This window comes from Mytilus californianus, unplaced genomic scaffold (genome assembly GCF_021869535.1).
Source record: "Mytilus californianus isolate M0D057914Y unplaced genomic scaffold, xbMytCali1.0.p SCAF_20, whole genome shotgun sequence".
In the NCBI taxonomy this organism is placed as follows: domain Eukaryota; kingdom Metazoa; phylum Mollusca; class Bivalvia; order Mytilida; family Mytilidae; genus Mytilus; species Mytilus californianus.
The window spans coordinates 4515091-4659269 of record NW_026262669.1 but is presented as its reverse complement, the minus strand read 5'-3'; the positions used below and the strand labels follow the sequence as shown (position 1 = coordinate 4659269).

At 32.2% G+C, this 144179-nt stretch overlaps 1 protein-coding gene across 1 annotated transcript; it reads left to right on the top strand.

The window, feature by feature from the left end:
* The first annotated feature begins 56721 nt into the window (after nt 1-56721).
* LOC127731811 (E3 ubiquitin-protein ligase TRIM71-like) lies at nt 56722-116992 on the top strand. Its single transcript, XM_052240650.1, has 4 exons — nt 56722-57533; nt 57965-58021; nt 61124-61189; nt 116968-116992. The coding sequence occupies exons 1-4, from the start codon at nt 56767-56769 to the stop codon at nt 116990-116992; spliced, it is 915 nt and encodes a 304-aa protein (XP_052096610.1). The 5' UTR covers nt 56722-56766.
* Nucleotides 116993-144179: the final 27187 nt, after the last annotated feature.

Genomic DNA, 144179 nt, shown 5'->3' with positions numbered 1-144179 from the left:
TGGCGGATTTTATAATTTTCATAAGGGAGGGGGGCACTGACTGCCTAAAAGGGGGATCGCTATAGTCATGCTTCAGTGATTCTCTAAATAATCAACGGGAGGGGGCGGGCTCCCCCTCCCCCCTCCTAAATCAGCCTCTGACTTCTTTTGAACTAGGACCAGTATATCTGTTCCTGTTTTGAAAAATCCCTGACTGTCTGAACTTAGGTTTTCCAAATTCTGAATAACAGGTGCTTGTTTTTGTATATCGTGTCAACTGTGAAATATAGTGAGACTTTTTATTCACTATATCTGAATATTATACTTAATCACTGACATAAAACACTTACTAGAGCAAATTTTCATCATTTCATCCTCGTCAAGCTCATATTTTTTACTAAATGAATATAAATAGCGGTATGATAAATTAAACCACGCAAAAATATTAATATTGTTTGGTCCGAGCTATCTGAGGGCCGAATTTATCCATTTAAATTTACCTGCGCAAGCAGTTAAGTCAAGGGCGCTACTAAATGTGCTAACATTTGAACTATAAAAAAACGGGATAATTAGCAAAGACTTGCTTTGGAAATCAATTATTGCCTGTACACTAATGCTATTGTAACCATTATTATTTATAAAAGCTTGTTCGTCATAATCTGTTGAATGATTCCGCACAATAATGTTGCCCGTCTTTACAAACAACACTGCTCGGTAAGCGGTAACATACAAAGAATAACTGTCGATAAGTGCAATTTCTTTCTGTTATCGGATGACTATTATATGTATCCGTTCCATCCTTCACACTGTCTTGTCTAATCTGTTTGCAATTTATGTTTCAACTCAACTCCTTTCACATCTATTGTGTTGGTTTTTTTTCAAATCTAAAGGGCTTTCATAGCTGGTCATTGCTAAAATCCCTTTTCAGGGGATAAATCTCATTTTTCGAGCACACTAATGTTCGCATTGCTACAGCAGCCATGTTTGATGTTTTAATCATATGATTTTAAATTTAAAACACCCTCATGAGGTTGATTAAATTTAACGACAGTTTTAACATTTTTTACACCGCGTTAAAGTTAACGAACAACACACTTATCATATGATTTATTTTAATCCAATGATTAAGAAATTTTTACGACTCATTAGCACTAACGACAAGTTGAACAACAGACCCCAGTGGTGGGAATTTCAGCACCCAAATTTCAACATTATGATTTTCAAGTAAACTATTGAAGACTCCGTACACCGTACATCGTTTTTTTTTTGTTTTTTTTTATTTAATAATTTCACTCGTGGTGTCAGCGTATATTAGTTGTGCGTAACTTAGGTTCCAATGAAAACTTTGTTATACACAATTGGGCCATAATATCTGTCCCTAGTGAAACTTTTATCATAAAGGAACCTCTATTTCATGACAACAGCACATTACCAGAAAACATGGGCTACAAGATTAGTGCCAACGTTATTAATTGTATACAAGTAGACAGGAAATGCAGAATAAAAACAAAACAAGATAAAAAAAACTACCTGACAATTATTAAAACAACAAACGGGTTATTGTTGGTAATTGATATAGGTTGATACATTTTAACCAATGAAAACATTATTAATAGAGTATAGTGAAAACGCCAAACAAAAAGCCAACTGATTATTGTTAATTGTGTACTCTTATTGCTTAATAACATGTGCTGAGTTTCAAACGATGTACGAAATGAACCTCTACTATTTTAAGTTAAATTTTGCCTAAACATGGCCAAGTCAGAAGCCTGTAATTCAGTGGTTGTCGTTTGTTTATGTGTTACATATTTATATTTCGTTTAATTTTTTTACATAAATTAGGCCGTTAGTTTTCTCGTTTGAATTGTTTTACATTGTCATTTCGGGACCTTTTATAGCTGACTGTTCGGTATGGGCTTGCTCATTGTTTTAGGCCGTACGGTGATCTATAGTTGTTAATTTCTGTGTCATTTTGTCTCTTATTGAGAGTTGTCTCATCGGCAATCATACCACATCTTCTTTTATATATGAAGTCTTTGAGTCTAAGATGAATGATATTTTATTAGTTGTTATTGCCTTTGAACTAGGGGGCGCCTTCAAACTAGTTTAATCCCGCCACATTATGTATGTGTCTGTCCAATGTCAAGAGCCTGTAATTCAGTGGTTGTCATTTGTTGCTATATATTATACATGTTATATTTGTTTTTCGTTCATTATTTTATATATAAATCAGCTTTGCTGCAATATTCGCTTTGAACTTCCTGGGACGACCCGCCTTGCAGCTAGAGCAATCAGTTGTGGATCTATTTCCAGGTTTACTAGGTTGAAACAGGATATCAAGTCTCAACTAGCATCTATCAAGTCGAAGCTTCAGAGTCAGAAATGCTCTAATTTTTTAAGAAAAGAAGGTTTCAATTCCTTATGACAAAATTGACCATTGGCACCATCTGATTATTATTTTAGTTCATATAGCTTCCAACGGTTGTTTCCTTTTTTCACATTACTTGCTTTCAAATCATTAGGTTTGAGTTGAGACAAATTCAGAAAAGCGCTGCGTACGCAATGAATTTGTAAAGTATGTTTTTTCAATCAGAATAGTAAGTTAATGGCAAAACTTTTAACGATGAATACACATTAAAATTCAGACCCTGAAATTAAATAAGCTTGATGACATTGAATGGTCAGTCAACTAGCACGTGTGGGTTATACTTCACACATTACAACTTTAATTACCATTTCATACACAGTGTTTGGTAAATTGGTGTGGTGTAAGAGCTACAATATTATAAACAACATATATTTGACTTAAATCAGCTTTTTCGTATATCTAGCAGAATAGCAACATTTCTCCTTTTTTGAACTATAGTCCCAAAATGTAAATTTGAAACCCTAAACAAATGCGTAGGACAAATTTAACACATAGTAACTGATATTTGATGGACAAATTTAACACATAGTTACTGATATTTGATAGAAAAATTTAACACATAGTTACTGATATTTGATAGACAAATTTAACACATAGTTACTGATATTTGATAGACAAATTTAACACATAGTAACTGATATTTGACAGACATATTTAACACATAGTCAATGATATTTGATAAACAAATTTAACACATAGTTACTGATATTTGATAGACAAATTTAACACATAGTTACTGATATTTGATAGACAAGTTTAACACATAGTTACTGATATTTGATAGACAAATTTAACACATAGTTAATGATATTTGATAGACATATTTATCACATAGTTACTGATATTTGATATACAAATGTCCCTTGAATGAATAAATGCCCTTGCATCTTTTTTTTTAATTAATCAACGTATACATAATAAATACTGTTAATTAATTTGTCACATGAAATTAAGCAACCGCCAATCAATCAATACTGTTTATCTTATCAGGTGGACAAGATAAGAGAGTTGCAGTTCATGCTAAACTACAGTCAAGGATAAAAGTTATGTTGCCTTCAACGACAGTAGTATTTGATTACGTTATTGGGACGGTGATGTCCTTTGGCACCATCTTACGGTGTTTATATATCACAACTCGTTGTCTATGCCCGTGTCTGTTGTGACGTTTTGGATTTCAATGAACGTAATCTATGTATTAATGGTAAATACTTATGTCAGGGATTCTGTTACCACATATTTCTTAAAACCTTTACTAAATTCTTCAAAATATACAAAGATTTGGTTTAGAAGTTTCGTTCTTCATATATGATCCGGGTAAAACTAACACTGTAATTATATCATGTGTATATCTTTGAATAATGATTTATCGGTATCAATATTGATTTTGTTATCAGAAAATTAAAATTAAACAAAACCTTATTTTATACACATATGCACATTCATGGCTCTACAATCTGTCGATACCTGTATGTTGGCATTGCACAAGGTCATTTTTTCCCTTACCGTTAATGACATATTCACACTAAATCCATTGAATGTTGGATGTGTACTGATTGATGTTTTAGTTTTTATATACATGATTTTTTTATTAGTTGTTATTGGCTTTGACCTAGCTGTCAGTAACTCCGAGTACTCTCAGATCTGTACTTAGTGTCTTTTTTTATGGAGATTTATAAGTACCTGACAACGACCGGAGTGTGATTTTGTCAGATGTATTTCTGCTTTTTATCGAACTGGTGAGTTAAGCCCTTTTCAACTGGATTTTATAGTTTGTTCGTATGTGTACTGTTACACCACTGCCCAAGGTGGTTAGCGACAAACTAGTTTAGCCCTATGTGCCTGTCCCAAGTCAGAAGCTTATTATTCCGTGGTTGTCGTTTGTTGCTGTATATCCTTTTTGTTTTTCGTTCATTACTTTTAGCATAAATCAGGCCGTTAGTTTTCTCGTTTAAATTGTTTTATATTTGTCATTTAGGAGCCCTTTATAGCTGGCTATGTGGTATGACAATTTGTTTTGCTCATTGTTGTTGGCCGTACGATGACCTATAGTTGTTTATTTTCATGTCATTTTGGTCTCTTGTGGTGAGTTGTCTCATTTGTAATCATGCCACATAATTTTATATAAATATTAAGCCTATTGTCAAATGTTTCTATCCGAACAAAATAAATTATATGACATAACTGATAAAAGAGGAAAGTAAGATACCAGAGGGACAGTCAAACTCATAGATCGAAAACAAACTGACAACGCCATGGCCAAAAATAAAAAGACAAACAGACAAATAATAGTACAGATGACACAACATAGGAAACCAAAGACTTAGCAACACGAACCCCAGCAAAAACTGGGGGTGATCTCAGGTGCTCCGGAAGGGTAAGCAGATCCTGCTACACATGTGGCACCCGTCGTGTTGCTTTTTTTATTACAAATCAGGTAAATAGTCTAATTCGGTAAGTCACATTCGTGAAAAGGGAAGGGTATTGTAGTTACGACATAAGTAACATATCCGATATCATCTGTGAAACGGTTATTCCATAACGGTCAACCAACTCGTGATGGCGTCCGTAAAATTTACGAAGGGATGATTTCGACTTCACCATTTGGAACTCTTGGCTTAATAGCTTCCTTGTAAGCAGCAATCCTCTATCAAGGAAATCATGATAGGAAACATAAGCCCGGGAATATCGTATCAATTTGGATATATATACTCCGTATGCAGGCGCTGCTGGAATGTTACTACATATAAATGGAAAATTCACAATTGGGAAGCTGTAACCATCTCTTTATTCGTAAAGTTTTGCTTTCAACCGACCCTCATTGTCAATTTCTAGATGTAAGTCAAGATATAAGGCAGACTTAACTGTATCTGTTGTATCCTTTATTTCTAGTTCGATGGGATAGATTCGTTCAACATAGTCACCAAATTTTGTATTATTTAGTGAGAGAACATCGTCTATATAGCGGAACGTAGAGTTAAAGGATATTGCTAACTTCTTATCTTTCTTCCTGTGAAGTTCCTGTATGAAGTCAGCCTCATAATAATAAAGAAACAAGTCGGCAAGAAGAGGGGCACAATTGGTTCCCATTAGAATTCCGACAGTCTGTTAAAAAACACGTCCTCCAAACGTAACAAATATGTTGTCAATAAAAAAATCAAGCATCTTGATAATGTCAGTTTCAGATAATTTTGTGTTTGAATCAGAGTGATTCTTTACAAAGTAGGATTTATCCTTCCCCAAGACAAGATACTTGTATCTACGTTCGCCATTCTTTTTTATGAAACAAAGTAGTACCAACTCTTTCAATTTGTCTTTTAGTTTGGAGTGGGGAATACTTGTGGAAAGTGTAGAAAAGTCAAATGTTTTAATACTATTGCAAGATGAGAGAGTCTTAGATTGTATGTACTCTAAAGGATCTTTGGAATTTTTCAGTATCCACATCTAATTCACGCCACCTCTAGAATAGGCAGTTTCACAATAACTTTTCAGCCCGGCTTTGATTGGAGATAAAATAGATGTTAATAATTTAGAAATTGGATTCGTGGGGCACTTGGCAGACCCAGCAATATACCGTTGTTTGCAAGAACACTTATGTAGTTTAAGTATCCAATACAGTGATGGAAGATCCAGTTCTTCATCTTTGGTTGAAATTCCAAAGGAACATAGAACAGACCTATGATTATCCAGGATTTCCTCTTTGGTAAGTGTCGTGAGGGTATATGTTGAGTTTCCAAGTGAATTGTCAATACCTAATTCATTTATCAAGCAGTTTATGTAATGATATTTACACACAAAAACGATGTGGTTTTAGACTTTATCTGCGGGGACAACAACATATTTGTCATGGAGGAAGGACAAGTGTTTTGCAACATTTGGGTCTTTAAAAATTGATGTAGCGTGGGTATTGATATGCCCATTTAGTTTCTTAATTCTGATTTGTATCAACGACCTCACAGCATTAATCTATTCGGAAAGAGTATCTACGTCTTCTTTCTCGCGTTTATCCCATTGCCTGGAATAATCCTCGACTGAATCCATCAGTATTTTGAAGTTGTATTTCCAATTGATGGATTTAGGCTCACGATATTTCGGACCTTTGGATAACAAATTTCGCAGGGAAGTGTTATTGACAATGTTGAGGTATCGGGTAATAACGTGGCCAGCCGGATTATATGTGAATTGGGAACTAGCACAGGTGCAATCAGGAGGTTTAGACTTGATTTCGTCAATGTTGAGATCCTGCAAAACGTGTTTGTAATTGAAAATTTTAGTTGCAATTGGTTTGGTATAGGTATAGGAAATTATTGGTACAGACTGATCTTTAAAATAAGGAGGTATTTTCGACTGAACTAATTTATGATGAAGGATATTGCCTAAGTTGACGCCATCGAGACCTTTGTTGGCTAAATAAAGTTTGAGAAAAGATCTTTTCTCTTTTTCATTTTTTCCAATGCGAACTGGTATGAAAAGTCTGTGACTTGCAATATCCGAAATGATAGCTGTAAGTTTGTATTGGTTTGAATGAGGGTTTGTAACAGTGGTTTCCAAACATACATTGAACAGATAATGACGTTTTGAAATGAAGTTTTGATAAACTTTCAAGTGGCATACTCCATGTACTAAACCTGCAAATAAAGTTATACCAAGCAAACTTTAAGTACACAACCCACTTATTAAAGAATCCTAACAGTTTCACAAACAAACTTAAAGTACTAAACCAGCTAATTAAAGGATCCTTACAGTTACAAAAGGCAAACGTAAAGTACTAAACCCGCTAATTAAAGAATCCTAACAGTTACACAAACAAACTCAAAGTACCTAACCCGCTACATAAAGAATCCTCACAGTTACACAAACAATCTCAAAGTACTTAAGCTGCTAATTAAAGTATCCTCACAGTGACACAAACAAACCCAAAGTACCTAACCCGCTAATTAAAGGATCCTAACAGTTACACAAACAAACTTAAAGTATCTAACCCGCTTATTAAAGAATCCTAACAGTTACACAAACAAACTCAAAGTACTAAACATGCTAATTAAAGGATCCTCACAGTTACACAAACAAACCCAAAGTATCTAACCCGCTAATTAAAGGATCCTCACAGTTACACAAACCAACATCAAAGTACTAAACCTGTTAATTAAAACATCCCAGTTACACAAAGCAACCTCGAAGTAATTTTTACTCTGATGAGAAATCTGACTGTCCTACACTTGAATTCGACTATATACCGGATTTGTAATAGCATAAGCAACACGACGGGTGCCACATGTGCAGCAGGATCTGCTTACCCTTCTGGAGCACCTGAGATCACCCCCAGTTTTGGTGGGGTTCGTGTTGCTTAGCATTTGGTTTTCTATGTTGTGTCATCTGTACTCTGTACTATTATTTGTCTGTTTGCCTTTTTATTTTTGGCCATGGCGTTGTCAGTTTGTTTTCGATCTATGAGATTGAATCTCCATCTGGTATCTTTCGTCCCTCTTCTATGTCTGTTCTATCATTTTCCAAAACTCGATTGTTATATACTGACTGAGTGTGGAATCACATGGTTGGTGCTACATACACATCATAGCTGGAGAAGCTAACCATGCCGACGAAAATGTTTTTGATTATTTTGCAACTCATGAGAGAATTTAGTTTCTGTTTAAAACTGTATTTGTATCATCGTAATAGATCGATGAGATTTGTATCATCGTAATAGATCGATGAGATTTGTATCATCGTAATAGATCGATGAGATTTAAACATCGGCACACTACTATTGCTTAATTTTGATATCGATTAATGTACTTAATAAAAGTATTACATACAGCGATGTAATAAACAGTACAGAAAGACAATATCTGGAACAACGTCTGAAAAAACCTGACAGATAAACAGTTTTGCCATTATATTGCCACCTTTAATTTTATGAACAGACGAAGTGATTAACCAACAATATAATTGTAAAAGAGAGGGACATTCAAACTTACAAGTCGAAAATAAACTGACAACGCCATGGCTAAAAAAGAAATAGACCAACAGACAAACAATAGTACCTAAAACACAACATAGAAAACTAAAGACTGAGAAACATGAACCCAACAAAAAACTGGAGGTGATATCAGGTTCCCCGGAAGGGTAAGCAGTTCATGCTCCACATGTGGCATCCGTCGTTTTGCTCATGTTAGTAATAACATGTTAGTATAAACTCTGACTCTAATTCGGAGATCACATACGGTGAAAAGGGGACGGGATTGTTGTTACGACATTAGGAATATATCCGCTATCATCTGTGAAACAGGTTTTCCATAACGGTCAACCAACTCGTGATGGCGTCCGCAAAACCTACGAAGGGATGATTTCAACTTCACCACTCGGTACTCTTGGCTTAATAGCTTCCTTGTGAGCAGCAACATTCTATCAAGGAAATCAGGACAGGAAAAACAACCCCTGGATTATCGTATCAACTGGGAGATATATACACAATGTGGAGACTCTGCTGGAATGTTGCTACATAAAAATGGAATGTTCACAATTGGGAATCTGAAATCAACTCTTTAGTCGTAAAGTTTTGTTTTCAACCGACCCTCATTGTCAATTTATAGATGTATTGTCAAGATATGAAACAGACTTAACTGTGTCTGTTGTATCCTTTATCTATAGTTCGATGGGGTAGATGTGTTCAACATAGTCAACAAATTTTGAATCATTTAGTGAGAGAACATCATCTATATAGCGGAAAGTACAATTAAAGGATACAGCTAACTTCCTTTCTTTCTTCCTAAGAAGTTCCTGTATGAAGTCAGCCTCATCTGATTTAAGGAAGAAGTCGGCAAGCTGGAGGGCACAGTTTGTTCCCATGGGAATGCCGATTCTTTGTTGAAAAACACGTCCTGCAAATATGTTGTCAATCACAAAATCAAGCATCTTTAGTAACTTTCATTAAAATTACGAAAATAAGGAGATGTGGTATGATTGCTAATGAGACACTATCCATTATAGAATGATGGACGAGAACATAAATAATTACTACTTCACGTCGTTGACAAATGATCCTAACCTACACTGAATAGAAAGATGGACAAATATACTGCTGTGGCAAAATGTGAAACAATTCATTTTAGACTATCACGGCCTGATTTACAATCATTAAAACATTGCAGATAGTTACCAATAGTATCAACGTTTTAACAGGCTCCTGATCTTGACATGCACGTAAAGAACGATGAAGGGATTAGCGTGTTTGTGGACGTTTATCCCTCCTCCTACGCTGTCCACAAGGAAATAACCATGAGGATGCATAACGTGCATTAAGGATGTATTCTTCTGACGTTACAGTCTCGTTGAAATCTCGTTCTGGAATTATTTTCAAAACATGTGATACAAGTGGAAAATATCAATGAATTTAAAAAATGTTATTATCAAACTTAACTCTGTGAAAAAATTGTGTATTTTCAATAAGTAGTTTTTGAGTAATAAATTTTTCAAATTTTATTACCAATCAAGTCAGTCTTTTTAGCCAAAATTTTTATAAAATAGGTGAGAGGTGCAAGAAATAATTTTTCCAGAAATATGTACATCCCATATAACTTTTTTCTTTTCAAATTTCTTAGATATGTATTTTTTCAATCATTTATAAAAACGAAGTTGAAATAATACGCGTTTTGGTCTTAAAATAGAGAAAATCACAAACTTACAAAATTGACAACATGGTAAATTTTGACACGAAAAAGCATCAAAATATGATAAAACTTTCTTATATTAACAACTTCCTATATGTTTTTTAAGTTACATTTATTCAGATTGGTTCACCTCATCTTTATTGAAAGTATGAAAAAAGGTTTAATTGTGGAACTGTGATTGTTTTCACGATAATAGCCTAAAAATGGGTATAAATTGATGAAAAATGAGAAAATCATCAACATTGGTTACTTTCAAAGGGCCGTATCAAAATAAGAAGTGCACTACCATATGACTTTTTCTTTATCAATAATTTGTTTACAGTCATATAAACCCAAAAATTAAGTTAAGAAGAAAAGTTTAATTCTAGAAATGTTTGGCTCCTCAGTGGTGTACATCCTTAAACACCAGCAATCAATGAATGAATCAAACCTATATATTTGATTCTTTTTTCTTTAAGATTGAGATCATTCATTCGTTGTTTTAATGTATCAGTGACTACGCTTAGGTAATTGGTGATCAGGCTTTCTACAACGATTGGCGATTGTCGTCCGTTAAGATGTCGATCGTCATATTGTTATGCATTCGGTTTACAGCTGCTTTTTCTGTGGCCTTGTATTCTCTTTTAGCCTTTCATTCATCGTACGACAGGTGGTATTATATAATATGATATTGTCACCTTTCGGTTTCAGTTCAGGTAGTATCTAGAGGTATCGAAATAAATTCAATGTAATAAATAGAAAAACATAACAAAGATTTACAACTTAACTAAAAAATAAATAATTATTGGAACTAGTTTTCATTTCAATGCACAATTATACATTTGGATTTACGATTATAACATACTACTTGTCTTTGTTATGTATTATTTTGTTAAATGTCAATTGCGCACTTCCGTTTTTTTTTACATGTTTTAATCGGGTAAATTTAAACTTTAATACAACCCGAACGTTTCAAACATGATATGAGTGTTATTTTTTAGTAAATATTCATAGATTAGGAGAAAAACCAACTAACCAATTCCTTTATTGTAAAGTGAAATTATATATTCCAATTAAACCGTTTGCTTGTTTTGACAATGATATCATGCTGGTGGAACATTGCACTTACGAAACAATACAATACTACTAACCGTTTTTCTTAGATATGTCTTATCAAAATACAGCTGCGACGTAAATTAAGTATTTGTTATGACAAAAAAACTCAGGCTGGTTGAACATTGGGCATACGAAACAATACAATACTACGTACCGTTCTTCTTAAATATTTCTGATCAAAATACAGCTGCGACGTAAATCTATTATTTTCAAATGTTCTATTTTATGTTTTCAGGAATAGCGAGTTATTTTCAATTGTTCATCTTCATTCATCAGAAGATATTTCCCTAGACACAGTCTGATACTGTGTTTACTATATAATGAGTACAATAGACAATCTCAGACATTAACAAAAACTAATGTAACAACTATTCTGTTTATTGGTAATTCATGTTTTTATGAAAAAGTATGCATTAATATTTCATAACGCAAGAAGTTTATAATGTAGTGGATCATTGGTGCGTGACATCTTTTTTAAAGACATCTTTCGATGTTTGTACGTAGAAAAGCATTTAAAGTAAAATTGAACATTTGATGACTTGCTGACTTGTCATTTATGAGTTCCACCCGACTATCATTACAAGAAATTTTGGAGATCGAAAATGTAAAGAGAATTATTCTGACAACTCTTGATAACATACAATTATAAGTCCAACCATGACATGCTGTTAGATTTTAAGGCGGTCGCATGATAACTTAAATGCATTTGTCTTGAATTGTCGAATTTCCAGCCTAAAAACCTCATTTAAAGTATTTTACTCTGCAACACAAATAGATCTTGCATTATGAAGTCGAAGAATGAAATATAAAGTTTAATATACATGTACTGTGAATGATATTGGGGGTTCATACAGTGTCTGATCATATAAACGCCTGTTTGTGTGGTTGAATGTGTTTTTTTATATTCTTTATTATATGTGTAATATGAAGAATTGGACAAAAAAAACGTACAGTTATGATATTAATACAAAGCATGTACACGTTAATACAAGAGAGGCGAAAGATACCAAAGGGACATTCAAATTCATAAGTCGAAAATAACTGACAATGCCATGGCTTAAAAAGAAGAAAAAAACAACAGACAAACAAAAGTACACAAAACACAAGATGGAAAAACTAAAGAATGAGCAACACGAACCCCGTCAAAAACGGAGGGTGATCTCATATGCTCCGGAAGGGTAAGCAGATCCTGCTCCACATGTTGAACCCGTAAATAATCGATTTCCAATAGATAAACGAATATGAGAATTTAAAAAGAGTGTGTTGTATGGAAAACAGGATTGCAGTGACAAATCAAACATAAAACACAAATATTGAAAAAGTATCCACATACGAGATCAAAAAGAGAAGATTACAAACGTTAACAATAAACCTCACTAAACCAATGAAAGAAACCACGTGGACTATCATAACAATAAATTGATAAAAAACAACCCTGTTGTAAAATCATGTGCCACGAAAGAGTAATTATTTCCGAAATTTACAAGTTGGTCAATCGCTATGCATTCATATCAGGAAATAACAATATGGCAGACATTCCTCAAATTTGGGGTTGTTATAAAAGGACTAGTTGTACTCGATAAACGGTAGGCGATATCTTTTAATTGTTACTCACCTCCGACTGCGGGAATACAAGGAGACTTGAATTATTTCGACATACAATGACAACTATGAAATATTAGGTGTACAAGTGTAAAAATTGTAGCACACAACTTTAAGGGATCAAATAGTTTTATTTTATATACATTAATATATTCTAAGCATTAATACTCTGTTACCTGTGGTGATTCATTTTCATACTAGTCTAAAAAATGTTATTGCTGTACCTACCATTAACTGAATGACCAATTACACTACTACTAGGGGGAAAGGGGGGGGGGGGGGGGGGGGGAGTAAGGATGAGTAAAAACATTGACTACCAAGGATGACACTTCTACTAGGGGGATGTTGTACGACCTTGACTACCCATTAGGGCGATGAACCTACTACAAATGGGTGTTTAATGACCTTGTTCTTAAAATGTCCTGTACCAAGTCAGGAAAATGGCCATTGTTATATTATAGTTCGTTTTTGTGTGTGTTACATTTTAATGTTGTGTTTTTGCTGTGTCGTTGTTCTCCTCTTATATTTGATGCGTTTCCCTCAGTTTCAGTTTGTAACCCAGATTTGTTTTTATCTCTATCGAGTTATGAGTTTCGAACAGCGGTATACTAATGTTGTCTTTATTTATACTACTACTAGGGGATGTTCAACGTCCTTGACTACCCATCAGGGCGATCACACTACTACTAGCGGGGGTTTAACGATCTTGACTACCCATGCGATTGATGACACAAGTAGAGATGGAACTTCCAATCTTTCAAAAGCATATGTGTTCGCTTCCAAATTTTTACATGATTCGTGTTACTCTTGTTTTGATTGTGAGGAATTCTGTTTGGCCTGAAAGTAGTTTCTGAGTTGTAGTATGTTTATGAAATATTTTACATAGTGATGATTGTCACTCTAGTTGTCTCCTGCTACATTATTTTCTCATTAATCATCTATTAGTCCGATTTCTATTGCCAATTTAATTGGTGTTCGGTTGTTGTCTCATTGACATATACCATATCCTGGTATTCATATTCTAGATATCGCGATATCGCATCAAAACATTACAGCATATCAGCGTTCTGTAAAACCCCTTGATTATTCGTTATTCGTGTTTAGTAACCAACTGGGCAATACTATTGTTCGCAATTTAAGGCTCTGCATCATTATGTCATATGTACCTAGCCCCAACTAATAATTAAGACGTTTTTGCAGATATATTTTTTCATTACAGATGAAGTGGAAATCATTTTCTTTCAGCAATAAATAATACATCAGTTTGTTTTATGATTTCATAGTTAAGATGCCAGAGGCGTGGAATTAATTGTACCGATTCTGTTTAAAGATTGCGCATATGATATTATTATAAGTGCGGGCTAAAATAAACCTAAACAATGGGGATATCTAAGCTAAGCTATGTGCACTACATCAAAGCGTACATGAATACACTGTCCAAATAGTTGTAGGATCTATGAATGTGTCAGTTGTTTGCATTTAACCAAATACCTCTGGGTATTTGTCAAGAGTATGTATCTTTAGTGAGTCTTTTTACGTTTTACCTAATTCTTGTTTGAAAATCGTTATATTTTCTTCATTGATTGACAATATCCATTGCGCTTCAAATAGTTTTTTTTTTAAAGCTCCTTAATTGTTGTCTTACTGAATTACAAAATATTAACATTGCTTAAAAGTATCGTTGATTTGTTGAAAAATACAAATATTTATCTTTTCATATATGCTTTGTGATAAACCTTTCTGTTAAATTTCACTTATGTGAGAAAACTACTTGGCTATGTTGTTCCCATTAATAATCAATAGGGAGTTACATAAAAATGTACGAATTAATCATAAAACATAGAAAAAATTACATCAGTTTGGAAATAATTTAACCTTTAAGAATTTTCTTAACTTTTTGACTAAACAGCCTGAATATGAAATGATCCTAAATTGCCTTGATTTTCTTTGTTAACGTTCAGACTTTTTATAACACACCTTTTCATTATTGTGTTCTATTTTATAAGCTAGTCTATTAAAAAGGGAAAAAAAATGTGATATATGACATATTTCTAAACGTAAATCATGCGTGCCACTAAGCGGAAACATTTGTCGTGCACTGCACGTATTTGATATTTCCCGACGTCGAACAAGCTGTTTTGTTTTTATTGTTGTTTCCAGTAGTAAGAAAATCAACACGGGATCCTTCTAACCAGGCACACACACATGACGTCTGACCTAGTTGACGCGCTTGCGTGAACAGTTCGATGCAATAATAGAACCACTCTGCTTGCACAGATTGACCGCCTTATCATAGGTGAAGTTTTCAGTAATGCTTCCAGAGAAAGGTATGTTGATAAGTCTGCCTGAAAAAAAAACCAACATAATTTTACAGTTAATGTATGTGTATATAAAACTGAGGAGGAATTATACTGTGTGTTACTGTGACCATATTCATAGTAACGCCATGTTTACGGATTTTGCGAACATTGACGTTTTTTTATATAACATATTACTTCCAAATATTGAACTTTAATGAGTTCTTTTATCATAGTTTCAATAAGTTTGTTAGCAATAATTCAGGTTAGCAAATTCTGTTTAAAATCAATCTGTTAACAAAATGATGGAATCTAATGAGAAAGTTTAAGAATGCTACTTTTTTGGCTCCTTGATTATTTCAAAAAGTATTATAAAACTATCGAATAACATCCTTTACATGTTCAAAAGACATAAGTATTTATTTTTTTGAATTATGTCTCACAGATTGGTTTTAGCGCTTCAAACTTCTGATTGTTTCTGTATAACAGCTTGTATTTTTGTCGTTTCTGTTTTTTTGTCATAGCTTTCTCAGTTTCCCTTCGACTTAAAGAGTTTTGAATGTCCCTTTGGTATCTTTCACTGTTGTGTACTAGAGAAATGCTGCAGGAACTGGAACAGTATATTATAGTTTCAAAGAACAAGGAAATCATACTCACCACAAAATATGCCATTGTATTAATTCTTGGACCTGACAGGACATGCTTCACATTGTTTTATCATTTCTTAGTAATACTGCTTGTTCTGAATACAACATAAATCTCCATTTGATCTGTGTTTGCGTATGCTGCAATTTATAAGTAATTGGTGAGTAAATAGTTATACATATAAGTAATTGGTGAGTAATTATTTATAGATATAAGTAATTGGTGAGTAATAAGTCATAGATATAAGTAATTGGTGAGTAATAAGTTATAGATATAAGTAATTTGCGAGTAATAAGTTATAGATATAAGTAATTGGTGAGTACTCAGTTATAGATATAAGTAATTGTGAGTAGTAAGTCATAGGTATAACGGATGTTTTAAGAAACGTTTGTTTTGAATCATGAGAGTACCGAATCACTGACTACTGAGTTGATGACATACTGGGGAACTAACAATCCACTAGCAGCGGTATAAAATAGGTTAAATAGAAATTTATTACTGTAAAAGTTTCTCAAAGATACCAGGCTTATAATGTAGTACGTACGACTCACGTCTCGTCTATCAGTACTCACAAGTGGCGCTCGAATCAAAATAGTTGGAATGTCAACGTATATTTGTTCCGCCTAACAGATGTTCCTCCAGAAACTTTGTTATAAACAATGTCATAGTATCTGTTCCTGATGGAAAACATATTATATACCATTTATTCCGTTAGGAACATATTCTGTAATACTTATTCCAGTGGATATAATATTCCAGAATACTTTTTCCTTTTGGAACTTATATTATAAAGGAACTTCTATTTCGTAACAGGAATGCCAAATCAATAGTATTTTTAGTCACATTACACCTGCTTTTTTTTCCACATGTTTACTTCCGGGAATTTTGCACCGAACATTGAATTCAAAACAATAGAATAAAGTAACAAAATGGTACCATTGTGCCACTGAAGGTTGTACCTTTGATGACAGGAAAAGAGCCAAGTATCCCTATATGCAAAATGTTCGTTTTTATCCTTTTCCGAATGAGAAGAAGAACTCAAAACTGCGGGAAAAGTGGCTAAAGTTGATGAGACGAGACGATGCATATTTTGTTCCCACCTTTAAACAAAGAGTGTGTTCCCTTCATTTCGTGGACGGTGAGCCTACAAATGAACATCCACATCCAGAGCTTTTTTCGTACAATAACTATGAAAATATGACAACTCCATATGGTATGAGTATTCCTGCATCAGAGACTGTGAAAAAACTTTCTAGTGCCAGGGCCCAGGTCAAGGACTTCAACAACAATGCCTATTGATGATGAGTATGTGCATGCAACATAAAAATATGAACCAATCCTCATCTACTTAATCTTTAGGTATGTCTGAATCATTAATCAGTTATAATTTTGTGATATTGAAAACATATACATGTATAGGTCATTACTTGGGCTTTGGCAAGAGTTTCTTTTGGTTCCCCAATTAAGTATCATTATGCTAAATTAATTCTCAACAAAACAAAAGAAAAAAAAAGGTTTCAAATGATTTAAAAAAAAAGATTTATAAGAAAATGTCTGAGAAACATGTGTACACATGTACATTTGTATGTTAATCATGATTTGGAGGTTGCTTCGTCTGATGATGCTATGTGTATAAAGTTTATACACATAGCATCACCAATTCACACTATAAACTTAAAGAAACCCCTTGATGCATACTCCACAACATAAAAAGTACACGATAGTGATCTGGCGACCAAAGCTCTTGAATTAAAAGCTTACTATCTCAGAAGGTAAAAGACCTGGATACTTCATACTTTGTATATAGATGACTTATGTCTGTCAAATGGACATTAACCTTGACCTCATTTTCATGGTTCAGTGACTTCTTGTAAAAAAAAACATTGTTGTTGTTATATTTATTTCTCTCTTATTATAAGTAATAGGATAACAATCTTTAGTAAATGCATACCATCTAAAGTCATCATGCCTGTCGGACAGTTTTTACTTGACCTTTACCACATTTCATAGATAGGTGCACAAGGTTAAGTTCATACATGTATCTCAGATACTATAAGCAATAGGTGTTCTATATTTGGTGTATGGACGATTGTAAGGTGAACATGTCTGACTGGAAGGTGTCATCTGACCTTGACCTCATGTCATTGTTCAGTCGTCAAAGTTCAATGTATATGTTTTCAAACTGGTAAATTTCTCAGATACTTAAAGCATTCAGTCAAATATATTTGGTGTATGGAATGTTTGTAAGGAATACTTGTCTATCTGACAGCAATCATCTGACTTGGCATCATGTTCATGGTTCATTAGTTATTGGTATTTGTTTCTTGTTTGGTCTGTTTTTTTGATACTATAAGGAATAGATAAACTATATTTGGTTTATGGAATGATTGTAAGACATATATATTTGTCTGACCAGTTTCATCTGACCTTGACCTTATTTCAATGGTTCATTGGTCAATTTTAAATTTCTCTGCTTTTGTCTGTTTTCAGATACAATAAACGGAATCTATTTGAAAAAGAGAATTTCTATTTTATTCTCTTTTTTCAATGTTTACTATTTGTGTGACCAAATTGTTTAATCAAACGTTATATTGGCATAATTGTAACAAATGTATTTGATGATGACATCAAATAACTCTACAAAAATAAAATTGGAGAACAATATCCACAAATGAACATGTTTTACTGTAGTTGTACAAGAAACGTAGACATTATTTGTTAACAAGTATTGGAGAAATTTCCCCACATAGTTGATAACCAAACGAATATCAATAGACTGTGGAAATTTCCCCAAAAAGATGATAACCAACAAAAGATCAATAGAATTGGGAAATTTCCCCAAAAAGATGATAACCAACAAAAAATATAAAGACTGGGGAAATCTCCCCTCCCCATAATGATGATAACTAACAAGAAATCATTAGCTGGGGAAATTTCCACAAAAAGATGATAACCAACAAGAAATCAATAGACTGGGGAAATTTCCCCAAAATGATGATAAGGAAAAAGAAATCAACAGAATTGAGAAATTTCCCCAAAAAGATGGTTACCAACAAGATATCAATAGACTTGGGAAATTTCCCAAAAAAAAGATGAAAACCAACAAGAAATCAATAGACTGGGGAAATTTTCCCAAAAAGATAACAAAATAGTAATCAGTAGGGTGAGGAATTGTACCCACAGAAATAATAACCAAATTCATTTCATAGGCTTGTTGAAAATTCAAATGCATTGCACAATTACAACAATGATAAATATGCCGTCTTATAGATACAGTAAGAAGAGAAAAGGTGGGGAGGGCATTTTCACAAGCAGATACCACAATTAAAGGGAAACATTGACTGAGAATACAACAATCATCGCAGATAAAGATGATACAGTACACAAAATGGGGCAATTCTCCACAAAATCTTTTTCAACTGTATATCGGGGCCTTTTGTAGTCGACTATACGGTATGGGTTTTCTAATGTTGGAGGCCGTACGGTTGCCTATAAGTCCTAAAATTCGCTTTCTTTATAAACTTTAATGGATAGTTGTCTCATTGTAAATCATACCAGATCTCCTCATTATATTTAGCTACGAGTTAACTCATATGCTACAATCTGGTGAAATTCCCCGCCTGTTTGAAAAATTGTACACGCTCATGGAGACCGTGGAAAACAATTGACACATATGAAGAGAGTTGACATGGTTTTAATTCCAACCGTTCAACATTTACAGCATATATCATAAAGCAAACATAAAGCAAACCAAATAAAACAGACTTAAATAGAAAATAAGTTCTTTCAGTTTTTGTTGTGTCCTCATTCAACAGCAATAGATCATGTCTTGAGTTGGAGTCTTCTTTTCCTTTCCTGTAAATATATCATGCCTTGGGTTGGAGTCTTCTTTTCCTTTCCTGTAAATATATCATGCCTTGAGTTGGAGTCTTCTTTTCCTTTCCTGTAAATATATAAATTGGTGATACAAAGGATTGCTTCGTGTATCAGACAGTGCGAGGTTACGCTATTATGACGTATTTATAAATAACGTACACTACTATTTTTACGCGGTAACCTGCATTAAGTTTCCTATCGACGATATTTTATCACATTTATACGATGGACAGTCAACTGCATTGCTTAATCTCGATTTCATCTACGATCAAGACTCTTGACTTTATTGATTTGAGCTTTTGAGTGTAAAAAATAACTTAGAATATATTAAGACACTAATTTTCCATCCGAAGATTCCAACATTGAAGATCGGCTTGTGATGGTCCGTATGATAAATGATTTTATAAAGCGTGTTCTGTGATTATCTTTATCCAGTCAAACTACGATTATTATAAAAAAAAGTATAAATTTCAAATCATTGAATCAAATAATCCACAGAAAATAAGTTATTTTTGTTTCATTTACAGTAACGTTATACACCAGAAGCAGACAATGACAGTAAAACTGAAATAAGGATTTCCTTTGATTTTAATTTGCTTGGTTTTTGTCTGCTACGAAGATGTAATGGGCAAGAATCGTCAAGCTCAATATATAAATTGGGCATATCCAGTTTTACAATTATATCATCATGATCATCAGGCATTCGGAAGATTTTTTTACAATGGACCTGTTAAGTAGACAGGAAATATTCTATTGCTGCTATAGAATGGAGGATATTGGAAGGGATGCGTGGGTGGATTGTCTCGAATACTGAAACATGGTGGTCACTGATTTAACTGTATTAATTCCTCTATCATTCAAATATTGCCTTCTTTCTATATAAGCCCATATATACTGATATAAGTATTTGTGACTTCGTTGCTTTGCTTGGGAAACATCTATAACAAGTCCATACCGTAAATTGAGCTGTCAGAGACCCTGGAATAACGCAACGTTAACTAATTCGTTTGAAAAAAAACAACGGACTGATATATATACATGTATATAACAAAAAACTAATTAACAAATACAATAATATTACTGGTGGCAATAAACGACAACTACAGACTCCAGGTCTCCTGACTGGACAGGTAAAACATAGAATGTGGTGGGGTAAAACACATGTGTGGGTGCTTAACCCTCTAACCTGTGAAGCGATGTAACAGCATAACATAAGAACAAACTATAAAAATTAATTTCAAATGGCTTGAAACATTAGATTGGCATCCAGCACAAAACAAAATTATCATAGACAAAGGACACGAAGTATCAATCTCAGAGTTATCTTATTCAGTACCTAAGTCTAGTGAAAGGCCAATAACATATGCATCACAGTAATTTCTCGCATGTTAAGATGCAAATTGTGCTGTTACTATTCGCTGCTCTGATTTCTTTTGTAAATTTTCAAAAACCAGTTTTGACTCGACTTCTTTGTGATGATGCAGTCTGAAGTAATCACCAATCAATCAATGAATGAACCAATCAAATACACTGTAGTGAATTGTGTCGCCTTTCACTTTCAATCAGACTTTATAAGTACTTGTCTCTTAAATGTAACGTTGTTCTCTTTGTGATATTGAAACATAGCGCAAAAAATAAAAATGTATTCGGCCTAACATTTTTATATGTTAGGTCAAGTGTGTTATCTGATTGTATCAGGTTTACGTACATCTGTATTTTCACACATAGCCATTTAATACAGTAAGAGATCATCAGAGATTATATTAATTAGGAGTTATATTTAGATTTCTTAATTTGACTAGTGAGCCCTAATGATTTGCATATGGTGCCCTAGTAAATTTATGTAAGGAGCACGGAGCACTAGGAGCCCGGATCACCGCAGCACCCGGAGCAACCGGACTTCCTGAGCACGGACTACACGGAGCCCGGTTGCCCTAGTAGTCTATATTTGTATACGGGCTTGTAGGAGTCATATAAAAGTGAGAAAGAGCGTGAGATAAGGGGGAGAGAGAATTTATAGTGAGGAGAGCACAGTTACGTTTGTAGAGTAGAGAGGAGAACCGTATTGTTGAGCCTGAAGTTAGGTGTACATTTTGTTATACTTGTATAATGTGATTTTGATAATACAGTATTGAACTTTTATTCGACTTCGTGTTTATGTTCACTTACAAGACTTCGTTCAGACTGCACCAGTATCTATTTATTTATTAATGTGACCAGGATTCCCTTAATCACGCTACAAGTAGATTTCAAGGGTAACCCTGTTAAAAAGTATACTTGGCATTTGTCGTCCGTGTACGAGTGAAAGGCACGACCTGAAACTTATACACCAAACAACACAGCACAAACACACGGATACACACTTTGGTTCAAGTACCATAATACATTTTTTTCGTCACATTGGTGGCTGCGGTGGGATTTACTGTGTGTGACTTCAACGAACTTGTTAGTGTTAATTGTATTTCTTTAATAATACAATGGAAACATCAAGAAGAACAATAAGGACATCAACTCAGGCTCCAACGCTCTCTCAGGTAAGGCAGAATTGCTTAAGAAGTCAGATATTTTCCCCAGCAGCTTCTGTGTTAAGTAGTTCGCCTGCCACTGGTACTCTCCATGATGTTCACACGGATAATATGCCAGATAACCGGTATCGCCGGAGAATCTGGCATTGTTCACCCAGGAACTATCAGGATAGAGCTGTCCAGGAGATGAGCAATACGGAAAAAGACGGAGGAAATGGTTGGAAGAAATTTTGGCAAATATGGACTAGTTTGCTTACCTTCAGTAGCGGCCTCGTTGCAACAGCATGGATTTATTTTCCTAACAATAGGGCAGTACAGAAGTCTCAGGAATATGTAGTGATTGGATTATTAGCGATAATATGCCTGATAATTTCAACGATAGTTTTGAAATTAGCATGGAATTCCGTCATTACTGGCTATAAGTCAGAATACACTGCATATACATGGTCCAGGAACAGGCGAAGCCCTAATCATATGTATAATGGGCTAAGCCGTACTCCGGATAATGTTATCACTGATACTGGTACGCCCTATGACTCAGATGAAATGCCCTCGTACTCGAGCCATTGGTCTAACTGCCCTGTTATAAACGGGCAAAGGCAAATGGAGCTTGAGTCACCCGGGCATACATCGGAAAACATGGGCTTATCACCAGGACATGTACAATTGCCAGAGTCTGATAGTCGGGGGAAAATGAATGTACTGATATTAACGGAACGACTACGGAATACCCGAATACTTGGTGTATCCGTGGACGGAACGTTCCTCCATCTAATGAATATCCTGTTCGGAGGACCTTTTCCGGAGCAAGGAATGATGTTTGGAATGAGTTTATTCAATACTTTGAGAATATATCCGAGTTAAATGTATGGAACAATGAAAAGTCACGAAGGGTCCTACTTAGTACTCTTAGGGGACTAGCTGAGACGTATGCACATGGGATGCCAGTAATAATACAGAGATATTATAATCGCCTTAAACGAAAGATGGAAGAGAGATTTGGACATACGGCGATGAAAGAAAGGTATGTGACAGAGGCAAAACTAAGAAAGAGAAAACCGGAAGAATCTTTGAGAGATTTTGGTCAAGCCGTAGAGGATTTGTACCGTAGAGCGTATCCGGGCAATCCTGAGATTGTAGAGGAGAACTCTATTAAAGCGTTCCTTGACAAGTGCGGACAATCAGAAGATTTTCGCCTTGCTGTCAAGTGAACCAGACCTAATACCCTGCAAGAGGCGGTAATTAATTCAATGCAGGAAGAATGCTTACGAGTAGGAGAAAAGGACCTCGCCAAGCATTTCAAACCAGTTAAGCGGCCTATATTTGAAGTTGAAGACGGGGATAGTGATGAAGATGTAACTGCAGAAGCAGCAGGAACACGAAGAGAAAATGTCGACAGAAATAAAGTTCCTGATAGTTACCCACGGAATAACGGGATATGGTCCCAAGGGCGATTCTATAACCGTGATAGATGGCGTGGAAGAGACAGATCCCCGATGTTTAAATATCGTCCACCAGAATTTCCGGAATCGAGAAGGGGACCGTAGAGATTCTCGAGAGACAGATTTACGCAGAGGAGATCGACACCAGAGGCCAGGTGTCGGTCACTCATGGACGGCCTAATGAAAAGAAAAAAACCCACAATGAAACGACAGAAGAAGATAGTGAATAAACCAAGTGACTTTATACACAGTTGTTTATTTATTGTGTAAACTATGTTGTTTTATACAGAAGTTTTTCTGTGTTTGTTTATAAAGTAGAAGTTTAGCTTTATTTGGTGCTCGAAACCCTAAATACATTTTTATGGTGTCTCAAAGCCCTTTAAAATTACAATATGTCGCTTGAAACCCTTCAATCATGGTGTCTAAATGCCCATTAAACAATGATTAACTACATTTTTTAAGACCAGTAAACTCCATTGTTTTGAAAGTCTTAAATCTAAAAGTATTATGTAGACTTAAAATATATCATTTTCAGCACTATATAATTTTTGTATTTTTGTTATATTTCTTATTTTTAATAAGGCGTGCTTATTTTACATAGACTTAAATTTTGTTCGCAAAATTAGTTTAAAGTAATTTTGTTTATATGGAGCCCTGTGACCCTTGTTATTTACTTGGTGTTACCTGGCCCAATTTTGAGTGTACGTTTAAACATTTTAAAGAATCAAATCTTGGATTCCGATGGTTTTTTTTTATATTCCGTGATAAAAATATGATATCTCTGTAAGTTGTGTTAAGTTTTGTTATTTAGAATCGCATAATACTCAAAACTAGTCAGGGGTGCTATTTTTACATTTTAAAAAGTTATGATAAGGTTTTTTTTATTATCATCTATCTCAGGGTACATGTACATTTTTGTTTATATATATATTTTTTTTTATCTTAGAAGTTCTTTCGATGAAAACCATGATATGTTTTTGATATATTTACATTTTTTTTATATACATGTACAACTTGTTGGCTACGTGTGTATTTGTTATAAGGTGATCAAGAACAGTATTTAATTAGATTTTATATATATAATGCTGTATACTGAACAGTGGAAGTTCATAGTTAAGAGGGGGGCTGTGTAACATTTTTATATGTTAGGTCAAGTGTGTTATCTGATTGTTTCAGGTTTACGTACATCTGTATTTTCACACATAGCCATTTAATACAGTTAGAGATCATCAGAGATTATATTAATTAGGAGTTATATTTAGATTTCTTTGTTTGACTAGTGAGCCCTAATGATTTGCATATGGTGTCCTAGTAAATTTATGTAAGGAGCACGGAGCACTAGGAGCCCGGATCACCGGAGCACCCGGAGCACCCGGACTTCCGGAGCACGGACTACACGGAGCCCGGTTGCCCTAGTAGTCTATATTTGTATACGGGCTTGTAGGAGTCATATAAAAGAGAGAAAGAGCGTGAGATAAGGGGAGAGAGAATTTATAGTGAGGAGAGCACAGTTACGTTTGTAGAGTAGAGAGGAGAACCGTATTGTTGAGCCTGAAGTTAGGTGTACATTTTGTTATACTTGTATAATGTGATTTTGATAATACAGTATTGAACTTTTATTCGACTTCGTGTTTATGTTTACTTACAAGACTTCGTTCAGACTGCACCAGGATCTATTTATTTATTTATGTGACCAGGATTCCCTTAATCACGCTACAAGTAGATTTCAAGGGTAACCCTGTTAAAAAGTATACTTGGCATTTGTCGTCCGTGTACGAGTGAAAGGCACGACCTGAAACTTATACACCCAACAACACAGCACAAACACACGGATACACACTTTGGTTCAAGTACCATACTACACTTTTTCGTCACAGTATGTATATAAGAAAATAAAAATTCTGTAAAAATGTGTTACAATATTTCATAAATTATTTTAACATGTCTGAGGGACCAATATCCTACTTAATCACCGGACTATTCCCCTATGTAACGTAATGCAAACTCCTGTCCCCGATAGTCCGAATGATGCCTTCGAGGTTTTGATTAATGTGTTTAGTAGATCGATGCGAAAGGCACTTTGTATACAGCTCAGCATATTTTCATAAGTCTGATACGTATTAATTATTCTAAGAAGTGTGATGGTATCCCTAAATTTAAATTCATAATTCTGACGATTAAAGATCATAATAATATTGATGGATAACTGTTAAGATCAAAGAAAAGTAAATGGGAATGCCGAGTGAACTTTAACTGAATATCGAAAAAAAATACGGATTTTTGTCTTTTATTACATTGTTTTATTTGAAATATTACTAATTGAATTCTTTTAAAATCGTTGAACATTTGTATACATGTAGAAAGCACATAAAATCGTCGAAAAACGTTCTTTAATGTCTTAAAATCAGCAAATCCATGGACTTTTCTTATAAAACTAATGTTGTTGCTATATAAATGATATAGAATCAAATAAATTAATCATATGGTCACCTCCCGTAGCGTTTATAATGACTGCTTCCTGAACATACTGTATTTCAAAAGATTAATGTCAGACGGTCATGACGGTATATATTGCCGATGTTTTTGTTAATCTACAAATCTACAAATCGCCGTCTCCTCTCAGCTGATGACATCGAAAAGGCAACCAAAGGAGGCGATAATAAGTGCTGCTGCTAATAGATTCATAACTAATAAATTGCCGATATCTATTGATACATGATAAGCATCATTACTATAGTTGATAATTATATAAACAAGTTGCTTTCTTTAAAAACAAAGAATGCAATCGTGAACTTAAATGCCTGTTTGGAATGAAAGATCAGATATTTGTTTAAGATGCATTTTAAGTCATTTCTTTTTTATATAAGATGTGATAAACTGACATGGATTCTTAATGAAACTGTTGTTCTAGATTGGGCATTATTTTCTTGTTAAAGAAATAATCTCTCTCTCTCTCTCCCATCCCTCAGTCGCTTCCGATAGATACCATTACAATGTGATAAATAAGAAGCAACCACTGTATGTAAATTCCTTTCAGAGGTGCTATTTTGGGAATTAGAGGTAGCTTCCTGGCTGATGTTGAAATGTTACTGTGAAAACAGTCTTTGTTGTGAAACAGTTTAATGAAATAAAATTACACTGGTTTGTATGGTTTGGTCATTGGCTATCATATTCAAGATATGCTTGATCTCAATTTGATTATACCCCAGGCAACAAACTTAAATCAGGTATTTAGAGTAGAAACTGTTTGAAACCTCAACTTTGTTCTTAAATCAGTTTGTTTAAAGAAATCTCACTTTTTCATTTCATAACTTGTCCTTTTGTAAACTAGCCACATATAACGAAGTTGGTGATTTGTTGTTTTTCATACGAGTGTGTGACAGAAAAAAGCAGGAATAACAGTGTCAATTCAGTATAGCTCATGTCCCGTGAGTACGTAATTTAACAATCATGATTTTGCAATCGCATGTCCGTTGAATACGGATATAGATTTTCACAAAAAACAATTTGTTACTACATATACTAATTGTGCTAGTTTTTTTCTTATGAATACAAACGTTTTTGTATCGACTAATGTGTTATGATATCGTCCTATTTTGTTGCCAAAAATGCTCTAAGCCTTTGTCAACTAGACCCTCCAAATTCGCTGATGAATACAGATTGCTTGACGCCTGGAAAACAAATTGACGGAATTCCCAGAAACTTCTATAGGGTGGACTTGAAGTTGTGCACCAGCTACTTTTTGTATTTTTTTATTGGGGAAAAGGGGGGGGGGGGGGGGGGGGGGGGGGGGGGTTCACATACCAAAAACAAAAGAATTGACTATGTCATTTATAACTGTATTGTTTGTAGAGAGTAGTCAACACACGTGCTTTGGAAAACTCACACATTTTCCTATAAAAAATTAACATACGAATCTCTATAATTTTATAAAATAATCTGAAATAGATAATATTCAGCTTCCTGTTACTATAATTATTTGGACAATTGCTAATATATTCTCGCAATCACATACCGTTAATAACAATAGTTTTCAACAAAACATCGAGGAATAGATCAGAGCTCTTTTTTTGTTTTTGCTTCGTAGACCATACGTTTTTAATAAACAGAGAGCCATCACGTCAACTCCAAAGAATATCACTCAGTGTCTGTAAATCGTTTCATATCTATAGAATTATTCTAAGGACTCGAACGCATATTCATTGATGAACTGTTTCGATATGACATATGATTTCTGCATTTAACACAACTAAAAGTAGCCTTTAAATTTCGTCATAATTTCCAGGGTTGACTAGTATTTTAAAATAAGATTGAGTACGGTTTCTTTATACCAAAAAAAAAAGGAAGATGTGGTATGATTGCCAATGAGACAAATCTCCACCAGAGACCAAGTGATGTTGATGTTAACAACTATTGTCACTGTATGGCCTTTAACAATGAACAAAACCCATACCGCATAATAAGCTATTAAAAGCCCCGAAATGACAAATGTACAACAATTCATACGAGAAAACTAACTGCCTGATTTCATTGATCATGAGTCGTCTTTAATTCTAATTATTGCTTTTTTTCTTATTTATAGTTTGATACAAATGTAGAGCCTTAGTATATGTAAGAGAATGATAATCCCTTTCTTCATGATTAGATACGAGCGTTAGCGAGTATCATGAAGTAAGGGATTATCATTCTCTTACAAACATAGAATATTGTAAAGTGCTCAAGGTTCAAATGATCTATTCGAGAATTACTTTCATTATCAGTGCAATGTTTATAATTGATGCATGACTAACTTTTTCGGCATGTCATGTATGAATTAGTTTTAGTGATGTAAGGAATTTCTTATCATTTCGGAAATATTTAAAAAAAAAAAGCGTTATATATATTAGGTGACACAACAGTAGAAAGAAAGGGTAGGAATTGTATATGTTTCCTGATTGTGAGTATGAATGTAAATCATGTAATATTTTGGTGAGGAATTATCCTTTTTTATTTACAGTTTAAATCAATTAATGCATTTGAGTTACAACTAAATTTTAATCCACAATTAAATATGTTGGTCCGGCTTTTTACATCAAATACTATTTCATTATGTCAGGGAAATGTTCAAAAATAATGCCTTTAAAAGTTTTTAATATGTTCAAAATCAAATTCCTGTTTTTTTTTTATCGGAATATTGGAAATAACTATTCTTCCTAACCGCTGATCAAGTAATCAAAGTTTTGGAAAGCTAAAGATTTATGTTATTTTTTATCTGAAAGATTATTTTTCTTCTTTTGCATTGCTTTGGCATTGTTTAAATTTTTAGTAATTTGAAATTATTAATATTTTCAATATAACATTCACGGTACCAATTTTACTGCACCAGTAAACTTCAACTTATTTTGAGATTTTTGTTTGTTTCAAAATTCAACTTTTAGTCAGTTTCAATCACTGTGTGATAAATCCTTTCAATCCGATAAATGTGCTTCGGGGCAGTTGTAACTCATTTATAGAAACTCTTTGTTTTGAACTGCAAAAAATACACCCAAATAATAGGATAATCCCTTACTAAGAACATGATTTACATTCACTCTTCACAATTAAGAGCCGGCATCCAGTCCTACAATTTCATTGGTCGAGAGCACTTTGCTATAATATAAATTAATATAAATAGAAATTCAGTATCTTATCTCTGACTGTATCTATCATCACTCAGTCTCTATAAAAGACCATCGTTATGTTATTTCTGACCCTGTAGTAATATTTCACTCCTGCGATTGTATAATTTATGCATAATCAACTTTTCTATTATCCGTAATCTCAGACATCAAGTCCTAAAATTTAATTATACTTTCAGAATCGACATCACGCCGCTAAAATGTTTTATTAAGTTCAATGTTTATTAAAAAATGAAATGTTTCGTTGTAGCATCTCTTATCTGCATTTTACCTATCTCAACGATTTTTTAAGTTTCAGCTTGTTTTTCTTTGATTCATTTTCTTTTTATTTCAATAACGATAAAAGATATTTTGTTCCAATATTTAACCAATTAAATAATATGATTATAATAATTCCATTTTTGCTATTTTAATTAAAATAGGAACAATTTTTAAAAACTCATTAATTACTGCATAAACGGACTTGGCTCTTTTTTAATTTCGCTAAAATGGCTCTGTTTTAAAATCTTAAAAACGCCTAACCATTGACGGTATTTTTTCGCTTAAAATCGCCTGTATCTCAGACAACTTAACATATGCGACTATAATAATTTAGTTAACTACTGATGTGAAATATCAATCTGTCTCGATTAACACTTATCTCTATAGCAACTGTAAGACGCTAATACATATTCATTAGGTTATAGGTTAATTAATTACCTATCACGCAGGTGGCCACAGAAAAGAACAGATGTATTTCGAAAAGACAATAGGCATTTCCGGTATTCCGAAAGACTATAGCATCAATTAATATATATGCGTGATCTCTCAGGGGTTCACGCAATAAGAAAATATATGGTATTATTGTCACTGAGAAAACTCTCCACAAGAGACCAAATGGCACATAAATTAACAACTACAGGTCACCATACAGCCTTCAATAATGAGTAAAACCCATACGTTATAGTCAGCTATAAAAGGCCCCGAAATTACAAATGTAAATCAAATCAAACGAGAAAACTAAATTATGAACTAAATAATGAACGAACAACTAATATGATACACAGCATGTGTCTCATTGGCAATCATATCACGTACATCTACTTATATGTATATAGTTCCAAAAAAAACCGGTATAATCATGATAATAGAAAATGCGAGAATACCAATTTTATTCGTATTAACCAAGAAAACCATAAAGTCCTACAAATCTCTCTGAATATAAAACAAAAACCGAAACAATCAAACGTATTCCGATGATACATATATTACAAAGTTTAAGTTAAAGAAATATTTTAAATTTTAAATAACAGTACCTGAACGTATCACTCCTATGCACCTGGTAGGTTTGTTGTCTCTACTTTTCTCACTACTTGAGTTTACTACATAATATCTAAACACAATTTATGATTATCGTTCACAAATGTAAAAATAAGTGTCTAAATTATTCATAACGAACAACATTACGGTTTACTGTGTGCCTGTATAATCTTGATAATTCCCCACAACACTAAATGCTTGTCAATCACAGCATGATTACTACAGATCTCGGAAACAGTCGTCATCATCTCGTCTGCACATCTAACTTAATGTAAGCGTAAAGTTTCACATTTATAATCCTGCCATATGTTAATTTTGTTGTGTATTTTAATGAATGCTGATGCCATCTACGACAAAACAAGTGACAGCGAAAAAAAGAACAAAATTGGCGACAGGTATGTTTTATACATGATTAACAAATATTTATAACTGGAGCTGTACAATGAATTGCCGCTTGTTGAAATAAACGATGAAAAACCTAAGAATTAATTCAATGATCTTCAGTCGTTTTCAAACATGCATCGATCTTACAAGACATCGAAAAAGTAGAAAAATGTAAATCCTTAAACGCCGTACGTATAAGAGTATAAGACATGAAATTTGGTCTTTTTGTGATTTAGAACAAGTTAAAATGTAGTCAATAGTGGGCTAAGTGTACTTAATGCATGTTTTTAAGTGAACACGTGTGACGTCTATTTTCACTGCTCTTTGGTCGGGTTGTTGTTGATACATAGATTCCCCATTTCCACCCTCAATTTTAACAAAGCTTATACATATAGTGTTAATATACTGTAACAGCAACCCAATAATACACCATTATTCTTCTTTTTATGATACTAGTAATCAGCCATTCAGTAAGAATTAATTTTAATGCATATTTTTCTCCGAGGAAGGGGGTGAAATATTCTTGTTTGTACTGATTACTGCAGTGGCGGATTTTCCCGGAGTCACAGGGGGGCACGTGCCTCTTCCCATCGCAAGGTCAAGGTCACCAGCAAACTTTGTATTGCTATTGAATCTACTTATCCACATCTAAGATATTATTTACAGCTTGATTCCACTTATAAACTGGTCGTTAATCAAACCCAGGCTCCAGTGGCGGACCCAGAACTTTTTCTAAAGGGGGGGGGGGGGGGGGGGGGGGGGGCTCCAGTCATGCTTCATTGATTCCCTATCTAATCAACCAAATTTTTCCCACGAAAGAGGGGGCCCAAATCGAAAGAAAATAAATCTGGAATCTGCTTAATTTTTGGTTAATGACGTTGTATGAGCAATTGAAGTCTTATATGTAAAGAAAAATGGGTGTTATGGGGCAAAATATTTTACGCTGTATCGTATAAAAAAAACGAAGGAGTCCGAACTTTTGACAAGAATTCCTCATTAAGATCATTTAACAGGTGAAGTCTTCTGTTCAGGAAAGAAATTATATATGCCAGTTGTTTAAGTGTTTATTGGAACACCCTTCAATAAACTGTAACAGCGGTTTCCTAGACCCCGGCTAATTACCCACCAGGTCTGGGGGCATGCACCCAATATTAGTATCCTCATGGAAGTATTATATTGACAGGAACTCCCAACAAGTGGACTGAGGCCCACCTCCGGGTGCGGGATTTTTTCGCTGCGTTGAAGACCCATTGGTGGCCTTCGGCTGTTATCTGCTCTTTGGTCGGGTTGTTGTCTCTTGGACATATTCCCCATTCCCATCCTCGATGTTATTCAATCGTTTATAGTGCGATACTGCGTTAACTATCTGTAAATGAACTCGACATGTCATATGGATGCATGGGTTTCGATCGATTTTTTGGAACCGCGTGACATTGTAATTACGGAACATACCGAAATAACCGGATGTGTACTTCATTGTCAAGGAACCGACATTTACCGACCATGTCATTACTGACAAATATGTCAGTTTTTACGCAATGTTTGCCTTAAAATAAATAAAAAGGAAGAAACGAAATCCCCGCAACTGTTTAAAAAAAAATCATAAAATTCTTATAAAAAGTATTATTCAGCAATTGTATCATCGCGCTTTACTGCTTACTTCGACATTTTTTTAAAATTTAAGTGTTTATTGAAAAAAAATCAAAAGTTGATTCCCCGTAGCGGCGGGGGCTGGGGGAGTTTAAAGGACTTTGATCGGAAAAATATCAAATATTTTGATTATTTGTTAACTGAATGTCCAATGCCAAATATTTCATGCAACGAGAAACAAAAACATAAATTGCTTAACATACGGTGTAATATGTTTCATAACTGTTAAGCATTTACACACATACATATAACATAAATAAATTAAAATTTGGTTCCCATGATAACATTTTAAGAATAAAAACTAATATTATACTGTTTAAGGCCCATCATGGTGATCGTTCTTTAAATGCACCAAGTATCTATAATATTCTGGTCATCAGATAAGTTCATGCTGTGAAGACAAATACACAAACGTTTGACTAAAATATTTATTTGTTTACTATATGTGCTGGCTACGTAGGGTTGAAAGGAGTGTTGATAACGGGATAAAAATAAATAATCTCATTTTCCAACTACGTCACGTTAATGTTTAGAAGCAACGCAATCCAGTGGAGGATCCTTGGGGGATAGGGGTTCCTTGGGTTGGAACTCCCCGGCCCTTTTATCCTGGGTTTGGAAACACCCCCCCCCCCCCCTTTTGAAATCGCCCCTGCAATCGTCATATTCACACCTTGCTTTTCCAATAAATTCGTCACATCTTAAATACTTCCACTATTTGCCCCTTTCATATCTTTCATTATGAAAAAATTTCACTTTCAATATACAATAAACAAGTTTGGTCAGATAAATGTAGTGACACCCTAGAGAGAGATTTATATTATTGAAAAATTGATAAAAAGTTACATTGCCGTTCCCTCTTAAAAGACGCTTACTCTGTGGAATTTCTTTAAATAATTGTTATCATGTTTCATGTTTACAAACCGTTGAATGTTAATTAGGTGCAGATGTCAAAATGGTCGGATTTATAGATCTATAACTAGCATCAGTGGAAATACCACATTGGAATAAATAGCTCGATTAATTGGTTTGACAATTAGCTGAAGCATTTACAACTGTGGTTTAACTGCATCAAAAATAAATACTGACACCTGATTCAGATACTTACAGTGACTTATGATATAATCACGCAAGTGATAAATTCAACCTATTGCTATATTTAATATGAATTTCTCACATGGAGCATGAAATAGGTGACTTTTTCAGCGGCTCATCCCTACCCCACTCATTACATTGAGTGCCCCCCCCCCCCCCCCCCCCCCCCCCCCCCCGCTTTCCGAGCGCAAAGGATATATATATTCGTTTGCATAATGATTAGAAAGGTCATTTCATACGAAAACAATATTATACAATTACTGTCTTTTGATGAGGTAAATGTGTGGTTTTATTGACTTTTGAAAAACTGATATTCACTGAGGCCATCGGCCGAAGTGAATGTCACTAGGTTTTTCAAAAGTCAATAATTGTTTTATTCCATGTTCCGAGCGAGAAAAATGTGTATAAAATAACAGTTATTTACCCAAACCAACTAAACGTCAAACATTGTATCGTTATTGACGTTACGCATGATATTGCGTCTCAAATGGTAACGTCATTTTTTTTCATGATTATATTGGGGATATTTTTTTATTTCGCTTGCAATTTCTGTTTTGCACATCAATATTGATACTTCTTAATGTTTGGTTGTACTGAATATGCATGAAATATTTCTCACTGAAAGTAACGTAAGCAACAAACAACAAAATATATCGTATTTGGGTAATGCATAAGTCTATATGAAAAAGAAGATATATATGGTATGATGAGTGCCAATGAGACAACTCACTACCAGAGACCAATCGACATAAAACGTAATAAAATGCAATGTTTCCCCATTTTGATCCGAAAAGGAAGAAGATATATATTTTGATTTAATTGAAAAATGTTTGTCGGGAATTACTAGTTAAACGGATCTTGCTTATAAAATTCACTGTACTTTCATAATAACGGAACAATTAGATTAAGAGATGAAACGATTGTCAGAAAAAGGTTAATTCTATTCATCTCATATGTTTACAAGCCTTGTATGATATGGAGAGGTATATAGCCACTCTTCAGGTCCAATTTTATTTTTACTTTCAAGTTCTATACATATGAATCTTATTGCAGAGAAATGAAAAAAATCGCAGTTTTACGATCCCCAAATTTGAAAATTTGAAAGATTATTTTTTATCCTCTCGTAATACACAATTTTTTTCACAACTAAAGAACCTAATCTAAACGAACAACCCCAGCCATCGGATTTTTTTTATACTTTGTGGTCTTTTTGATAGTATCTGACTATCAAGAAAATTCTATCTGAGAAAATATATACAGATGATCCACCATAAATAGCGTCCCGAATTTACAATGTGGACAAACTTGCAAGACATTTCATTTCTTTGAAAACGAAGTCGTTTTGACTACGCAAATTATCAAAAAGTATGTAGCTGTTTCGTAGAGTTAAAGTTCAATTACGGAAAAGCAATATTTAGCATGCAACAAATCTCAATTTTCAATAATAACGTCGCAAATGACAGTTTATTTGTAAAAAGCGGCTAAATCCGACATTGGACATCTTGCAAGACATTTGCCAGAAGCCGTTGCCTTTTTATATGTGGTGTGAGTGCTGCAAAAATTCGATTTTGATATGGTCTATATATTTTCTTTTGTGAGCATAATTTTCACAAACGAAATTTCATATAATCTTACATTTTGAAACCTATAAATTTTGATAACTTAAGATTTTCCTAAATCTGACCATAATGGACACTTTTTGTTTTTGCCAAAAAATAACGTTGGTTGTTACAGGAACGCATATTCAGTAATATTGTAATACTTTATATATAAAGCATATCATTCATTCGAATTTTCGCGGATATAACACTGTTTTGAGGAACACAAACACCCCTGCTAAAGTTATTATGCGTATAGTCTGACACGCATATTTTGGACGTTTTGTCAATATGTTGTCCTTATTTTAGACTATTGTAAAATATGATAAAACAGTTTGTAGTTTTTTTTCGGAATAGTTTTTACTAGTCTAGTCTATGGATACAAAATTTATATAACTTCACTGTTATGATTTTATAGAAAAGCTGTTGATTAGTGTGGACTGGTTGATTACACGGTATTGACGCAATAACGTGCGTAACGTCTATTACGACGTTTTGCGCGGTGAATATACTTTTTCCGCAGGTGAATATGCTTATTTATTCAAAATCCCATTCATATAGAAAAACCTACTAAAGTTCTATCAATATGGAATAATTGTTTTTATTGAATACTTCCGCTAAATCGGTATTTTACAAAAACTTACGAAGCCTTTTTACAAAGTCAGTACGGATATGCATATTTACATTACGGCATTTATCAGATTATCAATTATCGAAGATTAACATCATTTGTATATATATTTAAAATGTTGCTTAAATGAACCTAATTATATGAATAAAGGCTAGACCTTTTACTGGGATAAAAAAGCAAATACAAAATTGTTTGTCAAAGTTTCAATTTCACAAATAAAATCATAACTATTGTATAATGAGAACTGGATTGCGATTGGCATGAACAAATATCTGCATATTTGTTTGAATTGTTTAACATTTGTCATTTTATAGCTGACTATGTGGTATGGGTTTTGCTCTATGTTGAAGGCCGTACGGTGACCTATACTTACTAGCTTCTACGTCCTTTGGTCTCTTGCGGAGAGTTGTCTCATTGGCAATCATACATGTACCACATCTTCTTATTTTTATATTTATTAAATATTTGAAACAAAAGAGAAAAAAAAGAAACTTTTATACAAGTTTTCTAAATATAAATCTTACAAGCGGTGATCAAAGACATCATTTGTTGAAGTAGAAAAGGGAGAAATAAAATAATTGTATATCAAAAATTTAGAATAAGGTATTCAATGAGAGAGTTTTTTATAGACACATATTTCAAAGTCATACATATGATAGTCATGATGGTACACTTTCATTTTAATTATGCAACCAGTATTTATAGAGTACAAGTGGTATATTTTCGTTTAATCAGACAGTCCAACTACACAAATAACCAAAAGGCAGTTGGACAGACAAACGTCCATTTTTAGCATTCTGATTTAGTGATGACACAAAATTTATAAATCATTTGTTTTAGTTCAGAATAAAACTTGATAAAGCAAGGTATAATATATCGTCATTTCTGAAATACGGATTATAAAAAAAATGCATAGCACCATACCGATCCATTTTGCGTCTTGTGAAACATCTTAATAGCAATTATCATTCGTAATGTTAAAAAATTTCAATAGATACTTTGTTTTTGTTCAGAGTAATTTTTGATAAAACAAAGTGTATATTGACATATATTCATAGCTTTCGTCAATATAATGATATATATTCAAAGACGAGGAATTACTGTCATGCCGATTCTTTTTTCCTCTTATGAAACAATGTTGTCATTTTTGAAATATGGATCATCAAAATTCCTATTTCTAGCATGAACACCACTACATGTATTCAAAGAAGCATAGTTACTGCGAGAATACCTTACTGCGATACCAGTTCCTTTTTGCGTCTAGTGAAACATTTTAATTGTAGCATATCAATTTGAAAACATAGTTTGATTGCATCATTTACAAGAAATTAAAATTTATTTTATCATACAAATATAAAACTGCTTGTTAAACTTCCAGTGACAAATATTTCAGACATATGCAGAACGAATCCTCTGTCCAAATGACAAAATTATGGAAGTATTTTTCTCTAAAAAATAGCTAGTTATTTGGTATATGTGCGTACCTTGCAAGGTCCTTATGCCTGTCTGACAGTTATCAATTGACCTCGAGCTCATTTCATGGATCAGTGAAAATGTAAGTGTGTTAATTTTTGAATAAAGCATGTAATTACTATTTTTCACTAATGCATAATATTTATAACTAACCGGAATAATTCAGACCATCTTTTTAATCGATATCTTTTGTTTATCACAACAAGATGTGTTATTTACTAGATATTTATGATGCATACAATTAAAAGTGAACAGACAACACCGAGTCGTGCTGTAATCAATACTTGTGGGAAAGTCAAATGACCAACGCTTAGTGAAAATGAAATAACATGTTAACAACCATCAATTCTGAAATTATCTTGAACACAAAATTTACAGCTTCAGATTCCTTCATCTCTTCTTCTATATTTGCACAAGAGAAACCTTAATAGCAGATACCCGATGTTTTGCCGTACCAACCGTAGCACGAAATTGGAGCCGAGATTGAACAACAATAATTTATATATACACTTGATATCAACGTACGTTTTATGACTCATAATCAACAGTATTGGAAGTATTTTTAGCTGCATCATGGCATTATTTTCACTTGGATATAACACGTATTTATAGCAAACAATAGTGTGTGTACTCGATTATGCTTTCAAGTAACTGTTGCACGAATGGTTTATAAGGAGATTTAGTAAGACACTACTTTATATTATATCTGATTTTGCATGCTATAAGTATTATGAAAAAAGTATAACATGAATAGGTTGGAATTTTATGGGTAGGTTTTTAGAAAACATGACAAAATAAGATCAATTTCAACATACACAAGCTAGTAATCTCATTTTTAAGGTATTAATGTCTCGCACACCAGGATCAAGCTAGCAGCCACTACGCTTGCAGCCAGTTTTCTGATATGACTATAAACCCAAACGTTGCATCATATTCAAACTTATTTAACTTGAAACCGTTTTTATTAATTATATATGACTACTAAATTATCTGTTTTAAGAAAACAATTAGGCAGTCAAAGACACTCTGATTAAATGAATTTCAAAATTTCATTCCGTGTTCATTAATTTAACGACAATTCATTTAATAGTGTCTTTGACTGCTTCATTTTATATATAAAACACACAATTTAGTGGTTACTAGTATATTAATAAAAAAATATTAAGTTAGAATGAATCTTATGCAATTTTTGTTGGTTTATAGACATATCTGAAAATGGCTGCTAGCGGAGTGGCTGGTCGTTCATACATACATTTAATTCGAATTTGAACGATCTTGGTCGAGCGGGTATTACATAGTTTTACATACCAAGTGTGCAAGCTTAAATAAAGAAGTAAAGATGAGCGTAATCAGTATCAAATCTTTGCATTCTTCACTGCAATTCAATACCTTTATAATTCTTATATTTTTTCTGTGTTTTCACAGGAATCGTCTTACACATGTATGAGAAATTTTACCAATAATTAAAGTACGAAGAAAGGATTAAATTATTAGATACGCTAATAAAGTATCTATTATAGAACACGAGTGTTAGTGCAATTTAGTATAAGATGGTGACGATGGATTGCTGCTTAAAGTCAAGCGGCAAAGTTAATTTTTATTTAGGACGGGAACATATGTTAATGTGATATGCATAATTAACCCTGCTTTGTACTAGACCGACTTGCTGGGATGGATTTACAACTTGCCCGCTCGCAAGGCAACAGTCCGTAGGAAGACATCAGATGCGGATCCGGGATTTTGAAAAAAAGGGGGGACCGGGGCCCTTTATTAGGCAATGTTTGGAGTGGAACATGTAAACATTTTCATTAACCATAAAAGTAGCTCCATAAGGAGGATTCGGGTAAAATCCGCCGCTTCACATGTCACCCTAGTCGGACAACTTATTCTAATTCCGAGCCGACCAGTCTTTTCTCTTACTCCTTAATACTGCGTGCTCAGCGTAGTCGCAGCAACTGTCACTTTTAAAGTTTTTGTTTTGACCAAGCCGGGTTTCGATCCCATGACCTCCTGCACTCGATGCAAACATGCTACCACGACACCACTGAAAGTTGTTCTTGTTATTGTTATGCCCAACCTACGATAGTAGGCATTATGTTTCCTGGTCTGTACGTCCGTTCGTCCGTTCGTTCGTTCTTTCGTCCGTCCGTCTGTCTCGCTTCAGGTTAAAGTTTTGGTCAAGGTAGTTTTTGATGAAGGTAAAGCCCAATCAACTTGAAACGTCGTACACATGTTCCCTATGATTTGATCTTTCTTATTTAAATGCAACATAAGATTTTGACCCCAATTTCACGGTCCACTGAACATAGAAAATGATACTGATAGTGCAATGGGGCATCCGTGTACTATGGATACATTCTTGTTAAATATAATTCAATGCTTTTAGATATTGCTTTTTTCATCGGCAACAGACTTATAAAGATTTATTTTCAAATGTTTATGCCCCCGCCGTAGCGGAGGGGGCAATAAGTTGTTATCCTTGTCTGTCTGTACGTCCGTAAGAACGTCCCAAAATTGGTTTCCGTTCTCTAACTTTAGTTTGCCTCAACCAAGTGTTATGAAACTTATACACAATGCTTATTACCACAAAACACAGATCAAGTTAGAATTTTGGTAGCGTCACTTTTGCCATTCTTGAGTTATGCCCCTTTACAAATGGAAAAATTGCTGAATGTTTTGTTTCCCTTCTCTAACTTTAGTTTGCCTCAACTTAATGTTATGAAACTTATACACAATGCTTACTACCACAAAACATAGATCAAGGTTGAATTTTGGTGGCGTCATTTTAATTGTTCTAGAGTTATGCCCCTTTACAAATGGAAAAATTGCTAATTGTTTTGTTTCGGTTGTCTGACTGAAGTTTGCCTCAACTAAATTTTATGAAACGTATACACAATGCTAATTACCACAAAAAACTCAGAGCAAGTACAAATTTGGGTAGCGTCACTTTTACAGTTCTTGAGTTGTGTCCCTTTATAACATTATATGCAAGCGGGGACAGCATCTGTGTCCATCCCCATTTATTTAGTTTATTTCTTTAGAATGCATTTCTTAAAGGTTTGATTTTTAGCGAAAAAAAAAAAAAAAAATTCGGGTACCTTATTTAATTTCTACTGTAACGTCACCACAACTTCTATACTCTATAACGCTATTATACCATACAGTGTCGTAAACAAATCGTGAGCGTGACAGTTCCTAACTATTGCCAATTCTCAAGCGTAATCAATTGATGAGAAAATAGACTTACTAGTTTTTAAGGACATTTCTGCTGCCAACACAAAAACGCCCATTGGCAAATATGTAAATATACTGCAAGTGAAAGAAAGTTACTGTATAGACTGTAACTCCATCTTTTCCAAATAAGACAGGGTTTCACATCTATTTTTAAATGTTTGCATTGTCCCAATTTTTATGAATCAAATATCGAGTTTGAAATTGTCCCGATTAACACAGTGTTGACAGAATGATTCTCATGATACATATTATAAAACTGTACTTATAGTTCGCGCAAACCTCCTCAAAATTTGTTGTATACTCAGATATCAGAATGTCTGTATAGGGGCTCGTACTCTTTCTAAATGATATCAAAATTGCCCTATGCAGGTACAATCTTCTCATTTTATAGATATCAACGTCAGAATGACGATAACAGAAAGTATTGAGACATTCAATGCAGTTAACTCTGTAACGATATACATATAGCAGGCTTATTTATACGTAAGGGAGCTACCATTTGACTTTAATATGGGGAAAAAGGGGGGGTGAAAAATGTTGTCCTGCATTTTTTTTAATTGTAAGCTCTGTCCTGCCTTTTTCTTTTTGTTTTTCCCTCTATTCGGTCCTGACGTTTTTTTCAAATTTCATCCCAGCCGCCCCCCCTCTCCCTCCCCTAAAAATGAAATGGAAGCTTCCTTATAATATTAACGTAATGTCACACTGTCTGGTACATGTAGCAATCTTTTGTATCAATGATTTATCTGTTCACAGGAAAGGAAAAGAAGACTTCTACCCAAGGCATGATAAATTTACAGGAAAGAAAACGATGACTTCTACTCAAGGCATGATACATTTACAGGAAAGGAAAAGAAGACTTCTACTCAAGGCATGATATATGTACAAGGAAAGGAAAAGAAGACTTCTACTCAAGGCATGATATATTTACAGGAAAGGAAAAGAAGACTCCAACTTAAGGCATGATCTATTACTGCTGTATAAAGACACCAAATAAAGGACAGAGCTTATTTTCTATTTAATCTGTATGGTTTGAATTATAATATTTGCTGTAAATGTTGAACAGTTGAAATTAAAACCACATTTTGCAAGGTTATAAACTCACTTCAAATGTGTCAATTTTTTTCATGGTCTCCCATAGGGTGTAATTTTTTCAAACGGGCTGGAAAATTCACCAGATTGAATAGATTGATCGATTGATTTGTTGGTGTTTAACGCCACTTTCAACATTATTGTGCTATTTCGTGGAGGTCATTTTTTATTAATGGACGAAGCCGGATTGCCCGAAGAAAACCACGAATCTTCGATAGAAAAACTGACAATCATGGGCCTAGTCAATTAAGATTGGAGTCGAGCGCACCTTGCACGAGCGGAATACTTTATAGCTGTTCATAAATAAGGGGATCGGGTATGATTGTCAATGAGACAACTATTCCTCAAAGATCATTTTAAGTGGTTTTTAACAATTAACGGCAACCTTACGGCCTTCAACATGAGAAAAACCATACTGTTTAGTCGCCTATTATAGGCCCCGATATACATGATTACAGTTAAACAAGAGTTTGTGAGGAAATTAGCCCATTTCCTATACTGTATCATCTCTATCTCTGATGTTTGTTGTTTAATTTATCAGTGAGAATGTTTCCTCAGCCAATGATTCCTTTCAATTGTGTTATCTGCTGCTGAAAATGTTTCACCACAGTGACTCTTTTTTTATTCTTACAGTATCTGTTAGACGACATATTTCTCGCTGTTGTATACAACGGAATGTGCAATCATTGTGCAAAACATGAGTATTTACTTCAAGCCTCTGAACTTATTTTGGTTATCATCTCTGTGGGAATAATTCCCCAGTCTATAGATAATTATTTGGTTAATTATTTTTTTTTTGGTTATCAACTGTGTAAGGAAATTTCCCCATCCTATTGATTTCGGTATCGTTCCCATCTTTTTTGGAAATTTCCCCAGTCTATTGATTTATTTTTGGTTATGAAATTTTAGTGATTTCGTTTTCGTTATCATCTTTTTGGGGAAATTTCTCCATACTTTTGATTTCGTTTTGGTTATCAACTTTGTAGGGAAATTTCCCCATTTTAGTGATTTCGTTTTCGTTATCATCTTTTTGGGGAAATTTTCCCATTATATTGACTTCTTGTTGGTTATCATCTTTTTGGGGAAATTTCCCCATTCTATTGATTTCTTGTTGGTTATCATCTTTTTGGGGAGATTTCCCCACTCTATTGACTTCTTGTTGGTTATCGTCTTTTTGGGGAAATTTCCCCATTCTATTGATTTCTTGTTGGTTATCAACTTTTTGGGGAGATTTCCCCATTCTATCGACTTCTTGTTGGTTTTCGTCTTTTTTGGGGAAATATCATTCTATTGATTTTATTTTAGTATTCATCATTTTGGGAAGATTTTATCATTCTATTGATTTCTTTTTCGTTAACATCGTTTTAGGGAAATTTCCCCATTCTATTGATTTGTTGTTGGTCATCATCTTTTTGGGAAGATTTCCCAAATTATTGATATCTGATTGGTTATCAACTTTATGGGGAAATTTCCCCAATATTTGTTAACAATTATTTCTACGTTTCTTGTACATGTAAAGTAAAACGTGTTTATTTCTTGTTCTCCACGTTTTGTTGTGTAGTGTTATTTGATACCATCATCAAATATATGTGTTACAATCATTCCAGTTAAATGTTTGTTGGAATATTTTGTTCACACAAAAAGAAAACATTGCAAAAAGAGAATAAAATAGAAATTCTCTTTTTCAAATAGATTGCGTTAATAGGAATAGCACAACTATATTTGGTAGATGGAATAACTTTAAGGTTATCAAACAGTAAATGTATGTGTCATGCTAACACAGAAGTGTATGTATGTTGCTCAATTTTAAAAGAATAATTAATTCGGACGGTTCTTATATCAGGAGATGTATGTACTGAAGAATCATTGAATCAGTGTCAGATTTTAATAAAGCTAACATTCATGACATTGTATATTTATTTTTCAGAAGTATAAGATGAAGCTGAACCAAAAGTGAAGTACTGGTCCGATAAACAATCTACTGATGATGTCAATTACCAGAGTATAGACAGATGCAAAAGTGGACCTTCGAGAAAACTTTCAAACTTTAATGAATATATTATTACTTTAATGAAGTTACGTATAGCTATTTTATCATTTGTTTTGGGTGACTTGTTTAGTGTATCTGAATCGAGATTATCTCAGATATTTACCACTTGGATTAATCTCATGCTCATGCATATGGTTCTCACACCTTGCATTAAGTCGCAATCCAGACGTAAAATAATGAAGTATATGCCTAGATCATTACAGACCAGCTTTCCAAAAACTACTGGAATAATTGATTGCACGGAAATGTTCATTCAAAAACCGACATCACCTACTGCTCAAAGTAGAACTTACAGTTCATACAAATCACATAACACTTTTAAGTGTCTAGTTTGTATAACTCCATCAGGAGCATTTTTATTTATCTATGATTTGTGGGATGGTAACACTTCAGATAAATCATTACAAAGCATAGTGGATTTCTTGACTCAATTAAACCTGGTGATGAAATAATGGCTGATCGTGGATTTACTATTGGTGATTTATTGACTGATCGAAGAGCAACCTAAGTGATTCCTCCGTTTACAAAGAAATGTAAATGGGGATTTTCTGCAGTAATGTTATTTAGACCAAAAATATTGCAAAACATAGAATGCATATAGAACGATCGAGTCGAAGGCTTAAATTATTTCGTATGCTGTCTCAGATCATGGACATTAAATTTAAACCATTAGTCAATCAAATGGTCAAAGTGAGTGGATTCATTTGCAACTTGAATATACCATTTGTAACAAAATAAAATGAAAATTGAAATATTTGTTCTCAGATACTGAAAAAAAAGTAAAACAGATTAAAACATGAACATGACCAAGTTGAAAATACATGTTGCATCATAAAATTTAGCTTTTTTTCTTTAAGAATATGTTCAAAGTCATATTGCAATCATTTATTGCATAATATTTTCTCAATATATTTTTGGAAGAAATTGTCACATTTGTCAACAATTGAAGAAAAACAATCTTCATCAAAGTAAATTCTTTCACAGATAAAAGATTTATTATATTGCACACTCCAAATTGTCCCTGAATCTGTGTGTACCATGGCGAACTTTGTTTGAGGCATATATTTTGATTTTCATCAAAACACAGGTGATTTTTTGTTTGTCCGTTTGTCTCCATATTTCTTGTGGAATTGAATCTTTACAAGAAAAGCCATATTTGATTTCAATCAAGCCTTTTCCACAACATTTACAATTGATAATTCCATCAGGTGATGCTGCTTAACATAGTTTCGGTTTTGATATACAAAGACCAGATAAAGTAATTTTAGCACATTTATGTTTTCTTTTATAGTTCTGAAAGTATAAATGACTCGCAATTGGTTCATTGATTATTCCATATTCCAATGCTGGTGTATTTATTTTGTTGTTTTGCTGTAAAATATTTCTTAAAATGTAATTGTCTTTCTCATCTCCAAATTTAAAACGTAAAACAGAATGAAATAAAGATGCTGTAATTCTTCCAACTCTATAAAAAAAAAACACTCAGGATTTTGAGCTTGTCCACATGTTCTTGCTTGAATTTGGTGCATAATGTCATCATCGTGATACAATTTGATAAAATCTAAAAAGTTACTACCATTATCTTTGCTTTTATCAGCTAATTGTGTCATGGACATACGGTATTCACCTTCCCCATCACTTTCATCACTGGAATTTTCTAATATATGTGAAAAAAACAGAATTTCTTTTTTTTTACACAAATTATAAACACGCTTTTCTATCTCATGATTTGAAAGTTTTAAACCTTTTGAAGGTGTATAATGCAAAGAATGCGGTTCGACTGGCAAAGAAGATGGAGGGTTATTTCTGATATCTATTTAATTAATTGTCATTGGTTCTGACAATTTTCTTGCTCGATCCCAAGTATTTGGCACAGCAGTACCTACTTCTGTATTCCTGTCTCTGTGTCTACTTGAATAGTTTTCTAATGAGAAGAGAAGAGCTGTAATATGCCTGCAGGTACCATTATCACTGAAAATAAGAAAGATACAGTACATGTACATATACAATATTAGGATTATAACTATTCTATATTTTCCCACAAAGTTGCTTTTAAATAAACTGAAAATCTCTGGATTTCGAACATATGACATCAGTGTAATGGTTAACGATTGAAAATATTTTAATAAATTCTATGTTAATTATAACCTCAAATAAGATAAAAAGATTTGTTTTCACGCTGAACAATATATTAATCAAATATTTCTAGTTTCAAAATTTCAAGTCAATCAACATATCTATAAATAATAAGATATTACAGTCATTTCTCATAATTTAATTCTAAATTCATTTTTTAACCGGAGTAAACCATGACAAAACGTTGATGACGTCACGGTCACATGACAAAATTATGTCTATGAGCTGATAAACAAAACAACGTCAGCCAATCAGAAGACGCGTTACATCCAAAATTAAATTATTAGATAATAAAAAAAAATCGTCCATTTGGATATCAAAAATGGGAATGCATGACAACTTATGAATCTGATATTTTCGTCTTTCAAGTGGACAAGTCTATTACGTTTTTGACAAGAATGTTAAAGCTTGCCTTATTTTCAAACGATGTGTTTGCAATTTGCATGTATTAGTTTTCGTGCTTGAAGATCATTATTCACCAAGTTTCCTGAAATTGGTGGATCTGTTTTTTTCTTGTTCATGAGATAACGATTTAATTTGTCTATGGCCTTGGACATAACCCACATTTTTGGAAACTGTTTGACCTTGGAAATAACCCCCCTTTTTGGAATATGTTTGACAATGGCATGCATTTTATGTTTATAACAGCTTAGCAATAATTCATGGAACTAGAAATTTCAGAGTGAGTTCTTTTAGCCTTATGTTCTTTATCATCTTTGTTGTCCATTTTAGCTGCCAATAATGTCTGAACACTCCTTACTGTTCTACTATGTGTATGTTTAGTGGAAGTTTTGTTTAAAGTATTACTGCCTCCAGGCATAATGACCTATCGGTGTGAGTATTAATTCATAGCTGAAATTTATTTTCCTTATATATAATATGTAATATTTCAATGTCTTTGAGGAAAAGTCATTAATTTCACAATTTTAACATATAAAAATCCATCTTCAGATAAGTCATTCCAATAACCAGAAAATCACAAAAATATGTAAATCCACACTTGATTAAAAAAGGATTTTGCAACACTTGCAGGAGCTGACTTTTATAGTGTTAACAGCTCGGCGGCCATCTTAGTTTCCCTCAATTTAAGCAATGACAAGCTAGCAAACCAACCATTTTGTTAGTAAGGTGAAATATATTTTTTCTGTCTTGAAAGATATTTTTTCTTCTTTTTATTCTCGACCGACCGACTCGACTATTTCCTGTATAAAATGTGCAAACCAACAAATTAAAAAAACCTGGCCTTACCATTATCAGGGTTCTCACTAAGGCGAGTCCATGAGTCCTGGACTCATCAAAATCTGTCTAGATTTTCAAAACTGATGAGTCCAAAGATGTATCAAAATTGAAATATCTTGTATAAACTGAACACACATATCATCATTTTATAGCAAAAGGTTTAAAGTCATCTGAATGCAATGTCATTTCATTGCTCTATTAGGTCATGGAGGCTAAAATGATGAATTACATTGCAATAAAATATCGTCTTCTGACTGTTGGACTCACCATTGCCAAATATAACGAGTCCCTGGACTCGCTTTCAAAAATTCTTAGTGAGAACCCTGATGCTAACTCCTGAATGGTTAAGGCCATAACCCTCTAAAATCAATCCCAACCTTCCTTTTTTTTTGGTATGAACCTTGAGGTTCAATTTCATAGAGATCTATAGAAATGTATGGGATTTGCTCATAATTGAAGGCCGTATCGTGACCTGTAGTTATTTACTTCTATGTTATTTGATCTCGGATGGAGAGTTGTCTAATTGGCAATTATACCACATCTTCTTATTTTTATATTATATACAAATCAATGTCTGGAAACCAGAAAGTCCTTCTTTTTGGGCCCTAAATTCATTATTCTATATGCAACTTGTCATGGTAAAACTACATGTATACAACAATCATGATTCATGACAATTACCAAATCAATATCTTCAAGTAAAACAAACAAAGAAAGTGAAAAACAGATTATTTGCCTGAATAAGTCCAAGGACCATAGCTATGCAAAAAAAAAAAAAACATCTCTACAGAATAAATATTGAACTTGATCTGTAAATTTGTCATGGTATAACTATATACAATGTATAAATATCAAATCAATATTTTCAAGCATTATTTACATTTAAAAGTCCCCTTGGCTTTGCTGGTAGGGGACTAATAAACATTTTAATATTTGTAATTATGGTTTTATCTATTTCAATCATGCATGTATGTTTTTCAATTTTCAGAAATATTTGTTTTTTTTAAAAGTTGCATGTAAATTCTCAAAGTATAACCTGTGACGAAAAGTTGGTTATACAACTTCAACTAAAGTGCGTATCCTTGTGTTTGTTTTGTGTTGTTGAGTGTATTAGTTTCAGGTCATGCCTTTCACTCGTACACTGATGACAAATGCCAATGATACACTTTTACAGGATTACCATAGAAAAGAACAGGTAGCGTGATTGAGGGAATCCTGGTGTAGTCTGAACGAAATTTGCCAGTGGACATAAACACAAAGTTGATTAAAAATTCAATACTCATTACTGAATTATTCAAAATTCAAAGTAACAGTAATATAAGTTTACAACATCTAAACTGCAGGCTCAACAATACAGTGGCATACTCTTAAATCTCCGAAGTACATTTCTCTCGTACACAAAATCGCAACTCCTTCTCTACAGCTATTTCTCTCTTTTATACCTCTATTTGCCCTAGTAACCTGATTACAATATGGTTAAATGACTTTGAACAAAAAAATAATAACCCGGAGCTAGGGCTACAGGAGCCCGGAGCTGAGGTCAACCAGAGCACCTGTATAAACATAGCAATGGTGCACCAGCTGATTAACATGATTAATTTGACATTTAACAAGTACAATCTTATTGAAGGCGATAAAAATAGATTGTAATGAATTACTTTATAACAGTTAATGAGAATACAATGTAAGTAATCTTATACAATGATAATAAAAACCACTGATGTTATAAATGAAAAACATTACCAACGATTTTTTGCCAAATTAACAAATTGTACCCTAAATTTTGAAAAGCATACTGATACATGTACATCATAACATGTATGATGAATAAGACTGATTAATATTGATTTTAAAACATTCAAATGAGAAATAAAAGACGAATTTTGGTCAGTGTTATACGGTTCTTTTAACAATTCTAGTTCTAGTAACTTGTTGATTGCAAATACATGAATTATTTGCCACTGACCAATAAGTGAGCAAAACACTATCAATGAAAACATAAATCCGCATGATATGCAGGGGTCTGCACTCTATGGTGTTGTTTATAAAAAAAGATCTAAAATCACCATGTATATGTACAAAACATCGGCCTTGGCTTGGTTGACAAGAAGCAGCAGTGAATTTATACATTATTTTTTCAAACCATGAGTTGGATGATGAAGATGGAATTTTTTTTTTTAGTTTTCTTGTTTTGTATCAACTTTTGAGTATACATCTGTGTGTGTCCAATGAGTGTTTATTTTAAACGGAGTTTTACAACTGATCAGGTCAAAAGTTGAAAACCATTCTTACTATTTCTGTTTATTTCTGCACTATTAAATCATTTATTTGAGTTACCTGTATTATTTCCTTGAGTATCTATACGTTTATTGCTCGTGATTGTGTTTGTCTCGTTAAATAAACAGAAACAAGTACTTGTTCAAGTTGTTGGCTACCGGCGTCTTCAATTTGCATCATTCATCGGAATCTTTCAAGCGTTTTAAAAACCGACCTCCGGTCGCGGATATCGTCACGAAGAATAGAATAGTTATCCATGTGCAAATAGGTATAATAGACCAATATCCAATGTTTCTTAGCATAATCAGCTTCCCGACTTTACTGACTCAATTCAGTTTTAAAATGATATTTACTGCTTAAAGTCCTGACTAAGTAAGACATATAAATGAACAAATAACACATGCTTTTGTTTACAAGCATCTTTAACTTGGGAGCACCCCTTTAGTAGAGCATAAAGTTTAACCCTTAAGACTATTTGATATATTTTAATATAATAACTATATTGTTAATTGAATAATTCCAATGAAATTATTTCATTTAGTTGAAGAATATATATGTTTAATGCAATTAACAGCCTGTCTAATTGGCAATCATACCATCACATTTATTACAGGTAAATAATATTAGAGACACTATTTAGTATATATGCCTCTGGTAATAATTAAATGTCAATCAATAATTTTCGATAACATACCTAGCACATTAATGCATTTGCCTAGAACACTATATATGACATTAACTATGTTTATTATCTATAAATTTTAAAAGATAATTAAAAATATTTGAAAATTATACTGATTTTCTAGGTGTAAATTTCCTGGTTTTACATGTTTCAAGACTATTTTTTTTTATAAATAATAACAGATCTATCAAAGTTGTAAATTAAACCAATCATTCGCAATAAATTAAAAAATTATTTCAGACAATCCTTAATTATCTTCTTTAGACATACTTATTAATAAGCCAAATAAAAATATACATTAGCGCATCTAGAACTTTTCATAGGGTGGGGGGCATTAACTGACCTAAGTGGGGACAGCTCCAGTCATGCTTCAGTGATTCCCTATATAATCAACCAACATTTTTCCCACAAAAGGGGGGGGGGGGGGAGGGGCAGAGCCCCCCTAGATTCGTCTAGGATATATGCGTGGTTCCACTCACCGTTACCCTAACTACCCTACTTTTTAGTCTTAATAATAGCCTACCCTAAAGATTTTTTTTTTCATTTTCCATTAAGCACTGTTAAGTCAGAATGTTACTCCCATAGACTCAATGTAAAAAAAAACACAACATAAAATTAAAATAAATCCCTATCTAGTTACTACTGAAATTATAAAATTAATATTTAGTTTAAAATTTTTCTCATTGATTGACAAACCCTGACAACTCATTTATAACTCAAAAGGAAAAATTGAGAAATCTTGATCATTATAAAAAGCTTTATAAAATATTTAGAAGTGTACTAACACATAAATTACAATCTAGTTGATACACATGCAATCCCTGAGAGAAGATATTTTGTTTTTACTTCCTTTTTTGTATCACCTTGACGACGTCAAAAAGCGAGACATAGGTATGCTGTTTCCGATGTCGGCGGCGACGGCGGCGGCGTCAACAATGTATTAGTTTGTGATTAGGTCTAGTTTATGGTGAACCACTAGTGGTAGGTCAATGATATTTGGTATGCAGTTGTATAAGCATTGGCACATCTCATTACTATTGAGATTATTTGGCCCCGCCCCCTCAGTCATGGTTTATTGACCTTGAAACTTTGTTTAGTTTACATGTATTAGTTTGTGATTATGTCAGTTTCTGCGGAACCACTAGTGGTAGTTCAATGATATTTGGTATGCAGTTGTATAAGCATTGGCGTATCTCATTTTCATAGAGATTATTTGGCCACAACTCCTCTGTCATGGTCTATTGACGTTGACATTTTTGCTTAAGTTTTCATGTATTAATTTGAGATTAGGTCAGTTTCTGGTGAACCACTAGTGATAGGTCAATGATATTTTGTATACAGTTGTATAAGCATTGGATTATCTCATTTCCATGGAGATTATTTGGCCACACCTCCTCTGTCATGGTCTATTGACGTTGACATTTTTGCTTAAGTTTTCATGTATTGATTTGAGATTAGGTCAGTTTCTGGTAAACCACTAGTGATAGGTCAATGATATTTTGTATACAGTTGTATAAGCAATGGATTACCTCATGTCCATGGAGATTATTTGGCCACGCCCCCTCTGTCATGGTCTATTGACTTTTAAATTTTTGTTTAGTTTTCATGTATTAGTTTGTAATAAGATCAGTTTAAGGGGAACTGTTAGTGGTAGGTCAATGATAATTGGCATGCAGTTGTATAATCATTAGCAGATCTCATTTCCATGGAGTATATTTGGTCCTTACCCCTCAGTCACGGTCTATTGACTTTAAAACTTTTGCTTAGTTTACATGTATTAGTTTGTGATTAGGTCAGTTTAAGATGAACCATAAATCTTAAGTCATTGATATTTGGTATGCAAAAGTATTGGTATTTGCAAGTTTCGTTTCCACTGAGATTATATAACTCCACCTCCTCATTATGGTTTATTGAATTTTAAACTTTTGCATAGTTTACAAGTTAATGTTTGTGTTTAGGTTAGTTTAAAGAGAACGACCCATGAAAAGTCAATGATATTTGGTATGCAGTTGTATTAGCATTGGCACATCTAATTTCCATGGGTATTGTTTAGCCCTGTACCTTCAGTCATGGTTCATTGACTTTAAATATTTGCATAACTTATGTGATAAAGTATTGCTATTTTAATTTCAACATATGCATTATCAAAATAACAAGTAGGCGAGACATATCTCTGTGTTAACAGTTTATTTTAGACGAGGGAGTAGTTAGCATTTACATTGTACTGCTTTTGTAATACACATTAAATCAAACATTTTTCATATTTCTGAAAGCAAAGCAGTTTTAAAAATATACTGCACTTCCAATATATATACTTTGATAAACATTCAATTTTACATTTATTGACAACATTTGGCCCAATAAAATTCTTTTCAGCACATCTACTTAATTCTATTCATATGTCCTATCGTTAAACTTATATGTGGTTCAAAGCTTAAAATTGTACTTGACTTATAAGTCTGGGGAAAAGTTTAATACACAGCACAAAAGGGAGATAACTCAGGTTTTGAAGTAACTGACATGCATTATCAATGTTTTTCTTTGCAATTATGGAAAGTAAAGGATCTTAATTACAGTAACAGGAATCTATTTCATGAGCTGGAGTTACCTCCCATATTTTATAAGAGTACAAAAATAAAGAAAACTTTAAATGATTGTGAAAAAAATTAAGTTTACTGATAAATAATAATAAATATATTACTGATAAATCAATATTAACCCATCAATATAATCTATGTATCTAGGAATTTGAAATCAAAGATACAAAGTCTACTGGAGATAAATATAAACAGTAATAGAAAATACAACTCGAAACCAACACTGATCTAATCCACTATCAAGGGAGCTAATTCATGCGAAATAAAAAGATAAATATTAATCATTCGATGAATATATGTCCCCCTTTTATGTAAATTATATTAAAGTGCTAGTAAAAATGTTCTCCTGTGTATGTTTTTAAAATGTTTATTGTGAAATTTTGTTAGAATTTGTTAATTTTTGTATTTAAAACAAATAAAATATTTATATTCTCATTCTAATTCTTCTTCAATAATTATTTTTGCATTTTGACGATTATGTCAAAATGGCAATAATTAGTGCACACACTTATTTACTTTAAACAGTGATTGTATCTTGTGCAAAACCAACCACGTAAGCACATTATATAAAAAATTAGCCTCAGTCAGATCAAATGAATTTCACGTGAATTTCACGTTAGTCAGATCATGTGAAATTCACGTGAGTCAAATCATGTGAATTTCATGCGAGTCAGATCACGTGAATTTCACGTGAAAAAAAGTTTATGTGAAATACAGATGAATTTCACATGAGTTTCACGTTAACAAGTTCACGTTAAATTCCCGTAAGTCAGATCATGTGAATTTCACGTGAATTGCATGTGAATTTCACGTGAAAACTGTACACGTTAAATTCACATGAAAAATTCACGTGAGCAAAAATTCACGTGAAATTCATGTGAAACTCACGTGAATTTTATTTGACTTTCACGTGAAATGAGAAATTCAAGTGAACAACATTTGCCTGTGTAATAGAATTGAAAAGTGGTATACAGGCTTAACGATTGTTTTTTGTTCTTTTTCTATATTTTACTATAGGACTTAAAAGAGGTATTCAGGCGTAACGAATATTATATGTTCTGTTTATATATTGAATTATAGAGCTGAAAAGAGATATGCCATGAATACGGGCTTAGACTTTTTTGTTCGGTTTTTATTTACAATTATGTTTAGAACTGAATGGTGATTTATATAGTGTACCAATTCGTACAATAGAGTCTGTATAGCATGATTAAACACAATCGTAACGTGTCAATTGAAACTGACTGCTGATAAATTGGAAGTTGGTAACTAGAAAGTTGAAATCATTACGTTTGTCATAAAGTAATCAATGTGTGTCAATATCGAGTTAAAGATCAAAACACAAAGCAGATCATTTCATTTCCTTTATATTGAGTCCACTTGGAAATGAGATACCAGAACTCGTTGAAATATCAGTCACAAATGATCATATAACGTATTAAAAGTAACCGTTTCGTTGCAGGTAATGTCACTCAACAACAAACGGTCTACAATGGAACAATCGAATTGATTCACCCGACGAAAAACAATGTGAACCAGACACTATGTTTTACGGTGTGTGCTGTGCCTTTTAACCGTAAACATCGTTAGTTGTTATATATTTGTTAAAACAACATAATTGAACATGCATTTTTGAAAACCTAGGCTATTAAACAGCAGTTCAGATTTGTTTTCTTTTTTTACTTTTAAATAATTTTACTAACTACATTTTCTACATTTGATCCCTCAAGTCCCGGTATATTCTTCCCTCACAGTTATTATAGCATATAACATGGCGGTCTTTCTTTTAGCATACATTACTAGTTGATCTTTTTTTAATCCATATCTTCAGTCGAAACATTTTGTTGATAAATAGTTGTATTCAACAAACAGAAACACCTTATGAAATAATAAAATGGATCAATAACTATAATTTTGAACATGAAAAGGAATGCAGGCTACAAGATATTTATAATTATAACTGATAAACGTCAAACTGTGTATTTTATAAATCAGTGTGTTTAAAATCCATTTGTGTTTTTTTTTTATCAAATTTGCCATTTAAAAAACGCGAGTTATCTTTACAGGTTATTGTGAATTTTACCTGCGAATGTGTGTGAAATGTTAAATGTTACTAGCTTACTTGATAACGTCGATGAATGATTAAACACATGTATTAGTTCTGTGTTTCATTAATTTTTATAAACTCTGCTGAAAAACACATGAAGCCAATCTAAATCCTCCAGATTTTATTCTCCAGTATGAAAACATACACCATTACAATGGAATGCAGTAAAGGTTATATATTAAATACATAACGTTTCACCTAATTAAACCTGTAATTTGTGTTTGCAATGCAAAACACGCTTTAATTGATTTTAAAACCTCAGATATAATATAATTTCATTTGCATGAATGGAACTTAAAAGAATCTTTATTTGGCCAGTTTATATATATAATTATAAACCTCAAGGGAGATAAAGACTTTATTTGTTCTGTTAAAATATACAGTTTGTGAACTTTTAGAAGGTACACAGATTAATAGGATGTTTATTTGTACAATTGTATACAATTATAGAATTTAAAAGCAGTATCCTGGTTTAAAAAATTGAGATAAGCCATATGTCTCTAAATGTTGACAAAAGAAATCAGTACATAGTGTATTACAGTATTGCTGGTCCAACTGCTTATTGTTTGAGATATTGTTTTTGCTTAACGCCAACATATAACTCTTGGCTATACTATTGCCGTCAGGTTTTGTTGATGGGGGAAGCGACAGCATCCATACAGAATCAATTAAGACAAGAGTCGGACTCTCCTTACCGTATCGGATATCGACGCACATCCAAAGTGTTGATAGGCTAGTAATAACTGTATATGGAATATCTAAAAATATATTTCAACTTTGACCTATAAAGCAACCGTTAGAATGAAAATTAGTTTCCCTTTTCTCTATAAAAACAAAATAGCAATGTCATGAGTCTACGTTTGGTTTTAGAATAATGCCTTCTTTACACCTTCTTCCATAAATACATTACTTCAACATGAAATTGAAATAACATGAAATTAAAATAATGATGTTTCACCTCGGGTTCCTCATTCGGTTCATGTTGCTAAACATTAAGTGTTCTATATAATGTGTTGTTAGTGATGTTTGTTTTTTCGAAGATTTCACCATGTTGTTGACATTGTTTATTGACCTAATGATAAGTGATTATAATTCTCCTTTTTCTAAAGCATTGATATTCCATGTAGGATGGATTCGAAGGTACTAATTGTAAAGCTAGAACTGCTGACCTTCCTGAAATATCCAAAGTCTCACTCTCGACAAGTTGTAAAACAAAGTAATCGATTAATTAATTTTATATATTTAATTTTTCGCCAATGAGAATCATGGTATTTATTTACTTATAGACCTATATAGATATACAGTTGTTTTCCTATCATGTATATAGGTATGCTTCCTTGTTTGATGACAATTTACCCTCAGCAACTTCAAAATATATATTTGGATATTTTGAATCCTTTAAAACGTATAGCTATGCTATTTGTTGTTTTTTTTCAGAGATGTGTGTGACCTTCATAGGTATCCTGTATACGTATCTCTTGTTTTTATAATTGGTAACAGCTAATATCACAGTAATAACAAATGCAAATCGATAACCATTAAGTCATATTTTTGAGCAGATATGATTAAATAAGACTTCAGATCACCTTAAGTTTAATCTATACTTTCATTTGAGATAAATAAATAAATATCAAAACACTAGGACTCGCGTATAAAAGAAAACTTTTACTATGTGAAGTCTGTGTATGGACTTACAATTTATTTATGATATCGTACACATCTGACTTACAATTTAAAGTTTCCCCCAGTGCGATATGTCTATGTTTACATACACCAGTTATTATTAGGATATTATTATACTTCTTTTGTTGATCTTTATTATGATTAATAAGTCAAAAACCTAGGTCAATAATTCATATCATCAATAAACACTAGCAAATAAAACAATTGTCAATCTTCAACCTTTAAATACACGACATACATATATAACCGTTATTGATTTAAATTTAGAACAGTGTTGTCATTGGTTATCTACCTTACCTGTTTATTGTACAGTGTAGACGACAAGCGACAAAATGGCACAGGCAGCATCTAAGACATGTGAGATTTGTGTCAGTGCTCCAGGATCCCATTACTGCTTGGAGTGTGAGCAATACTTTTGTGCAAATTGTAAAACCTTTCATAATAGGCAGAAGATATCAAAAACTCACCAGTTTCAGTCTGCTTCAGACGTAATCCCGGAAGGTAAATCAAAATGCAAGGAACACAATGAAGACGTAAGTTTTGTGTGTAATACATGTAACGTAGCAGTGTGCAGTAGTTGTGTGACCGGAAGTCACACAGGGCATGCCTTTTCCAAGCTAAAAGACATCATATCACAGCTGAAAGAGAAGAACAAAAATGATCTCGATAGAAAGGTAAATGAGACAACCGAAAACATGAAAAAGTTGGAAGAAGGTTTAAAGGCATTTGATGTGAATGTGGATGTAGTAGTCAAAGCTATTACAGAAGAAGGTACGAAAATAAAGGATATGGTTGATAAATGCATCGCAGAGATGATTGCATCGGTCAAGGATCAATTCAGGAAGGAAAAGGACAAATTGACAAAGATCATAGCAGATACTAAAATGGATTTGAAGACGATAAGCGACTCAGACAAGAAGATATATGAACTCGACAAAACACGAAACGACGGGAAATTGTTACAGTCTCTCCAAAAGCTTACAGATGACATTGAAAAACTGACGATAGAGCCTATACCTGAGTTTCCTAACATACAGTTTACTGCTAAGTCCGCAACAAATAACGACATCAAACAGCTGTTTGGCACATTCAAAATAAGGTACATCCATGGAAATACCTGAGAAAAGAATTATTTTGACGACTGCATTTTGCAGTCGTACTAGAAGCTTTAATATATCTATATTATTTGATTGTGACAAGTATTCTTGCATAATCAAAATTCTGTTTTTAGATATCAATGTATTTCTTGATTTAATCTTATGACAATTGCAGGGGAGACAATTTATCAAATAGAAAGATGTGGTCATTAACAATGTATTGTTTATAATGGATGAACAATGTACTCCAGTAAATAAACATGTTGTCTTTGACAATGTACATTTTAAATTATATTAACAATCCACTCGACACTACGTAAACTAATGAAGTAATTCAGGAATATTTGTTTCAAACTGGTACATCCGTTTTTCTCATTATTAAAACGTTTTGTTTTAAGGAAACATATGTAAACATTTCATTTTATTTTGACAGTGAAGTACGTACACAATATACCGGAAACAGAGAGAAAGAATTACCTAAATCAAAGAGGTAGGGCAATATGTTTGTATATTTTACAGTGTTAAATTTACGCTTATGACAATGTAAACATTTCTTCAAATGTTGAAGTGAAGCGCACATTATTTTCATGTATACCTTATATGTTTACGTAATGAAGCCCCTCTATCCACAATTCTGATTCAATTTGTATCCTATATTGTGTAAACCAGTGCACCGTTTAACTGTTGACAATTTTACTAGTACTTAACTTCATTACATTGTTTCTAAGTAGCTGTTTTTTAAAGCTGTATTTGCTTATTTTTCTTGAATCATATTTCTATTCTTAATATTTTGTTTTGCTTTGATTTACATCTTCTACAAAGTCATTTGTAATGCGTTGAATACGTTAGCAAGCACTAACCCAAGCACGATTGTGTTTAAGTGACTAATACTGATCATGATATGCAAACGTATAACGTAAATTATTTTCATGAAGTTTTAGAACCTATTGATACTTTAAATTTACGATATAACCATGATATTGAATGTAAAAGGCATTCATCATAATTATCCGCACTAGTAAGGCAAATTGTGCATAGTATAAGCTAAGTACACCAAACGACATTTTCAAGTCATGTTGCGCAGTCTTCTTTTAATTGTAGTGTTATGTTAACTGTTGTTTGTCCTTTCGTCAATTTTCATTATTTGCCATATTGTTCCCCATATGTCTTCGACGTATGAGTTTGAATGTCCTCTTTGATATTTTCCACCTCTTTTTAAAATATCCTCGATTAACAAGATTAACTAAAATCGACTGTTTGCTGAAGGGTCCAACGACTTCAGCAGTAACATTCACCATCGACTGTTGATAAAGGGGTCAAAGACTTTAGCAGTCACATTCACAATAGACTGTTGGTAAAGCGGTCAACGACTTCAGCAGCCGCATTCAAAATCGACTGTTGATGAAGGGGTGAATCACTTTAGCAGTCACAATCACAATCGACTGTTAAAAAGGGTTCAACGACTTTAGCATTCACATTCACAATCGACTGTTGATAAAGGGGTCAACGATTTCAGTAGTCACATTCACAATCGACTGTTGATAACGGGGTCAACGACTTCAGCAGTCACATTCACAATCGACTTTTAATGAAGGGGTCAACGAATTTAGCAGTCGCATTCACAATCGACTGTTGATAAAGGGTTCAACGACTTTAGCAGTCACAATCACAATCGACTGTTGATTAAGTGGTCAACGACTTTAGCAATAACATTCACGAATAGCGAAGGAAGTTAGTTAAATTGTTTCGTTTCTATATTATCATTGAATGAACTTAACAGAACACTACCAGTTATTTTTATATTGTTTGGAATAATCATATGTAACACAATTCTATATTATTATTCTTGTAATGGTTAGAAAATACATCAAATAACACCATCACTAACTTAGTCCCAATTTCATATTGTATTTTTAGAAATTTATCTGTGACGTCACTTTTTATGGCGTTTATACATTCGTGTGACGCACAGTTCATTATTCTATTGTGCTGTAATTGTGTTCTGTCGTAAATTCATTTTAGGTGTTCGTTGTTATTATGTGGTTTACATGTTGGGATGGGCTATTGTATTGTTTGTTTATGCATTTCTCTGTCCTGAATGTTTTTGCATTTATTGGTACTTTACTGTGGATTCATTATTATTCGTTGGATACCAATTTTCGTGGGTTTCGTGGAAACAGGTGAACCACGAATTAAAATGTACAACGAAAAACATATTTTCAATAGGCTTAGTATACAGATATTGGCAAAACCACGAAATCAAATATCCACGAATATGCAAGTTTTAAAAAATCCACGAAAATTGATACCCACGAAAATAAATGAATCCACAGTATTCCTGTTACGTAATGTTGTCATTTTAGTGGTATTTTTAACATTGCTATATAAACGGGAGGTTTGGCTAGCCATAAACCAGGTTCACCCCATCGTTTTGTGTTAAAATGTCCTTACCAAGTCAGGAATATGGCAATTGTTATCACATGGTCCGTTTTTATGTATGTTGGCGTTTGTTTATGTAACAGTTCAGTGTTTCTGTTGTTCCGTTTTGTTTCCCCTCATGGTTGATGTGTTTTCCTCAGTTTTGGTTTGTGACCCGGATTTGTTTCAGTTACATCGATTTATGACTATTGAACAGCGGTATACTACTATTGCCTTTATATATAGCTTCTTCAATTAAAAAAAGAAAGACGGGGAAATGGAGGAAAAGTATATGCAAAATAAAGACAACAGTAGTATACCGCTACTCGAAATTCATAAATCGATTGAGAAAAAAAACAAATCCGGGTTACAAACTAAAACTGAGGGAAACACATCAAATATAAGAGGAGAACAACGACACAACAGAAACACAACACTAAAATACAACACACACAGAAACGAACTATAATATAACAATGGCCATTTTCCTGACTTGGTACAGGACATTTTAAGAAAACATGGTGGATTGAACCTGGTTTTGTGGCTAGCCAAACCTCCCGCTTTTATGGCAATGTTAATATAACATTAAAATGACAAGATTACATGACAGGACTACAATACACATAAATGGGAGAACATACAGGACAGAGACACACACAAATAATAGCTATCAAAAGGTACCAGGCTTATAATTTAATACGCCAGACGCGCGTTTCGTCTACACAAGACCCATCAGTGATGCCCAGATGAAAGAAGTTCGAAAGCTAAAACAAGTACAAAGTTGAAGAGCATTGAGGACCAAAAGTTCCAATAAGTTGTGACAAATACGGCTAAGGTTATATGCCTTGGATAAGAAAATTCTTAGTGTTTAGAATAATTCATACTTTTGCAAACAGTAAATTTATAAAAATGACTATATAATAAATATACGTGTTAACGCCGAAGTGGTGACTAACTACAGAATAAAAACAAATACGTAAAACAACCTAAATCAGCACATAAAAAAGGCACAGCCGAACAACGTATTATATGTAAGCCGAAGCAACACAGAAATAGTTCTATAAGGATTTCGGATATAAATAAGAATGTCATTAATTCATTGCTACCTTGTGTTTATATCGTGAACTTAAAAAGAGTTTAATTTTATTTTAATCAATTGTGTTGTTCATTAAAGTGATTACGAACAGGATACGAAACCAAAAGAGGAAGGAAAATACCTGTACAGATGTAACGGGTGTGGGTAAGTTCCTTAATATTGTTTTTATGGACATGACGTAAATATGTATATTTATATTATATTAGCAACATACACTACAAACCAGAAAAATCTGAAATGGCCTATATCTTTACTCGACTGTATACTGATTTTTACTCGACCAGTCTGACTTGGTGTGGAACTTACTTGATATTACTCGAGCGTAGTGTGAACCATACTTAACAGTCTGATGGAGAGTTGTCTCATTGGCACTCATACCACATCTTCTTATATCTATGAACTTATACTCTACCAGTACTGAACCGTTTCATATGTGTCTGAACTATTCTCGATCAAGTCTGAACCATGCTCGACCTAGTTTAGACGTACTTTCTGTGACTACATCTTACGATCCGTTACGACAGATAATTTAGCTAATCTGCAATCAATTCCATCTTCATGCCTAATATATCATTTACTGTGTTACAACTCTAGATCCTACTGACGAGGAAAGGTAACACAAGGCCACCGAAAGCTAAATGTTTAGTTCAGTCTAGGTGGCCCTGTGGTCTAGAACGCTGGACACAGTGCAGGTAGTGTTGTCACGATATCCCAATTACATGAGTTGGAATCCCGGCTGGGGAAGAACACAAATTTGCTTCCGCAAATTTGCAGATTTAACATAATTGTGCTGGTATTTAGAGTAATTATGTATATATATATATAGTGTCTAAAAATAGCAAAAATCAACATTCAATCTATCTAGGCGTGGATCAGTTTTTAAATAAACTGATGCAGTTACTACATTAAATTATATAAGTGCCTAAGAATGTAACTTTAACACACTAATGAGTGTTATAAAATTAGTTCTTATATTTTATATTATTCACGCAATATTTCGCTAAATAAATTAGCTTCATCGGGCATGTGCATCTCTCAAGGTGAAATCGGATGCATGACAAAAAAATATTTTTGCAGCTTGAACTACACAATATTTGAGTAAAAGTTTAACAAAATTTATTGATGTTCTATAAAATATATATGTTTGTAAATTGTCTAGAAAAATACTGTTGCCGCTTATTGTTAGCTTGAACTACACAAAATTTGAGTAAAAGTTTAACAAAATTTATTGATGTTCTATAAAAAATCTATGTTTGTAAATTGTCTAGACAAATATTTTTGCCGCTTATTGTACAAAGCAATTCTTAAATCAAAACAAATAGTTGTTTTAGTTAAATAGAATGAAGTTCAGGATTTATTCCTTTGGTTTTGGGTAGAACTGTTTTTTCATCTCTCTCATTAAGTCCATCAGTTTCAAGAGTACGTAGCTGATGCATCCAGAACCTTTCTCTCTGTTTTCTTCTTTGGGAGTCCCAATTTTGGTTTACCTCAATTATTTGAAAGGGGATATTTTCAAAAGTATGCCCTGTTCTTAAGAGGTGTCTCGTAATTGGACAGTTTCTTCCTTTTGTATAAAAAGACCGGTGATTGTTAAGTCTGATGTTGAATTTCGTTTCTGTTTCACCAACATACTGCAGCTTGCAAGTTCCACAAGTAAGAATATAAATCCTTTTTTCCGTTTTGCAATTAGATGTAACATAGATGTTGTATCGCTGCTTTGTTATTGTGCTGCTGAAAGAGTCAGTGTTGGCGACTTTACAGCACTTACAATTGGTTCTTCCGCATTGTTTGTAACACCCAATTTTAGAAGTCTCTTGTTTCTTTACTTTAGATGTGACAGGTATGTCTTTGAGATTTTTGGGTCTGCGATAGGCAATAACAGTAGGTGATGGAAAAATTTCTTTTAAGGAAGAGTCATTTTCGATAAGACGCCAGTGCTTGCGGATAGTAGATGAAATATTTGTCAAATCGGGATGGAAGGTGACAACAAACGGAATTATATCTGCGCGGGTCGTCTTATCTTTGTATTCCATGAGGATATCTCGATCTTTTTCTTGGGCTTTATCAAAAGCGTCTGTGATGTTTTTGCTTTTGTATCCTCTTGATTTTAGTTGTTTTTTTAGTTGTCCCAAACGATAGTTGAGTTTGGATTCCGAGGAGCAAATTCGCTTTAGTCTGATGGCTTGACTGGAAGGTATGCTCCTGGAGTAGTGTTTCGGGTGACAACTTTTTGGAGAAAGGAACTAGTGTTTATCAGTTTTCTTTGTGTGGAGATCAGTTGTAATGACCCCGTTTTTTACAAATGTGGTGGTGTCGAGAAAAGCAATTTTATCGCTTGAAAATTCAGATGTAAATTTAATTAAATGATGGAACTGATTACAATGATCTAAGAAATCTTGTAAATGTTCTGCAGTATCGTTCCATTTCATGTCAATATCATCAATAAAACGGAGCCATGACAAGGGTTTGTATGGCACACTCAAAAGGATGCGTTCTTCAAGATCCCCCATAAAAATGTTGGCAAAAGAAGGTGCCATTTTTGTTCCCATACCAGTTCCGTCAATCTGTAAAAAAGTGCTTGTCGTTGAAAATAAAGTTGTTATTTTCAAGCACTAGCTTGAGCAATTGAACTAGACAGTCAGTTTGTGGATGTTTATCCTTTCGAGTGTTCCATACTTTTTCACACGCGGCTATTCCTTCATCTTTTGGAATATTTGTGTATAAAGAACACACATCCATCGAAACCAAAATTGTGTCATTAGGTAAAGGACTTAAGGAATTCATTTTTTTTCAAATAGTCAGTTGTATCTTGAATATGAGATGGCAGTTGTCTAACATGTGGTCTAAGGTGGTAATCAACAAATTCTGAATTTTTTTCGGTGGGATGGCCATTAGCTGATAATATAGGTCTCCCTGGAATCCCTTCTTTATGGAGTTTTGGAAGTAAGTAAAATCAACTGGCTGTGCAAGTTTCGTCTGGGCGTAGATAACCATACGTATCGTCATCAATTTGTTTATTTTTATTCATTTCTGAGAGGATGTCATTATTTTTGTTGTTGATTTCTTTGGTTGGATCACATGTTAATTCTTTAAAAAAATTAGTGTTGGAGAGCTGACGATTCCCTTCTTCGATATAGTCTGCCTTGTTCATCACAACAACGGCACTTCCTTTGTCCGCTTGTTTGATAACAATGTCATCACGGTCTTTTAAGTTTATCATGGCTTGGCTTTCTGACTTTGAAATATTTCGCACTTGTTTACCACTGATTGAAGATCTGACTTCAGCTTTGACTGATGTAATACATGATTCCAAATTATCGTTTTTGCTTTTAGGTGGATTCCATGTACTTTTATTTTTAAATTCTGGGATGCATATGTCTCCTTCATCACTCTCATAATCAGATTCATTCATTTCGGCTTCTTTTAGATTTTTCTTCTGTTGTCTATTGAAATGTTCTTTCAAACAAAGACGCCTGGCAAATGCTTCTACATCTGTCTCAATTATTACCTAAGAAACATTAATTGTCTTAATGCGCGTCTGATGCAGAAAATGTAATGCTGTTAATGTTATCATAATAATGTTATCTTTGTCCATAACGATTTTGAGTGGTTAACTCACAATATAATTCAAAAATAGGTGGTAAAATGAAGTAAATCAACCACATTTTATTCGAAATCATTTGTTTTGCTTTGGAAATGCTATCTGAGTAAACGACAACACATCTCTCAGTATATTTGTTGGGTAATCTGTCACTTATACATGTGAAACTGACACCATTGATCTGTTTCGTCTTTCAGAAAGGAAAAGAGATCTGATTAGTAAGTATTATCTACGTTTATTGTAAGTGACAAATAGTCAAAACAGTCATTTACTACAGACATGGTTTTGAAATATATTTAAACACTATGCTCGTTCGGATAATAGACACCCCGTAACTATAGACAAACTATTTAACAATGACCTTTAAATACAGACATCTTTGATGCACAACCTTTATGATAAAGGTATATATTACCATGATTCAGATTTGTTTATGTGCTCCGGTCATTCAATTCAATGTTGAGGTGTTTGACTAATACTAATGTTAGTGGCATTCCTTAAAGATGTTAAATGGCTTTTCGGACGCGATCATAGTGGCATCCCTGAAATGGCTTTGCGGACCCGATCATAGTTTGGTTGACATATTTGAAATATTTGTATTCCATATAACTATGAATATATTCCACTTGTCATAACAACCATCTTTCCTATTTTACCACAAAAGACTTACAATGGATATTTTCATGACCAACACGACGGATGCTAGGTCTTAGTTTTCTTTGTATAGTTTTGTTATTGTTGTTTGTCCTTTTATGGTTTATTTATTTGCCATGGTGTTGTATGTTTTTGTTGGATTTTCCAGTGCCCCCTTGTATCTTGTCTAAAATGTCTTTTAAAAAAATGAAGAATTGACATCTAGTATACTGGTAATAAACAAGAAAACTAGGTTCCCATCTGAATAAGTAGATATAAACCCCATGGTATACGTATTCCAATTTAATTGTCAGACCGATGTTGTTTTTCATTATGTCGTCAACCTGTCTGCAATACATTAAGAAATACTTTATATGAAATTTAAATAAAAACGCATTGTTGCCTTGTTTGGAACATTATCAATATTCAAAATTGTCATGTATCGTCTTAACATTTGCAATAATACATACATTAATATATCAAATGTTTCCTCTTAACCTGTATCAATATTTGAATTCTACAAAAAAGGATCAATCCAGGGAAATAATTACGCTAATAACGTCCAAGTTTATCTTAAATTAAGGCAATATTAGTATACCGCTGTTCAATGGTCATAAATCGATTAAGCGAAAACAAATCCAAGTCACAAACCAAAACTGAGGGAAACACATTAACTATAAGAGGAGACAAAACGGAACAACAGAAACATTGGACTGCTATAAAAACAAACGCCAACATACATAAAAACGGACTATGTGATAATAATTGCCATATTCCTGACTTGGTACAGGATATTTTAAGAACAAAATAGTGGATTGAACCTGGTTTTATGGCTAGCCAAACCTTCGGCTTATATAGCAATGTTCAAAAATCCTCTAAAATGACAACATTACGTGACAGGAATAAAGTACAAATAAATGCAAGAACATTCAGGACATAGAAATACATAGATAAATAGTATAATAGTCCATTTCAACATTTAAACCACAGAATAACAACGAACACCTAAAATTAATTTACGACAGAACACAAATACAGCACAAAATAATGAACTGTGCGTCACACGAATGTATCAACGCCATGAAAAGTGACGTCACAGTTAAATTTCTAAAAATACACTATGAAATTTGCATTAAGTTTGTTATGGTGATATTTGATGTATTTTCTAACTATTACACGAATATTAATATAGAATTTTGTTAGTTATGGTGTAATTATTTGTATTTTATAACCATGTTTTTTCTTCTAAATCAACCTTTTTCTTCTTTCAAACTGTGAAAAAAAACCAAATGAATTCTGTGCGTATAGTTGCTTTTAACCTAAAAATCATATAAATGAACAAGGTAGCGTTGTTTTATTTTATTTTATTCGGGATGGATCATGAGTTCAAAGTTAAGTTGTCCGCTTTTGTCTTTAAGAGTTTGTTTGCAAAAAAATTTATTATTTAAACTTGTATTTTTATTTTCATTTTAAAGTTCACTGTAAGTGTTTTGTACCAAACAGATAAGTATACAGTAATTTTTGTATTTTTATTAAAATTATTAAAAAATATAAGATTTTCAGTAGTAAAGACGCAATTAGATAGAAGTAAAAATACAACCTATTCGTATTTGAGAATCATAGAGATATTGTCATTCTTAATATAATACATACGCCATAAGTAACAACCCTTTCGATTTAGTAAATGTAAAATGTCAGGTAGAACGAATCCTTCATATCATATGCGTATTGATACGGTATTTTGATCAAATCAATACTTTTAAAAGGAGAAGGTTTCTAAATATTTTTAGCATTTGTTTGCAAATAATGTAATTGCCAAAAAGCGTTTTAACTTACCTTTTGTTTTTTTAATCTCTCGGCTGGTATTCTTCGACAACAAAATAATCCTTGCTTTGTATAGGAATAAAAAAAAACCCACATATCTAATGAAGCAATCATAAAGTTCGTGCAAAAGGTAAAATTGTGAGATGTGTTGCACACATACAAACCTGGTTTTACAAGTTGAATATTCATTGTATAACTGGCTATGGGGAATAGGTTTTCTCATTGTTAAAGGCCGTACAGCGACATATAATTTTTATCCACGTCATTTGACTAGTTTTTTTATTGGCAATCATATTACATCACTTTGTTTGTATATCAAAGGGTACTCGAGCACAAAACTTAAGAAAATAAAATAAATAATGTCATTCACATGTTTTGCCTAAGTGTCAGATGTGTTTGTATAACACAGGAGAACATTGCAGGATTTGCACCTCCTGCTATGTATGTTTAATCCAACTATAAGCACATTAGGCATAACTTTATTTACAAAATCATCTCAAAGAAAATGATGAAAAACACCTTGCAAAGTTATTTGATTCCATAATCGGAAATATCGACGATGTTTTGTAATTCAATAACCCACATTTCCGCGTTTGCTTACACCTCATATACCGAAAGTAACAGATCTGCTTCATATCTTGAGATTTTTTTCAAAATTGACACAATCTAGAATATATGACAAACGATTTCAACTTTCAATTTCTCAGCACTAACATACTGATTCGACATTACAGAAGTTGACAGTTACAATCACAGATTGATTGATCTGTTCGTTGGTTCTCAACTAACTAACGAGATATGTTGGTTGTCTTAGAGCTTTGTATATACGAACAGTCGTCTGGTCTTTACATTTACCGATTGTGTCGTATTCCCGATAGTGACGTTTTGACTAAGTATGGACTGGCATTGCAAGTGATGCATGCATATCAGGTATCATTTGTCCCATTGACGTACGCCAACTAGCTCCTGTTGGAGATCATGCATATCAGGTATCATTTGTCCCATTGACGCACGCCGACTAGCTCCTGTTGGAGATCATGCATATCAGGTATCATTTGTCCCATTGAAACACGCCGACTAGCTCCTGTTGGAGATCATGCATATCAGGTATCAGTTGTCCCATTGACGCACGCCGACTAGCTCCTGTTGGAGATCATGCGAATCCTCGATTTTTGTTTCTTGCTTGATTTCCCTCTCCTTATTGAATTAACGAAATTTGAGCATCCATTAAATATGTTTCAATCTAGATATTGTTCGCACTAAGTGATTTTGAAAGAGGAAATACTAAAGAGAAATTTACTCTCTTTTATCATTATTCAATTTGCTATATCTAAGTATCAAACTTGCAACTTGCTAACAACTATTAAACAAATGTAATTATGTAGTTATTGAAGTACTAAATTATGTAAGCTTCAACAAGCATATCAAATCAAATGATACGACGTCTTTAAATGGCTTAATTTCTCTAAACTCAGTTTACTATAAAAATCGAGCATACCTGATAGTGTTACTTTACACATACTATCCTTTATGAGGCCTGTGTTGATATGATTAATTTAACTTGACAGACATCTGCACTTCTTTTACAACAATATGTTTACTATATTTTATAAATTGTATGCATTGATGTTTTTGAGATTAAGTTTTAAATTATATCTAAATTATGATTGTTTTTGCTGTATTTTATGTTTTCCTTGTAACTTCTGAAATATTTCAATGTTGTTGTTTTTCATACTTTGGGCTTCATTAATCATATGTAAACAAATCTGATATTAATTGTAAGATGTCTTTAGGTGTAATACTACCATTGACTTTCCCCTATTAGTGTTTGTTAAATTTGCACTTTTCAAAAAATTGTGCAGAATTTATCTTTGTTTCAAATAAAGAAATACTTGGCATGAGTAAAGTTTTATCCTGTTCAGTACTACAGACAACATTTCACATTACTTTTCATTGCATATAAAATAATAACCATCACTGTAAGTTAACCAATCAAATGTCCACCATTTTCTTTTCTGTTTACAAGCTTTAGTAACAATATTACTTCAAGTTTTAAAATACTTTATTGAAACACCAAATATAATAAGGATGGTGCTTTGAAACACCCAAGATATATGTTGATGACTCAGAATTTTTTCACTGCAATGAAATTAAAGGATTAATTTCCGTCAACTGTCAAAGTCAAGGGAATATTTTTTTTCCACCCTTTTTCGTATGCACGGGATGTGACGTACTATTATTTGGTGGTATTGCACCTTTATTCCCCCCAAAGTTTGATTATAATATAATGAAAATAAACGATATGTTATTGTCTTCTTTAATAAAAGCTGAATACATTTATTTCTCTTTATAAACTATCACGTCTAAGAAAATGCAGTTTCACCTTTAAAGCCATAAACACTTCAAAACAATATATTGATCATATTTTTTTAAGATTGATGAAGTGGTGTTTTTTTTTTATATTTATTTAAACTTGTATTTTTATTTTATTTTTCAGTGCATTGTAAGTGTTTTGTACCAAACAGATAAGTATACAGTAAATTTTGTATGTAGTGTTTTTATTACCATTAGGAAAATATAAAATTTTCAGTAGATAAAGACGCAATAGAAGTAAAAATATACAACCTATTCGTATATGAGAAACATACAGATATCGTCATTCTTAATATAATACATACGCCATACGTAACAACCCTTTCGATTTAGTTAAATATGAAATGTCAGGCAGAACGAATGCCTCATATCATATTTTGATTGATACGGGATTTTGTTAAAAAAATACTTTTAAAAGGAGAAGGTAATATTGAGATCGTATTGTTATTAAATTTTTTTTTTATACTTTTAAGATTATTTCAAAACGTTTCTATCAAATGTCTAATCAAATACAGGTGAACATTCAGATAAATTTATAAACGTAAATAATGACTCGGTTTTTTGTAACTAATTTTTAAAATATAACCTAAATTATAACTTGAATATTTTCTGATCAACCTTTTCTTGTGCTTAGCTCATACAGCTTATGCACTTTTGTCAGGTTGAATTAATTGGTATCATTGTTTTCAATTTACCGCATCTCAGCTTTGGCCTTGTTTTGAAAATTTGAATGCCTTACTGTGAGTTCGCCCTCACATATATAAATAACCATTCAAATGATGATAAATAGAAGAGAACATCCTTACTATAGTTATAGTTAATATAGTTATGTCGTATATAATGCTCATAAATAGACAAACGATCCATGTAAACGTTTGGTTTTCCTGAATAAAAATAATCGTAAAGGTTATCATTTACCTTCGGAATGACTAACATTCATTTTGTTTCACACATTTAATACGTAACTAGACATACTAACACAGTATATGATCATGCTTTTCGTTTCATCACTAGTGGATTGTTGTCTGTTTGGTAATCATAACACGTATGGTCATATATCTTATCGAAGTCTATAGTTAACACAGTATATGATCATCCTCTTCATATAGGTATTGTTATCCATAACACGTATGGTCATATATCTTATCGACATCTATAGTTAACACAGTATATGATCATGCTTTTCGTTTCATCTCTAGTGGATTGTTGTCTGTTTGGTAATCATACCACATTTTGTTATTGATATAGGTATTGGTATCCATAACACGTATGGTCATATCTCTTATCGAAATCTATAGTTAAGTACAGTATAAGATCATGCTTTTCGCAGACAGTTAATGCCATTTTTTCACTTATTAGCCGATTTGTATTTTGTAAACAATCGCGTGTCTGCTTTACCAAATTATAATACAGGTGTCCTGGTGTTTTTAAAATAACTTTTTTATGCGACTGTGGTCGATATTTCGTTCCTTAAAGTATCACCAGTCCAATAGACAGTACTTCTGATTTGAATTGAAATATTATTGATACGGTCATTTTATAAATTAACTGTTTACAAAGTTTATTCAAAGCTCTAGAAGACTTTGTACTTTAAGGCATAGATGACCTTGGCCGTATAGGTCTCATTTTTTTTTTTTGCAATGATTGCTTTAAAATGCTCTTCAATTTTGTATTTAAATGGAGATCCAACGAGGCTTTGATATAAACAAAGATTGCGTCTGTCGTACTAAATTATAATCCTTGTATCTCCACTGAATATTTTCATAAGGTATAGGCTTTTACTCAAAACCATATGGTGAGCTGTAATGTTTCACATTTTTATGTTTTTGTCTGTGGAATTATTCCGGATGTGAACGTTCCTTTGTCATATTTGAGATAAATTTATTTACCTGCTTACAAGTTGTATCATAAACTGAACAAAAATACATTCAAATGTGTGAATGGAAATGTAATTAAACTTCAAACTTAACTGGGTTGAGAACAAACGAGGTCTCTGTTTGAAAATGTTACTAATCAGAATAATGATTTCTGCTATTTATCTAGATAATGTATACTATACTTGAATCCTTAGGTGTTACTGTTTGACGTAAACATTGCTAGTCGGTAAATAATCGGTGACGCGAACTTGACTTATCAATGACTCATCATTGATCGATACAATGAAGCTTATTTGACTCATCTCGCAGTTATCGTGACAACCGTCATCGATCGATCCGTCAATTAATTGTATGCACGGATCGGCGAATACCTATCTCATTTAACTTCTTATGTGAAACGAACTCCGCAGTATGTACATGCCATAAATACGGACCTCTTAGAGAACACTATTACCTGAAAATGTGTATCCAACTTGTCGCAATAACATAAGACAAAAATATACAAATGACTTTAAATGCGATATTTCTGATTGCTTCATTATTGGTTCTTTTAATTTTCTGCTAAATAAATTACATTATAGCAGAATAATAGCATGCCCAGAATATTTCTATACCACTTAAATGAGATAAAATGATATCATTTGAAATTAGTACCCTATCAAGCAGTCATGCATTTAAATGTCACTATGTGAATTAGTTTTCACAAAATGTAAATGATATAACAGTGAAGATAATTATAGCCTTGTTTTTGTTGATTAAGAGTCCATTTTTGTCTTTATTCTATTATAAATCTGTCATTGGTATCAGTACTTGGCCTAAAATATGATAAATGTAAATGATAAGATAGTAACATTGTGTTTGCATTGTTTACAAATGGCCATATTTCTTTTTTTATATGAAAATAAATGAACTTTTATATTCAGTCAGTCATTTCAAATGCCTCTAGATAAGTTGCTTTCTTGTATAAATTGTGATTAGGCTAAGAATATAGATGCTTACACTTATCTTGTTAAATAAGAGTGCAACAATTTCGGTATTCTAATGAAAACATGAACTGCCATTGTTTTTAGTATTTTTTGTACATCAGATAAGACGGTTTTTGGTAAAATAAGATGAATATCAGAAAAAAGATATACACATTTTGTTCGCATTGTTTAAACATGTCAATGTTTCTCCTTTTATAAAACAATTATTCGCTGTTGTTTGCAATCAGATATTTATAATGCTTCTGGATAATTAATTATTTTTTAAAGATTTGAATACTATAAATATACAGTTGCCTAAACTTTTGTTTTTTTGGAATAAAAATGCAACATTTGTTTTGTTTAACTGGAATTCATGAACAACCATTTGATTTTTGTACTTTTTGTACATCATAATAGGTTGGTTTTCATAAAATATAATGAATATCTGCAATACGTTGCAAACATTTTGAACACATTGTTTAAAAATGTCAATATTTCTTCTTTTTATAAAAAAAAATAATGAACTGTTGTTTGCAATTAGGTATTCTTATGCCTCTAGATGATTTTTTTTTTTTTTAATAAACTTAGCTCTTTGTATTGAATAAGAGCTAACTTATTTCTTTATTTTTATGAAAATAATGAACCACCATTGGTTTTTAGTACTTTTTGAGCATCAAGATAGGTTGTGTTTCGTAAATTATCATGAGATTTTAACGAATAAGTTAGTAAAATTTTTTTTGTATTGTTTAAAAATACCCATATTTCTCCTTTTGTCATAAAAATAAATGCACTTTTATTCGCAAATCAACATTTCATCCGCCTTTTGATGAGTTACTTTTATGATGTGTGGATACACGATGAATAAAGATGCGTTTACTTGTTTTTTTTTATAAATGGCAAATTTAAGAACATATTGTGCCATTTTAAGAACCAAAATCATGAACCATTATTGTTTTTCATAAATTGTGATGAATATAACAGTTAAGTTAGTAAAATTGTGTTTGCATTGCTTAAAAATACCAATATTTCTTCTTTCTTGTAAACATCATTGCACTTTAATAGACAAATGGTCATTGTATACGCTGTTGATGATTTATTTTGACAAAATGTGGATATTCGAAGAATAAAGATTCTTTAACTTATGTGTGTAGATTAAGATTGCAATTATTTCTATATTTCCATTGCATTTTAGTACTGTTTGTACATCAACATGGGTTGTTTTTCTGAATATTAGAGAAAAGATGCTCACATTTTTTCTTTTGATAAAAATCAAGGCACCCGTATTTGTAATCAGTCGTTTCAAAGGCCTCAGGATGAGATATTTTTTAAAATATGAATAATCTAATAGTTTTTGGTACTTTTGAACATCAGGATGGATTGTTTTTCGTATGATTTGATGAATATCAAAGAAAAGATACTAACAATTTGTTCTAATTGTTTAAAAATCTCAAAATCTCTTTTTATTATAAAAAATAGTGTAATGTAGTTTTAAATGCTTCTGGATAAGTAATTATTTTTATGACATTTGAATACTATAAGCAAGATAAGGATACAGAAGCTTACACTTTTGTTTGTATTGAATATGAATGCAATTATTGTTTTATTCAAAATTAAAAGGAATTCATGAACAATCAGTTGATTTGTGATTTTTGAACATCAATATGGGTTGTTTTTCATAAAATATAATAATTATGTAATGCGTTGATAAAATTTTGTTTAGATTATTTAAAAATGTCAATATTTCTTCTTTTTTATAAAAACATTATGCACTGTTGTTTGCAATCAGTTATTCATAATGCCTCTGGCTGGATTATTTCTTTATTTCAATGAAACTAATGAACCTCTATTGTATTTCGTAAATAATGATAAATATAACAAATAAGTTAATAAATTTTAAAATTGTGGTTTTCATAAGATATGATCAATAAAAAAGAATAATAAAAATACCAAACTTAATGGCATATTCAAAACGGAAAAATCCATAATGACTGCCAAAATCAATCGCTAACAATCAACGGAACAAGTGTAAGCCTATTGTTGTATTCCTGACTTGGTACAGGCATCTTTCGAAGAAAATGGTGGGTTAAACCTTGATTTAGAGCTAGCTAAACCTTCCACTTGTATGACAGTTGTTTATCTTATCAGAAAAAAGATACTAAAAATGTTGTTCGAATTGTTAAAAAATGCAATTAGTTCTTATCAAAAATAGTGCCCTGTTGTTTGCAATCATTTCTTTAAAATGCCTCTGGATACGTTATAAATTATATACATGTACTTTGAATAACATAGGGAATAAGATGTTTATACATTTGTTTGTGTTGAGAAGGAATGCAATTATTTCTTTATCTTAATGCAAATCATCACCCACCATTGGATTTTAGTACAAATGTGAGTAGTATATGGATTTAGATACCTTAACATTTTGTGTTAAATTCAAATACAATTATTTCTTCATTTTATTATATTGTAACGGAAATCATCAACCATATAATTATTTTTGTTCATCAGGATTGGTTGTTCTTCATAAAAGATGATGAATGTAAGAGAAAACATACTTTATATTTTGTTTCCATTTTTTATAAAATACCTTTGCATATTTCTTTAATTCATTAAAATCATGCACCGAAATTTGCAATATTTGTTTGTTTGATTTTTTAGAGCATTTCGGCAAATTAAGTTGATTTTAGCAATCGCAATAAACAACGTTTTTAGCACTCGTCGGGTTTGATGAAAAAATGCCTTTATATTAACTACAATCGCATTTTGTGTTTTATAAAATTGAAATTTTAGTTCTATCAGCATATTTCTCCTCACTTTTAACAGACGTAAAACTGTAGATGTGAACACTTTGCTGAGTGATTAGTTTTAACTTGTCGGGCTTCTTATTTTTTGCGTTTTAAATTGAAAATTTCATTATGTGACCTAGTAGAGTTCAAAACGTCAGAAAGGTAAATCGGTCCGATCAGTCAAAGATTTTCGCTGTTAGTCTGATTGATTGATGACGTGAGTTTAGCGTGAACTTGACTGATCGATGACTGCTGACTGATCGTTGAAACAGTAACTCCTAAGGTTGTAAGTCTAAGGTTGTAAGTCCTATAGTTTTGTGTACGTTGGTAACATTTCATTTCATTTTTTTTTTAAATCTAATATGTTCGCAATTGTAAACGTCTCAGCATTAGTAAGTGAGCAGACATTCTACTTATCAATAACTTACAATACCAACATTGAAGGTATTTGATAAGCTGTAGTTTGCAAAACTGTTCAGATTGTAATTCCTCAATATTCTTCAACTTCATACTTTATTTAGTCTTTCAACTTTATTTTATTCGAGCGTCAATTTTTTTAAGTAGAAACACACAGCTGGGGGTTCACAAGTATGCCCATTGTATCTTTAATACATGTGTTTTACATGAGGTTCTTCACTTTTGATAATGAATGTCACATTTCTAGCATTTTGCATTTTTATTAATTTTGTTTATCAACTAGAACGTAATCGAATGTTGTTCACTACATTCGTTCTTTATGAAAAGAAGGTTTTCTAATACCGTACCAAACGAGATGATAAAGTGATTGAATAAGATGAGTCAAAATAACCTAAAATATTGGTCAATTAGGTATCAGTTTTATACTTTTAAAAAAAATCTAAGTAATTTAAATTCAAACGGAAGCAATTGAACAATACAAATTCATATGGGGTTTTTCAAAGATGTTTGACATCAACCTGTTTCTCTCTTCCTTAACACGCATGGTTAAAGTGATAAATTCGATCATAAGAACATTCAATGAAATTTTATTTTTTTAACAAACCGAAACTTTTTAAGTGTCCAAAATTCAATGAATAATGTAGTTATAAAGCAAAATCGTTAAATTTGTATAGACAAAATGCTTCCGAACTGATTCATTCTTTGCGTAGAAGTAAACATGCACTGCCAGTAGTAATATATTATACCATAAAACAATATAAAAAAAAATACCAGGATAAAAATTATGTATGCCAAACGCGCCTTTCGTCTACAAAAGAGGCGGAAGATACCAAAGAGACAGTCAAACTTAAAGGTAGAAAATAAACTGAGAACGCCATGGCTAAAACCTAAACTGACAAAAAGACACCAAACAGTATACAAAACACACAAAACCGAATATGATTTTATGTACTGTTTGTTGATGATTTACCTTCATGGAAAGCGTTCAAAGCAGAAATGTTTAAAGCAAAGGATTTATGATAACCGAAACAGTTGAAGTATGTGACCATAGAGAACCGGTAGTTCAGTAGTTGTCGTTGGTTCATGTCTCTTACATTTGTTTTTTTGTAAATTTTTTTGTTATAAATTAGCAGTTATTTTTCTCAATTGAATTGTTTCACATTGTTCATGTCGGGTTCTTTTATAGCCGACCATACGATATGGGTTTTTCTCACTGTTGAAGGCTGTACGGTAGCCTATAATTGCTTACATTCACTTCATTTGAACTTTGGTGAATAGCTGTCTCATTGGCAATCATACCACATCTCCTTATTGTTATATAAACAAAACTGGTTAAATCAACCTAAGGTTAACTTTAATTGTATGTGTTGAAATCTAAGTTTTTTAATGATTTCTAAATCTATTAAGCGAAACTTTGAAATCATACAAATATCACATTTCAGTATTTGGCATGATTAATGACAATACTTATTCAATAATCTGAAAGAACAAGCTGTCATCTTAACATGTTAACTTTACTACTTATTCAATTAATTTCATTGTCGGTTCTTTAATTCATTGCTTAATGGTATGCTGTATTCTATGAATATTTATTTGAATTTTTCAGCCGGTAAGTGTCGAGTAGCAACCAGATAAGTATAGCGTACAATTATATATGCAATTCATAATATAACGATATTTATACAATGGTGTTAGTAGAGTAGTAAAGTAAAACAATAAACATACCATGAAAATGATGTGTGATAGACTCGCGTTCCGTCTACAAAAGAGGCGGAAATACCAAACAGACATTCAAACTAATTAGTCGAACATAAACTGACACCGCCATGGCATAACCTCAACAGACAAAACGACAAACAACAGTATACAAAAAAAAACCGGGATTGATTTCATGTGCTTTTTTCTAAATTTACCTTAACGGGAAACGTTCAAAGCAGAAATGTTTAAATCAAAGGACGTATAATAATCAACATAGTTCAAGTATATGACCATAGAGAACATACAATAATTATATAAACTTAACGTCAACATTACTTAAGTGTGTTAAAACCTAAGTTTCTTTATAATTTTTAAATTTATAAAGCGACACTTTGAAATCATACAAATATTACATTTCAATATTTGGCATGACTAATGACTTTATTATTGAATAATCTGACAGACCAAGCTGTCATCTCGAAATGTTCTGCTATCACTTTACTACAAATTCAAGTAATTCCATTATCGTTGTAATAATTCATTGCTAAATGGTATGCTGTAGTCTAAGGATATTTATTTGAATTTTTCAGCGGGTAAGTGTCAAGTAGCAAACAGATAAGTATAGCGTACAATTATATATGCAATTTATAATATAACGATATTTATACAATGGTGTTAGTAGAATAGTAAAGTAAAACAATAAACATACCATGAAAATGATGTGTGATAGACGTGTGTTCCGTCTACAAAAGAGGCGGAAATACCAAACAGACATTCAAACTAATTAGTCGAACATAAACTGACAACGTCATAGCATGAACCTAAACAGACAAAACGAAAAACAACAGTATACAAAAAACCGGGATTGATTTCATGTGCTGTTTTCTAAATTTACCTTAACGGGAAACGCTCAAAGCAGAAATGTTTAAATCATAGAACGTATAATAATCAACATAGTTCAAGTATATGACCAATGAGAACATACACGAAAATAATTATATCAACTTAACGTCAACATTGCTTGAGGGTGTTAAAACCTAAGTTTCTTTATAATTTCTAAATTTATAAAGCGACACTTTGAAATCATACAAATATCACATTTCAATATTTGGCATGACTAATGACTTTAGTATTGAATAATCTGACAGACCGAGCTGTCATCTCGAAATGTTCTATCACTTTACTACAAATTCAATTAATTCCATTTTCGTTGTAATAATTCATTGCTGAATGGTATGCTGTATTCTATGAATATTTATTTGAATTTTTCAGAACGTAAGTGTCAAGTAGCAAATAGATAAGTATAGCGTACAATTATATATGCAATTTATAATATAACGATATTTATATAATGGTGAACGTAGTGTAGTAAAGTAAAACAATAAACATACCATTTTTAGAGAGAAATAGTCGAAAAAAGTATTTAAAAATGGGTTGGTAATACAATATTATCTGCTTTTCTTTAAAACAACACTTTTGGAAAGATTTTAAGAAATTGTATTTTTGAATTATTGTTGTCAAGTATTAAAATATGAGAATACATTATGAAATAATATGACTTGATTATGACAGGCGATTAATAGTTTATAAAGCTTGAATCATGTGATTATTTATGCAGCCACTGGATATGCTAATTACGTGAAAATATCAAAATTTCTCCTAGTGTCACATCTTGGTATGTCTTTATGTTTGTATTAGGGAGACAGTAGTTAACCGATTGTGACTTTATGTTTAGTCTTGGTTATTCTTTTTGATTATACCTATCATTTAATTATTTTTCAAAAAATAGAATGTTGTGCTACATACCATGTATATACCCTTGATTATGCAGTAACTACTCATCAATAGGCGATCAGCAAAAGAACATCACATTATCAATATGCTAGTATTTTCATAATATACATTTCAATTGTTTGTTCTACTATGATTGCTATATAATTTTCTACATTTGAAAATGCCTGTACCAAGTCAGGAATATGACAGTTGTTGTCCATTCGTTTGATGTGTTTTGTCATTTGATTTTGCCATGTGATTAGGGACTTTCCGATTGAATTTTCCTCGGAGTTCAGTATTTTTGTGATTTTACTTTTTACTACTGGACACCATAGATACAAAACACCTACAGACAAAATTCATGATATCTTGATTTTTATAAACTCTAAAAGAGAAGATAACGACTTTACAACTATTTTTCGGATATAGGTATTCGTGTTCACTGATTAATTTGTCATTTTTGATATCTATACTTCGTTTGAATAGCTACCACATTCAAGAAATCACAGTTTCTAGTTAAGGCAACTAAAACACTTCAAAACAATATGCTGAACATATTCAGTAAAATTTATAAACTGGTCTTTTTGTGATGAGTATTTGCTGTATCGTGATTGTCTTAAATTATTCCTCAGATTTTAAACTTGTATTTTTATTTATATTTTTAATTTACCGTAAGTGTTATGTACCATAAAGATAAGTATATTGTGATTAATTTACAAAAATATAAAATGAAAGGACAATAGATAGTGAATGTTGTATATGGTGTTTTTAATTGAAATTGGAAAATATAAAAAAAAAAGATCTAACCAATAAAGACGCACTTATATAGAAGTAACAAAATCCATTCGTATGTTAGAACCAATGCGATATTTTGATCAGTATGAATTTAAATGAAATGCTAAGCAGTCTAAATTCAAACGTTAACAATTAGACAATACCATTCATATTGTTGATTTTGAATATCCTTAACAACACCTTGTTTTTTCTCTAGTATTATAACAAACAAATATTTCAAGTATTAAATAGTTTCGTGAAAATGTCCAATGTAATATTTGTTACTGTTTATAAATCTAAATGTTATGAATGTCTTTAACCCAACGAATAATATATTGAAACAAAAAGACTGATAACTTTATTTAGACAAAATGCTTCAAAATTGATTTAAACATTGTGTAGGTAAATCATTACGACTTAATAACCTGACAAATACACTGCTTGTAGTAACAGAGTATTCCATAAAACAGTATAGAAACGTATTAAAGAGATCATGTTCATAATGTTGTACATGTATCTGTAAACGGACAATGTTTGAAAGTTTTATAACCTTTGATATGAACAGTTAACTAATCATCACTCACATATGGAAGTTTTATATTTTTTAATTGATAAAAGAACAAACATGTTTTTCAGTTGTATTTGTTATTTGTTATAACAGTAAGACAAAACAGGCAATAGAAGACTGAAGTTAAAGCTTCAGAAAACATTATATGTTTGTTATTATAAAATATTACAAAGTAAACACAAAATGTAATTTTTGACATGATTACTGACTTTAACATTCAACAAAAAGCTGTCAGTTCTACTATCATTTTACTACTTATACAACGGTGGCTTCTATAACTCATTGCTAGATGGTATGCTGTATTGCATGTTTCTTCACTTGGTTTTATTTTTTTTGCAGTATGTAAGTGAATAGTTTCAAACAGATCAGTATAGTTTACAATTATATCCCAATTTATAACATGACGATAGTCTTTGAAACTTGCATAGTGTACTTAGTTATGCAGGTTGCAATAATCGGAATGATCTAATTGCGTAACGATATTCCAAGTTATCCAAATGTCGTATATGTTTTGTATGTTCGTATTTCCGAAAAAGGTGACAATATGTCTAAATTGTAACAATATTTTTTTATCTTGTGTCTTCTTTCTCATTATTCCTTTCATGTTATATTTCTATATGGCCAAGCAATGTATCAATTCCCGATATGTACATACTATGCTGTAAACCAGAATTCCTGGTTATTTGATTAATCGTCGTCATTCAAAGTTGTTTCCGATTAATAATAAATGTATGACGTCTGTTTAAAAAAGATAGTTCTAGAATTACAAAAAAAAAAAAAACAGAAACATGTGTTGTCCTTTGTGTTATCTAATTTATATATATCATACCATTACTATTTCAAATATATGTATTATTTAACTTTAGTCGGTAACTGTCAAGTACCAAATCGAAAACGTAAACTAAATCCTTTGAGCATTTGTTGTCATGGGAATCATATGACAAATGGCAGTCTTCTTATAAAAGTGGAAGAAGGTGATAGTTGCAATGTTTGAAAATTGTTATCAAGATGCATAAATAACATTGTTACTTTGCTTAAAAAAAAACGGACAATATAGAGTAAATTATGTCGATGGTAGTTGCAATAAGTCACATTACGGGCTTTTCCAATAGTGAGAAATACAAATACAGTATATTAAGTAAGCTAAAAAAATCCAAAAATGACAATATGTGAACCATTTCAAAATATAGAACTTACATTGTTAGGTCCGATAGGTAAATAAATTTTGACAAAAAGTCCGACGATGATATAATATGTTCTCATTGTAGCTGTACCTGTGGAGAGTAAGTATTGAAGATAAAGCTTACGATTTATATTTTACTTCGATGGCGCGGATGTACATTATATGAATTAGTCATCAAAAGAAGTACATATAATGATAATACAAAATTGTATAACTGATAGTTATGCACGTAGTATAACATGTTTATTTTCAATAAATTTGTTTCATACTTAAAATTTACATGAAAAAGTACAATACATCTATTTACTAACTGATCGATAAGGATATGCACAAAATTGCATTTTTCTGTGGTAGTATCTTTTAAACTTGTTTTTGTAAAGAGATAACGTAACTTACGTTTGCAAGTTGCTTCTTATGAAGGACACTATTTATTTAGTTAAGTGGTATGGTCGTCTCTGACATAAATCGGTTCCATTTGAAAAGATTGGTACTCTTTTTGACCGGATACATACTCATCAAATACAGATAATTTCAACAAATAACGTGACTATATATATATCTATCAAAATACAGAGCTAGCATGTACTGTTTGTTAATAGAGAATCAAAAGTATACTTTTACAAAGGGGAGATGCAGTTCTTGTTGAAATGTTAACACGACTTGTATGACTGTTGTTCCTTAAACTGAACGTAAACAACATCAGTTCACACTATTTATTGCGTCAAATCGTGTCTAAATACAAGATAAAAAAAAATGAACCAATAACAGTCATTAAAGTGTTGTTCAGTATATTATAAAATTGAGAATAGAAATGGGGAATTTGTCAAAGAGACACCAATCCAACCAAAGAGCAGAAAACAGCCCAAGGCCACCAACACAGCGATAGACTAGTTTGTTATCTAAAAACTAAAAATATGGAAGTAAATGTTGTGGACAACAAAACTGCGAACATTTAAGCAAACCTTCACTTATATCGTTGACGAACTAAGTGTTAATTTTCTATGCGTTTTAAGAAGGATAAACAAATTTATAGCATCACTTGTAAACATGTATGATGTATAATTGTAAGTTAAACAAACACAACCATTGCATTTATTTCTTCAGATGGATGGATTGCACAAGACAAAAGTGACAGACATTAATAAACGTTACCGAAACTACGAAAAGATGGAAAACACTTCCTTCCGATGAAAAAACAATATTAAACAATCTGAATATAATGTTTCTTTGTTTTATTTGCATGCACGTTTTATGTTTAAAATATATATGTTTCTGATACATCAAAATAGAAACTTTACAATTGTTTTCCTAAAATCTGTTTCAACCACAAAAGAGTTATGTCGTACGTGTTGCATCACACGAATCATTCATACTTTGATATTTTCTTATGTCAGATAATTATTAAATGCTCTCTCATGACTGAGTATTGTATCAAATTCAAATTATTAGCTATACTTCTTACCAATCAAGTGTTATATAACTACAATGTATATCCTAATGTCCGTTACTCATTCAAATTGATTTCACTTTTCTATGTATTCTACAGATAATGTTATTATAGAATTTAACGTATTGAAAAAGCATTTTATATTGTCGGAATAGTCTTTAAGCAATTGATTCGAAACAAATCAATATTGTAGACTTTTATAGTAATTCAAGTTGTTATTAAAATTGTACACAATATGTCTTTAACCTTACAATGTATTTCTGAATGTGAATTCAATTATCATACATTCATTTGATTTATACGTTGTTTCTGTCATTAAACTAGTAAACATGTAGATTGAAATTGTATTATATTTAACGCTCGAGACTACTATAAATATTTATATGTATATGAATGTTATTTTTCTTGTTTTATAAAATGTAATGATTATTTCTAAATGATTAGTCTTTCGAAATCATGAAATACATTTGCAGCTGGTTTGACTAGAAAGTGTTTTAACGTTTATCTTCAACCGTTTCGGTGCTTGTATATCCCTCGGATTTCAAATGTTTGGCTTTGAGCGTTCCTGATGAGGGTAAATCCAGAAAAGCGCTTCGGACGCATGAAAATATTAAACGTGTTGTTTTCAATTGTTTACATGTTTCGCCCACATCGTCATGCCTTTGATAGAAAACTTTCGTCAAAGATTTCACGGCTTCGTTGAAAGGAAATTATTTCATATTTGATGCGCAGCTTGATAATGTTGACTTGTGGCGACTTTCTGTTTGCAATAGTTCAAAATATTACAGTTCTGATTGTACACAGAAAATGTTCGTAAAAGTTTACTTGGCTTGATTGAAAGGAATGAGTAGTTATGTTTCAGTATACATGTTGTTATGACATGTTTATTTATATTGGCCTAATTTGTTTTGTTTGGCCTTATATTACGTATAATATGCTAACATCATATTAATAGTTGTTTACAAAAAAATGTTATAATTGTGCAGTTTAAAAATCATTGGAACAATCATAAATTCTGACGGAGTGATTAGAACTTTCTATTTGACTGACATAATAATTCTAAAATGATTATAATAAACGATGTGTAACTTGAATTTGAACCGTATATCGGAGTTTCCGTTCTAAAATTTTCTAGGAGTTTCCCTTCTACAGTGTTCTAGAAGTTTCTGTGACAACTACAGACACCGAACCTCACTTTTTCAGACATATATTTACTTGGATTCACGATAGTTCTCTGAAGTTGTTGTATTGACACTTTATTTACGATAACTACATCATACTAGAATGGACATATTCCCTACAGATAAGAGAAGAAATCCGGATAAAGTACAGACAAACGATCGGACATATAATTTAACAGTTAAGTTAACATTTCAATTTGTATAATCTCCTTGTAAATTTGTGTAAACTTGTTCTTGCTTAATGTTATTATTGATTTGTGTCATTAGTTGGCTACAAGTTAAAGGTGATTTCTGGCCGCAACAGAAATTGGAGGCTCATCCGGGAAAACGTTAATATCAGATTACAATTTTCTGTATTTATAGAATAAGAATTAGCCAACACAAGTCTACAAAATGCCATTTAATGCCGGTAAATTTTTTGAAATCGCCAGACATGTAAGGGTTTGATAACCTAAAGAAAGAGGAATAAGTGTTGCTTTCTTAACATCTAAAACTTGATTTTAGAGTATCAATGAGAAAAACATATTATAAAAAATTATATAATAGACAAATAAGTTGACGCAGAAATTCTAGATGAAGAGACTCTTGAACTTGAGGTAGAAAATATTGATGCTTTCAAATTAAAACAGTTTGCATTGGAACTTGAATTTAAAGTAAAACATATGGAAACAAAAATTGGAAAACGAAGTTAAAATAAAACAAAGAAAAAGACAAAGTTTAATTAAAATAGGCAGAACTTGAAATGAGGGAAAGGTAAGAGATGGAGAAAATAAAAATTGAAATGGTCAAAGTAGAAAGTAACACTAACGCAGAGTCAAAATCAGAATATTTTGATGCAGCAAAAAATATCTGGTGCCCAGATTTTGTGAAAAAAAAAAGCAGTTGATAAATAATTTCCACAGTTTAAGAAAATTGCTCAAAATTTGAAATGGCCAAAGCCTTATTGGACTACAATGCTGCAACATGTTTTTGAGGATAAGGCTGCTGAAATTTACTCAGCACTTTGATCAGAAAAAAGTTCTGATTAAGACACTGTAAAACAGGACGTTTAGCAAGTTTATAAGCTAGTGCCGGAATCATATAGACAGAAATTTAGGTCTTATAAAAAGTTTGATTCACAAACCTATGTTTAATTTGCTAGGGAAAAAGAAGATCTATTTGATAAATGGCTTACGTCAAAGAAAATAGATAACAATTTTGATAATATCAGACAATTGATGTTATTAGTAGAGTCCAAGCAGTGTGTTCATTAAGACGTTAAAACACATTTAGATGACAAAACTGGTGAGACATTACAAGATGCAGCTGTTATTTCCATTAATTATACTCTGTCACATACAAGAAGTCTCAAAGTTCAAAATTTTAATACTTCAAGCGGAAATTACAAAGATCATAGTACTGAGCGAGCTGATAATAAGCCTGTTGCACAGAATAAGAGTCAATCCAGTAAACATATGTCTAGTCCAAAATTTTATACTTTTGAAAAGAATCACTCACTTGTGCTTATTGTTAGAAAAATGGTCACCTGATGGCTGATTGTTTTAGACTCTAGAAGAAGAATGAAAGTCGTAATACACTCGAATCAAGTGCTTGTACGACACATCTATAAGTTGGAATGTCCTGAGAGTCAGACTCCTCAGCCCATTAAGATTTTATGGGACACTGGAGATTCTCAGACTTTGTTATTAGAAGGTGTGATGGCTTTGTCCGAGGAGACTTCTGTTGGTGCCTTTGTTTTATTACAGGGTGTGGAGTTAGGTTGTATAGATGATCCCTTTCATCGTATTTATCTGAAGCCAGATTTAATTGCTGGACCTGTGTGTGTTCGTCCTTGTCTCCCGCTTTGCTAGAAACGATCCAGCTAGGAACAAAGTGGTTGCTGAATCTATTGTTACCAGTGAACCGGTTGTGGGTGTTTAATCACCTGAGGATGATGCTGAACTGTATCCAGCTTGTGTTGTTATTAGGGCACTGGCAAGAAAACAACAAAATGAGGATTTGCAAGAAGACCAGTATCATTATATGGACCCTTCTGACACTTTCTTTGCCGAAATTGACGGTTCTTGTGGCTCAGAAAAGGCCATGATAAGACCACCTAGTACTAACAAACATGTAATTGTGCAATTGCCAGAAGTGAACAGCCATTCATTAGACACAAGACAATTTGTGGAAGAACAAAATAACGAACCTGGGTGTTGCTTAGTCTTTAGTTTTCTATGTTGTGTCATCTGTACTATTATTTGTCTGTTTGTCTTTTTATATTTTTGGCCATGGCGTTGTCAGTTTGTTTTCGATCTATGAGTTTGACTGTCCCTCTGGTATCTTTCATCCCTCTTTAAATGAGGAAATGGAGGCCCCTGGTTCTATCCCAAAGGAGGAATGGAGAGTGGTATACCAAGTGGAGATGCCTGAAGTTTATAGGCAAGACATTATTGGCCTTGCCCATGACAACCCTTTTGCCTGGACATTTAGGTATAAGGAAGACTTGCTTTTAGATCTTGCAGCATTTCTACTGACCCAGACTTAAGGATGATGTCACATAATACTGCAAATCATACCATATATGCCACGTTGTTGGCAAGCTTAACCAGAAAATACCATCAGTACCACTTCTGCCAATTCCAGCCTTTGAAGTACCTTTCAGTCGAGTATTGATAAATTGCGTTGGACCTTTACCAAGACCAAGACTGGAAATGCGTATTTATTGACGATCATGTGTACATCAACTCGCTTTCCTGAGGCTATTCCGTTAAGGAATATCAAGATACCAACTATTGTGAAAGCTCTTATAATTTTTTTCACGTTGATAGGACTTCCTAAGTCTATACAGTCCGACCAGGGTTCAATTTTCATGTAGGTTTTATTTCAGCAGGTCGTTTGCCAGTTAGGGATTGCTCATTTGGGGCCAAGTGCTTATCATTATGGATATCCTTTACAGGCTAAATATTGTGGTCCTTATACAATAGAGAGTAAAATCAATCAATTGAATTATATTGTAAGAACTCCAGGTCGGCGCAAACAAAATAGAGAGTGTCATATTAATATGTTCAAAACATATTTTAATCGTACTAAAGGTGAGAGTAAACCAGTTAAGGGGGAGGTGTTATGGTATTGTTGTAATCATGTTTATCTATATTGGCCTAATTTGTTTTGTGTGGCCTTATCATATGTATAATATGTTTATATCATATATATAGTTGTTTACAAAATAATTTTATAATTGTGAAAGTTTAGAAATCACTGTAACAATCATAGATACTGATGGAATGATTATAACTTTCTATTTGACTTACATAATAATTCTGGAATGATTATAATATACGATGTGTAATTTAAACTTCTATCATATTCTAGAAGTTTTCGTTCTATAATCTTCTATGAGTTTCCCTTCTACAGTGTTCTAGAAGTTTCCGTGACAACTACATATACAGACACCGATATTAGTCTTTTTTAGACATTAATTTACTTGGATTCACAGAAGTTCTCTGAAGTTGTTGTATTGACACCTTATTTACGGTAACAACATCATACAAGAATGGACATATTCCGTACAGTTAAGAGCAGAAATCCGGATAAAGAAAAGACAAAGGATCGGACATATAATTTAACAGTTAAGTTAACATTTCAATTTGTATAATATTTCTTGTAAAATTGTTTATAATAAATCTTGTGACATTTTATTATTGATTTGTGTCTTTTGTTTGCTACAAGTTATAGGTGATTTCTGGCCATAGCAACGTCATCTCAAATAATTGTATGCAGCGACGAAGATCTAGAGACGGTATCGACTTTGCATTAAACACGGTAGAGACACTTATTGACTAATCAAACACATGCATTAATTGTTCGGATATCAAATACAAAGTAAACGCACAATGTTACACATAATGTCTTAGAAGTAAAACACCATCTGCTCCATTGTATGGTGTTTAAGTTCTCAGTAAACACTTGAAGCTCTTTCATGTTTACACTTTAAACACTTCATTTACACGGGTTTGCTCCTTACTGAAAGGTTGCTCAAACAGATACATTAATTTTTAGAATTTATTGACCAATATGGTATGTGTATCAACTCACTAGAGACATGGTTTCCTATGGAACGTCAAAACTGTCTTGTTATGCCCATTTTCATTATATGATGTGCATTTACCTTTATATGATGTGCACTTAAGAAATAATGCATTGGGGCTTGAATATATCGTGATTTTACCACGGGTTGGCCCTTAATGACAAATATTTTACCCTGAGCGATAGCGAGGGGTAAAATATCGGCATAAAGGGACAACCTGTGGTAAAATCACGATATATTCAAGCCCCCATGAATTATTTCGATTCTTATAGGACAAATACGGCAATTCTTTTGGATCGACGTGCTCTAGGTGAAGACATTATTTGCCGTTCCCATAAATAAACGCACTATAAAATTGACGTAAAAGAACGGAGCAAACTAAATAAATGGCATGCTCAAACTATTTACAATGACATATTTAGATAGGTTTGGATGAATCTAAATGATAATTGTATGTATATGTCTTATATGTAAAAAAAAAACAGGCTTATATAACACATTTTATCATCGTTTGTTTACATTTCCTTGTTGTGATGATTTTCGGTTTCACAAGCGTGTATTTTCCCGTAAAATGCTTATATTCCTACGTCATCGTTCTATGACGTCGGGTAGCTCATTCATAAACAAGCATATGACGCGGGAGTACGATCGGAACAGCCCAAACAATATATTCATATTTTACCACGGGTGTGTACTCAAAGCGTTTGAAGAACGTCATGTTAGAATTGTCATTATATGATGTGCAAACACCTTTATATGATGTGCAAATATCCTTATATAATGTGCAAATATCCTTATATGATGTGCAAACATTATTATATGATGTGCAAACATTATTATATGATGTGCAAACATACTTATATGATGTGCATATATACTTATATGATGTGCAAATATACGTATATGATGTGCAAATATACTTATATGATGTGCAAATGTACTTATATGATGTGCAAAGATCCTTATATGGTGTGCAAATATACTTATATGATGTGCAAATATCCTTATATGATGTAAATTTCCCTTATATTATGTGCAAACATCTTTATATGATGTGATTGTGTCATTATATTATGTGCTTGTTATCTTATATCATGTGGTTCGGGTTACTTCATTATATGATGTCTAAACGTCATTGTATGATGTGCTTACATCGTCGTTATGGTCAATGAACATGATTACGATTAGAATGATTACTGTCTACGTCATAACTGACTCCGATCTGCGACTGCGGAGTTAACAAAACCCGGCTCACATTTGTAGCTATTTTTTTATAGGAAAAATGAGACAGTGCAATTTAACAAAAATCAATCATTTCGGAAGAAGATTAGGATCAATTAATACAGAAGAATTTCCCGGCTGCGGCGAAAATATGATAAAACAAATTTTGTGGCCCTTAATAGCTTGATGGTTGGTTTGAGCAAAGGCACCGTGTTGAAGGCCGTACTTTGGCCTATAATTGTTTCTTTTTTTACAAATTGTGACTTGGATGGAGAGTTGTCCTCATTGGCACTCATACCACATCTTCTTATTTCTATTCATTGTAAAAGTCACGAATGAACTCACAGTCAGTTTTAAAAATATTTCATAACAATAGCTATACAATAATCTACTCATGCATAATCATACCGGTATGGATGATTGATTGATTGACTGATTGGTGTTTAACGCAACTTTCGACACTATCATGCTACTTCGTGGCGGTGAGTTTATATTGGTGGAGGAAGCCGAAGTGCCCAGAGAGAACCACCGGCCTTCTGTAGGAAAACTGACAATTCTAGTCAATAAAAATTGGGGTCGAGCTTACCTGCCATGTGCGGGGATCAAACTCACAACCTTAGTGTTGACAGGCTAGTGATACAGTAGTTCGACTACGCAGCTACTTAGACCACTCGGCCACCGAGTCCCCTTCCCCCCGAAATGGATCAACTAGATAATTGTGGATGGATGCTTGACTTCCAGCGGCAAATTGATATGCATATTCGTACGAGAACATGTTAATGTGATATGAATATTAACCCTGCTTTGTACTAGACCGACACCCTGAGCCGGATTTTCAGCATGATATTTCACAGGAAGACATGTCGCCTTACCCGGACATATTATTATGATTTCGAGCCGACCAGTCCTTGCTCTTACTCCTTAATTTCGCGTGCTTAGCAGGAAAGCAGCAAAATATCGATTTTCAAGACTTTGGTTCGAACCCACGACTTCCCGCACTCGAGGCGAATATGCTACCACGAAAGCACCGCCACTAGCCAGTAACCCGCTATATAAAATGTTTCGTAGGAAGCCACTCATATATACACCTCCCGACTCAAGTAAACAGGGCTAAAGTATAAGCATTGATTTTTTTGGCGAGTGGGGGGCATGTTCTTTTGTTAATGTTTGATTCCACATTTCTTGAAAGAGATTTTTATCTATTTCTGAAGGGAAGCGAAATAGTTTGTTTCCATTGAAAATGAGGGGAAAATAAAACAATAATGAAATAAAAAAAAAATAACCATGTTATTGAACTTTTTTTTTTTTTTATCAAAATCGAAAAATATGTTTGTCCTAAGCACAAGGAAATACACGTGCTCCTGCCCACACTAGATGAAATGTCGGTGCCTAACCAATCTGATTAAGATACAATGTACAGATCATCTGTCCAAGCTTTGATTACAAGGATCGGACAACACTTCATTTTACCTTCTGTTCTGGTAACTAATACATCAGCCAATGAAATTTCAGCCTTCAAATTTATGAAGGTGTGTATCAATCCGACAAAACCAGAGAATCCCAATGGTCTTTAAAACAGAAAATAGAATAGAGCGTTTTCAGATCAGCGTAAGCAAAGCTTGGACATGCAATATCTGTAATTTAATCAGATGTGTGTCTAAATTAACATAAAAAAAAACTGCATTAATTTATTGTTTACTGAGGCCTGTTGGTCTCTTATAGATAGAGAGTTCTGTTTTGTGTTTTAATTTTTTTTTAAGTGAAGATTTACGGCGGCGGCTTTAAATATTTTGCGTTTATCTTGAAAACTACAATGGATTTAAAAAAACAAAACCAAATTATCTAATGTGTCTGAATATATTCTATAGTAAAGGTCCCATTTGGGCTATTTTGGCTCTTATGATTTTAGTTGTTTTATTGCCTATTATCTTGATAACTTATCCATAGAGAAACCTTTCCTTGCAAAATGGTATAGACAAGAACAGATATATTTAAAAATAAATAAATTATAATTATGGTCATTTACTTTTATTGGGGGTGAGGACGTGGGAGGAAACATGGGAATTTCTCTTATTTTTTCAAGTCTTGACCTTGAAGAAAGAAAAAAAAAAAAACAATCACGACCCCCCCCCCCCCCTTTTTCAAAGACATAAACATTTCAACCCCTTCCCCCCCCCTAAAAAAAGACACCCCGAACAATCACACACACACATTTCTCAATACTTTTGTTCGTAATAACAAACAAATAAACGCTTTCAGTTTCTATTGCATTATAAGTTTGAAATATTGCGTCAGTAGTGGAACTAGAACTTCAAGTGTGGAAGTTGTTTGCGACGTTAGGGAACTTAATTTGGATATGCCGGTTATTGTCTCATTGGTATTTACCACACCTTCATTTAATTTTAGCTTCAGATAATAAAAATACTCGGCTAGAAAAAAAATTGTTGAAACTCACCGAGGCGTAAAAATTGATGTCTTTCGAGTCAAAACTATTCATTTTTACTGTAGGGGGAAGTGTACGAACCCTGAAAAGTTAGGGCAAGTATGGACACACCTTTCAAGTTTGATACAGCTCTGAATTTGTATATGGTTAAATATCTGACACATCATAGGTTTTTGACACATAACGAATGTGGTCTAAGTTTTAAAAAGAAGAAAATGGACACTGACCTATTATAAGGTCCAATATCCAAAATCTAAATATATTGTTAGATTCAGCATAACAAAGAACCATAAGAATTGTTTGTTTTGGTTCCATATTCCTAAACAGTTATAGTCTGTCAACAAAGTATTTACGGACGACGAAGAAATCGCCAAAGCATTATACGGCGGAAAGTCTATAACTATAAAAAACTAAATACCACCTTTCCATCCAAAAAAAAAAATTAAATCAAAGGCCCCCTTAATTAAAAATGATCGGTCCCTCATATGAGTCATTTCCATAACAATGTCCGATGTTTTCCCATTTTTGTGTCTATCTTAAGAAATGTAATAAATAAAGAGAAACTTGAACAGCTAAAATGATCACCAAGGCAAAATTTACAAAAATGAACATACTGGAAATTCATGTAATAACTTTTTATAGAAAAAAAACGCTAATGCTAGGTATAAAGATATTGACAAATATAATGCCAACCCTTGTTAAAATGAGCAAAGATCATGGCATAGAAGAATTATTTCTTAATTTTAATAACTATAACCGTATGTTCATTATTGTAGACCCCGTTTGTTTATTATTGTAGACCCATCGATTTGCAATTCATATTTTGACAATTTTCCAACAATATCAGATGTGACCTTTTTCATCTTAAAAAGAGGTACCAACAAGCCAAGGTTTATCTCTTTTTAAAACTCAACCATTTTCTAAACGATAGCTACAGATTTGCACCAGGTTTATAGTAATTCCACAGAAGCAGATCGGAATCAGTTATGACGTAGACAGTAATCGTTCTAATCGTAATCATGTTCATTGACCATAATGACGATAAAAGCACATCATATAATGACGTTTCGACATCATATAATGAAGTAAACCGAACCACATCATAGAAGGTTACAACCACATCTTATAATGACACAACCACATCATATAAAGCTGGTTGTACATAATATAAGTACATTTGCTCATCATATAAGTATATTTGCACATCATATACGTATATTTGCACATCATATAAGGATCTTTGCGCATCATATAGGTACATTTGCACATCATAAAATTATATTTGCACATCATATAAGGATATTTGCACTTCATATAAGAATATTTGCACTTCATATAAGAATATTTGCACATCAAATAAGAATGTTTGCACATCATATAAGTACATTTGCACATCATATAAGTACATTTGCACATCATATAAGTAAATATGCACATCATATAAGTATATTTGCACATCATATAAGGATGTTTTGACATCATATAAGGATGTTTTGACATCATATAAGGATACTTGCACATAATATAGGGATATTTGCACATCATATAAAGGCTTTTGCACATCATATAATGACAAGTGCACATCATATAAAGGTAAATGCATAGCATATAATGAAAATGGTCATAACAAGACAGTTTTGGCGTTCCATATTTTCGCGGTCATAGTTCTTCTGATGAAATCATAATCGTCTAATTATGTCAGATTGTTACATTTTGACTTCTCACATCTACGAATTTTTCAAAATTAATGTGATAGTGATGAAATGCCATTTAACTTGATTACACTTGTTCTTATTTGTAAACCAACTGGAACAAATGTGTATTTCTGCTAGCAACAGCTTACCAATGGTTTTCAATATATTACAAAGACTCAAGTAGACAATAGTAGATAAGTTTCAGTGGGTTTCGAACTCTTTCCGGCTTTAACACTAACAGGGAACATACAGGGTAGATATTACATACATGAGTCGGAAAAACGTGATTTGCTGCCTTGTACATATAAATGTATTGTGTTGCTCAGGATGTAAACAAATCGATAATTAGTTGTAATTTGTGTCTGAGGAAAAGAAAAAGAGATTGTGGGTACAATAATTGGAACAGACGCGTGGTCATCATTTCATAACCGTAAGGTATTTCAAGATGGCGTCAGTGAATCTTGAATATTTGAAGATATAATTTCATCGTTTCCAATAGGGACACATTGTTCAATGGCTTCCTTGCAAGCAGATACTTACAAGTAAATCAATATTTGAAAATCGTTTACACAAGGAATTCAGAAATTAATGATGGCGTATATTATTGTGATTGTTGATTAATAAACATTTCAGGAAATACTATTGTCTAAGTTTAAATGCCATTTGTTTTTTTATTTTGGCGCACTCTATTCTTTTGTAATATTGGAACTTACAAAATGTTTCCATACGCAAGCGCTACTGTATGTAACTACATAAAAATGATAAATTGGTAATTTTAAGAGAAGAACTGACAATACAAAGGCATAAGACAAAGACGAAAAAAGGAAAACTGATTGAACAAGACTATATTGACAGTTGTGGCGTCTTCATATGCTCTGTAACATGGAAGGAGCACGACTTAATATCATATATCATTCATACATTATCAGATGATAAAATAAACTTCATATGTAAATGGTTTATTATTTAGTTAGTTGTACAAGATGAAACATCTAACAGTAAATAAATGATAAAGATGCCGTGTGTAAATGTGGAATTTTTCCTTGATTTATGAGTGAAAAAATCTGCTTAACGTAAAATACTGTCGAAAATGAAAATGTAAAAAACACATATTTTTTTTTATACCGAAATGATTATTACTGACGTAAGAAATAGAAAAAAAAACAGAGACACTGAACAAATATCCCCACAAAGAGTCAATTTAAAGAGACTACTGACGATCTCCAAACAAAACTAATGTAAGAAACCAAGTGGTAATCAAGACAATACTTCAATAAAAGATAACCTAGTTGTAAACTCATGTGCTACGGAGGAGTAAATATTTCCAACATGTATTAGTTAACCGTATTTGGCACAACTTTTTCCGATGGGTCTTATGTAGACGAAACGCGCGTCTGGCGTATTGAGTCATAAGCCTGGTACCTTTTGATAGCTATTATTTGTGTGTGTCTCTGTCCTGTATGTTTTCCCATTTATTTGTGTTGTAGTCCTGTCATGTAATCTTGTCATTGTAATGTTATATTTAACATTGTCATAAAAGCGGGAGGTTTGGCTAGCCACAAAACCAGGTTCAACCCACCATTTTTTCTTAAAATGTCCTGTACCAAGTCAGGAAAATGGCCATTGTCATATTATAGTTCGTTTCTGTGTGTGTTGCATTTTAGTATTGTGTTTCTGTTGTGTCGGTGTTCTCCTCATACATTTGATGTTTTTCCCTCAGTTTCAGTTTGTAACCCGGATTTGTTTTTTTCTCAATCGATTTATGAATTTCGAATAGCGGTATATTACTGTGTTGCCTTTATGTACATAAGCATGTTACACCAGGACATTACTAAGCGGGTGTACATTATTCGATATTGGGTATTCATAAGATAGCTAGTTGTTGTACTTGATCAATGCTAAGTAATTGTAACTCACCCTCGATAGCGAGACTATACCGGACACCTCAATCATTTTCATGTTAGGACAATATTTGTATAACATGTCGCAAAAAAAGAAATCTGCAACTAGTTGTATTTTTAAGACAATTATCATTGTCCATGTTTTTCTACTTTATTGATTGATGGTTGATTACCTTACGCCGCATCAGCACAAACAGGTTATATTGCGTCGAGAGCTATTTTAAATATTATAAGAAGACATTTTTTTTTAATCAAACAAAATGTCTTTCAATTTACTAAAACTTTATTATAAAGTGAAATTACTTATTCACAAATAAAATTTCATCAATAAGATAACCTGATAAAAACTTAAAATCGTTTAAAACTTATACAAAAAATTGGAATATATTCATTTTTTTTTCAAATGAAACAATTATTTCAACAGGAATATTATTAAATAAATCATACATATTATTTACATTACAATGTCTTTTAAAGTCAATACATTCAACCAAAATATGATTAATTTTCCGTGGAAAGACCTATTGATTTTGTTCTGATTATTATTATTTGTCTTTTCTTCCGCCACTTTTATTTCTTACGAGACAATTTTATTCCGCAAGATGTCGCTTAGATATTTTTTATATGATATTGAACAGTTTTTGAAACTGACACGGTTTAAATGAACACTTTTCCTTGTAAGAGTTTTCTCCCCGAACATGTTTTCTTTGTGATTCCTACTCGTAACCGTAAAAGAAACCGACACCATTATTTGACCGTTACATCTTCAGGTTGTCAAAATCAATTTTGACCGAAGCAATACAGAGACTCCATACGAGAGTTATTTTCCCTTACATATTTGGTATAATTGAAATGTATTTGTAGCTGGTAAACCATAAGTAACAGACACCTGGGGTATTTTGATTTGAAGTCCAGGTCCACAAAAATGAAAATGAGGTCAAGGTCATGTTCTAAATTTTGATTATGACTTATTTTGGATTTTCCTCAAAAACCGTATAAGATATCGACATTATATTTGACGAAATTGTGTTTTGTGGCATGTTGCAACAGAGAAATGTTGGTTTAAAGGGTACGTTGACATCTACTAGGAGTTATTTTTAAAATTAGCTGTGATACAAATCATTAATCATATATAGTCGAGACCTAGGGTCTTTTGAGTTGAGGTCCTTGCTTTATGATCTTGAAATGTAGTTCAAGGTCAATATGACGTTCTAAATTTTGGCCTTTGCTATAATTTCATATTTTTATATGATGAAGCTATTGGGTCTTATGCATTAGGTTGGTAGATATATGACCTTGAAAAGGTAAGTCGGAAGTGGCCTTTTGTGAACCGAAAGTAGCCAATTCCTACACTGGTTTCATTTAAAATTACCTAGAACCATATAATTTTGGAATCAATGTGCGGTAACCTATCATATGGTACAAGTAGTGAATTGTTTTCAACCGGAAGTTGCAATGTATCATCCTTATGTCAAGCAAAAGCATATGTAAACCATATATTTTTAGAATCAGTGTGACCAAAGCTGTCATGTGAGACCGATAGTGACATTTTCTAAACCAGAAGTAGCAAATCGTCTCTCTTATTTCAGACGAATGTATATAGAAACTATATGTTTTTTAATCAGTATGAAGAAACTTATAATTGGACACCAATAGTAACTCTGAGTAAACTGAAAGTAGCTTCTTGTCAATTATTTAGAAATTTAGTGAGGAAAGACCTTCAATTGTTAGAGAACAATTGGTTTGAAATGGTATACTTGCAATCGCATGGCATATACATACTGGTTGTATTTCATTTCTTAAAAGAAATTCGTGGTTATTTCTGGAATGAACAATAGGGCATCTAGTAATGATGCACTGATCTTTCCTGCTTATAAATTTGTTTAAAGTTTTTCATAAAGTTAGTCTAATTTCATGCAATTGATTGTCGTTCCTTTTACTCTAAGTGTTTTCCCATACATTTAAAACATATTCTCTTTTATTATATTTAAAATCATTATATGGTATTTCACATTTAGACATAGGGTCGGTCAGGGAATTCTTTGCTACCTGATCTAAAACTGTGTTTCCGTGAATGCCGGTATGACTTGGCACCCATAAAAATATAACTTCTTTATTTCTCAAATTTCTCATCACGTAAAGGTTTTTTGGAATTAACGGGGTTTTAATTTTGGTATATTGTATTGCATGAAGACATGATAGTGAAATTAGAACATATAACAAACTTTGATTTTTCAAAAGTAGCAATAAACTGCAAGGCCAAATTTATCGCCTTAATTTCTGCAGTAAAGATGGTGCTTTAAAAAAAGCAAAATGAGGATGTTAAATTTGATGTATGCCTTTTTGTGCTTCTTTGTTACATTTGCTTATTTTATAGTGAGCAAGATGATTGCTGTGCCCCTAATTTTGACATTTTTACCTATTGGATCTGTTTGTTTTGTTCACGGATCGTTGTCAATATAATGGAATTTGATGCGACTGTCATACAAGTGAGAGGTTTAGCTAGCTACAAAACCAGGTTCAATCCACCATTTTCTACATAAGAAAATGCCTGTACCAAGTCAGAAATATGACAGTTGTAATCAATTCGTTTGATGTGTTTGAGCTTTGGTTTTGACATTTGATTAGGTACTTTCCTTTTTGAATTTTCCTCGAAGTTCGGGTTTTTTTGTGATTTTACTAGTTATAATTGTTTTTATTCTGTGTACACCTTATTTATTTTATGATTTAAAAAAAAATAAGGATGACCGCCTTTTACACTGCGGGTAGATTAGTGTCTCGCAATTTAGTTGTTACAGTTTTTCATCAAGTAGTCCCTTTTTCTTCTCAAATCTGTATTATTATTGACTTCTTGGCATTAAGCCCGTTACTATCAGAACAGACTACGGACAATAAAAATTAACATGAAAAAAAAGAAAAAAAGAAAACAAGGGGCTATTAGTTGGCAAATGTGTACCTGTGGATGTCACATGAGGACATAATCACATGTGTGTACATAACTGATATTGGGTATTAATAAGAAGACTAGTTGTACTCGAGAAACAACAAGTGTTACCCAAAATCGGTTGCGGAACTATCCCGGACACTTTTTCATATAAAAATTAAAACTTTACAACATGTCGCTATTAGGGCAATCTCCAACTCGTTTTTTTATTAAAACTATTATTGTCAAAGCTTTATCACCTTATTAGTTGTGATATATCTTTGTACAATTTATGTTATGATTTTGGAACACAATGATGACTGCCTTTTACGCTGCAGATGGATGAGTGTCTCACATTTTTTATCGATGAGTCCCTTATTTCTTCACAAATCTGTTTCATTATTGACTACATGGCATTATGCCTGTTATTACCTACGCAACAGAATGCGATATTACTATAATGTATGCAATTTTATAAAAACAACGCTTTCACTTTGAGTTTGTTTTCAATTGTCTATTATTTTGATCATTGAACGATGTAATCGCAACTACTCTTATAAACAACTGTCAAACAAGCTGGGTTTTTAGCTATAGGTATAACATTTAATAATATTGTTAATCATTTGTCACTATATTTTGCCTATCATAAACAAATCGACGGATGACACCAGAAGGGTATGAACTATCGATTATTCAGTGCGTTCAATAGTTTTACTGACTTCGTGTTGTTCTAGTTTGATGTTTTTGTAGTGCATTGTGCCTTTTTTGTTTGCTAGTAATGTCTAATTTGTTATGTTTCATTTTTGTGTTTATTAACACTCCTTTTGTTTCTTGTCAAATCAATTATTTTTTTTTCGTTAAATCCTTTTATATTGACATTCTGATTATTGTCAGGTTAGACGTATAATCTAACATATCCTTGAATTGATTATTCCAGTTATCGTCCTGACATATTAGCTTATTACTGTTTAACATGTCTAATCTCTTTAAGATTGACAACTTGTGTATATGTCCTACTTTGCAAAGCTAATGTCCCCTTCTTTATGAATAGTTATGTCATATATATTAACACAAGTACTAAACAAAAAAAGAAAAACACATCTTTACCCTATTATATAGGTTTATATAAACTGAATATGATAAAGAAAACCAGATATATTGATTTAAACATAAGATAAAAGTGATCGATTGTTGGTTGCTTAACATCCAGTGGCAAATATTTTTTTATTGTCCGGTGGATGTTTTATACTTGTAATTGCTAGAATTTTTATTTTTTGCGTAAAATATAACAGGCCCAAATACAATGTATAGTGTTAAACTTGTTTATCGAAACCATTGTCTGCTTTGCCAGATAAGTAATGTCATGTTGTGAAAATAGTGTAACAGAAGCGAAATCGTGAGCAGGAAAATTATCGTCTATCTAATAACATAAATTGCATACTGATTATACGACAAAGCCATTGTTTTAAGTTTCCGTGAATTGATACATGAAATATGTCTCATTTACGCCAGTGATTTTTCTTCTCGTCGTTCATCATATTTTGTCATCTATTTGCCCTTTTCTCAACTACTTATGGAATTTCGTATCTTCCACCTTTTTTTTGTTAACAGATATACCTAAGAAAATAGCCAGATTCATCTAAGGTCAACTTTGCCTGAGGGAGTTGAAACCTCCTTTTTTTATTATTTAAAATATATAAACGAACAATTTTAAAAATGTTTGTTTCAAATCATGTGAGTACCGAAGAACTGACTACTGAGCTGGTAATACCATTGGGGACTAATAGTCCACCAGCAAAAGTATCGACCCAGTGCTATAAAGAATGAAAACAACACGTTATAAAATCAATGCGTCCGAAGCGCTTTTCTTGATTAACCTTCATCAGGACACTCAAAGCCGAATATTTGAAAGCCAAGGGTGTTTAAGAACCGACACAGTTGAAGAGCTATATGACCAAAAGTACCTAAAATAGCCAAATCCATCTGAGGTCAACTTTGCCTGCGGGAGTTGAAACCTCAGTGAGTTAATTTTTACCTAAAAAAAATGATGTTATTTTTTAATGTTTACAAGAATGTCCTTCTCATTCATCATTTATCTTGACAAAAGACAAAACTACCTAAGATTTGCCCAAAAATCGTCAAACAAATTGCTATTTTGAATCATTATTAGCATTTCTGATTTGAGTTCATGCTGCAGAATATGTAAAATGGACGCTAGTACATGTAACAACATGGACTTTTTATATGTGAATTTAAGTTAATATTTAAAGACTTTTTTGAAACGAAAGGGTGATGAATAATGCATTTCGGATAATTTGCATACAATCATGTTGATCGGGCTGTTTTTCTGGATAACTATGATTGACTAGAGCTAAGTATATTTTGTAAATAATATTGCTGCAAAATGAATTAATTTTCATTGATGTCTTGAATTAGTATATCAAACAACTAATTAAAGCAGGACATCTATTAACATATGCATCATCATTCAACGTTTGAGGTTTTTCTATACGAATACACATCTCAGTCTGTGTTTAATTGTCAAGTATTAAGTACTTGACTCAAAAGGCTAACAATACATTATTATGATCACACCAAGGGTATCCTTTATCTGATGATGATAAGTCTCCACTTGATAAAATCAACCTGACGACTTATAGAAAGTCTGTTGCCTGTGTTATTCGCATTTAAAACGTACAAGTACTATCGTCCTTCAGAATAAAGTATTTTCACATGATTGTTTATTTCTGATTAATTTGGTAGGCGTATTTCAAATAAAAAAAGCTGCACAACGATCATTTCATTGTTCATAGTGATCCCAGGTATATTTCACTACAGATACAAGGTACAGTAAAAATACAAATAAGGATTTGTGGGGTATAATATACGTAAACAGTAAGATTTTTATGATATTTAAATACTAGTAACAGTTTTAAGACTCAGCAGATAAAATAATTGCAACATCTAGTAGTATTCTTTGATTGAGTTTTGTTTCAGATAAAATTGTGCCTTTGTAATATGACCGAGTTTTTGTGATTTGATTAAATTTGTTTATAAATATCTTTCGTTCTTAGCGAATATATTATACTAGAAAAAAAACTGTTTAGCTCTTTTGCAAAATAAAAGATTGTTACTTGCACTTGGCAAGACCTAGAGCTTTCAAATTGCTTGTCTTTTTAAAATAAAATGTAGGCATTCAAAGTGGAGTAGGAAATATATAAGATTTACCTAGCACTGGGGTAGAATTCATTCCTTAATGTCGCTGGTTTTGTCAATGTTAGTTTAATAGTATTCGAATTTGAAATTTACTTTATTTTGCATTGATGTCTAGTAAAACAGATTTCAAATCCGACCAATGCTATCCTGTAACAACTATGCATTTATGTGATGTAGAATGATTGCTAATGAGAAACCTATCCACTTGAGTTTAGGTGATGTAAAATGATCGCTAATGAGAAACCTATCCTCTTGAGTTTATGTGCTGTAGAATTATTGCTAGTGAGAAACCTTTCCACTTGAGTTTAAGTGATGTAGAATGATTGCTCATGAGAAACCTTTCCACTTGAGTTTAGGTGATGTAGAATGATTGCTCATGAGAAACCTTTCCACTTGAGTTTAGGTGATGTAGAATGATTGCTCATGAGAAACATATCCCCTTGAGTTTAGGTGATGTAGAATGATTGCTCATGAGAAACATATCCACTTGAGTTTAGGTGATGTAGAATGATTGCTAATGAGAAATATATCCACTTGAGTTTAGGTGATGTAGAATGATTGCTAATGAGAAACCTATTCACTTGAGGACAACGGACGAATATGAAAACAACTATAAACCAACAACGAGCAAAACTCAAACCTATAATGGCTATTAAAGGATCCAACATTACAAAATGGGAGACAAATCAGAAGAAAAGACCAACGGCCTTATATATCCCAAAATGAAGGAATCCAAAAACAAATATTGCAGGAATCAATGACAATCACTAATTCACAGGCTCCTGACTGTTGACAGACACATACAGAATGTGACAGGAACCAATAGCAATCGTTATATCACGGGTTCATGACTGTTGACAGACACATACAGAATGTGGCGGGTTGTACAACCCATAACCCGAGATAATGGTGTAACATCACAACAAAAAGCTATGAAAATCTGTTCAAAAGGTTGATTAAACAGATCGGCACTAATTAACACACACCCATTACCCAACAACAACAAAAAACAACGCAAGGCATAGATCTTAAAGTACTCTAGAATACTGAAAAATGTTTCAAAGTCAATTGAAACTTATAAATAAATCATAATTATATGTATTTAAAGGGCACATGTCATTAAGACCTTGTAAAATACAAGTAACATACGTATCGTACATGTAGTATAGTCATACATGTTTTTGGGTGCCAAATATATATGATTGAATAAATATCTTATAACATGTTCATATTTTGTATGGTAATATATACATAGTTTAGATTCATCAAAATTGTCTGTTGGAGTTAAAATTAAATGTGCTTGAAGGGGAGAATGATTTAAGAAATGCAGAAATTAATGCATTCTGTTTAACAAAATGTGCTTTCGGGTACATTTTGCAATAATAAACATCTCCATTCACCCATTACTGATCATGACTAGGCCCAAATTTTTTCATTTTTTTGTTCACAGAAGTTGTTATCTGAAATGATGAACCTAAGTGATCGTAGAAAAAATCCCTAACAAATTGCATTCATTAAGCAACATTTTATTTCTATAAAATGTTTTAATCTTTGTTCAAACTAATTTTACCATGCAGCAAGGGCTGTTCCAAATTGGAAAAATTGTCAGTGTTTGTCCTCGGTAGGATAATCTCTTATTTAAGTTGTTACCGTGTTGGTTGTATCAAGTTTATCTTTTAGTTTCACGGAATTTGAGTGTTGATAGCAGATAATTTGAAGTCTTTGTTAAATTTATTTAACAATATGATGACGAGTCCTTCAAAAACCTGTAATTTCTGTTGTTCATTAAGTACAACTCGATACAGATTCCAGGTATTTTGTTTGATAAATGATGAAATTATCGTAATATTACATCCCAGGAATGTAATCAGCGTTGACGCTTTGGAGAAGAGTGCTTTCTTTCACGTCCGCATTTTAATCAAGTATGGCATGCCAAGATAACATTTTAGATGATTGTTAAGGATGGTGAAAATAAATTCAAAACTATGAACAATAACATAAATTGTTAATCATACGGCATAGTTTGGTTTTATCAAAATGAATTTACGACTTGTTTCAACAAAATCCTGAACAAGTAATTTGTTCAGTTACAAAACAATAAAAAAAAAGATCGAATACAACTATCCGACAATATGATATATATTGGGTATCAGATATTCACGCGGGGTGCGTTAATATAGAAATAAGAAGATATGTTATGATTGCACATGCAGTAACTCTCTATACGTATACCAAATGCTGTAGAAGTTAACAACTATAAGTCACCTTACCGCCTTCAAACATTAGCAAAACCCACATATCATAGTCAGCTACAAAAGGCCCTGAAATGACGCTTTCATTGTTAAATAATTCAAAGAGAAAACTAACACCATGATAAATGTACAAAACAATAAACGAAAAACAAATATGATATACAGCAACAAACGACAACCACTAAATTGTAGGCTCCTGACTTGGGACAGACACATACAGAAAGATTAATATATACAAGGAGTGATGGTTCTCTTCCTATATGCCGATATACACAGACGTCCCACTGGTATGGGTAACTATTGTTGAAATGTCAAATATATCAATGGTATGTAATTTCACGGTGGTAATATATCAAATTTATTATACGTCAATGTTATATGTTTTATTTTTCAAAATCACATTATCAGATAACGACGTCAAAGGAAATAAAATCAACGTTTTATTTTGACTCTTTATTTTGTATCTCAACTTTAACGATCATTACTCACATAACAATAGAATATTATATGGTGAAATGTATATGCTGGATACTATATGCTATTATAATGCTCAATGATGTTTCTGCAATTTATCGGACCTTGGGCTCTTTACCAGAGACATGGGAGAAGCAGTGTTCAGTTTAAAAAAAAAAAACATATATTGGTGATATGAATGATTGGAAAGTGTTTTGCTTCCTGAAGGTACTAGTAATAGGCCCCCTACCCCTCACCTCACGCGGTATAGAACTTCTAGTAAGGGAGGAGGGCACTGACTGCCTAAGAGGGGGCATGCTATAGTCATGCGTCAGTGATTCCCTTAATAATCAACCGGAAGGGCGGGCTCCCCCCTAAATCAGCCTCTGACTTCTTTTGAACTAGGACCAGTATATCTGTTCCTGTTTTGAAAAATCCCTGAATGTCTGAACTTAGGTTTTCCAAATTCTGAATAACAGGTGCTTGTTTTTGTATATCGTGTCAACTGTGAAATATAGTGAGACTTTTTATTCACTATATCTGAATATTATACTTAATCACTGACATAAAACGCTTACTAGAGCAAATTTTCATCATAGATATTTTTATCCTCGTCAAGCTCATAATTTTTACTAAATGAATATAAATAGCGGTATGATAAAATAAAGCTACGCAAAAATATTAATATTGTTTGGTCCGAGCTATCTGAGGGCCGAATGTGTCCATTTAAATTTACCTGAGCAAGCAGTTAAGTCAAGGGCGCCACTAAATGTGCTAACATTTGAACTATAAAAAAAACGGGAAAATTAGCAAAGACTTGCTTTGGAAATCAATTATTGCCTGAACATTAATACTATTGTAACCATTATTATTTATAAAAGCTTGTTCTTCATAATCTGTTGAATGATTCCGCACAATAATGTTGCCCGTCTTTACAATCAACACTGCTCGGTAAGCGGTAACATACAAACGAATAACTGTCGATAAGTGCAATTTCTTTCTGTTATCGGATGACTATTATATGTATCAGTTCCATCCTACACACTGTCTTGTCTAATCTGTCTCCAATTTATGTTTCAACTCAACTCCTAACACATCTATTGTATTGTTTTTGTTTTTAAATCTAAAGCGCTTTCATAGCTGGTCATTGCTAAAATACCTTTTCAGGGGATACATCTAATTTTTCGAGCACACTAATGTTCGCATTGCTACAGCAGCCATGTTTGATGTTTTAAATCATATGATTTAAATTTAATACACCCTCATGAGGTTGATTAAATTTAACGACAGTTTTAGCATTTTTTACACCGCGTTAAAATTAACGAACAACACACTTATCATATGATTAATTTTAATCCAATGATTTAGAAATTTTTACGACTCATTAACACTAACGACAAGTTGAACAACAGACCCCAGTGGTCGTAATTTCAGCACCCAAATTCAACATTATGATTTACAAGTAAACTATTGAAGACTCCGTACTCCGTACATCGTTTTTTTTTTTTTTTTTTTTTTTAATACTTTCACTCGTGGTGTCAACGTATATTAGTTGTGCGGAACAGAAGTTCCAATGAAAACTTTGTTATACACAATTGGTCCATAATATCTGTCCCTAGTGACACTTTTATCATAAAGGAACCTTTATTTCATGACAACAGCACATTACCAGAAAACATGGGCTACAAGATTAGTGCCAACGTTATTAATTGTATACAAGTAGACAGGAAATGCAGAATAAAAACAAAACAAGATACAAAAAACTACCTGACAATTATAAAAACAACAAACGGGTTATTGTTGGTAATTGATATAGGTTGATACATTTTAACCAATGAAAACATTATTAATAGAGTATAGTGAAAACGCCAAACAGAAAGCCAACTGATTATTGTTAATTGTGTACTCGTATTGCTTAATAACATGTGTTGAGTTTTAAACGATGTACGAAATGAACCTCTACAATTTTAAGTTAAATTTTGCCTAAACATGGCCAAGTTAGGAGCCTGTAATTCAGTGGTTGTCGTTTGTTTATGTGTTACATATTTGTTTTTCGTTCAATTTTTGTACATAAATTAGGCCGTTAGTTTTTTCCTTTGAATTGTTTTACCTTGTCATTTCTGGGCATTTTATAGCTGACTGAGCGGTATGGGCTTTGCTCATTGTTTTAGGCCGTACGATGACCTATTGTTGTTAATTTCTGTGTCATTTTGTCTCTTGTGGAGAGTTGTCTCATTGGCAATCATACCACATCTTCTTTTATATATGAAGTCCTTTAGTCTAAGATGAATGATATTTTATTAGTTGTTATTGCCTTTGAACTAGGGAGCGCCTTCAAACTAGTTTAATCCCGCCACATTATGTATGTGTCTGTTCCAAGTCAAGAGCCTGTAATTCAGTGGTTGTCATTTGTTGCTATATATTATACATGTTATATTTGTTTTTCGTTCATTAGTTTATACATAAATCAGGCCGATAGTGTTTTCGTTTGAATTGTTTTGAATTTATCATTTCGGGGTCTGTTATAGCTGACTCTGCAGTATGGGTTTTGGTCATTGATGAATGCCGGACGATGACCGTTTGATGCTAATTTATATGTCATTTGGTCTCTTGTGGAGAGTTGTTTTATTGACAATCATACCATATCTTTTAATTTTCATATTTACAAAAATGTACATTTAATGCAAACGCATAGTTTTTTTTGGGGTCATAACTGATTGCATTCTGACGTCATCAATAATTGTTTCGTTTTACATTTTTTTAATCAAAACAGACATGAAACGAGATCGTATGATACATGTTCAAGTCCGTTGCAAAGTTATTTTCTTATATTTTTCAGTTAAACATTAATATAAAATCAGTTCTTATACCTGCATGTCTACATTGTCTGACTTATAGAATATATTGTGTATGATGTTTTGGCAAATATTGTATAAAACTTTTATTTCAGCTTTAAACCTCGTTTTTATAACATCACTGTACCACCTGCATCACCTCACACCACAGGTCATGGAACTGATAGTTCACATGTTTGCTGCAATATTCGCTTTGAACTTCCTGGGACGACCCGCCTTGCAGCTAGATCAATCAGTTCTGGGTCTATTTCCAGAGTTTATTAGGTTGAAACAGGATATCAAGTCTGAACTAGCATCTATAAAGTAGAAGCTTCAGAGTAAGAAATGCTATACGAAAATAAGGTTCCAATTCCTTGTGACAAAATGGACCATGGAAGCCATCTGATTATTATTTTAGTTCATATAGCTTCCAACGGTTGTTTCCTTTTTTCACATTACTTGCTTTCAAATCATTAGGTTTGAGTTGAGACAAATTCAGAAAAGCGCTGCGTACGCAATGAATTTGTAAAGTATTTTTTGCAATCAGAATAGTAAGTTAATGGCAAAACTTTTAACGATGAATACACATTAAAATTCAGACCCTGAAATTAAATAAGCTTGATGATATTGAATGGTCAGTCAACTAGCACGTGTGGGTTATACTTCACACATTACAACTTTAATTACCATTTCATACACAGTGTTTGGTAAATTGGTGTAAGAGCTACAATATTATTAACAACATATATTTTACTTAAATCAGCTTTTTCGTATATCTAGCAGAATAGCAACATTTCTCCTTTTTTGAACTATAGTCCCAAAATGTAAATTTGAAACCCTAAGCAAATGCGTAGGACAAATTTAACACATAGTTACTGATACTTGATGGACAAATTTAACACATAGCTACTGATATTTGATAGACAAATTTAACACATAGTTACTGATATTTGATAGACAAATTTAACACATAGTTACTGATATTTGATAGACAAATTTAACACATAGTAACTGATATTTGACAGACAAATTTAACACATAGTTAATGATATTTGATAGACAAATTTAACACATAGTTACTGATATTTGATAGACAAATTAAACACATAGTTACTAATATTTGATATACAAATGTCCCTTGAATGAATAAATGCCCCTACATGTTTTTTTTTAGTTAATCAACGTTTACATAATAAATACTGTTTATTTGTCACATAAAATTAAGCAACCGCCAATCAATCAATACTGTTTATCTTATCAGGTGGACAAGATAAGAGAGTTGCATTTAATGCAAAACTACAACCAAGGATAAAAGTTATGTTGCCTTCAACGACAGTGGTATTTGATTACGTTATCACAAACTATGAAAACGCTTATAACAATCGAAATGGGCATTTTACTGCTCCTTATGATGGGGTGTATTTCTTTGTTTCTACATTTCATTCGATGATTTATAATAGCTATGGTCTACACTTGCAAATGGTCAAAAAACAACTATGTTTTATCCGAAGCATCAGCTGACACAAGTGATAAAAGCTCAATGAATGCAATAGTATCTCTAAAACGAGGTGATGTTGTCAAAATACGTAATAATCCAATTCATAGAGGAACATTTCAGGAAGGTATGAGTTTCATTTCTGGTTATCTTGTGTATTGAATCCAGAACACACATAATACACGATTTCCATACGGTTGATTCTAAATTACTTTGATTTGTATTGTTGTAATAAACTTTTGTGAAACCTGTTTTCAGTTATTGCAATTGTGCATTCTCAAACATTACAAAACCTGGTATACAAAGGATATACATAAACAAATCATTTACTCCAACGACACCATTGAATAACTTTGACAACTCAACCTAAACAGTTTGTACCTTAACATATATGTTAGTCCAATAGACTCAAATCACATCAATTGTAAAATGAGTCATTACAATAGTTTATGATAATAATACAAATTAGTTCAATTTGCACAACTGTTTCAATAGACTAATTTCATACAACCAATATTTGACTCAAACGTATATTTTTATTTCGAAATGCTATTTACTCTGTGGTATGACGTTCTGGTACTCGGTCAAGAGCGTGCTAGTACAAGAATTAAAATTAGGCTTGCAATTGGTAAAATTTTGGGGGGAAATTAGCAGTTTTATGTTTCCTATACACGACACAATCATTGCAAAACAGTTATTTTTTTCCCAAATTTTACTGATTGACAGCTTATTTTACTCTATCCACTTGCTCTTAGTTGACCAAGTACCAGAGTAACCTACCACGGAGCAGTTTACCTGTCGAAAGCTTATATACTCCAGAGTCAAAGGTCAGTAATATGGAAGTAGTCTAATTTTTATTTTTTTGTTGATGTTTCAATGGCACCATCTTACGGTGTTTATACGTCACAACTCGTTTTCTATGCCAGTGTCAATTGTGACGTTTTGGATTTCAATGAACGTAATTTATGTATTACTGGTAAATAATTAAGTCAGTGATTCTGTTGTCACAAATTACTTAACTAAATTCTTCCATAGATGCAAAAATTTGGTTTAGAAATTCAGATATGATCCGGGTAAACTTATCGATTCTTTTTATAAACCTATTCTCAAAGGTTACCCATTCAACACTGTAAATATATCTTTGAATAATATTTGATCGGTATAAATATTGATTTTGTTATCCATATTTTAAAATTAGAGTACATATTATGTTATATTTTGCACATGCATGGCTCTACCACCAGTCGATACCTATATCTTGGCATTGAACAAGATCATTTTTTTCTCTTACTGTTAATGACAAATTTACACTAAATCCATTGGATGTTGGATGTGAACTGCTTGATGTTTTAGTCTTAGATACATTATTTTTTTTATTAGTTGTTATTTGCTTTGACCTAGCAGTCAGTAACTCCAAGTAGTCTCAGATCTGTATTTAGTGTCTTTTTTTGTGGAGATGTATAAGTACTCGACCACGTCCGGTTTGTGCTTTTGTCAGATGTATTTCTGCTTTTTGTTGAATTATATTAGAGTATTTATCGTTATTATGATTCTCTTATTTATTTATATTATCATTTGGATAATTATTACTTCATGGTATTAACGAAAATGTAGTAGAAGTAGTACTGTTATATCTTTATTTTTATTAAACATTCAAAGTTGGTGTTCAGTAAACAATCGGGATGTACTGAATCAAACTTTTGATAAACAATGTCGATATATAGATATAAGAAGATGTGGTATGAGTGCCAATGAGACAACTCTCCATCAAAGTCACAATTTGTAAAAATAAACCATTATAGGTCAAAGTACGGCCTTCAACACGGAACTTTGGTTCACACTGAAAATCAAACTACAAGTGCCCAAAATGACTAGTGTAAAACAATTGAAACAGGAAAACCAACGGTCTAATCCATATAAAGAACGAGAAACGAGAAACACTTATAAACCACATCAACAAACCACAACCAATGAACAAAAGGTTCCTGACTTAGGACATATAACATATTAATAAATGTCTTTTGGTTTGTGATAACGTTTTCTTTTTTATAATTGCAAATTTACAATTTAACAAAACTAAAAAGTTACACATATTAAGAATATTTATAGACTCTGCAAATGAGAATTGAAAAGTCCATACATTTACTTGCCAATCAATTTAGCTTATATTACCATTTTCAATCATTTATAACCTGTAGCTAAACAATGTGTCACCAGTTTATTTCAAGTAAGTGCGTTGGTCATTTTCACTTTAATAATCGTAACAGAACGAATCAGAACAGATTGTTTACTTCAGGAGAACTTTTTAGTTCGTTTGGGCAATAGTTGTAATTTATGACTATGATTCGTTTGAATCCAATTATCTTCTACTCCTCAAATGTTCAACATATTTTTGAATATTGGAATGTCTTTTAATAAGTCCAACGAGCACAACAAGGTTAACCCCGACGCATTCTTAATGATCCTCTCTCAAGTCTAGAGCATGTTGTTTAGTGGTTGCCGTTGGTTCATGTCTGTCATATTTGCTTGTTTGTACATGATGGTGTGATACATCAGGCCGTTCGTTTTCTCAATTTTATTATTTCATATATTTTATTTCATGGCTTTTTATAGCCGACAATGTCATTAATTGATCTCATTTATGTACCGTGGTTTATAATTTCTAGCATCCACTTGATTTGAACTGAGTGGACAGTTGTCTCATACGAAATCATACCATATATCCTTATTTTCTTATAATAATGCTTTTGGAACAAAGGTGACATGTTTTCTATTTAACTGCTACTATTTCTTAGACCAAATATCCGGAATAACCGAAAACATACATTAAGGATACCTTAATATTCTGCTAGGCAATCATACTAAATCCAAATCCTGGTATCTATCATGATAATCTGTAATTTCAAGTATAGTTTTTGTTTAACTGGGTCAAGGTTATTGTGTTCTTTGAACACTTTTTGCATTTGGGATATTAAGACTTATAAGTCATATACAAACTGACAACGCCATGACAAAAAACCGAAAAGCGTTCAAAATATCAAGTGTTCCGAAATGCAGATTCTGCTCAATAGTTGGCACCTGCCGTGTTTCTCATTTGAATACAAGTTCGGTAATTAGATTAATTTGGGCATGTCACATTCGAGGTAATGAGGACGATATAGTGATTACGACAATTGGAATACACATCTATATAACATAACTTGTATAATGTTTAACAAACTCGTAATGGCACCCGTCAAATTTTTCTTTAGTTCTGAGTTGCATCAGATAATGGTCTGGATCGTTTCAGCTAATGTATTATTTTTAAAATGTGTTATAAAATCATGGCTCTGACTTTGATTTTCACAAAGGGTAGGTAATTCGTTCTTTTCTGAATACAGAAAGACGCTAGATACATGCACAAATTTATACCAAACAAAGACACAGCTCCGCTCTTATACCTATACACGATGGATTGACAAATGAGGAAAATGAATGTACATTTTGTTTGCAAAATATTTAACTTATGAATTATGATGTTTGTTTGTAGACATCGTACCAGTATATGAATTTCCATAACACGAGGTGACAAACATACGGATACAAAAAGAAGAAAACAATTACACAATTTATAATATATACTTATGAAGGAACAGTAGTTGGTATATAGGCACTACCTACTACCTATGTCTCAATTATTATGTTCGTAGTATCCATAAATAAAGCATTCTATATATTTTATAAACCTATAATCAGTTTTAAATTTACAATCCCTGTATGTTTTGCTGTATTGGGGGTTGCATTGACTTATTACTTATAATGACTTAATTAATTTTGAAGGCTTGTTATTTTTATTTCTAATTTATACGAAGTTTTTTTAATATCGGAATATATATGACGTTTCAAATCAATAAACGACACATTTTGATATAATCGTATTCTATCTAAATATAGATTACTGTGTCACGGGTTTTTAAATTTACCTGTGTAAAAAGTGTATATGATTTCCGATAAAATGGCTCAGGCGGCGTCTAAAACATGCGAGATTTGCATAAGTGCCTCGGGATCGCAATACTGCTTAGAATGTGAGCAATACTTTTGTGAAAATTGTAAAACATTTCATAATAGGCAGAAAATATCAAAAACTCACCAGTTTCAGTCTGCATTAGACGTTATCCCGGAAGGTAAATCAAAATGTAAAGACCATAATGAAGACGTAAGTTTTGTGTGTAATACCTGTAACGTAGCAGTTTGCAGCAGTTGTGTGACAGGAAGTCACAAACGGCACGATTTCTCGAAGCTTCAAGACAGTATCTCACGGTTGAAAGCGACGAATGAACAGGAACTGCGTAGAAAGGTACAGGAGGCAACCAAAAACATGGAAAAGATGGAAGAAGGCCTATACATATTCGATGTGAAGGTGGAAGTAGTAGTTAAAGCTATCACAGAAAATGGTTCATAGATAAAGGCCATGGTTGATACACATATCGCACAGATGATTGCATCTGTCAAGGATCAATCCAGGATGGAAAGGGACAAATTGACAAAGATCATAGCAGATACTAGAATGGATTTGAAGGTGGGGAGCGACTTAAACAAGACGATGTATGAACTATACAAGACGCGAAACGATGAAAAATTGTTACAGTCTTTACAGAAGCTTACCGATGACATTGCAAAGCTGGCGATAGAGCCTATAACCGAGTCTCCCGACGTATTCTATACTGCTAAGTCCACAACTGATCATGACATCAAACACCTGTTTGGCACATTTAAGATAAGGTAAATCAATGAGGAAAACCTTAAAGTCGACTGCCTTTTGCAGTCGTAACACATGCTTTAATATGTTTACATTATTTTAATGTGACACTTAAACTTGCAGGGTTTTTCCGGTTCATACATTTCGATAATCAAAATTGTGTTTTTAAATATTAATGTATTTCTGAAATGAAGTTCATGGAAGACTCAGTGGAGACAATTTAATAAAACTAAAAATATGGTCATAAACAGTTGTTTTTTTTGTTGTTGTTTTTTTTTATGATTGATTAACACTGTACTATAGATAAAACAGATGTGGCTAATAACACGTTACATTTCAAATTGAAATAGCAATGCACTCAAGACACTTCGTAAAATTATGAAATAATTCATGAATACACTTTTTTAAACTGATACCGATAATTCTGTTTTCAGCGAGAAAATCCCGCACCCAGAGTTGGTCATCAACTGGCCCCTAAATAAAATTGTGTACTAGTTCAGTGAAAATGGACGTCACACTAAACTCCAAAACATATAAATGAACTAACATTTAAAAAAAAAAAACATACAAGACAAGGCCAGAGGTTCCTGATTTGGGACAGGCGCAGAAATAAGGCGGGGTTAAACTTTTTTGTGAGATCTCAACCCTCCCCCTATACCTGTAGCCAACGTAGAATAAAGAAACACATAGCAATACGCACATTAAAACTCAGTTCAAAAGAAGTCCGAATCCGATGTCAGAATAGGTAACAAAAGAACCTAAGCAAAATGACAATGATACATAAATGAACAAAGAACTACTAGCAGTTACTGACAAGCTAGCTCCAGACCTCAATTAAACTGATTGAAAGATTATGTCTTCATCATATGAAAATCAAATACAATCCCTCGCGTAAGGGGTTTAGTATCATACCATCATAAAATATATGAGAAGAACATAACCCGTATCATGCCAATAACTGGTTTTAGAATAAATGTGTTTAATTCCGATGCAAAGACCTTATGAGTGAATCAATATCAATACCAAAATATGCAATCCTTAATGACTTGACAACAGTATCGTAACTATAAATGCATTGTACTATTTTCACAGTGATGTACGTACAGGACAAACGGGGTACAGAGAGAAGGAATTACATAAACCAAACAGGTAGGGCAATATATTTATATTTTATAGTGTTAAGTGTACACGTATGACAATGTGAATCCTTCGTCAAACGTTTCAGAAATCACACCTTATCTTTGAGTATACCTTTATATTTATAATTAAAACATGTCGTCCATAGATGACTATGCTGACATGTGTATCCTATGTTGTGTTAATCAGTAAAACCACTTAACTGTTGACACTTTTAATAGTTATGTACTTATCTTCATTACATTGTTTCCAAGAATCAGTGTTTAAGCTGTATTTGCTTATTTTTTAAATAGATATTTCACCAACTCACATTTGGTTTTTTTAATATTTGTTTTGAACTTATTGATACTTTAGACTTTAAACATTCATCAAAATTCTCTGCACTATTAAGGCAAGTTGTGCATAGTATAAGCTGAGGAAACTATACTATTTTTTCCAACGACATTATCAAGTCATGTTGCCCAGTCTAAATTTTGCATGTGTAGTTTTTGGTTAACTGTTTGTCCTTTTGTCAATTTTAATATCTTTGCCATAGCGTTCCTTGTATGTCTTCGACGTATGAGTGTGAATGTCTTCTTTTAAAAAAATATTCTCGATTTACAAGATTATTTAAAATTGACAGTTGATGAATGAGCCAACGACTTCAGCAGTCAAATTCACAATCGACTGTTAATAAAGGGGTCAACGATTTTAGCAGTCACATTCACAATCGACTGATGATTAAGGGGTCAACGACTTTAGCAGTTTCAATTACCGTCGACTGCTGATGAAGGGGTCAACGACAGTCACATTCACGAATAGCCGAGGAAATTAGCAAAATTGTTCCGTTTTGTATATTATCATTAAATGAACTTAACATAACACTACCAGATTTTTCAAAATGTTTGATACAATCGTACAAAGCTTCTTCATTGAAATTACTAATGTGCAGAAGTATTAAACTGTTCTACGTATTGTTAAATCAAAAGACGCCATCGATTCATTTTTTGTTTGGCTGTAAGACAGACTGGGAAAGGGAGAGAAAAGTATGTGCAACGCAGAAATAGTTGTATAAGGATTTGGCATATAGATAAGAATGTCGGTAATTCAATGCTACCTTGTCTATACATTAGTTAGTGTAGATTCGGATACTATTTTGGTGATGTCATCAAGTTTTGTTTGAAAAAGACGACACATACCAATAGGATCATCAAGACTAAAATGTTGGAAGTAAATGACAACGTCGTGTCAAAAAAACAAGCAAATAACGTTACGACAAACATCACAAACAACCGATGATGAATTTTGGTGCTCTCGAAGGGTAAACAGTTCCTGCTCTACATGGACTTCATAGGTATTTTTTCTTAATTTAAAAAAATACATCTTCCTGATGCAAAGTGTGTCTCTCTGTCTGGGTGTGAATAGATGATAGGCTGGTTATTTTTAACTCGAGAATCATGGACTTGGTTAGTGCCTCATGTATATTCAAATGCCGTTCTTTTTACACAGTTAATATGTGTGCCAGTTAGTAAATACTAGCTCATTGTTTACATCGTCAACTTAAGAAGATTTTAATTTTAATTTAATCAAGTGTGTTGTTCATTATAGTGAAAACAAACAAGATATGAAACCAAAAGAGCAAGGGAGATACCTGTACAGATGCGACGGATGTGGGTAAGTTCCTTGATATTGTTACTATAAACGTCATGACGTAAAGATATATATTTATCTGTGCCATCAGTGATCTTAATGGAGTTGTAAAAGTTACTTGGATGCTGAACTTCCAAAATAACTTATAGGGAAAACAACGACAATTTTTATAAGGTCATAAAAATAATATACTCATATCTTGGTAAAACATTGTAGTTTTGTTTCGTTGAAAATCCTAGAACAACATTAAACAACTTAACCACGAACCTCAATAATGAACGACAAAAAGTACATACAATAATCATATTCAAACACTGTACTGTATCTTCAACGACACGACACGACATTTGCCTTCTTTCGACGATCATGTTTCAGATATTTAGAACGCTAAAAAGCCTTCTAATTGATAGCAAAATATTTAATGGAAGCATAATGAATAGCTCTCAATGCAGTGAATGCTTAACAAATTAGACATTTTATGTTTGTATTACATTTTAGATACTCAAGTTTACTGAGTCATTCATCACAAAACAGACATTAATTGTCGTAATGTACTTTTGGTGCAGAAAACGTGAAGCCGTTAATGTTTTCATAATAATGTTATCGTTGCCCATAAAGATTTTGAAAGGTTAACGCACAATACTATTAAACATGAGGCGAATAAAATGAAGTTAACTAAAAACGTTTTATTCGAAACCATTTTTTTGTTTCGGAAATGCTTACTAATCAAACGACTTAAAATCTATCCGTATGTTTGTTTAGAAAGCTGTCACGTATGCATGTGTAACAGACAACATTGTTCTCTTTTATATTTCAGAAAGGAAAAGAGAACTTACAAGTGAGTATTATCGACTTCAATTGCAAGTGACGAATATTCAAAACAGTCATCTAATACAGATTACTTTTTAACATATGTTATTCAATCGTTCGAATAATAGACACTTTGTACAAACAGATAGCATATTTCACTCTGACCATTACATATGTGCTAATACTCCAATATTAAAAAAAACGAGCTTGATGATATCAGCTGGATATGGTTAAAGATTACCATGCTACCGGTCATTCCGTTTGACTAGGTTTGTTTGTTTCCATCTCCTTTATTATCTAATTTCTACCAGCAACTAATAACTTAATCATGATTTCCAAGATAGCGGGTTAATGATAGCACAGATGACATTGAATTCAAATGATAATGTTGGTGACTTCTCTTAAATGGCTTTTCGGACGCGAACAAAGTTTGGTTGACACATTTTATATATTTGTATTCCATATAACTACGGATATGTTCCACTTGTCATAACAACAATCTTTCCTATTTTACCACAAAAGACTTACAATGGATATTTTCTATGACAAACACGACGGATGCTAGGTCTTAGTTTTCTTTGTATAGTTTTGTTATTGTTGTTTGTCCTTTTATCGTTTATTTTTTTGACATGGTGTTGTTTTTTTTTTTTTTTTTTGTTGGACTAAAGATTTTCCAGTGCCCCCTTGTATCTTGTTTAAAATGCATTTTAAACAAATGAACAATTAACATCTAGTATACTGGTATTGAACAAGAAAAAAAAAAGGGTCCCATCAGAACAAGTCGATATAAACCGCATATAGTACGTATTACAATTTGACTTTTCTACAGTCAACTTAATATAATTACTTTGAATATAGAAATAGTACTGTTCTACTCATATATAAATTCACTGTCGGACCGATGTTGTTTTTCATTAATTCGTCAACCTGTCTGCAATACATTTGGAAATACTTTATATGGCATTTTAAACAAAACGTATTGTTGTCTTGTTTGAAGCATAATCAATATTGAATATTAGCATGTGTCTAGACAAATGCTTTAGTACATGCATATCTTTCAAATCTTTCCTCTTAATCTGTATTTATATTTGAATTTTACATACAAGGAACAATCCAGGGACATAGTACACTTGTGAAGACCAAGTCTAACTAAACGTTATTTTATTTTATTTTATTCGGGATTGATCATGAGTTCAAAGTTAAGTTGTCCGTTCTTGTTTCTAAATATTTTGAGATTTTGTTTGCCACAAATTAAATTGCCAAAATGCGTTTTAAAACAAAAATGTTGTTTAAAATCTCTCGGCTGGTATTAATCAACAACAAAACAATCCTTGCTTTGTATATCAAGAAACAAACCAACATATTTAATGATGCCATCATAAAGTTCGTGTATCAAAGTAAAATTGTGAGATGTGTTGCACACATAAAAACCTGGTTTTACAAGTTGAATATTCATTGTATAACTGGCTATGGGGAATAGGTTTTCCCATTGTTAATAGCCATACAGCGACCTATAATTTTAACCACGTCGTTTGAATATATTTTTTATTGGCAATCATAATATTACATGTCCTTATTTGTATACCAAAGGGTGCTCGAGTATAAAACAGAGGAACATTATATAAGTGTCATTCCGATGTTTTGCTTAAATTTCACATGTCTTGGTATAAAACAGGAGAACGTTGCAGGATTTGCACCTCCTGCTATGTATGTTTAATCCAACTATCAGCACCTTAGGCATAGCTTTATTTTCAAAACCCTCCCAAAGACAATGGTGAAAAAAACATCTTGCAAAGTTTTTGATTTCACTTTCGAATATATTGATGATGTTTTGTAATTCAATAACCCACATTTCAACGATTGCGTACACCTCATACATTCCAGTGAACTTGAAATTTAGGATAATACAGAAGGAAGCAGATCTGTGTATATCTTGCCTTTTTTCAAAATTGACATAACCTAGAATCTATGACAAACGATTTCAACTTCCCATTTTTCAGCACTAACGTACTGATTTGACATTACATAACTTTACAGTTACAATCACGGATTGGTTGATCTAATCGACGGTTCTCAACTCACCTAGGACATATTTTGGTTTTCTTGGAGCTTCGTATATAAGAACAGTCGTCTGATCTTTAAATTTACCGATTGTGTTGAATACCCGATAGTGACGTTTTTACTAACAATGGATTCGCATTGCGAGTGATGCATGCATATCAGGAATCGTTTGTCCCATTGACGCACGCTGAGATAATGCGGTTCCCCAAGCTTTGTGTTTTGCTTGATTTGTCTCTCCTTATTCAATTAATGAGATTTGAGCACCAATCAAATACGTTTCCATTTATATGTTGTTTGCACTGAGTGATTTTGAAAGAGGAAATTACTAAAGAGATGTTTACTTTATTTTATCAAAATATATGAATTGTTCTAACTTAGTATCAAGCAATACTAACAACTATTAAACAAATGGACTTATCTAATCATTGAATGGACTAAATTATGTAAGCTTGTGTGCTATTGTAACGAAACTCCAGACTATCTTTTTGCACCTTTATTTGTACATCTAGCTTCAACAAGCATATCAAATCACATGTAACGACGATTTTAAATGACTTAAGTTCTCTAAAAACAGTTTACAACTATAAACTTCAGCATTCCTTATAGTTTTCCTTTACATATAATATCCTTTATGAGGTCTGTGTTGATACGATTAATATAACTGGACATATGCACTGCTTTAAAGTTCACAGCCAAAATCATTCAATGTGTTGATAACATCTTATGAATTGTATAAATTGATGTTTTTGAGATAATTATGTTTTGCATCGTGAAATCGTGAAAAGCTTTGCATATTTTTCCAGCTATTAAATCTCTTTTATTTTTCTGGAAGTAAGTGTTATTTACCAGACAGATAAGTATACTGTAATAAGTGCGTTAAACTTTCACTTCTTCGTACTATGAATATCAAAATTATTTATTTTGTAAAATATTTCCTTTCTCTGTTTCAACTGTACACGTATACCTTGCAACAAAATTATTTTCATTTACCTGTGTTTAAAGTAATTGCAAATGGCTGATAATTTTGTTCAAGCATATTATTTTTCTTAAATTGTTTAACATTTCACAGTGGTATAACATGTTACTTTTATTATTCTTCCCTTAGTTTAATTATGTAGCATTTACATTGTATCATAGATCAAATTTATTTGTTCAGTGTATGTTCACTGGTGTTAATATGTCTTTTGATTGAGTTAAGCCATTTCAATTGATATTTTATAGTTAGTCTTTCTATGTTGTGATGTTACACTATTGTTTCAGATAAGGGTGAAGGTTTGAACGTTTAAACCCGCTGCAATTGTTTGCACCTGTCCTAAGTCAGGAATCTAATATTCAGTAGTTGTCGGTTGTTGATGTGGTTCATAAGTGTTTCTCGTTTCTCGTTTTTTATATAGATTAGACCGTTGGTTTTCCCATTTGAATGGTTTTACACTAGTAATTTTTGGGGCCCTTTATAGCTTGCTGTTCGGTGTGAGCCAAGGCTCCGTGTTGAAGACCGTACGTTGGCCTATAATGGTTTACTTTTATAAATTGTGACTTGAATGGAGTGTTGTTTCATTGGCATGCATACCACATCTTCTTATATCTATACAATGTAGAATGAAAGCATGATACATAGGAAATTGATGTCTTATTTTAATTAATACCATCTAAAGTTTAAGATTATCTCTGTATTATGATTGTTTTTGTTGTATCTTATCTTTTCGTTGTAACAGACTTCTGAAATATTGAACGGTATTTTTATTTATACATTTAGCTTCAGAAAACATATTCTAAAAAAATGTCATATAAATTGTGATATGTCTTTATTCCCCCCAAAGTTTGATTATAAAATAATGAAGATCGACGATATGTTATAGTCTTCTGTAAAACAAATCTTAATATATATGTTTCTTTTAAGTAGCTGCCACATCCATGAAAACGCAGTTTCATCTACAAAAAATCATTAACACTTTAAAATAATAAATTGATCATATTTTTTAATTTATAAAGTGATGTTTCTTTATAATTAATTAGAATTGCATTTTTTTTTTTTTATTTTTCAGTCCATAGTAAGTGTTATGTACCAAACAGATAAGTATATTGTGAATTTTTTTTACACAAAATGACGAATGAAAGGATAATACACAGTAAATTTTGTATGTAGTGTTTATTGAAATTGTTAAAATATAAAGACGCAATTACATAGAAGTAGAAATAAAACCTGTTCGTTTTTTAAGACTGAAACTATTTTTTAGTCTTGACTCAAGGGCTAACGGTCCATGAAGAATCAAACCGTAGAACATCATCATATCATTACCGCATCTCAACTTTGGCCCTTTTCTGAACATTTGAAGGTCCCTACTGTGAGTTTGAGCCACATATATATAAAAATAACCTTACAAATGTCGTTTCATATAGGTTCATAGCAAATTATTCAGAACTATTGTTTTCCTTTTGACTAGTTTTCTAACTTCCATTAAAGAACTTTTGATAGTTTGTATTCAGGCATATTTCCATAATGCAATTAATTGTCTTTAAAATTGGTTGAATGTGAAATGTTTCAAACAAAATTGTGAATTATTTATTCACCGTAAAGCCTTTTATTTAGAGATACCAAAGTACAATACTTGCAGTTACTATTTTAGCGATCAATCAGTGGTCATCGATCAGTTACCGATCGGTCAAGTTCCCGTCAAACCAATCATGACCAATACGTCAGACTTATTGTAAAACTTTTTGACTGATCGGATGGATCGGACGGATATGACGGATTGACCTTTCTGGCGGATTGAACTCTACTACGTCACCTGTTGATCTCATACAAATTACGTGTCATTTAATTAAATGGCGCCACCGATAAATACGAATCGTTCAAGTACATAAGCTCGACATTTTTATTAATAATCATGCAGCAAAGTTTTAAGAATTAAAAGAAGAAAAATATGCAGATAAAACTTAATCTCATTATTATTAAAGAATTGTGATTGTCGTTTATATTGAGGTATTTTTTTTTTCAAATCGGATGAGTGCTAAAACGGTATTTATTGCGACTGTTGAATAAATTTTCCGAAAATACTCTGAAAAATGTAATGAAATGATCATTTATTGAAAATATCTGTGTATTATGTTCAGTAAAATGAAGAAATATGCTGCTTGGACACTCGATAACAATGCAAACAAAATATGAAATATATTTTACCACAAAATTCATCATGTTTTTGGGGGAGCAACCCAACAAAAATAATTACATCTTAATGAAATGAAAAACGAATTGCACTCTTATTCAGCACAAAGAAGAGTTTAAATATCTTAATAGATATAAGAAGATGTGGTATGAGTGCCAATGAGACAACTCTCTATCCAAGTCACAATTTGTAAAAGTAGAAGCCTCCCCGTGCTTCAGGTTTATGCCCTTATAATATACTAGATTATGGAGTGTGTGTCCGAGCGAGAACTTCTCTATGTTCATTACTTTAGGAATATGTATCAAAAAGTAGTATTTCACATTCAGCCCCATTCTTCTATTTAGTCAGACGTCAGTCGCTACCCTGATATACCCTATCTTTTGTTTTATTTTTCGGGTAATTCATGACGGATAGCGTTTGGCGTCTTTAGCCGACCAGTTTAATCATATTCACATAATTCAATTTATTGTGTGCTGGTTCATATTCTGGACGCAAGTCTTTGCTCCTTTCAAAAAACAAATATGAAGCTTAGAAATGGAAAAAATATTAAATACTAAACTCGTTCAAAGGGTATCTACACGTCTCAATCTTCAAAATCGCTTATCTGAAAATACTACCATCGCTAACTTTTTTAACAATAAAAATCGTGGTTACCCTTCTATCGATAAGTATAATGCCAAAAAATGACTTACATGTCCCCGTCGTTCCACCAACAATACGGTAAGGTCTACGTTTAATGGTCGCACATTTTCTTTAAATTTTTAAACTGATATAACTTGAAAAACAAACAGTATTATTTATTTACTCACATGAAACAAACCGGGATGCGGTATTCAGTACGTAGGTGAAACTGGACGATATTTATCTAAACGCACGCAAGAACACCTGTATCGTTTTAAAAGACCCAATAAATTCAAAAGTATCATTTATCAACATCTTAAAAAGCACAATAATCCTATTAAATATTTAACAGTTCAACCTTTAGAAGTAGTAAATAAGCCGCCTGGTGAATCTCATTCAAAGTTTGTACGATCACGGAAAATAATTGTATTAAATTGGATTAAAAAATTACAGACAGTCTACCCTCTCGGTCTTAATGATAATATCATGGGAATTGGTAATATATCAAGAACCGATTCTGTTAACGTTTTGAATATAGTTTCTAAAACTGTTCGTAAAAACCGTTCAAATGGGCGTAAAAAACATCGCAATCATAGAAAATTTCGAACCAATCATACAAATATTTCGGACCTAATTTCTATTTCAAAAAACAACGGCAGACATTATCTATTAACCAAGCTCTGTTCTTTACCTATAAATAAATTAAATTAAATTTTAGAGGATTGTAACACAATTTCATACTGCAGTCCTAAGTATGAAATCGTTCAAATTATAATGGCATATTGTTATTCTAAACTGTTTCCCAAAATTGATCTCCCTGAAGATCATAAAAAACATTTTATTAAAATAAAGTATGTCAATAAAGGTTTTGATTTTGTAATTATTGCCGGTATTTTTAACGACCAATCTGTTAAAGAACAAATTCCTGGATATTTTGATAATACTGAACTCCCTCTTATTTGTTATATTTTTAGGAAATCTACCCGAAAATTTGTGTTTAATTATAGCCAAGTCTGTAAAGATGTAAATACCAGTGAAAATACACCTCCGTCATGTAATTGTAGTAATTCGGAATACACTTATGGCCCCATTTCCCATGTTATAACAGGAGACCTTAACATCGTTCGCGACCGAGAGTTAAAATCCTTCCTCAGTAAAGGACCTAAATATCGTCCCCCGCAAATTATTAATTGGAATGAGTGTCGTAATATCATCCACGACTCACTTCGTGCTTACTGTTTGAAATGGATAAAACGGGAAAAAGCTGACAAAAAATCTTTGGACTCTTTTTTTAATTCAGTAATGAAGATAGTTGTTATACGTATACAACAATTTAAAGAACATTTAACTCTTAACAACAACCATAAAAATCCTATTTCTCGTATCAAACATAAACTAAAAGAACTAGCCAAGGAATTTGTTTTTGTCCCGGTTGACAAAGCTGCTAATAATATCATTATAGTTTAACGTAAATTTTACTTTGAGATTCTGCAAAAGGAAATCACGAATTCACCAACATTCCAACTGGCTTCGTTTTCAGAAAACGATATCTGTAACAAACAAACTATTAGCTACTTCTTTACAAGCAGAACCAAATACAATGAAAGCCCCAACTTTGTACTGGCTTCCATAGCTACACAACTCACCTTACGAATATAGATTTATTTCGTCTTCAAGTCATTGTTCCACTACTAAATTGTCTATTCTACTTACTAGTACACTTAGTACAATAAAAAACCTGATAATAAATTATTCAAATAAGGCCTTTGAAAATAGTGGAATTAACTACTTTTGGAGTGTCAAAAACTCGTTGGAAGTACGTGATAAATTGCATGCATATATTGGTGATTTTGAATCTGTTCAAAGTTTTGATTTTTCTACCCTATATACCACTTTGCCTCATATTCTTATTAAGAAAAAAATCACTAACCTAATCAAATGGGCATTTAAAAAGTCGGAATGCAAATATATATGTTAAAACTCTTTTAGGTCATTTTTAGTAGCAACAAACAAAAGAGCTATGTCAATTGGACATGCTTTGATACTATATCTGCCCTTGAATTTTTACTTGATAACATTTGTGTTCGCTTTGGAGATTCCGTATATCGTCAAGTTATCGGAATTCCAATGGGGACTAACTGTGCACCACTTATTGCGGACCAGTTTTTGTATTGTTATGAGTTACAATTGATGACTAAAATCAGCAAAGGCCCATCGAAACAACATCTGATACAAAAGTTTAACAATACTTTTAGATATTTGGATGATATATTGGCTCTCAATAATGACGACGTCAGTATGTATACTAAAGAAGTTTATATTGTTGAACTTACTTTAAATGAAGCTAATGCTAGCAATGACCACTGTCTTTCTTCGATCGTGATATCTACATCAATAACGGGAAGCTTAATACAACAATTTATGATAAAAGAGATGATTTTTCATTTCCTATCGTTAATTATCCATTTTTAGATGGTGACGTTCCCTTGTCACCATCTTATGGTGTTTATATATCTCAACTTGTACGATTCGTAACAACGTATTAGATTTTAGCGAGAGAAATTTATGTATTACTGAAAAATTATTACACCAGGGTTTTCGATATCAATTCTAGTCAATACATTTACTAAATTTTATCATCGGTATAAGGACATCATTCGTAAATATAACTCAAAGTGCAGAAATCTTATACGTTCGGGTATTTCACATCCAATCTTTTATAATAATATTCTTTACAAAGCCCAAAAATGTCAGTATTCACCTCAAAAGCTAACAAAACCTCTAAACAGACTTATTAGGAAGGGATATAGTTACGATACTGTTGTCAGGTCATTTAAGATTACATATTTTGGCTTAAATATTGATTCACTTATAGGGTCTTTGCATCGGAATTAAACACATTTATTCTAAAACCAGTTGTTAGCATGATACGGGTAATGTTCTTCTCATATATTTTATGATGGTATGATACTAAACCCCTAACGGGAGGGATTGTACTTGTACTGATATTCATATGATGAAGACATAATCTTTCAATCAGTTTAATCGAGGTCTGGAGCTGGCATGTCAGTAACTGCTAGTAGTCCTTTGTTCATTTATGTATTATTGTCATTTTGTTTATTTTCTTTTGTTTCCTATTCTGACATCGGACTCGGACTTCTCTTAAACTGAGTTTTACTGTGCGTACTGTTGTACGTTTGTTTTTTCTACATTGGCTAGAGGTATAGGGGGAGGGTTAAGATCTCAAAAAACATGTTTAACCCCGCCGCATTTTTGCGCCTGTCCCAATTCAGGAGCCTCTGGCCTTTGTTAGTCTTGTATAATTTTTAATTTTAGTTTCTTGTGTATAATTTGGAGTTAAGTATGACGTCCATTATCACTGAACTAGTATACATATTTGTTTAGGGGTCAGCTGAAGGACGCCTCCGGGTGCGGGAGTTTCTCGCTGCATTGAAGACCCATTGGTGGCCTTCGGCTGTTGTCTGCTCTATGGTCGAGTTGGTGTCTGTTTAACACATTCCCCATTTCTATTCTCAATTTTATTATAGGTCAAAGTCCCTATATTATTCAAATTTTATCAAAATTAAACTTATCCAAAGGCAATTAATATAACCGATTGCTAACAGCAGTGCATTATTTTTTATAAAAAGAAGACATATTGGTATTTTTTTCACAATGAATCCATTGAAATAAAGAAATACTTACATTCTTATTCAACACAAACAAAAGCAATGCGAATAAAATGTTAGTTTCTCTTTCCTGAAATTCAGCATATTTTATGAAATACAACGAATCCTGATTTACAAAAAGTACTAAAATCAATAGGCGGTTCATACTTTCTATTAAAGTCAAAAAATTAGTCCATTCTTATTCAACATATTTTTTATCCTTATATTATTAAAATGTTAATCAAAAAAACTTATCTTTAGGCCTTTGAAATAACTAATTACAACAAAACATTGCATTATTTTTGATAAAAAGACAAAATATTGGTTAGCTTAAACAATCCGAACAAGATTGTAGTATATTTTCTCTGATATTCAATTAATTTTATAAAAAAACACCAACCCATCCTGATGTACAAAAAGTACTGAAATCCAATGGCGCGTCATGATTTCTATTAAAAGAAGAAATAATTGAATTATTATTCAACACAAACAAAAGATTTAGTATCTTTATCCTTATTTTCTCCATATTTAATAAAAAATAACTTAGCCTGAGACTTTTAAAATAACTGATTGCTAACAACAGTGCACTATTTTTGATAAAAGGAAGAAATATTGGTATTTTTAAACAAGGCGAACAAAGGAGTAGGGGCAATAAAGCCCTTGTATGGCCCGAATATTATTGCAAATTTAAAAATTATCATACAAATTTTATGATTTGTCCCCACTAGACTAAGGTATCAGGTATTCAGAAAATAAAAACAAATTTCACATTTAACTAGTTACCATGGCATCAAACCATGATGCAATTTAAACATTTTGTATAGTTTTTTGATTTTTTCCTTGTTTTTCATCAAATTTTAACTATATTTTTAATTGGCAAAGTATGTGCGCACCCAAGAAAAAACTTAATATTTGCTGAGATTATGTTAGTACTTATAATAAAACTTCTCTTAAATTATTTTTTTTTTTGTTTCTTGGATGCGCACGATGTTTCCAAAATGAATGGAAAACTACATAAATTCTGTATTTTTCATCGTTTTTAAAGAAACTAATGAACCTATTGTATTTCGTAAATTATGATGAATATAACAAATAAGTAAGTAAAATTTTAAAATTGTGGTTTTCATAATATATGATCAATAAAAAGCATAATAAAAATGTTGTTCGAATTTTTAAAAAATGCAATTAGTTTTTATCAAAAATAGTGCCCTGTTATTTGCAATCATTTCCTTAAAATGCCTCTGGATACGTTATTTTCTATATACTTTGAATAACATCAGGATTAAGATGCTTAAACTTTTGTTTGTGTTGAAAAAAGAATGCAATTATTTCTTGATCTTAATGTAAATCATGATCCACCATTGGATTTTAGTACAATTGTGAGTAGTATATGGATATAGATACCTTAACTTTTTTGTGTTAAATTCAAATACAATTATTTCTTCATTTTATTATATTGTAATGGAAATCATCAACCATATACTTATTTTTGCACATCAGGATTGGTTCTTCTTCATAAAAGATGATGAATGTAAGAGAAAACATACTTTATATTTTGTTTGCATTTTTTAAAGTGTCCCCTTTGCATATTTCCTTAATTCATTAAAATCATGCACCGAAATTTTCAATATTTGTTTGTTTGATTTTTTAGAGCATTTCGGCAAATTTAGTAGATTTTAGCAATCGCAACGAACAAATGTGACCTAGTAGAGTTCAAAACATCAGAAAGGTAAATCGGTCCGATCAGTCAAATATTTTCGCTATTAGTCCGATGGATTGATGATGACGGGAGTTTAGCGTAAACTTGACTGATCGATGAAATAGTAACTCCTATGGTTGTAAGTCCTATAGTTTTGTGCACGTTGGTAAAACTTCATTTATTTTTTTTTTCTATTTTTAATATGTTCGCAATTGTAAACGTCTCAGCATTAGTAAATGAGCAAACATTCTACTTATCAATAACTTACAATACCAAAATTGAAGGTCTTTGATAAGCTGTATTTTGCAAAACTGTTCAGATTATAAATCCTCAATATTCTTCACCTTCATACTTTATTTAGTCTTTCAACTTTATTTTATTCGAGCGTCAATTTTTTTAAGAAGAAACACACAACTGGGGGTTCACAAGTATGCGCATTGTATCTTTAATACATGTGTTTTGCATGAGGTTCTTCACTTTTGATAATGAATGTCAAATTTCTAGCATTTTGCATTTTTATTATGTTTGTTTATCAACTAGAACGTAATCGAATGTTGTTCACTACATTCGTTCTTTATGAAAAGAAGGTTTTCTAATACCGTACCAAACGAGATGATAAAGTGATGGAATAAGATGAGTAAAAATAACCTTAAATATTGGTCAATTAGGTATCAGAATTATACTTTTAAAAAAATCTAAGTAATTTGAATTCAAACGGAAATAATTGACCAATACAAATTCATATGGGGTTTTTCAAAGATATTTGCCATCAACCTGTTTCTCTCTTCTATAACACGCATGGTTAAAGTAATAAATTCGATCATAAAAACATTCAATGTATTTTATCTTTTTTTAACAAATCGAAACTTAATAAGTGTCCAACATTCAATGAATAATGCAGTTAGAAATCAAAATCGTAAACTTTGTATAGACCAAATGCTTCCGTATTGATTCATTCTTTTTATAGAATTAAACATGCACTGCCAGTAGTAATATATTATACCATAAAACAATATAAAAAATATACCAGGATCAAAATTATGTATGCCAAACGCGCCTTTCGTCTACAAAAGAGGCGGAAGATACCAAAGAGACAGCCAAACTCAAAGGTAGCAAATAAACTGACAACGCCATGGCTAAAACCTAAAATGACAAAAAGACACTAAACAGTAAACAAAACACACAAAACCGGATGTGATTTTATGTACTGTTTGTTGATGACTTACCTTCATGGAAAGTGTTCAAACCAGAAATGTTTCAAGCCAAGGATTTATGATAACTGGAACAGTTGAAGTATGTAACCATAGAGAACCTGTAGTTCAGAAGTTGTCGTTGGTTCATGTCTGTTATATCTGGTTTTCGTAAATTGTTTTGTTATAAATAGCAGTTAGTTTTCTCAATTGAATTGTTTCATATTGTTCATGTCGGGCTCTTTTATAGCCGACCATACGGTATGTGTTTTTCTCATTGTTGAAGGCTGTACGGTTGCCTATAATTGCTTACATTCGCTTCATTTGAACTTTAGTGGACAGCTGTCCCATTGTCAACGATACAACATCTCCTTATTTTTATATAAACAAAACTGGTTAAATCCACCTAAGGTAAACTTTAATTGTATGTGTTGAAACCTACATTTTTTTTAATGATTTCTAAATCTATTAAGCAAAACTTTGAAATCATACAAATATCACATTTCAATTTTTGACATGATTAATGACAATACTAACTCAATAATCTGAAAGAGCAAGCTGTCATCTTAACATGTTCACTTTACTACTTATTCAATTAATTTCATTGTCGTTTCTATAATTCATTGCTTAATGGTATGCTGTATTCTATGAATATTTATTTTAATTTTTCAGCTTGTAAGTTTCAAGTAGCAAATAGATAAGTATAACGTACAATTATCTATGCAATTCATAATATAAGGATATTTATACAACGGTGTTAGTAGAGTAGTAAAGTAAAACAATAAACATACAATCAGCCTAAGGTTAACTTTAATTGTATGTGTTGAAACCTAAGTTTTTTAATGATTTCTAAATCTATTAAGCGAAACTTTGAAATCCTACAAATATCACATTTCAATATTTGGCATGATTAATGACAATATTAACTCAATAATATCAATAATCTGAAAGAACAAGCTGTAATCTTAACATGTTAACTTTACTACTTATTCAATTAGTATATTGCAAACAGATAAGTATAACGTACAATTATCTATGCAATTAATAATATAACGATAGTTATACAATGGTGTTAGTAGAATAGCAAAATAAAGCAATAAAAAAACCATGAAAATGATGTGTGATAGATGAGTGTTCCGTCTACAAAAGAGGTGGAAATACCAAACAGGCATTCAAACTAATAAGTCGAACATAAACTGACAACGCCATGACATGACCCTCAACAGACAAAACGACAAACAACAGTATACAAAAAACAAAAAACCGGGATTGATTTCATGTGCTGTTTACTAAATTTACCTTAACGGGAAACGCTCAAAGCAGAAATGTTTAAATCAAAGGACGTTTGATAATCAACATAGTTAAAGTATATGACCATAGAGAACATACACGGAACTAATTATATCAACTTAACGTCAACATTACTTGAGGATGGTAAGTTTCTTTATAATTTCTAAATTTATAAAGCGACACTTTGAAATCATACAAATATCACATTTCAATATTTGGCATGACTAATGACTTTACTATTGAATAATCTGACAGACCAAGCTGTCATCTCGAAATGTTCTACTATCACTTTACTACATATTCAATTAATTCCATTTTCGTTGTAATAATTCATTGCTGAATGGTATGCTGTATTCTAAGAATATGTATTTGACTTTTTCAGCGGGTAAGTGTCAAGTAGCAAACAGATAAGTATAGCGTACAATTATATATGCAATTTATAATATAACAATATTTATATAATGGTGAACGTAGTGTAGTAAAGTAAAACAATAAACATACCATTTTAAGAGAGAAATAGTCGAAAAAAGTATTTAAAAATGGGTTGGTAATACACTATTATCTGCTTTTCTTTAAAACAACACTTTTGGAAATATTATAAAAAATTGTATTTTCAAATTATTGTTGTCAAGTATTGAAATATGAGAATACATTATGACATAATATGACTTGATTATGACAGTCGATTTATAGTTTATAAAGCTTGAATCATGTGATTATTTATGTAGCCACTGGATATGCTAATTACGTGAAAATATCCAAATTTTTCCTAGTGTCACATCTTGGTATGTCCTTATGTTTGTATTAGGGAAACAGTAGTTAACCGATGTCCAAATTATGACTTTATGTTTAGTCTTGTTTATTCTTTTTGGTTATACCTATCATTTAATTGCTTTTCAAAAAATAGAATGTTGTGCTACATACCATGTTTATACTCCTGATTATGCAGTAACTACTCATTAATAAGCGATCAGCAAAAGAACATCACATTATCAATATGCTAGTATTTTCATAAATTCCACAGAGTCAACCCGTAGACAATCATACCGTTACCGCATCTCAGCTTTGGCCCTCTTTTGAAAATTTGAATGCCTTATTGTGAGTTCGCCTTCACATATATAAATAACCATTCAAATGATGATAAATAGAAGAGAACATCCTTACTATAGTTATAGTTAATATAGTTATGTCGTATATAATGCTCATAAATATACAAACGATCCATGTAAACGTATGGTTTTCCTGAATAAAAATAATCTTACAGGTTATCATTTACCTTTGGAATGAATAACATTCATTTTGTTTCAAACATTTAATACGTAACTAAACATCCTCTTTATTTGATCTCTAGTGGATTGTTGTCTCTTTGGTAATCATACCACACCTTGTTATTTTTATAGGTATTGTTATCCATAACACGTATGGTCATATATCTTATCGAAATCTATAGTTAAGTACAGTATATGATTATCCTCTTCATATAGGTATTGTTATCCACAACATATGGTCATATATCTTATCGAAATCTATAGTAAAACGCAGTATATGATCATCTTCTTCATATAGGTATTGTTATCCATAACACGTATGGTCATATATCTTATCGAAATCTATAGTTAAGTACAGTATATGTTCATCCTCTTCATATAGGTATTGTTATCCATAACACGTATGGTCATTTATCTTATCGAAATCTGTAGTTAAGCACAGTATATTATGAAACGCCACAGCTGTCTTATGTGGAACTCTGATATTACGTTATGTTGTTTTATTATTACTTGATGATATTTTGTCTTCACATAATATGGTTTTGACATTAAGTAATGATGTTTTGATACAACTCAATATGGAATAGTCATTACTTAATGATATTCCGATATTACACGATATGGTTTCGTATTGACTTGATAAAGTTTTGTCATTACTTAATATGGTTTTGTTATTACTCGATGTGGTTTCATCATTATTTCATGTGGTTGTGTCATTAGGCAATGTGGTTTTGACAGTACTTGATGTGTATGTGACTTAACGTAATGTAGACGTTGTTTCATTACATGATATAGTTTTGTTATTTCGTAATGATGATTTGCCAATTCTTTATATGGCTTTAACATTACGTAATGATGTTTCAATATTTGACGATTTTACACTATGTGATGTCTTTGTTTCAGTATTTGATGTGGTCCTGTCATTCTTTGGTGTGGTTTTCACATTACTTGATAAGGTAAAACCACGTGACCATTTCGGAAAAACATATGAAAAGGGGGGAACGGCAGACAAACATAAGAAAAAAAGTACTTAAACATTAACAGTATTTCGGACATAAGGGGGATATCCCCAAACCACTTGGTCCAGCTGTTTTTTCCTTAGTTCTCAAATGGAAGCAGTATTATAATAAATTCGTAAAAGATTCCACGGAACCCTGTTTCTCGCCTGATATTGCTGCTTCAGTGTAAAAGCCTAATGTTGACTGTACATTTATCGGTACATTTATCGGTAAAAACAAAATTAAAAAAAACAAAAGTTTTTCTATAGATGCTTTATCGTGATCTTAAAAAATAACTCCTAAAAAAGTGTTAAAACAATTCATGGAGGTTTACAAATTTATCATGTCAAAACAGTTTAATCATTCGGTAATATTTAATGCAAAAAAAAAACGTATATAAAAATAAGAAAATTTGGTATGATTATTATGCGGGAACTTGGTCCCGTCTTATGAATTTTTGTTGTAGTCTTTCTTTCATATTGATATATTAATACTTTTTGCGGGGAACTGTTCACGTTGATGTTACATTATTTGTGAACTAGCATGGACGCGGCATGACAACGGGACCTAAAAGACAATCCAGTCTGCTAACAACATTTTCATTCTGGTTCACAATCTAATCTCTATATTTACAACAGTTTCAATACAAATTACATTTCTTTTTCCAACATAGTTAGACACCAAATATTCCGCGATATTAATCGAACAATAATACAAAACCCGACAATATAATACGCGCCATAAATGAACAGTCAAGTCATTTGTTATCTCCCCTTAACTCGTTTACTTTTAATATTTAATCAAGTATCAAAATAAGAATTGTATTTTCAAAAGTTATCTTTACAAAGAAGGTAAATACCTTTTTTATAAGTTAAGAACCTTTTATTTAAATAATTTACCTTCATATTATTTTTAACTTTGCCTATAATGTTTTTAATCTATATTACGATTTTACTTGCGAATATGAATAAAATTTACTTTACTGGAAACATCTTTAAAATCTTTAAACTGGTTTCTTCTAAATTTATAAAGCAATCTATCAAACAACAGTAAAATATTTACTAACCTAAAAGACAATCCAGTCTGCTAACTACACCCGAGATCATCCCCGATGGATTTATATTACCCAGTCATACCAATCTATTGAGTTAAGCAAATTGAAACTGTTTTTTTTTACATTCGTTTTCTTATGGTGTGCTGTTACACTACAGTCCGAGGTTAGGTTAGGGTTTAGCGTTCACAAACATGTTAAACTCCGCCACATGCACTTTCTGTATGTGCCTGTCCCAAGTCAGGAGATTGTAGTTCAATGGTTGTCGTTGTTTCATGTGTGTAATATTTGTTTTTCGTAGATTGTTTAATTATAAATTAGACCGTTAGTTTTCTCGTTTACATCGTTTCACATTTTCACGCGGTGGCCTTTTGTAGCCGACTATACGGTGTGTTTAAGGCTGTACGGTTGTCTATGATTGCTTACATCCACTACATTTAAAGTCTGGTGGATAGTTGCCTCATTGGCAATCACAACACATCTAATTTTATTTAAATTTCTATGTTGTGTTTTGTATACTGTAACATTGTTTATCTTTTGCACGCATACCCCTGAGCCCTCTTTTCGGAAGCCCGAGCAAAAGCCCTTAATCCGCGATAGAAAATTTAAATACGAACTCATATTAGATAACTCGAATTTCAACTCGAAATCTTAATCTAAATGAGACTCAAATTCGAGTCTTACTCGAACTCTAGCTCAAAAGCTGACTCAAATTCAAAGTTGAAATCGAATTGTAACTCGAACTCATCCAAGGCACATAAAACATGGAAATATATTTAAAAAATAGAACTAGTTTTTCCGAAATATCATTGAATAATGACTATTCCATATTGAGTTATATCAAAAGATCATTACGTAATGTCAAAACCATATTATGTAAAGACAAAATATCACCAAGTATTAATACAATAACATAATGTAATATCAGAGTTCCACATAAGACAGCTGTGGCGTTCCATAGTATATGATCATGCTTTTCGCAGACAGTTAATGTCATTTTTACACTTAATAGTCGATTAGTATTTTGTAAACAAAACGCGTGCCTGCTTTACCTAATTATAATACAGGTGTCCTGGTGTTTTTACAATAACTTGTTTTATGCGACTGTTGTGGATATTTCGTTTCTTAAAGTATCACCAGTCCAATAGACAACACTTTTGTTTTGAAATGAAATATTATTGATACAGTCATTTTATAAATTATATGTTTACAAAGTGTAATCAAAGCTCTAAAGACTGTTTACTTCAAGGCATAGATGACCTTGGCCGTATACAGTTGGGTGCAGACCAGGTATTACATGTAGACGCACGGAAAAAGCTTTTACTCGCATGCACTTTATGTAAACGCCGCGTTAACTGTGCGTTAACTCAATATTGTAGTAGACATAAAAAGCAAACGGGCGTTTACTTTCTCGTTTACCTCTGCGTTAACGCAAAAAAGGCGCGTCTTCTAATGTTGTTCATAGTAAACGAGCGTTTACTTTCGCGTATACTTCCGCGTTAACGTGAACAATGCGCCTCTTTTATTTTTTTGTAAAAAGTTAACGCACGATTACTACTACATGGTGGGTTACAGTTATGACTTGACCAATGACAGGACATTGACAGGACCAATATGAAAATGCTCATACCTTTTTTTATTTATAATAGGATTTATCTCAGATTTGATTTGATTATAATAAGATTGCATCATTTAATATTTGAATAAAAGAAAAAAAAAACGAAAAATATTTGAAAAACTTGCGAAAACGTGACCTGAGCAACGTTAAAAATGACAGGACAAAATGAAAATGCTTATAATTTTTTTTATTTCTCAAAGGATTCATCTCAAATTTGAAATATAATAAGCCTGATAATTGAGTACTTTTTATACCTCAGAATGGATAATTAGACATAAAAGTGATGAAATTTAATTTTAAAATTGAAAAACTTCAGAACATCAGAACATCAGAACAACGATAATAATGAAATGTGGCAGTATTTCTTTTTTTTTTAATTAATATTCTTGTACTTGCCTGATAATTGAGTACTTTTTGTACCTCAGGATGGATTGTTAGACATAACAGTGAAAATATTTAAGTTCATAATTGCAAAATTTGTTGTTGCATAAAAAAAGCGCTTATATTTTCCATTTTGTTAGAATATTTTACAACGGCATTAGAATTCTGTGTTTGTCCCTTAGAATGAATAGTTTTACACAAATTGAGAGCACTATAGGTATACGGATACTAATATTTATGTTGATAGCAATAAAAAGTGACAATATTTCTTATTTTTATTAATATTCTAGTACTGGCATGATAATTGGGTACTTTTTATACCTCAGAATGCATTGTTAGACATAAAAGTGAAGACATTTAAGTTTGTATTGCATAATTTGTTGTTGCAAAAAAAATAACAACGGCATTATATTTCTGTTCTTTTGTCCCTAAGGATGAATATTTTTACACAAATAGTTTTGCACAAATTGAGAGCTCTATAGGTCTACGGTTACTAATATTTATGTTGATAACAATAAAAAGTGACAATATTTCTTTTTTATTAATATTCTAGTACAGGCCTGATAATTGAGTACTTTTTTATACCTCAGAATGGGTTATTAGACATAAAAGTGAGAAAAAAATTAAGTTTATAATAGCAAAATGTGTTGTTGCAAAATAAAAAGTGCTAATATTTTCCATTTTGGAAGAATATTATACAGCGGCATTAGAAATCTGTTTTTTTTTTTTGTCCCTTAGAATGAATAGTTTTACACAAATTGAGAGCTCTATAGGTATACGATTACTTATATTTATGTTGATAACAATAAAAAGTGACAATATTTTTTTTTTAATATTCTTGTAGTGGCCTCATAATTGAGAATTCTTTTTTTTTTTTTACCTCAGAATGGATTGTAAGACAAAAAAGTAAAGACATTAAATTGAATTTGTTGTTGCATCAATTCAAGGTGTCAGTATAATAACCTTGGTAAAAATATTATGTTACAGCATTAACATTCTGTTTTTTGGTACATAATGAGGGACATTTCATTTTGACCGCCTTTAAGCAATTGTAGTAAACGCGCGTTTACTGGTAAACGCGGAAATTGGAGTTAACAAATGAAATATGTGCACGCGGCGTTAACGTGTGTTTACCTTATGTTATGCTTAGTCTGCATCTAACTGTAGGTCTCATTTTTTTGTAATATTTGCCTTCAAATGCTCTTCAATTTTGTATTTGAATGGAACTCCAACAAAAAGCATGATGTAAACAAAAATTGCGTCTGGCGTACCAAATTATAATCCTTGTATCTCCACTGAATATTTTCATAAGGTATAGGTGTTTCCTCAAAACCATATGGTGAGCTGTAATGTTTCACATTTTTGTGTTTTTGTCTGTGGAATTATCCCGGATATGAACGTTCATTAGTCATATTTGCGATAAATATAATTACCTGCTTACAGTTTTCTATCATAATCTGAGCAGAAATACATTCCAATGTGTGAAAAATTATATGGTTGAGAACAAACGAGGAAATTTATTTGGTCTCTGTTTGAAAATGTAGCTAATCAGAATAATGATTTCTGTTATTTGATGAAAACATCTAAATAATGTATACTATACTTGAAACCTTAGGTGTTACTGTTTGACGTTAACTTGCTAGTAGGTGAACAATCGGTGACACGAACTTGACTTATCAATGACTGATCATTGATCGATACAATGAAGCTTATTTGACTCATCTCACAGATTTTATCTGGCAGTTATCATGACAACCGTCATCGATCGATAAGTCAATTAATTGTATGCACGGATCGGCGAATAACTATCTCATTTAACTTCTTATGTGAAACAAACTCCGCAGTATTTACATCCGATAAACACGGACCTCTTTGAAAACAATACTACCTCAAAATGTGTATCCAATTTGTCACAATAACATAAGACAAAAACATATAAATGACTTTTAATGCGATATATCTGATTTCTTCATTATTGGTTCTTTTAATTGTCTACTAAATAGATTACATTAAAGCAGAATAATAGCACGCTCAGATTGTTTGTTTACCACTGAAAAGATATAAAACGATATCATTTGAAATGTGTACCCTATTTAGCAGTCATGCACTGTTGTTTGCAATCAGATATTCATAATGCTTCTAGATAATTAATTATAAGGACACAGTTGCTTTTTTTTTACAAAAATTGTGATTAGGCTAAGGATATAGATGCTTACACTTATGTTGATGTTAAATAAGAGTGCAACAATTTCTGTATTCTAATGAAAACATGAATTGTCATTATTTTTTAGTACTTTTTGTACATCAGGTTAGACTGTTTTTCTTAAACTATGATGACTATCAGAAAAAGATACACACATTTTGTTCGCATTGTTTAAACATGTCAATGTTTCTTCTTTTATAAAATAGTAATGCACTGTTGTTTGCAATCAAATATTCATAATGCTTCTGGATAATTAATTATTTTTATAAGATTTGAATACTATAAAGACACAGTTGTCTAAACTTTTGTTTTTGTGGAATACGAATGCAATTTTTGTTTTGTTTAACTGGAATGCATGAACAACCATTTGATTTTTGTACTTTTTGTACATTATAATGGGTTGTTTTTCATAAAATATAATGAATATATGCAATACGTTGCAAACATTTTGAACACATTGTTTAAAAATGTCAATATTTCTTCTTTTTATCAAAAATAATGCACTGTTGTTTGCAATTAGGTATTCTTATGCCTCTAGATGTAATTTTTTTTTTTTTTTTTTTTTTTTTTTTTTAATAAACCGAGATTGCAGATGATTAAACTTATTTGTTGATTGAATAAGAGCTAAATTGTTTCTTTATTTTGATGAAAATCATGAACCACCATTTGTTTTTAGTACGTTTTGAACATCAAGATTGGTTGTGTTTCGTAAAAAATGATGATTATAACGGATAAGTTAGTACAATTTTATTTGTATTGTTTAAAAATACCCATATTTCTTCTTTTTTTCATGAAAATAAATGCACTTTTATTCGCAAATCAACATTTCAACCGCCTTTTGATGAGTAACTTTTATGATGAGTGGTTACACGAAGAATAAAGATGCATTTACTTGTTTTTTTTTTTTTTTTTTTTTTTTTTTTTGAATAAACCAAGATTGCAGATGATTAAACTTATTTGTTTATTGAATAAGAGCTAAATTGTTTCTTTATTTTGATGAAAATCATGAACCACCATTGGTTTTTAGTACGTTTTGAACATCAAGATTGGTTGTGTTTCGTAAATTATGATGATTATAACGGATAAGTTAGTACAATTTTATTTGTATTGTTTAAAAATACCCATATTTCTTCTTTTTTTCATGAAAATAAATGCACTTTTATTCGCAAATCAACATTTCAACCGCCTTTTGATGAGTAACTTTTATGATGAGTGGATACACGAAGAATAAAGATGCATTTACTTTTATAAATAACAAAATAAAGAAGATATTTGGCCATTTTAAGAACCAAAATCATGAACTACTATTGTTTTTCATAAATTATGATGAATATAATAGATAAGTTATTAGAATTGTGTTGGCATTGCTTAAAACTACCAATATTTCTTCTTTCAAAAGCAACGGTAATTGTATACGCTGTTGATGGGCTATTTTTTATAAAATGTGGATATTTGAAGAATAAAGATTCTATAATTTATGTGTGTCGAATAAGTTTGCAATTATTTCTTTATGTTAGTACTGTTCTTACATCAACATGGGTTGTTTTTCTTAATATTAGAAAAAAGATGCTCATAATTTTCTTTAGATAAGAATCAAGTCTCCTGTAGTTTTAAATGCCTCTGGATAAGTAATTATTTTTATAAAATTTGAATACTATAAGCATGCTAAGGATACAGATGCTTGCACTTTTGTTTGTATTGAATAAGAATGCAGTTATTGTTTTATTCAAAATTAAAAGGAATTTATGAACAATCATTGATTTGTGTTTTTTTGAAAATCGATATGGGTTGTTTTTCATTAATTATAATAATTATGTAATGCGTTGCTAAAATTTTGTTTACAGTATTTAAAAATGTCAATATTTCTTCTTTTTATTAAAAAAAAAATGCACTGTTGTTTCCAATCAGTTAGTCATAATGCCTATGGCGGGATTATTTCTTTATTTTGATGAAAGTAATGAACCTCTATTGTCTTTCGTAAATTATGATGAATATAACAAATAAGTTAGCAAAATTTTAAAATTGTGGTTTTCATTAGATATGATCAATAAAAAGCATAATCAAAAGGCCAAACTTCAAAAACATATTCAAAACGGAAAAATCCATAATGACTGCCAAAAATAATTGCTAACAATCAACGGAACAAGTGTAAAACAATTGTTGTATTCCTGACTTGGTACAGGCATCTTCCGAAAAAATGGTGAAGTAAACCTCGATTTACAGCTAGTAAAACCTTCCACTTGTATGACAGTTGTTTATCTTATCAGAAAAAAGATAATAAAATGTTGTTCTAATTGTTAAAAAATGCAATTAGTTTTTATCAAATATAGTGCCCTGTTGTTTGTAATCATTTTTTTTAAAACGCCTATGGATACGTAATTGTTTATATACTTTGAATAACATAAGGATCCAGATGCTTAATTTTTTGTTTGTGTTGAAAAATAAGGCAATTATTTCGTTATCTAAATGTAAATCATGACCCACCATTAGATTTTAGTACAAATGTGAGTAGTATATGGATATAGATACCTTAACACTTTTGTGTTAAATTCAAAAACAAATTATTTCTTCATTTTATTAGATTCTAAATGAAATCATCAACCATATAGTTATTTTTGCATATCAGGATTGGCTGTTCTTTATAAAATGACGAATTTAAGAGAAACCATACTTGTCTGTTCTGTGGTCGGGTTGTTGTCTCTTTGACACATTCCCCATTTCCATTCTCAATTTTATTTATATTTTTTTTTGTTTATAGTGTCCCCTTTGCATATTTTTTTAGTTCATTAAAATCATGCACCGGAATTGCAATATTTGTTTATTTGATTTTTAAGAGCAAATTTAGTAGATTTTAGCAATCGCAATAAAGCACTAGTCGAATTTGATGACAAAAGCCTTTATTTTTACTACAATCGCATTTTTGTTTTATAAAATTGAAATTTTAGTTCTATCAGCATATTTCACTCCACTTTTAACAAACGTAACATTGTAGATGTGATAACTTTGCTAAGTGATTCGTTTTAACTTGTCGGTCCTCTTATTTTTTCCGTTTTAATTTGTAAACATTCATTATGTGACCTAGTAGAGTTCAAACCGTTAGAAAGGTAAATTTGTCAGATCAGTAAAAGATTTTCCCTATTAGTCTAATGGATTGATGATGGGAGTTTACCGTGAACTTGACTGATCGATGACTGCTGACTGATCGTTAAAACAGTAACTCCTAAGGCTGTTAGTCCTATAGTTTTGTATACGTTGGTAATATTTCATTTCATTTTTTTATATCTTATATGTTCGCAATTGTAAACGTCTCAGCATTAGTAAGTGAGCAAACATTCTACTTATCAATAACTTACAACACCAAAATTGAAGGTCTTTGATAAGCTGTATTTTGCAAAACTGTTCAGATTGTAATTCCTCAATGTTCATCAACTTCATACTTTATTTAGTCTTTCAACTTTATTTAATTCGAGCGTCCATTATTTTAAGAAGAAACACACAACTGGGGGTTCACAAGTATGCGCATTGTATCTCTAATACACGTGTTTTGCATGAGGTTCTTCACTTTTTATAATGAATATCACATTTCAAGCATTTTGCATTTTTATTATGTTTGTTTATCAACTAGAACGTAATCGAATGTTGTTCACTACATTCGTTCTTTATGAAAAGAAGGTTTCCTAATACCGTACCAAACGAGATGATAAAGTGATGGAATAAGATGAGTCAAAATAACCTAAAATATTGGTCAATTAGGTATCAGTATCATACTTTTAAAAAAAATCAAAGTAATTTTAAATCAAACGGAAACAATTGAACAATACAAATTCATATGGGATTTTTCAAAGATGTTTGACAACAACCTGTTTCTCTCTTCTATAACACGCATGACCGAAGTGATAAAGTTGATCATAAAAACCTTCAGTGTAATTTTATTTTTTTACAAACCGAAACTTAATAAGTGTCCAAAATTCAATGAATACTGTAATTAGAGAACAAAATCGTTAAATTTGTATAGGCCAATTGCTTCCGAATTGATTCATTCTTTGCATGGAATTAAACATGCACTGCCAGTAGTAATATATTATACAATAAAACAATATAAAAAGATACAAGGATAAAAATTATGTATGCCAAAACACGCCTTTCGTCTACAAAAGAGGCGGACGATACCAAAGAGACAGTCAAACTGAAAGGTAGAAAATAAACTGACAACGTCATGGCTAAAACCTAAACTGACAAACAGACACCAAACAGTATACAAAACACACAAAACCGGATGTGATTGTATGTACTGTTTGTTGATGATTTACCTTCATGGAAAGCGTTAAAACCAGAAATGTTTAAAGCCAAGCATGTATGATAACCGAAACAGTTGAAGTATGTGACCATAGAGAACATGTAGTTCAGTAGTTGTCGTTGGTTCATGTCTGTTATATTTGTTTTTTCGTAAATTGTTTTGTTATAAATTAGCAGTTAGTTTTATCAATTGAATTGTTTCATATTGTTCATGTCGGGCTCTTTTATAGCCGACCATACTGGTTGGGTTTTTCTCATTGTTGAAGGCTGTACGGTTGCCTATAATTGCTTACATTCACTTCATTTGAACTTTGGTGGATAGCTGTCTCATTGGCAATCATACCACATCTCCTTATTTTTTAATAAACAAAACTAGTTAAATCAACCTAAGGTTAACTTTAATTGTATGTGTTGAACCCTAAGTTTTTCAATGATTTCTAAATCTATTAAGCGAAACTTTGAAATCCTACAGATATCACATTTCAATATTTGGCATGATTAATGACAATACTTATTCAATATTCTGAAAGAACAAACTTTCATTTTAACATGTTCAATTTAGTACTTATTCAATTAATTTCATTGTCGTTTCTATAATTCATTGCTTAACGGTATGCTGTATTCTATGAATATTTATTTGATTTTTTCAGCGGGTAAGTGTCAAGTAGCAAACAGATAAGTATAGCGTACAATTATCTATGCAATTCATAATATAACGATATTTATATAATGATGTGTGATAGACACGTGTTCCGTCTACAAAAGAGGCGGAAATACCAAACAGACATTCAAACTAATTAGTCGAACATAAACTGACATGCCATGACATAAACCTCAAAAGACAAAACGACACACAACAGTATACAAAAAACAAAAAAACCGGGATTGATTTCATGTGCTGTTTTCTAAATTTACCTTAACGGGAAACGCTCAAAGCAGAAATGTTTAAATCACGGAACGTATAATAATCAACATAGTTCAAGTAAATGACCATAGAGAACATAAACAAACATAATTATATCAACTCAACGTCAACATTACTTGAGGGTATTAAAACCTAAGTTTCTTTATAATTTCTGAATTTATAAAGCGACACTTTGAAATCATACAAATATCACACTTCAATATTTGGCATGACTAATGACTTTACTATTGAATAATCTGACAGACCAAGCTGTCATCTCGAAATGTTCTACTATCACTTTACTACAAATTCAATTAATTCCATTTTCATTGTAATAATTCATTGCTAAATGGTATGCTGTATTCTATGAATATTTATTTGAATTTTTCAGCCGGTAAGTGTCAAGTAGCAAACAGATAGGTATAGCGTACAATTATATATGCAATTTATAATATAACAATATTTATATAATGGTGAACGTAGTGTAGTAAAGTAAAACAATAAACATACCATTTTAAGAGAGAAATAGTCGAAAAAAAGTATTTAAAAATGGGTTGGTAAAACACTATTATCTGCTTTTCTTTAAAATAAACCTTTTGGAAAGATTATAAGAAATTGTATTTTTAAATTATTGTTGTCAAGTATGAAATATGAGAATACATTATGAAATAATATGACTTGATAATGACAGGCGATTACTAGTTTATAAAGCTTGAACCATGTGATTATTTATGTATGCAGCCACTGAATATGCTAATTACGTGAAAATACTAACATTTTTCCGAGTGTCACATCTTGGTATAT

Excerpts from the sequence above, each read along its gene's own strand:
- LOC127731811 (XM_052240650.1), top strand. The coding sequence starts at position 56,767 with ATGGCACAGGCAGCATCTAAGACATGTGAGATTTGTGTCAGTGCTCCA. Across the intron at positions 57,534-57,964 it reads TTTGGCACATTCAAAATAAG|TGAAGTACGTACACAATATA; the intron begins GTACATCCATGG and ends TTATTTTGACAG. Across the intron at positions 61,190-116,967 it reads TACAGATGTAACGGGTGTGG|AAAGGAAAAGAGAACTTACA; the intron begins GTAAGTTCCTTA and ends TTTATATTTCAG.